Source organism: Cibotium barometz, chromosome 13 (assembly GCF_041138505.1).
Source record: "Cibotium barometz isolate CiBa-2024 chromosome 13, ASM4113850v1, whole genome shotgun sequence".
NCBI classification, from domain to species: Eukaryota; Viridiplantae; Streptophyta; class Polypodiopsida; order Cyatheales; family Cibotiaceae; genus Cibotium; species Cibotium barometz.
In genome coordinates this window covers 60,123,483-60,267,661 of record NC_141058.1, presented here as the reverse complement: position 1 = coordinate 60,267,661, position 144,179 = coordinate 60,123,483, and the positions used below count along the sequence as shown (strand labels likewise).

General features: G+C 42.4%; 1 protein-coding gene across 2 annotated transcripts; it reads right to left on the bottom strand.

The window, feature by feature from the left end:
• Nucleotides 1-49,361: 49,361 nt before the first annotated feature.
• On the bottom strand, nucleotides 49,362-111,114 carry MOS4 (modifier of snc1,4). 2 transcript variants are annotated; one of them, XM_086807805.1, is made up of 6 exons: nucleotides 110,786-111,114; nucleotides 85,095-85,270; nucleotides 84,596-84,679; nucleotides 49,944-50,013; nucleotides 49,709-49,842; nucleotides 49,362-49,520 (listed from the first exon to the last, which is right to left on the bottom strand). In XM_086807805.1, exons 1-6 carry the CDS (start codon nucleotides 111,005-111,007, stop codon nucleotides 49,484-49,486), a joined length of 723 nt encoding a protein of 240 aa, XP_086663931.1. In that variant the 5' UTR covers nucleotides 111,008-111,114; the 3' UTR covers nucleotides 49,362-49,483. The 2 variants fall into 2 exon arrangements, with proteins under 2 accessions (XP_086663931.1, XP_086663932.1); XM_086807806.1 differs by lacking the exon at nucleotides 84,596-84,679 and having other exon boundaries at nucleotides 110,786-111,111.
• Between the last annotated feature and the right edge of the window lie 33,065 nt (nucleotides 111,115-144,179).

Below are 144,179 nucleotides of genomic sequence, written 5' to 3'. Positions count from 1 at the left end.
GAGGAGAGGAACAATACTAAATAGAGGCAGCTCATGGTGGGCAAAGTTCTTCTAAAGCATTGTATCATAATATTCAAGAGTGGATTGGGTCTCATCTCACTGTTTCTTTCTACCTATTGATCTCTATCTGTGCTGTATTCAATCTTGTGTTAAGTTATTCTTGTTTGGATGTGATATATTGTCTAGAATCTGGATAGCCATAGGAACTAACCTCTACCTATTCATCTCTATCTGTGTTGTATTCAATCTTGTGTTAAGTTATTCCTACTACTAGACTGACCGTTGTGCAACAAATTGGGTCTTCTTGTTTTGTAATAAACTTGTAACAACTTCTTGATGAATGAGTAGTACTTGTGGTTGTAATGGAAAAAGGGGGATTAGTCGGATAAGGGGAGGGTGAGTCTAGTCTACCCGGTTGAGACTGTAGAAGGTGGTGCATCACTGTTTGGATAGATATACATGTGGATTCTACTCAGGCTAGGAGGAGAGGAACAATACTAAATAGAGGCAGCTCATGGGCAAAGTTCTTCTAAAGCATTGTATCATAATATTCAAGAATGGATTGGGTCTCATCTCACTGTTTCTTTCTATCTATTGATCTCTATATGTGCTGTATTCAATCTTGTGTTAAGTTATTCCTGTCTGGATGTGATATATTGTCTAGAATCTGGATAGCCATAGGAACTAACCTCTACCTATTCATCTCTATCTGTGTTGTATTCAATCTTGTGTTAAGTTATTCCTGTCTGGATGTGATATATTATATGGATAGCCATAGGAACTAACCTGCTTGTATTCATGCTTAATCTTCCTACACTTAGGCAGATGGTAGCTCAACATCTGCACGTTGGCTTATTGCATCAGGTGTAGCTGTATTAGTCACGTTTCCTCCGGAGTCGATTAGGTGGTCTGGAACCACATAAGTGCCGGACCTTGACTAGAAACCAATAGCATTGTAATGTATTACTCAAGAATGGATTGGCCTTTGTCTTACTATTATTTCTCTTTAGTCATCTCTATCTATTCAGTGTTCAATATTATGTTAAGTTTGGTCCTATTTGGACGTGGAATACTTTTTAGATTTAGGACAGCCTTAGGAACTAACTTGGTTTGCATTCATAATCAATCTCCCTGCACTTAGGCAGACAGGTAGCTCAACGTCCTTGCGTTGGCTTATTGCATTGGTCATAGCTGCATTAGTTTGCTACTCCTCCGCTGAAGCCGACTAGGTGGTCCGGAACCACATAAGTGCTAGGTCTTGACTGGACACACCGACACCTTTGGTTGGGGAACTGGTACACTAGGTAGGGGAGTAGGAAGATAGAGATTAGTTCTAGGTCAAACCTGCACAGTGAGTCAGTAGAGTGAAGCTAGTTGAAATAGATCTAGAAAGGAAGTGCGCACACACTGGTGTTAGGAATGTTCATGTAAGAGTCATAAGAGTACACTGGAGAATGAAGGTAGCTCAAACAGAGTAATGCGGCACTACTACGCAGATAGATCGAGTTGCAGAACACAAAAGACAACTGTATCATCTAAGAAGACTCTTGGAAGGGATTCCACACCAGTTGGAACAACAAACTGAAAAATCAAGAAGGAGATCACTAGGAGGTAGGAAGCTCAAGAAGAAGAAGAACCAGAAGCTATGGAAAGGATATCTCTCAAGTACCCTAAGTTCAAGGGCAAGAGTGAGGAGGATCCAGATGCCCACATCTTTGCCTTCGAAACCACATTCTTGCCCACCAGAGCTCCGTTGCTGCAAAAGACATAGTATTTTGCAACAACATTGGGTGGCAAGGCCACTAGAGCTAGTATGCACAATATGGTATGGAGAACTTCTAGACATTTGAAGATTTGAAGAGAGCCTTCTTGAAAAGATTCAAGAAATACAAGAACATAACATTAAGTGCTAGAAAAGCTAGAGAGGCTAACTTAGAAGAAGAGGCCAATAGAGGACAACTGAATTTCAAGCACCGCTAATGTGCTTGGATCAGCCCAACTGACGTGCTTTAGCCACGCTGAGGAAAAATGCTCTAGACGGTAGTGGCGTCATTTGACTTGGATGCCCTCACCTTTGAAACAAGTGGTGGTGGGAGCTACCAGAGCTAAGGGAATCTTGAAGCAAACAAGCAAAGATCCCAAGGGTTGTGACAAGATCACAAGGTCTTGTTAAGACGTCGACATGCAAGAATGCCAAGTTGGAACAGAAACAGAAGCCATAATAGTGGGCAGAGCAGCAAAGAGTTCGTGAACAAATCACCAAGTTGGTGTAGAGTGCACAAGGGATGGTGAGGATAATGCAGGAAAGTCCGCTCCTGGGAGAGCATTCTGAGGAAAATCCAGACATGACAAACTTGGTCAAGAAAAGGGAAGAAATTGGAGCAGGAAAGAAGCCGGCGTGCAATGGTAGAGAAATTGAAGAAGGGATGCTAAAGTGCCAACTGGAGCTAATTACAGCCCAGAGCAGCAGAAGTGTCACGGGCGGTGAAAGAAAATGGAAGGAAATTTGGAAGGAATCTGGATAGGAAAACTGATAAGGGAAAGTCAGGAAAAGAAAAGGGAAGCAAAGAAGGAAGACTGTACAAAGGCCAAGGTATGTCCACTATGACAAGGAGAAAAGCAGAAACTCTGTGAAGGAATATGACCTATGGGAGGATCTCAAAAAGATGAAACTAAATATCACACTACTGGACCAAATGCTGAATTTGGTTCCCCAATTTACAGGCAAAAGTTGCTTTAGGCAATAGTACCAAATGAGAAACTGGTGCATATGTCCTTGCAGGAACTGAAAAATCTGGTAGCAGAATGCAAGAATTTAAAAACAGTCCAGGAGTGTGACACATCCGTTTTCGGAAGTGACCATCAAGATCAAAGGATGGCTAGGGTCATTCCGGATGAAGGATCATGTGAGATCCCACTGCCCCCTTTGTGCATCGGCGGATTCCCGGGGATGGTAGCAGTGGAAGTAGCTTCCTCATGAGGAAGTAGCTTCCTCATGCGAGGGGCAGGGTTTTCACTCGAGGCCTCGCCCTCGAATGTCCGGGCATGAGACTAGGCTGGTGGTCATTGCAAAAACCGAAACCGGGAGAATTTCCCATGCCCGGAAAACGAGGACGATTCCACCATTTTGAATTTCTTAACGAATTTTTCTAACGAAGTCAAGACTGAACTAACCTTCATCTGAATAAACCATATAGAAGGAAAACTATAACAGACTTAACTTGAAGGAATCAACGCTTTTTTCCTAATTGAATTAGGCACAGTCGTTGATCTATTCATTTGAGAAGTCTTCAGGTTATTATTTAACTATTCGAGTTCTAAGCGTATTCCTATTGATTAATTTTATTATTAAAACTCTATTGATTCTAGCCCCATCCGACCCCATGGGTTAGCCACTGCCCAACCACTGGAATTAGTAGAACTAGACAAGTACTCACCCACAAAACCCCTTTTTCCATAATTCTCGATTTCATAATGAGGATCCTCGATCTCTCTTCAGGGTAATCTACCCATCATTTGAGTGATTATCCAACTAGATTCTTGGTGAGTTCGGTCCAAGGAAAAACTAGTTTAGTTCAACAGTAGTCTATTCTTTGTATTTAGGAACTTGAATTGGTCATGAAGTTTTTGCTTTATTCAGATCGAGAGATGGATAAGTAGGTTTACTGTCCGTCCCTCTCGTAGTCTAACCAAATTCATTTGGTTTAGTTCTAACAAGGATTCCTGTCAGATAAACATCTAATTTTGGGTAAATACCAATTTAGTGATTTTACCAATTAAAATATCTAAAGATATTCTTTCTGCCACATAATTTCTTTACCTTAATTCCTTAGGTAGAATTGGTGGAAATTCATCTTTTGACACTAAAAATTAATTCAAATCCTTCTTTTCTTAAACATGATAAAAATTCTTCTTTTGACTGAATACCAATATCTATTTTTTTAATAAACTTGAAATCCCTCTTTTTCTCATTTAATGAGTGCAATCCAATTATCATGGGAATTCCTCTTTTATCATAAATTAAATCTATCTTAAATTCCTCTTTAATTTAAATAAAATTATTTAATATTCTAAATATACCAAGAATTCTTCTTTTTTTATTTAAATGATTGAATTCCAAATATGATGGAAATTCCTCTTTCATCATTTAAATCTATTCATGGATAAAATAATTTTAACTAAAATTTCTCTTAACAATTACATAAAAATATCCATTAATTCCATTATGCTAGAAATTCCACTTTTCTCATTTAAATGATTGAATTCCAAATATGGTGGGAATTTCTCTTTCATCATTTAAATTTATCTATGCATAAAAAATAAATTTAACTAAATTTTTACTTAAAAATTAAATAAAAATCTCCATTAATTTCATTATACTAGAAATTCCACTTTTCTCATTTAAATTATTGAATTCCAAATATGGTGGGAATTCCTCTTCCATCATTTAAATTTTTTTATGCATAGAAAATAAATTTAACTAAATTTTCTCTTAAAATTTAAATAAAAATCTCCATTAATTCCATTATACTAGAAATTTAACTTTTCTCATTTAAATTATTGAATTCCAAATATGGTGGGAATCCTCTTTCATCATTTAATCTCAAACTGGGATTTTTTTTTGCATTGGAACCTCTGTTTTTCATTTAAAGGACTGTTTTATGCCAGAATGCTGGAGGAAGCATTTGGCATGTGTTTTACTAAGAGGAGGTTTGTTGGAACAGCTGGCGGGGAGTCGTCGAGGGACGTCGCTCGCGACAAAGCCTGCCGAGATCTTGGACCAGCCTCGATACGGTTAAAATGGTGTGCTTCTGGTATGATGGTTGAGGACTGAGACGAAGCGGTCCCTGAGTGAAGTGCTCGGACACCTAAGGAGGATCCTAGAGGGTTCTGACCAGGCGATGCACGAGCTCGTGGTTGCTAGGACACCCATGCATGCATCGAGGAAGATTTGGATGGACTAAAGGGAAATATTTTTGGGAATCAAATTTTGGAAACTGGATCTCATTGGTTGGCCAGCTAGTCTTCAACGGAGAGTCCAGAGGACATATTTTGTAATACAATGGACTTAGAATTTTGGAGGATGATGATCAGTAATATTATGATTTATATTGAAGGATTGTTTTAAAGCCAGCCGAATCTGTTAAATGGCAATTTCATATTGGGTGTGAAATGGAGTTTGTAGAGAATATACTGACACTTCAATATGATACTGCCCTTTTGAATTATTTGTTATAATTTGCACATTTATTGTTTGCCTTGGTGCCAATTGTATTATATCCACCATCATTAAACTACCACAAAATACATATGGAAATTCATTGTAGCATTAATTATCCTCGACATGCAGGTTTTCCCCACAAAATACATCTAGAAATTCATTGTAGCATTAATTATCCTCGACATGTAGGTTTTCCCCTGTGAGACATCATAATACGCGGTCCTTGCAATGCATAAGTTGCACCAAATCAAATGATAATCCAAGCACATATTTATCTAGTATTTAAGAAGCTTGACATTTATCTTATAAACTGCCAAATTATGATGCATGTCTTTTTCATCAATGCAAGATTTGGCTTACAAATCAATCTAGGAGGTGAAAGACAAGTGTTGATAATGCCTCCTATAAGTTAATGCTTTCAAAATCTCGTGTCTTAGTTTAGTTGTTATTGTTATTAGTGTGGCTTAGTTTAGTTGTTATTGTTATTAGTGTGGCTTAGTTTACGTTGTTGTTATTATTAGTGGCTTCAATGCTATTTTCTTAACTACAAAAAGGTTCAAAAAGAAGAAGATTGATATTAAAGCTAGTACTAGAGGAAAGCAAAAAGTTAAAAGGAAAAATGTTAAGACCAAAGAGACATGGGGATGAGGATCCTGAGAATGAGCAAAGTGATCTAAACAAGGAGGGATCTAGAATTAACCTTAATGACAAAGAAGCTGAAGAAGATAAGGATGGATAGAAGGAAGCAAGTGAGAATAAGTAGGAAGGAAAAGAGTTGGAAGAGAAAACACCAGCTTCCATTGAGAAACTATTCAGTGGGGGGACATTGGAGGCATCTTGGGATAACATGATGATCAACTTTGGGAAGATAGTACCTCGGATTGCCTTATATGGATATGTTATCAACACACCCTGTGTTGTTAACACAAGGGTCCACAAGCTCCACGATAAATCTTTCTACATTGAAAAGGGACTTTGAGATTAAGGGTTATGTTGTTGCTAATGGGGTCCTTCATACTCTTAGTAGTTACTTTAGCAAATTGATTTACAAAGAGGTGGATGTGAAGGCAAAATGGGCTAATCATTAGCACGCTGCAAATGAGAAGCTAAAAATCAAACGAAGTTGTGGATTGGGCTTTTCTAACTAAAAAGATGTTTCTTGTATGGGAAGTAAACCACATAACGGTCTCTTGGATGGAGATTATTAATGAGTTATTTTCAACAAGTAAGGCATAACGTATTAGAGTTCTAGCCAAGTTCATCAATCCTCTACCTAAGGATGAGCTAAAACATATTATAGCATTGCTCAACTTGTAAGCCAACTTAATTCCATCTCTATACTTTGTTACATGGATTGAGACTATACTATTGCTATAGTAGATGATTATATGAGTTAATTCTTTTCAATATCGTACTATGCAGGCTCAATGAGAATGCCATTGTGGTGACTAATCTTAGAGACTATCTTTATCACACGATTACATTGTGTGCATGTGATGCTCAAATCTTTGTAGATAGCTTCACTAAAGAGGAGAAGAAGAGCATAGATAAACCTTGTGCACAAGAGGCAATCCAAGGAAAGAGGATTTGGTACCTATTGACACAACCATTATTGGCATGTATGTTCTACTCTATGAGTACTTAGATTATCCATCATGTAAACTTTGTTTTTAGTTTGAAATATATAAAGACTTTAATAATATGTGTCTAAAATTTCCATCTTCCATGCCAATAGAAGAAAGGGTCAACAAGATCATGCAAATTCAAAGGCAAGTAAATAGGACCTACACTAGGAGGATGCTGAGTAAGTGATCATTGTATAGCTAGTTCATGTTTGTGATGTTCACGATTCTTGTGATATTTTCTTTTCAAAACATGCTTTGCAAATTTTTTTTCTCGTAATTCCATCTCATGGTAGGGAGTGGTTTTACATAGTATGGAGGTTGCCATTCGAGGATCCATCCTCAAATAAGAATCACTTTAAATAAGTTATACTAAGTAATATTTGTAGCATGCTCAAAGGTAAAGAGACTATCCTTGTTGTCTTTTTTACGTGGAGATAGTAATTTGAGAACCTCTTATGGGATGCCACCAACAACTGATCATTTAATTTATTGAGTAGCTGTGGAAAGGGAGGTGTAGATAGACAAGTTTTGACAAATGCAAGGATGTTTCTAAATAGCGGATTCAAAACACAGGGCTAATAGAATGAAGCTTTTTTATAATCCAAACCATTGAAGAAGAGAGAGAGTTGCTTGAGAAACATGCCAAGGGTGAGTGTGTAAGTTAGAATCTAGTTTATCAAGCAACTTGGATGAGAATGCAAGAAGAAGTTAGAAAATAAGCATGCAAAGTAACAAGCTGAAAATGCTGAGAATCATAATGTGGAGGTCATATAAAGAATAAAAATATATGGCACATGGTTCCACCTTTTCTTTATGTATTGATCATATTAATTAACATACAAATTTAAGCTCTCTTGCTTTTCTTGGATCCATTGTATGTTTAGATTCAAAGGTTGATGATATAGAAGACAATCTTATGGGTCAAGAAAAGGATGCAAGATACAGATATGGTTTTCTTTCCCTTATCTACATTTCAAGATATGGAGCAACTTGGACGCAAAGAGCATGTTGTTGTATGGGGGTATGACTACATTGCCATAGGTAGAGATATTTCAACAAGCTGCAGGTAATTAAAGGATGGGTTTGAGTATCTTCGACTCCACTCAAAGATAGGAGATTAGGAGAAGTAGCATAACAACAACCAATGTGCTTGGAGGATAGATTTCTATGTGATCTATTTGTATAACAACAACAACCAATGTACTTGGAGTGCAGATTTCTGTGTGATTAATTTTCCCACTATTGATGTGGTCGTAGGGTTTCCTCAAGTGTAGCCATGGAAAGTTCTTTCACAACAAATCATCATTTCACTTACTCTTTAAGTGTGGCATCTGCTATCATGGATAATTTTGGTTGGATATTGGTGATGTGCTCTCCAAGGATGTTGGCGTGGTTGAGTACATGGTTGGTTGAGTTAAGATGAAAGAGTATGTTTTAGATGGGTTACTAGAACTCCCAATCCTTGTGTTGATGATAATATTGAATCTGGTGTGAAGCCAACCTCCAAACACACTAGGCTAAATGATTACTATTAGATTTCCCTCTGCAAATGAGAGGTGCCCAATTTTTTTAACCATATAGGTACATGTCTTTCGTGTGTGTGAGATCCCTACCCCCTCTGTGGTACAACGACAGCAGAAGCGGCGTCGGCCTCCTGCGTGGGGTAGGGATCCACACTCGTCGGGGCCTCGCCCGTGGATGTTCGGACGAGAGGCTAGCTCAGCGGTTCCTCCGAAACCAAGCCTGAAAAAACTCCCCTCACCCGAAAGGCACGGGCGATTTCGCCATGGGAAAATCTTCTAACGGGGGAATTACTCTACGAGTCAAAGTCTTAACTAGTTAAACTAATCTGACCAAACCTGAAGATCAAGAAGAGACTTGCACTTGGTCCATGGAATCATCTCTTTTTTCTTCCTTTAACGAGGCATAGCCGCTGATCCCATCCCACAGAACAAGGTCTTCTCTCAGGACTTAATCTAACTAGCGTAACTAACCGCATCTAGTTGTTTCATAGGAATCCTCCGATCTAGCCTAACCCCATTCGGCCAACCACCCGACCATTATATTGGTGGGATTCCTTTATAAAGATTTGGTTGTGTTTTGCCCGGGTACCGTGAGGAAAAGAGTTCCTAGGCCCCCTAGCCTGGCGATTCATGCAAAAATTAAGGTAGGCATACCACGTACACACCCAATATGAAATTGCCATTTATAACAAATTTGGCTGGCTTTAAAACAATCCTTCAATAGAAATCATAATATTACTTATCATTATCCTCCAAAATTTTGCGTCCTTTGTATTACAAAATATATCCTCTGGACATACCACCACGTACAAACCCAATATGAAATTGCCATTTATAACAGATTTGGCTAGCTTTAAAACAATCCTTCAATAGAAATCATAATATTACTTATCTCATCATCCTCCAAAATTCTGCGTCCTTTGTATTACAAAATATGTCCTCTGGACTCTCCGTTGAAGACCAGCCGGCCAACCAACGAGATCCAGTTTCCAAAATTTGATTTCCAAAAATATTTCTCTTTAGTCCATCCAAATCTTCCTCGACGCATGCATGGGTGTCCTAGCAACCGCGAGCCCATGCATCGCCTGGTCAGAACTCTCTAGGATCCTCCTTAGGTGTCCTAGCACTTCACTCAGGGACTGCTTCGTCGGTCCTCGCCCATTGTACCAGAAGCGCACCATTTTAACCATACCGAGGCTGGTCAAGATCTCGGGAGGCTTTGCCGCAAGCGACGTCCCTGGACGACTCCCCGCCAACTGTTCCAACAAACCTCCTCTTAGTAAAACACATGCCAAATGCTTCCTCCAACATTCTGGCGTAAAACAATCCTTTAAATGAAAAACAAAAGTTCCAATGCAAGTAAATTCCCAGTTTGAGATTGGTTCCACAAAACCCCTTTTTAATTCTCGGTTTCATAATGAGGATCCTTGATCTCTCTTCAGGGTAATCTACCCATCATTTGACTGATTGTCCAACTAGATTCTTGGTGAGTTTGGTATTCTTTGAATTTAGGAACTGGAATTGGTCACGAAGTTTTTGCTTGATTCAGATCGAGAGATGGACAAGTAGGTTTACTGTCTGTCCCTCTCGTAGTCTAACCAAATTCATTCGGTTTAGTTCTAACAAGGATTCCCTTTAGATAAACATCTAATTTTGGGTAAATACCAATTTAGTGATTTTACCAATTAAAATATCTAAAGATATTCTTTCTGCCACATAATTTCTCGACCTTAATTCCTTAGGTAGAATTATGGTGGAAATTCATCTTTTGACACTAAAAATTAATTCAAATCCTTCTTTTCTTAAATATGATAAATTTTTTTCTTTTGACTGAATACCAATATCTATTTTTTTGAATAAACTTGAAATCCCTCTTTTTCTCATTTAATGAGTGCAATCAAATTATCATGGAAATTCCTCTTTAAATTAAATAAAAAATATTTAATATTCCAAATATACCAAGAATTCTTCTTTTTCCATTTAAATGATTGAATTCCAAATATGATAGGAATTCTTTCATCATTTAAATCTATTCATGGATAAAATAATTTTAACTAAAATTTCTCTTAAAAATTATATAAAAATATCCATTAATTCCATTATGCTAGAAATTCCACTTTTCTCATTTAAATGATTTAATTCCAAATATGGTGGGAATTTCTCTTTTGTCATTTAAATTTATCTATGCATAAAAAATAAATTTAACTAAATTTTCTCTTAAAAATTAAATAAAAATCTCCATTAATTCCATTATACTAGAAATTCCACTTTTCTCATTTAAATGATTGAAAGGCGAGAACGCCGTCATGTGACTGGGTGAGGTCGGGAATACCAGATAAGTGTGAAACCTTTTATCTATAAAAATAATTTCTTTGATTAAAAAAATTCTTCATTAATGAAGCTTACAGAATGGAAATACAATATGTAAATGCTTTTTTTTGAGTTTTTATTACAAATTTCTGATAAGAATTCATTTGTCCCTATATTAGCTTTCAACTTGGCTCTGATACCAGCTGTGAGATCCCTGCCCCCTCCGCGGTGCGTCGGCAGCGGAAGCGGCATCAGCCTCCCGTGCGGGGCGGGGATCCACACTCGGGGCCTCGCCTGCGGATGTCCGGACGAGAGGCTAGCCCATCTATTCCTCCGAAATGGAGCCCGAAAAAACTCCCCTTGCCTGGAAGGCACGGGCAATTCCACCATGGGAAAATCTTCTAACATGAGAATTACTCTACGAGTCAAAGTCTTAACTAGTTAAACTGATCTGACCGAACCTGAAGTCACATGGTCAGATCAAGAAGAGACTTGCACTTGGTCCATGGAATCATCACTTTTTTCCTCCTTTAACGAGGCACAGCCGGTTGATCCCCTCCCACGGAACAAGGTCTTCTCAGGACTGAATCTAACTAACGTAACTAACCGCATCTAGTTGTTTCACAAGAATCCTCTAATCCAATCTAGATGGGTGGTTGGCTAACCCCATCTAGCCCATGGGTTAGCCAACCACCCAACCACTGTATTGGTAGGATTCCTTTATAAAGATTTGGTTGTGTTTTGCCCGGGTACCGAGGAAAAGAGTTCCCACCAGGACCCCTAGCTAGCGATTCATGCAAAAATTAAGGTAGGCATACCACGTAGCGAAGGCCTTCTTCCTCAAGGAAACAATCAAAGGTAAGATTTTTGCAATGTTTGGGGGGAAGAAGGTGACGACGGACTGGCACTAGAACCTGGAGATAATGGTGGTGACAGAGTGACATGAGGTGATGTGGAAAAAGACATGCATCATAATTTGGCAGTTTATAAGATAAATGTCAAGCTTCTTAAATACTAGATAAACATGTGCTTGGATTATCATTTGATTTGGTGCAACTTATGCATTGCAAGGACCGCATATTATGATGTCTCATAGGGAAAAACCTACATGTCGAGGATAATTAATGCTACAATGAATTTCCAGATGTGTTTTGTGGGGAAAAGCTACATGTCGAGGATAATTAATGCTACAATGAATTTCCAGATGTATTTTGTGGTAGTTTAATGATGGTGGATATAATACTATTGGCACCAAGGTAAACAATAAATGTGCAAATTATAACAAATAATTCAAAAGGGGAGTATCATATTGAAGTGTCAGTATATTCTCAACAAACTCCATTTGATCCTACTAAACCTTAGCAAAGGCCTTCTTCCTCAAGGAAACAATCAAAGGTAAGATTTTGCTATGTTTGGGGGGAAGAAGGTGATGACTGGCACTAGAACTTGGAGATAATGGTGGTGACAGAGTGACATGAGGTGATGTGGATCATTCCAATATTTTTAAACCAGGACGTCATCCTTGGTTCTTGATGCTAAAACAGATTGATAGAGCCTTACCGGGAGATTTTGGAGTCTGTGAAAGATAGGCTTGGCTAAAGCATAGGAGGACTAAACTTGAGAGGCCAACAAGGATAGAAGAGATGTGTTCTTCTTGGAGAAGATTGGATATATCTCACGATAATGAAGCAAAGGTTGAAACACGTGGGTAAGCGATGTCCAAAGTTATCGTTTCCAAGCTTTAGGTGCTTTCCCATTTTAAAGAAGATTAATAAGGTTTCTATGAAGCTAAAGCTACCTCCCCGTTGGAGCATGCACAATGTGTTCCATGTTAGTTGGTTGAAGCCTTATATTGGACTTCCTCTCTCTAATGTCGACGATGAATAGGAACCAAACGTCATGGTGGACAAAGCTGAAATTATGGTTCCAAAACTGATCCTTCAATTTGAAAAATGAGAAAGAAGATATCATCCAAAAAATCTTGCAAGAAGGCTTATTTATAGGCTAGCATTATGAACATTTTCAGCTTTTCCCATTGCTGATTTTTCCTCATCGGATCCTCCATTGATGAGTTTCACTTTAGCAACTTACATTGCATGTCTCAGAGGCATGACTTCTGGATCCTGTTGCCTTTACACATGTGTATATCTGCTACCTCTTCTTATGCTTATCACTGGTGCAGTTACAGAGCATTGATGTGGATTACATGCAGTTCAGCTTGGCACTTGGTACTTGCCTTCAAGGGGGTATGATGCGATGCCTCTTGATTTGATGCAGTTGATGTCCACATGATCTTTGCCATGCGTTTCTGGTGAGGTACCTGGACCTGCAGCCACCTGTTGACAGTCGCCTGCTATGGCTGCCTCTGTCCCACAGCTCTGCGCCACCTGTACTCAGCAATACCTGCAGTCGTACAGCACTGAGTAGCCTTTGTAGCCCCTGCCTGTATGCGCCTGTTTTTCAGAAAACTCTCCACGCACAGCAGCCTGTATGCGCCTGTTTTCTGTCCTGTCCGTACAGCTGTCCGTACAGTCCTGCAAGCAATCCCCTGTGCGTAGCCAGCATGCAATCCAGTTAACACAAAACAATGAACTTTTTTCTTCGTGAATATCTAATTCACATGTAACTATCTTAAGTTTTCAAGTGCTCACACTTATAACACCAAACCTTAGTTATTTTGCGCATTTGAGACGAGGGAGTTGCCTCTTCCTTTGTGATTCTGGAGCGGTTTTGATCAGCGTATCCTCACCATACCTTCTTCGTTTTTCTTGCTTTGTGGGTGCTAGTAAAGGACCATGTTCATCTCTTGTACAATGGTTTTTCTGCAAAATTAGAGAGGCCAACTATTTGAAGAATGTCCTGACCAAGAGAGGCTAAATGTTTGAGAAAAATGCTATAGCATTTACAAACCGGAGTGGAAGATTGATTATCAACATTATCTTTATTATCCTCCATCACTTGGACTTCTTGTGATTGCTCCCTCTCTATTTTACGGTGCTTCTAAAAAAAGAGCACATTATGGGGTAATCTCCTTACCACAATGTCCACCTATCTCTAGTAGTTTTCCAAAGTATGTGACCTCACTATGTGGTTGTGCATGCCTAGTAGCCCAATTTACATCATGCACATTACATTCAGTAGGCTTTTCATATAGCTCTCTTTGCAGTGAGACTGTAGAGTATTATGCCCTATGACTGTTTGTGTCTCGTGTAACATTTGCAACACTAAAGCCCCTCTTTCTTCTAATACTAGTATTCTGTGTATACTACCTTAAGAACTTTGATGATTGAATACCAACCTCCTTCAAAGCAGCATTTGTTAGATCAATTACTTTTTTTCCTACTATTTTACATGTATGTCCATCCAAAAGTTTCTCTAACATAATCTTCAAGCCGGGGCTAGATCCCAAGTGTTTTCCTTCCATATGAACGCTTTTTTGTAGTGGCACTTTGCAAAGCTACCATGCTCGCATTAGCTTCTGCTGCCTCAAAAAGTGAAATGTATTTTAATTATCCATGAGCTGATTGCATGCTTGAATGTTTACTTTCAGAAAGATTTATTATAGGCATAAACCCTAAATTAGCATGTTGTAGGAATTGGCCACCTGAATGGCTAACTCGAACATCCCACCATGCGAGCCAAAATTCCAAACTTTGCAACTCGCCATCAATGACATGCTCATATGTCCAAAATTCTACTACATCCTTCTTGCATTTCTCTTCATCGTCGCAAAATCACTGGTTGCATTTTTCCATCTGCGGGCAGCATAGTAGCTTATGTTCTTCTTGAAAAGCAGGTTTAATCCATTTTCTTGTATACTCAACCATGTTCATCTCTGAATGAAAACCACAAGATCTTTCCTTTCCTAGCATAATGTTCTTAGGACCTCCATTGTAAACTATTCACATTGCTATTCAATTGTTTTAGGCTTCATCAGATATAAACCCCCTAAACTCAAGTAAGGAAAACCATGTCTCAACATCTATTCATTCAAAATCTCCTAAAATCTTATCTGAGCATGTTGATCATATAACTTAAATTCACATGAGCAATAGTAAGAAGCTCTCTTATTATGAGTGGGTCATACACACGAGCCCCCATAATACACTAGCCCTTTACTATGTGGATATGCTCATATCCATTATTCTCCAAGAGACCCTCTTGGCCTCATCCTATTCACCAAATCAATCCCTGATGCAGGTCCAATAGTGGATATCTTGAAAATATGGGGTGGCTTCCTTAGGCTAGTTGATCAAGAAATAATACACTAAGGATAAATGGGGAACATGTCCATTACAAGATCCCTTGTAATGGAAACCTCAATGTTTTTTTGCAAGAAGCATAAGGATTCATTTGGGCCCTAACCACCATAATGTTTTGCTTAACCTTTTGAGGAGCATTTTTAGAGACACTAGACTCCATAGGGTGGTGCATACCCATATGAATCGCACATTGTGTTATTGTGGAATTATCATATGGAGCATAAACACTCACCTCCTCTATTGAGAAAACCATAGGAGTACATGGCATTGCAGCTATTTTATATTCTAGATTTTTTCTACCATCTAGCCTAAAACCCATACTTCCATCCTTAAGACAACTCTATATCATCAGACCCTAGCTCCTCTAAGAGAAATACTATTTTTATTCTTATTTGAAAATGTTTTTTAAGATCTTTCACGGTTACCTCATAGAATTTTGTGTCTTACCTAATGTTAAGACATTGATTGTTCCCTGAAGAAATGTTCATGTATGCAAGCATTGTAAAGCTAGAATTATAGGACATAGTGTAAAGAATTCTAAGAGTAAAGGAACCATATCTAAATAGGCAATGTAATCCTCAGTAAGAAACCCTACCTTAAAATGAATGCCAAGAGTAAAGAAACCCTAGCTTTTAATAGGCAACGTAATCCACAGCTCTCCAAAGAAAAGAAACCCCAGCATAACGTGCAAGACACTATGAACTAGACCATAAACACCCCTGGGAGGTGTTAGGAAAAACAATTGTTATCAAAACAACACCTAGAGCTGCTAGAAAACTATTATCATATAGGCTATGTTGAAGAATTATAGTCGGACTTTAAAAAACTTGTGCATGAGAAAAAATGATGATAGGTATAAATTGAATGTCACCTTCTCAAAAATTTAATTTATAAGAATATAATTTAGATTCATCAAAATAATATAAACTATAAGAATATAACTTATTACAAGAATATATGTTAGATATATCAAAAGAGTATGTCTTTTAAACTAAAAAGTATAAATATAATTGCGCTTATGAAATAGCTTCTCTTGAGAGCTATGTTAAAACCCTACACAACCAACTTCTATTTCTGCAAGTGAACATCATAGAATAGAGCAGGAGTAAGGCAAGTTTCATATGTCCAACTCCCTCCCACTCCTCGTCATTGTAGGCATCATCATTGCTTACTCCACTCCGTTGAAAAGGAGTTTGTATCTTCCTCTCCAAGGGGGGAGAGAGAGAGAGAGAGAGAGAGAGAGAGAGAGAGAGAGAGAGAGAGAGAGAGAGAGAGAGAGAGAGAGAGAGAGAGAGAGAGAGAGGTTTTTAGTGTGTTTACATGATGCTTGAACTAGGAGGAGGGGTGTGTGTGTATGTGGTTACAATGCAATTGTATATGCTTTTTGTGTATAGACACAACTCCTCTCAATATACATACAACTAAGGACTATCTATACACATGTTTACATAACAACTTAGTATGGCTGGTTGCTCTTACATTCAGTTAAGGAGTTTTTGGGGTTTCCTATGGAAGCACAATGGAAACGTTTTTGAGGTGCAAAGAGAAATAGGCACAATGGAAACATTTTTTGAGGTTTCCTATGTAAGCACAATGGAAATGTTTTTGAGGTACAAAGAGAAATAGGTTGAGATGAGGGCAACCATTGGGGGTAAAAAATTGATGCATGACATCACGCATTGATTTTTTACCCCCTAATGGTTGCCCTCATCTCATCCTATTTCCACACTACTTTTGTGCACAATGGTTTCCTATGTAAGCACAATGGAAATGTTTTTGTGAACTATCCCTATGGCTGTGTGAACATAATTTTTTGTGTGAAATGTTTGTGAGGTGCAAAGCAAAATAGGTTGAGATGAGGGCAACCATTGGGGGGTAAAAAACTGATGCATGACGTCATGTATTAGTATTTTGCCCCCCCCTCCTCTCAGATCAAAATTTGTGGGCACTCCATCTCTCAGATCCCAAATTATGGGCGGTCCTCCTCTAGGCTCAAAATTTGGGTGCACATTTTGATTGGATTCATGAGCATCAACACTCGTGGTTGCTTGTTTATCAGATTCATGAGCATCAGTATTCATGGGCACTTCTACATCCGGTGGGTGCTTATCTTCATCAAATTTTGTGAGCATCACTGTTTGTGAGTTCTCCTCTTCATTATATTTTGTGAGCATCAATGTTCATGGGCTCTCTTCAGATCCAATTTTGTGGGTTCTTCTCCAAATAGCTAGGTAAGGTAGCCTTTATATATTCAATGTGCAGTGTTAACAATGGCTTGATCTAAGTAGATCGAATTCCTTATAGTCTTAGTTTTCATTATGCCTGATTATATGTACAAAAATCTAAATGCGGGTTTGTGTTTTGATGGTCACATTTTGACCTATATATGGTTGGTTGTACACAAAGGAGTGAAGGTATGTTTAAGGCAACATGTGGGGGTCAAAATTTGATGCGTGATGTCATGCACCATCAAATTTTGACCACCCTCACGTAGCCTAGCCTAGCCTTAAACACATGATTGCCCTTCCATTTCTAACGCCCAACAGAAATCTTATCAGGTGTGGCTTGTGTGATAAACAAGAGGATAATTTGTCGAGTGTGGCTTGTGTGGTAAACAAGAGGATAACTTGTCAGCCTAGTAAGCCACACCCGGTAGAAATCTTGTTAGGTGTGGCTTGTGTGATAAACAAGAGGATAACTTGTCACATTAGTAAGCCTGCAAAAGGGGTGGGATGGATTTGGGTGATTTTTTGTACAAAGGAGCACAAGGCAACATGTAGCCTTAAGATATGATTTTGAAGGGCAACATGAAGGGCATCAAAATTTGATGCATGACATGGGCAACATGAAGGGGATTAAAATCTGATGCTTGATGTCATGCATCATATTTTGACCCCCTTCATGTTGCCTAGCCTAGACCTAAATATACAATTGCCCTTGCATTTCTAAGAGAATTTGTCACGTAGGCTGTAATGCCTGTGAGGACCGACGGCAGACCGGATGGCCATATCCGGGGTTCAGTGGGAGAGGACGCCCATGCGGAGTCATGGGTGGCCAGACTAGTGTGGACGGCAGGCCACACACTATATAGCCTGGGGGATGAGGGGCGATCCTCATTCTTCCTCTATGGCTGGGTGGTGAGCCAGAGGCCGTCCCCTCTCGTGGTAACGCCCGTAGTGGCGTTACGGATATCTAACACTGGTATCAGAGCATGGTTCGAAGGGATCGTGAGAGTCCGCGCGTGAACGGGGGACCGGAGCCCACTCGATGGTTTTCATCCACAATCTCCTCACCCTTATCTCCACAAGGGAATGTGTGGAGGAAGGGGGCCAAGTCTTTTGAAGGGAAGAACTCTTTCTCTCTCTCTCTCTCTCATTTCTCTCTCCCCGTCACACACAGCATCGAGGTTTTCAAAAGATGGAAACCTGTGTGGAGGTTAGAGGGGGCGCAGACCAACCCCACGAAATTAAAAAAAAAACGAATAATCTCCGTTGAATGGCTGCGAAAAGGTTAACCTGTGTGGGTAGGGGGGGGGGGGGGGGGGGCGCAGACCAACCCCACGAAACCTGCGTGTGTGGGAGTGGGGCGGCGAAAACCCCACGAGAGATAGTTTTCAATGTTGACGCTCATGTGTGTGTGTGGGACAAAGCACATTCCCCACGACCTATTAGAGAGCTGGCGCAGGAGACCACAACACAATGGGAGGCGCAGGAGACCACAGTGATAATGTGAGGCGCAGGAGACGCAGCTGACTTTTCGGTCATGCCGCAAAAGCTATTAGAGAGCTGGCGCAGGAGACCACAACACAATGGGAGACGCCGTCGTACAACCTTGCGGGGAGGAGGAGGCGGCCAGGGCCACGACCAGCCGGTGGAGGCCAGCCAGCCAGGCCGGCAAGCGGCGACGGCGGCCAGCCAGCCAGGCCAGCCCTGGGCGGCCAGCAGGCGGCGGCAGCGACCAGCCAGCCAGGCTAGCCATGGGCGGCCAGCGGCGGCGGCGGCGCCAGCCAGCCACCAACGGCGGCGGCGGCCAGAGCCACAACGGCCAGCGACGCCAGCCAACCCACCAGCGGCCACCATCTGTCCAAAAAAAAAACATTTATTTATTTTTAAATAAAGATAATTTTTATTATTCATTTTTGTGAATTATATGAAAAAATTCAAGGAACCCTCTCTCTCGGCTGGGGAGGAGAATCATCCCCGCAAGAAATAATCCCGGCAAGGGATAAGTGTTTCCAGAGATTAATTTTTGTTATGAGTTGCAGGCATATTTTCTCGTGGATCGGAGCATAAGGGGGGTGACTATTATTCTCTCTCCACCACTGCTCATTTTTATTAGCGTTTTTTTTAGTAATTTCCGAGTTCTCGCATTATTTTTTGCAAGAATTAAAAATGTCTGCTAGGCGTAGTGTGTCCCCACCGCCTTCTACTTCTCTAGGTTTTTCCAGTCTCTTGTCCTCGGTCGCGGGTTTGACCCCGACCGAATTGTCAGGCCGTACACGCCCGACCGTTGTTTGGTCCGGAGCGCGCTTATCGATCACTCGTGATCCGCCAGCGCCCTCCTCGTCTATTGACCCCGTCTTAGGACCCAGCGAGCCCGCAGCGGCCGCATTGGCTGATGACCCCTTTCTGGCCGATGAGCCAGAGGACATGAACACTGACGTCGCCGAGGGGACCGAGGAGGACCTCTTGGATTATGACGACGATGACTATGACCTACTGGACCCTGCTGATGTCCTGACAGAGACGGAGCTCTCTAGTGGAGTGTTTAAATATCTTAATGCCAAATTGAATACTATGGGTAAAGTCCAGGCTGTCACGATGCTACAGAGCATCTCCACACGGTTAGATGCACTGACAGCCGCCTCGGCTAATACTCCGACTCCTCGTGGTAGCCGAGCTCCTGCGGCACGGGTGAGCGTAGCCTCGCCAGTGGTTGCAGGACTACAGGCCGATGTGCCTGCGGGGCCGTCCGTAGCGACAGCTTCGTCGTTGTTAAAAGACTTAAAGCCGCCTAGTTTTGGTGGCGAGGAAAAGGAGAGAAACAAGGACTCAGTCAATATGTTTCTAACGAAGTGGTCAGATTTGCACGCGCTGCGACAGCAGCCTAGCTGTATACAGCCCGTAGAGGCTAGTCTCTCTTTAACCGGCAAAGCGTACAAGTGGTGGTTGGATGAGTTTGACAACTCGCCCTGCCACTTGGACGGAATTTGAAACAATGTTTCGAAAAGAATTTTTGCCTGTTAATGAGGCAGAGAGAAGCTGGGAGTTATGGGACAAGTGCTCGATGGAGAACAAATCCCTAACTCAATACATCTCAAACTACAGGGAGATAGTACTCAAGCTAAAGGGAATCGATGCATTCCAGACATTGCGAGGCTTTAAGAGAGGCCTCAAAGATGATTACCTTGAGTATGTAGAACCCCTACAGCCTAAGGACTTAGCAGAGGCAATTCAATATGCACAGATATTCGATGACATCAAGCGCCGTAGTGCGCGTGGTAGTTCTAGCAGGGCCGAGGGTAGTGAAAAGAGGAGGTCAGGCCTCAAAAGAAAAGGGTTCCGCAGTGACAAACAAGGGGATAGGACGGACCAGGAAGGACAGGGTGGTCATTGGTCTAAAAAACCGCGACCATCCAGGAAGAAAAGAGACACCGAAAACCAAAAGAAAAAGCAATATATTAAAGCGCGAAAGGAAAATCGCTGCTTTAATTGCAATGAAGTAGGACACACGAAGGCTGGAGTGTCCAAAGCCTAAAGCAAGCACGAGTGGCAACGAGCCCAAAAAAGATGGTAAATCTTCTAGACAGTGCAGAGACTCCCTCTCAGTTCCGCAGAGTTCAGAGAGGTGACAGTGTGTCATTGTGATGAGCATCACGCTTGTTCAGTGACACCAGCGATGTGGCAGCCTACTGTAGGTCCGCATGACATGGTGCGCATGTATGGCACCATAGGTGGCCGTAGAGTCACAGTTTTTATTGATGATGGAGCTAGTCACAACTTCTTGAACTACTCGTTAGTCAAGAAATTGGGATTGACTGAGACCCGGAGTGATCATGAGTATACTGTTGGCCTAGCCAACGGATATGACAAAACGGTATGGAATACCGTAGTATTGGGGGTCCCATTATCTATGCAGGACTATGAGGCACCGCTTGACTTTCAGGTCATGCACTTAGCCAGAGCAGACGTATATCTAGGCAGGGAGTGGCTGTATGGCTTGGGCCCTAGTCTAGCTCGGAATTACTTACATAATACGCTATGTTTTGAGCATGGAGGTAGAGTCATCACCCTGCAGGGCGACCGTACTGTCCCTGCCACACCACTTATTTCCTCCATGGAGTTGTGTACAGCGGTCCACAGAGACCAGATAGCAGAGGTATATGCTTGTTACCCTCTTTTGAATTCTGTTTCCGTAATGAAACGATAAATGATGTTTGCGTAGACAAACAAGAAAAACAAAATAACCTTGGACGAGACCCACTGTTTGAAAACCCTGTTTGGCATGCATGTGATTCAAATAAGAAAAAATCCAAGGTGAATGAGACATTAAAGAAAAAGTACGTAGATACTTTAACGAATTTATTAGAGGAATTTCAGGATGTTTTTCCTGATGATTTACCAGATGGTTTACCACCATCTAGGGAAGTAGACCATGGCATCGAAGTTATGCCAGGATCAAAACCTATAAGCAAACCTGCTTATAGATTAAGCCACTCCGAGGCACAGGAGGTGGAAAAACAATTAACGAAATATTTGAACAAAGGCTTTATTCGGCCTAGTTCAAGTCCGTGGGCATCGCCTATTCTTCTGGTAAAGAAGAAAGACGGATCTATGCGGATGTGCATAGACTATAGGGCTCTTAATCAGATAACGATTAAGAACAAGTATCCGATGCCACGCATGGATGAGTTGTTTGATCAACTCTATGGATCGAGATACTTCACAAAAATAGACCTGAGATCTGGGTATCATCAGGTTAGAATAAAAGCAGAAGATGTTGCGAAGACAACATTTCGGACCCGTTTCGGGCATTTTGAGTTTTTGGTTATGCCATTTGGGCTAACCAATGCTCCAGCGACATTTATGACGCTAATGGACAGTATTTTACGTCCATATCTGGGAAAATTTGTAGTAGTTTTCCTAGATGATATTCTTGTGTATAGTAAAACACAGAAAGAACACATAGAGCATTTGCGTCTAGTGTTCGAGTTGTTGCGAGAGCACAAATTATTTGCAAAGAAAAGCAAATGTGAATTTTTTGAAACAGAAATTCACTACCTTGGCCATATTATATCCGCCGATGGTACGTGGATGGAGCCAGAAAAAGTAGAGGCAATTCTTAAATGGCCAGCGTCGAAGAATCTCGAGGAAGTGCAGATTTTTCTTGGCATGTCGGGGTTCTACCGACAGTATGTGAAGGACTACGCGAAGATCGCAGTCCCGTTGTGACGGACCAGTTACGGTCAAAAACAAAGAACATTAGTTGGGGGGACGCCCAACAGAAAAGCTTTGATAAGCTCAAGGTGACCGTAGTAGCAGCTGCACCTGTTTTGATAATTGTCGATCCAAATGAGCCGTTTGTTTTGGAAACAGACGCTAGTAATGAGGCCATTGGGGCCGTACTAATGCAAAGGGGACGCCCTATTGCATTTGAAAGTAAAAAGTTAGATCGTGCGCAGCGTAATTACTCGGCTTACGAGCGAGAGTTACTAGCGATAGTTCACGCACTGAAAAAGTGGAGACACTATTTATATGGTGCCACTTTTGAGGTCCGGACGGACCATGAAAGTCTGAAATGGCTTTCAAGTCAAAATGAACTGAAGGGTAGAAAAGCTCGGTGGGCGGAGATTCTACAGGAGTTTGATCTTCAGATACGTTACCAGAAAGGTAAGTATAACGTGGTGGCAGATGCACTTAGTCGCATGCCACAGATTAATGAACTTAGTTTCACAGTCTTCAAGAATGATTTCTTGGAGTCCCTACGTGGTTTATGTGAGCACGATCCATCTTTTATAGAGGTCTGGCGCGCTGTATGCGTACGCACTTCTTCACAGACGCGACCACCTCCCTCATTGGCACGTATTGCTAGTCTGGAGAGACTAGCCGAAGGTGCAACGGGAAGGGAAGCGAGAGTTAGTCCGGAGAGACTAGCCGTGTCTTCTGGGTATAGTTTGGAACCGGAGAGTTCTGACGTAGGCCCTTCATCACCTTTGACTGCCACGGCTTCAAAGGGGAATTATAAACTTCGTCGAGGGGAGAAATATGCTAATTACTCCATTGACGATGGGTACTTACTCTACAAGGGTAGAATATGTGTACCAACTATTGGTGACTTTCGGGCCCAAATTCTTAAAGAAAGTCATGATAGTCCAAGTGCGGGTCATCTCGGGATTCAGAAGACCTATGCACTAGTAAAAAGACAGTTTTATTGGCCTAGTTTGTTTAAGGACGTCCAGACTTATGTGCTGAAATGCAATAAGTGCCAGGTCAATAAACATGAACGTCTTAAGGTTGGAGGACTACTCCATCCGCTAGAGATTCCTCAAGGGAAATGGGAAAGCATTTCCATGGATTTCATTACCGGTTTACCCAAGACGAGTCGAGGGAATGACTCGGTGTGAGTGGTAGTGGACAGGTTAACTAAAATGGCAAAGTTTATTGCCACGAAGAAAACTGTAAAAATGCCAGAGTTGGCAAAACTCTTTATTGAACATCTCTACAAGCTATATGGCCTGCCCGCAGATATAGTGTCGGATAGAGATAGAAAGTTCAACAGCCATTTTTGGAGGGAAGTCTTCAAAAAGTTGGATACTACTCTGAGTATGAGTACGGCAGATCATCCGGAGTCTGATGGTCAAACTGAAAGAGTTAACCAAATTCTAGAGGATATGTTGCGTTCTTATGTTAGTAAGAAGCAATCTAATTGGGAAGAGTACTTACCCTTACTGGAGTTTGCCTATAACAGCTCCCAACACTCAGCAACTGGATTTACACCATTCATGTTAATGTATGGATTCCAGCCGAGATCTCCAATGGCTGTAGGCCTAGAAAAGGAGAAGATTCAATCTGTCAAGGATTTCCTTGAAGATATGAATGATATGCTCAGAGCCGCACGTGAGAGCATTCGTAGCGCTCAGGATCGCGCTAAAACTTATGCGGATAAAGGACGAAGAAAGGTGACCTTTGCAGAAGGTGACTCTGTATTCCTCAAGGTTCCTGCGCAGTCAGAAACCATGAAAACGGGAAAGTGTGATAAACTTTCTCCGAGATATTGTGGTCCTTTTAAAATCCTTAAGAAGATTGGGGACGTAGCATATAAACTTGAGTTACCGGAGAGTTCTCAAGTCCATCCTGTCTTCCATGTCAGTAAACTGAAGAAATCAGTTCACGGGTTAGAGAACACAGTTTCTCCAGAGATTTTGGTGGACTTGATAGAGCCACCAAAGATACCACATGAACTTGAAAAGATTCTACAGTATCGTGATAGACAAACCCGACATAAAGTGTACCAGGAAGTACTTGTTAAATGGACAGATAGGGATGAGGAGGTATCAACCTGGGAACGCCGTAGTGCAATTTCCAAAAGGTTTCCCTAGTTTGTTTTCGAGGACGAAAACTCTTCTTAAGGGGGGGGTAATGTCACGTAGGCTGTAATGCCTGACCGGATGGCCATATCCAGGGTTCAGTGGGAGAGGACGCCCATGCGGAGTCATGGGCGGCCAGGCTACCTAGTGTGGACGGCAGGCCACACACTATATAGCCTGGGGGATGAGGGGTGATCCTCATTCTTCCTCTATGGCTGGGTGGTGAGCCAGAGGCCGTCCCCTCTCGTGGTAACGCCCGTAGTGGCGTTACGGATATCTAACAGAATTCTTGCATACTCGTTACCTTTGCCCACTCATTTTTGTTTGTTACATTTTCCCCTCAATAAGTGTTGTATTCTTGTTGATATATATGTTTGCCACTTCAATAAGTTATTCTTGTTCATTTATATTTTATTTCATCTATAATAAGGCTTTAGGAGAGAATTGCCTTCATGGATGATGTGTTTGGTATATGCAACATGGACGATGTGTCTAGAATATCCATTTACTATACGTTGATAGCTTGTGTCACCATCATCTGAATGTAATTTGTAGAGGGTGTGCTATTCCATGTATGCTTGGCTTAAGAGGGTAGTAGGAAGGCATGCCACTAATAGAGAGAGAAAGAACATTTTCAACATGTGATGCAAGTGTATATATGTACACATATATACATGCATACATACACATATGCATGCATATAGACATATGGTGACACATGATAAGATAATGTCTATATAGGATGACGAAAGTAGTGAAACGAAAAGTAACTTTAGATAAGAGCCTTGCTATAGCTTCATCAGAGGCTTGACGAGGAGAGAAAGAAAGCAGGAAGGAAGGATGGGGCATTTACTATAGGTGTGGAAGAAGACAATTAAGAGGAAGATCTCACACAAGAGAAGACATTTACTCTATAGGTGTGGAAGAAGACAATTAAGAGGAAGATCTCACACAAGAGAATGTGGGTGTAGGAAAAGGCATTGGGGACCCTATATCATTGGTCAAGCATATTGATCTTGGTGATGATGAGGATGATGACAATATTCTTATTGAATCTAAAGTTTAATTAGCAGGAGGAGGAAATGTTATTGCACAATGTCATGTACTTAGTGTCCTAGGATACCACTTTTCAGGTTTACTCCATATGCTCATGTGAGAGGTATAAGAAAGGAGGTGGGGTCTTTAAAGCTTGCCTTTCAATATGAGACACACTTTGCTCTAGAGAAAGGGGCATTCAATTTTTCTCTTTGCAAGAGAAATGGTGAGGAGGTTAGTCATAGAAGACATAAAATCCACTTGGTTTGAGTTATGGAAGTGGATAAGCAGTTTGAAAAAGAAATTTCATCCAAGAAGGAATGGAAATTCATGAGTAAAAAGACGTTCTTTGTTTGGGAAGGCAACCTGTAAGGTCCCCCAACCTAAAAGGGGGAATCTTTAGATAGTCTACTAAGCCTTTGAATGAATTTCCTAGCAATCGACACCTTAACTGTGTAGAGATACAAGGATATGACTATTAGGTAAGACCTAGCTCTATCTCGCAGGGGAAGTGTGGTCTTCTAAATGATTCTAAAAATTGATTCACCCATAGAGTGATCAACCTATCCTGGGAAAACTCTATCCTTGATTCCTAAAAGCAATGCCTTTTTCCCCATCTATGCAAGGCACGACCCTGACCTAGTCCTCTAAAATAGAATTGCCCTTGGACTTATTTACCTACGTAGAGTGATTGACTAGATTTGTTGGAAAGCTACCCCCAACTAATCGGGTCCACCCGTCCATAGAATGGTGCCGTCAGGACGATCCATCCTCCCAATTTCCACCCAATTCACCTATCATTTTTGTTTTCTAATTAATCCTACCACACTGTATGACATATATAGACAAGTTCATTAATTAGGAATAGTCCTCACCAAACCAGCGAGTTCCAACTTCCCAATGGTATGAGAGATACCTTGGGTCGACTCCGGGCCTCGCTAACGTTGCTACCCGACTACATAAGCACAGGAACGAGGTTAGCATTAGGCGGGGAGAAGATGTACCTGGTCTTTAGTTTAAGCAAGATAGCAACATAATAATTCAATCCAACCTTATAAGATACGAGAAACCACTTTATCTTTTCAAGAAAGTAACAATACTACATGACATTTGATATCTTCAAAACAAGAAAAAACAAAATAGTATCCTCTATCTTTTGGATTAATCTAAAAACCTCTTTTAAATGATTTTTAAGCTGACTTGGCCATTTCCTCCATGAGGCACTCCCACCAAGGGAAGATTTGGGACCGCGTTTTGAGCATTTCCTCTTACATCATTGTTGTGCACGCTTCTCGAGGTAACATTTTGGCATCTTCAAGAAGGAGCCATACTACCCTCTATTGTGTAGCTTGTGTAACCACAAACTCAATGCTTCAGACAGATTGCAATTTGGAGTCCATTTGCTCACTTATGAGCAAAAGACTCTTGCATGGAAACCACCTCTTAGAGAGAAAGTGTGCTTGCTTAAGTCTCTTTATATGGGGAGAGCAATGTAGGACACCCCTCCATAAGAGTAGAGTGATGGATGTGAGAGCTTGGCTGGAAAGGGGGCTGCTGGAGGAGTGAGCTTGGCTGGAGAGAGCTATTGTTGTTGTTGGGACAGAGCTTGGCTGTAGAGAGTCGTCGCTCGGGGAGAGTGTACATGCATAGAGGTGGCTGTCGGGCAGCATAAGGGGTGCTGGGGGGTTTATATAGGGGTTGGTATAGGTACAGGTATGGGTAAGGAGAGAGAAAAGCAGGGTGCAAAGGACGGTGTACGGTGAAAGTACAGTGATCTGTGGCTGCTTGAGTCTTGGGAAAGGGGTGATGCCTGTACATGGGCCAAAGGTGGGCTACGCATGTACCTTCCAGGGCAGTGGTTGCATGGGTTCCACATGGCGGCCACATGGCAGCCAGTGGGGATAATACGCTAGGGTGGGCAGTGGCCTTTGGTTCGTACGTGGGCACCTTGGTATGTGTATGGTCTAGGGTAAGGTCCTTGCACGCTTCCCAAGGAGGCATCTTTTGGGGCGGGACCCTTTTTTGGGACGCCGATCTTGATATGCGTGTCGGTGCGTTCGACAGTGCGAAATTTTTTTTCGGTAAAATTGTCCAAGGTGTTTCCTTGGTCATAGGGGTGCAGTCCATTTGTCAATCGGACACTCGGACATGCATTTATTAAGGTCAAAAGTTTATTGTACTTTAATTAAAAATTTATGTAGAGGCCTATTCTGGTGTCCATTTTGAGTGTTGTAAAGTCCTATGTTAGGGTAAAATTGTGTAAATTTTAAATTTGGACTTAGAATTTTAAGATTCCAAGTGGAAATAGCTCAATTATTAAAATTGATGATTTTTACATTATAGAAAGGACCATAATTTCATCTATCAAATGGACATAAATTATTATTGAAGATGGGCATGTTACACAACTAGCATGGATGTAGGTTATCTATACTCTGAGGACATAGATAAGCATGTTAGAGTGATGTCTACCTTGATTAATCCAAGGAGGGTTCCTGAGATATCTTTGTTGGCTTGCCTACAACGGATGAACACATCAGTCACTTTTATGTGTGATTGTTTTGCATATTTTAAGAATGATTTTCTATACTATGAATCTAAAAACCACTTGTGGTTAGGTGTGCTTGATGTAGGCTTAACGAACATGCTATGATGATCAAGACTAGTTTGCGTGATGTTTTAATAAACATAAATAATATGTGTGAATGTGATGAAAATACATACATCAACTCTTTGAACCAAGAAGAGAGCAGGATGCTTGAAAAAGGGAAAAGTAAAGCTAGGCAAACATGGTTCCTTTTACGTGAGGCTACTTGGCTAGGATAGTCTTCAAGGCATGTTTTTTAAGATATGTGTTGTTTTTTAAAAAAATATGAAGAGGTTATAATATGCAACATTACATGGCTGGGCAAGTCTTCCATGTATGTTTCTTAAGATGTGTTTGATTGTTGACTATATTCTATAGGTTGAGTACTCTAACGAGCTAAAGCTAGCAATAGATAGGATTGATATATAAGTCTACCAGCAGACCAAATGGAAGAAGTGGAGAGAAAAGAGTGAGCCAAAATTTAGAAAAGGACCTCTGATCATATGGGAAATGTATGTCTAGTTATTGAAAGTAAGATGTGTTGCTAAAATGTTTAGTTAAGGCCTAGCTAATGTTTAGTTAAAGCCTAGTTTGCCTGATTTGTTGATCATGTGTTTTTAGATTTTAAATTGCCTCAATCCAAAGCTTGAGATGTATGGAAGAAGAGGTTATTTGAATTGCAGTTTGATCATGTGTTTTTAGGTTCTAAATTGCCTCAATCTAAAGCTTGGAGATGTATGGAAGAAGAGGTTGTTTGAATTGCAATTTGAGGGAAAGGACTTGTATGTAACCTTGGAGAAGGTAAGGATCTTGGCTAATTGATAGCTGAGGACTGAGAAAAGAATTACATTTTTGAAGTTGTTAGAGGCTCCAAAAACTACAAGAGAGATGTATACACTATGCCAGTTAGGGATGTGGAATACATGGAGTAAATGACTTGTTCTCTATTCGTATTTTTATCAAAATATTTCTCGAGTAAAAATATTATATGATACTTTTTTTATAGATGGTTGAAAAAGAGAGGTTTTCATGGAAAAAGTGGAGATTATGGTTGATGGGATTTAATATATTGCAATTCTCATTAAGTGTGTCATTTAGATAGTTAAACCACATTATGAAAGAGGGAAAATGGCAAGAAGTTCCACTTTCTTGCAATGGTTGGATTGATGTAAAGAATACAACCATGTGTATGTATCCCCACTCCATGCACTCTCTTTCAAAATGGGAGTTGGATCACTACCTTTGGTGGATAGAATTTCCCATTGGACATGTTTTATAATGTGAAAGAGAGCTTCATGTAGATCATGGTAGCAAGAAAGAAAAGATCATGGATACTCCCAAGGCAGAAAGAAATAAGAAACAATCTCGGGATAACAAGGCAAAGACATATCATGTTGGTATGTTGAATTTGTAACTTTAGTGAATCCATGGCATTGATAAGTTTATTTCTAAGCTTTACTTTACTATCTTGTAGTTGATATTGATGCTGAACCATCTCTATAGAAGATAATGCAGCTAATGTGGATGAAGAGGTGTTGTTTGACAAAGGTATAAATTCTTTAACGTCATTTGTTAGTCTAACATATATTTTTAAAATCTACTAGTATTTGTTGTTAACTTGTCTTCTCTATTGATAGAAGAGAAGATCCTTGTAAAAGAGATGCTCCATTATATTTTTATTGCACATGAGGAGAGGACCAAAACCCTAAAGCACTCACCTATGTCTATGTATGGTTGTTTGTGAGGGTGATTATGTTAAGATGGGGAAGGACTTTGTAACCGTAAGGAAGAATGTGGCTTACACAAAGATGCATGAGTTCTTCTTGAGAGTGGCAACCAAGGACATAGAGTAATATCAATTGGGTAAAAAAACTAAACTTGCACACTCGATAGTCTTGGATTCCCCCATCAGATTCAAGGTGAGTGGAGAGGCACTTCAAGGATGGAACATGCTCACAGAAGAGCATGTTCAATATGGGTTGGCAACCACTGTAGCTACATTATCGGATAATGGTTGGGCTGGTATTATTATGTCCTTTGGAAGGTATGCTCTAGTGTTTTTGAACTTTGCTGACCCTTATTATTAGTGCATTGTTTATGTTTATTCTAATTTGGAAGGTATGCTCTAGTGTTTTTGAACTTTGCTGACCCTTATTATTAGTGCATTGTTTATGTTTATTCTAATTTCCATCATGTGTATACTCCTCTTCATGCTAGGACAATGCATCTCATGGGTAGTAGAGAGGTATGTTTATGTGTAAGGACTAAAAGCAAGGGAGAGTTATGATGGGCAATAAGCTTGGTTATTCATATGCTCATGATGGCACCAATGGGAAATAAGCTTGCTTATTGTTCATATGCTCACGATGGCACCACCTATGTGGTATTTGATTACTACTTTCTCTTTACTCTGAATATGCATATTTAGTTATATCTTTGTTATCTTCTTTATGCGTTAATAACCGGCCTCTATGGTGATGGTTTTGTGGATGGAGGTCATGAGGCCGACCTTGTTGAGGTAAGGGGCTACTTTGTTTATGTGGATAATGGCATGACACTCGGGCAACGGAAAGGTAAACCCCAAAGATGTTTTTGAGGGGGGTTTTGACCTGGGCATGAATGAGGGTTCCTTCTACTTTTTAGACCATGTCGACATCAAGGGAGCGTATCATTTTGGTGAATGGATTAGGGAGATCCAAAGGTTGCTTTCTAGGCTCCCTATGTGGACATGGATCTGTCACCATGGTGTCTGCGTGGATGTTCCTTGTGCTATAAGGGATTAAGTCCTTAGTTTACGTAAGTGCATGTTGGTTGTGTGGGAAGTGTCAGGTTAGAGCTAGGTTTGTGTGAAATGGTTTTAGTGTGAGTTGTTTATTTTTAAAATAGGGTTTAGACTTATTGGGCGGAAGCCCTTGGGCTTTCTTCCAAGTGTGGTATTGGACATTCTAGGTAGGGTACCTACAAGAAAGCCCAGCTATACCTACTCTACTCTCCATTGGGGAGCACTCTATACCCACTCGGTGTGGGGAGCCATTATAAGTTGTAAAAGGAGGGTTGAGAAACTTTTTACCTTACTTATTGAGTATCAAGCATTCTGTCCACCTTCAACTTTAACAAACTTGTAACAATTTCTAAATTCTACATAGGCTTCAATCATGCTCATTCACCAAGACCCTTCCCCACTAGTGCACTAAGAAACCAAGGAGACAAAGCAATGCAATCGATAAGAACCATCATTCTGGTAGTGGGCCTATTGGTGGACCATGGAGTGGCAGGCTATGTCAAAAAATCACTCTTGTAGATTTTTAGCAAATGTATCACATAAAGGTAAAGAGAAGATTGATGAGTCTCTTGGTATGCTTGACATTTCAGTAGGACATTCATATGTTGATAGAGAGTCTAGTGGCTCAGAGTAGAGCCTTGACCCGCAAGGACACCAAGGATAGATCTAGGAACATGCAGGTCAAGTAGGGTCAAAACCTTGTTCAGAGATTAACGTATGATGGTTATGTAGCTCAACGTTATGCATACGTGGCAAAAATTGTGTAGGAGGTTGAACCTAGATGTTTTGAGGATGATGGTTGGCATATACATTGGGAGAAAGCCATGGATAAAGAAATGGCTGCAAAAATAAGACATAGGAATAGGTGCCTTTGCTTGAGGGTAAAAAGGCTATTGGATGTAAGTGGGTCTACAAAGTGAAGCACAACTTAGATGGAAGCATTAGCAGGTATAAGGCTAGATTGGTTGTCAAAGGCTATGTTGAGACCTATGACATTGATTATGAGGAGACATTCAGTCTCATTGCCAAGACGACAATAATCGTGAGAGCTGTTATTGTAATGGGTTGCATTAAAAGGTTGGGTTTGCAGTAGATGGATGTAAAAATGTGTTCTTGCATGGTGAGTTAGAAGAAGAAGTATATTTGGACTAGCCACCTAGTTAATAAGGATTTGAGTCACCCAGATTATGTGTGGTGCAAGCTATGTAAAGCCTTGTATGGCTTGAAGCATGCACCGAGAGCATGGCATGATAATACTACACAATATCTTATCACCATTGGCCTTCATATGGTATATGCTAATCAATCACTCTATGTGCAAAATAGTGATAAGGGGATTGTGGTCATCACCATCCATGTGGATGACTTGATTGATTCTTGGGGGTGATAATGAAGAGGAAGTTGAGAATGTAAAGGGTCTCCTCAAGAAGAAGTTTGATATAAAGGATTTGGGTGAGCTGAGATACTTTCTTAGCATTGAGGTCATCAAGACGCCTGAGGGCAAATGGTTGTCATCTCACAGAGATAGTATGCATTGGACATGTTGTCCAAATATGGTATGGCTGGCTGTTAGCCCATTTCTATACCATTGGATTAGAATGCCAAGTACCTCATCTTACCATCCTCTGCATAGCCAATGGGACATTCCCAATGTGAGAAATAGGACGAGCCATGTCATCCCTCGTCTCTACATAACCTAGTTTTTCTAGATTTTTGACATCTCTAAACTAGTCATCTCATGATAGGTCATGTGGTTAGAGGCTCTCAAATCCACAAACAATACATCATCATCATTTGTGTGGTGGATGACATCTCTAAACCACTCATCTCATGTAGGTCATGTGGTTGGAGGCTCTCGAATCCACATACCATACATCATCATCGTTTGTGTGGTGTGGATAAATTTGTAGTCACTGAATTTAGCTACATAACAAACAAATGCTCACATCTATCTTCTTCAGTGTGCTTGCTTGAAGATGCATAATTATCTGCAACTTGTAACTTTTTATGTCACTGCTTCTTGTGATCTTCTGTTGTGCAAAGTGACCTGGTTTACCACAATAAAAGCAATCCTTTTTAAACTTGATCCTAATTGCTATCTTTGTCGAAATTGCCTCGGCCTATCTGGCTCCCCCTACCTTGAGACTAGCCTCTTCCACATGTGTATTTGTGTTGTTGCCGAGATAAATCATTGGACTGATGTTGTCCATAATTTTTATTTCCAAAACAACCACCACTTTAGCCTTGATTGTAACCTTTACCTCTACCTCTACCTGAATTTGAGTAGAAGGCTTGTTCTATAGTTTTGGGAGAAAGCATCTTTACCCAAAGACCTCTTCTATGATTAACATAAACACCAAATCCCAAAAGTTAGGAACATTCTCTCTTATAATAATAGAGGTCTTGAATGGCTTGTATTCTTTACCAAGCCCATTCAAGCAAATGCTCAGCAAGTCATTGTATTTCACTGAGTTATTGTAGATCTAAGGGATTCAATAATACCCTTGATCTTTAATGCATACTCATTGATGGACATGTTCTTCTTCTTCACTATATGTAGCAATATTTTAGCTATTGTAACTTCCTTGTCTTTGTGTTTATATTATGGAACATCCTCACTAGGTTTTGCAATGTAATTTTTGGAGTGTTGGCATCCTATTCATGCCCTATCATAGTGTTTGTTGTCACATTGATGGAAGACAATACATGACTTTTCTTACACCTTGACTTCAATCTTTGAATACCTTTATCTCTGTTGGCTTAGTGTTCTCTTTAAGCAATTGTGGAGGCTCCTCATTGTCTCCAAAATCATTTTTCCATCAAGAAATTGGTCATTCTAAACTTCCATGCATGGAAGTTATTCTTGTCAAGCTTTTCACTAACAATTTAGTTGATGTTGTTAGACATCTTTACTTACAACAACCAGAAATCTATAAATACACAATTTCTATATGCAACTTGCAACACAAATAGTATTTACTGTAGCTCCTATAATGATACTTCTATATAATATGTGTCATACACGTGACCACAGTACACATACATACACCCACAATTAGCAATACATGTGGAATCACTGTCTATATACGCTATTGCACTACAACAATAACCAGAGATATCCCATGGTTGAAATGTCGAATGATATTGGTATAAAAGAACCATTGTGTAGGCCAAGCCCAAAAAATGTCACATGTGCATGATCATCTGCCATACATCTCTAATGACATATGATGCACTCAAAGATAAATGTCTCGAATCTAAAGAAAATAGGATTATGTAGATAATCATGGAAGCCATAGGAGCATGACTCAAAGTCACGATCATGTAAGATCAAATGTGAATCCATTTCATCGTCCCATGTAACATTGCTCAAAAGATCAAAGGCACGATCCAAACTATGCACCATATCCTCATGTGTAAAATCTCCTATGCGTATATGATGATCCCAATTAGAAGTATGATTATAAAAATCACCATAATCATCACTGAATACGGATAAGGTATTCACACTTGAGAGATAAATGGCATCATCAACCACATCACTAATCATGGTATCCTCAAGGTCACTAAGGTCATTCCCATAGGTAAGATCTACCTCCATCAATGGTACTCCTATATAACCTATATCCCATGATAAGTCAATCTCTATCAATACTGGATCTAAAAAGATCTCCAAATCAAACACTCTCACACACAATATGCCTGGTTGCTCAAATACATGAACTATCCTAATACAAACACTACCAAGTAAGCTATGACAACTAGGAGAAGTGATCATATGAGGATTGTCTCTAAATGTGAAATCTCTAGAGGAGTAGCCTAACACATCTAACACCAAGAACTCAGGTCTATGCTTCTTATAGTCTATCATATGCTTAAGAATGTCTAGAGTATCATCAATCTCATGAGCAACAAGCGATGTATCACTAGTCAAATGCCTATGATCATCTAAAATACCCTCATGATCAACTAATGCATCATATGATCCCTAAGAAGGTAGGTAGGTAGACATAAGAATATCATCACTCGTAATGCTCAATGATGTGCTCGATGCCATGCCTACCCTTGAGATCATGTCCACATGATGTAACTCACATACACATACATCATCATCATATGTGGACATGTCATCATCATGTGCACATGTATCAATATTGTGCATGTGTAACATTATGTGCACGTGCATCAATATCATCATAAGTATGTGTGTGCATTACATCATCATGTACATGTATATGTGATATATCATCATGTGTATATGGGTGTAATAGATCATCATGTGTAAGTGGAACCGTGTTGGTGTAGTCAGCATCATGAGGAACATAATCATGATGACACGAGAGTGTGGTATATTCAATCAAGTTGCTAAAAGAAAAATTATCCTACATGAACAAAGCCGACCCATCTGTGTTGATGTAGCAAAGCAATGAAGTGATGAAGTCATTGTGTGTGGGCCACCTAGACCATCTGGCACATATCTCCTCATCAAACAAATGACCAAATGACTAGGCATTAAACTTTGAAGCTCAAACATCCAATACTAGCATGAATATGTTGCCTCATGATAGCAAGAAGTCAGCACGAGTGAGGATATAGAAGTCTAAGCCTCAAAGTGCCAAAGGCATGTGCAAATATGGTAGAAGATATGCAATACATGACACAAGAAGGAAAATCATAATATCAATCATAGAGCCATGATGCTAGTGCATGAACGGATCCCCTACGATTACAATTAGAAATGCTATCAAAATGATGTCGATGACGATATGAATTCACACCATGGTGATCAAATGAAGGGTAAAAGTTGTAACCCATGGTTGTGTGTGAACACTATCCAAAGTGCTCCAAATGTGTGAACAAGGTGTGAAAAGATCCACCAAAGCCTCAACAATGTGTGCACATGCCCTCAATGCAATAAGCATGTGAATGAGAACCATCAAAGCACAAGTGCATGTAAACAGGCCCCAACAATCCACCAAAGAGTACTAATGTATGAAAGAAATCAAAATGTGTAAACAACCCCTCACAAATGCTCAAGGCATGCAAACAACTCTAATGACCCGCACGTAACATGTGAACACCTCAAAGCATAACATGTGAATAGCCCAAAATAATGCACCACTGTCCTACCCCTCACACCACATGTGAACAAGTCTAAACACTCAAACAAATCATCCCTATGTAAACAACCCCATGGTGTGGATAATAAGGAATATGAGTGGATAAGGGTAAATGGGCAAGGGTCCAAGTGGTGTGAAAGTTTGAGTGGACAAGTATGGATGGCCAAGGTGTGGAAAAATAGTGTGAATGGAAAGGGGTTGAAGGATCCTAGGCTGAATTGTAATGTCAACTTTCTTCTCCTTCTTCTTCATGGACGATTGTTCTTCTCCTTCTCAATGGCAGCCACTTGTGTGTTTTCTTGTACTCTTTAGCCTACTATTGAGAGCTGCATGTTCAATGATGCTTATGCTTTCCAACTAGGGTGAGCTGAGCCTTTGGATAAGAAGGATGGGTTATTCTTCACAAAGATGCAAACGCTCGTTCAAATGCTACTCAAACAAGTGTAGAGACATAAGCTAGGTTAATCTCTCTTGCAGTGAGCCTCTCTATAACATAATGATAATTCACCTTAATGTGCTTTGTGTGAGGATGATAAATTGGTTTCCTTGCAACACAGCTAATACACTCAGGCCATCAATGAAGATGGAGGTGGGGGATTGCTATCCAATAGCACGATCTATCAAAAGGCATTTGAGCCATACACACTCCACATTCCTTATAAAGGCTACAATGTACTCAGCTTCACAGCTTGAAGTGGCCCACAATTGGCTTGTGCTTGATGAGCCACGATATACATTGTTTAGGAAAGTTATAGCTTCACAAGAACATTGTCTCAAATTTGCAAGTATGAACCCTGTCTAAACCATGAAACCATGAAAGTTGTACGTTATTTAGGAAACTTGTAGCTTCACAATAACTATGAAAGTCTTAGCCTGTCTAAAGCATGAAAGCTTCAAGGGGTGTCAAACCCTCAAGTTCTATCAATCTAATTGCTTGGACTCCTTGCAAGCCAATGTCACAACAAAGGAAAAATCTAGAAAGCTTTCTCTCCACCTACATTCTCTCTCTCTCTCTCTCTCTCTCTCTCTCTCAAATTCTCACTCTCCACAACTAGCTAATTATAAGACAAGAATCATGCAAGCATTAGGCTCTCAACATGCACACGTGTGTCCCCCCCCCCCACACACACAAGCATGAAAGCAAGCTAACAAGACTCATAGCCATAGACATACAAGATATGGATGCATAAAAAAGATAAGAAATAACAAGACAAGCAAGTAGAGAAGCTCTCCAAGCTAGAGCTCAATGTAGATTGTACTACCAAGAATGTCTTCACACTTCCATAAGTCACTTATATACAAGTGGGATTTTCCTGATCATCCACACTTATGAGGTGCCCAAAACATGTCCTCATTACATGTTCAAGCCTTATATGGCTAGCTTTCATTACAACACTGGGCCTTTGACCATATATAATGTAAAACATCTAAGCTAGGGTGGGGATTACTAAGAGTCTATGAAAAAGGACTAACAACCCCCTACCTAGTCTAGCTTCCAACCTCGGAAGTGTTATTATATAGTGAGCAATGTGAGCAGAGAGTTGTGGTGGATGGTGTCATGTTGTAAAGGATTAGAAAATGGTCATGAAAAATATTTTACATACCACACTCAAAAAACTCTATTATAAAACATTCCTCAAATGTTTCTTTGATCATGGGATAGAAGGTATCGAACTTGCTTATAAAATCCGTATATCTACCTACTGAGGGTCGGGGCCAATGGCAAAGTCGAAGGCTAATTTCTTCACTCCCTTTTGTGATATATGTGCCACCCCTGAGTGCTCTTTTACAAGTGACTTGAACATGTAGGTCTTCATATTCCTTATGTTCACCCATGAACATGGTCATCACTTTCAGCATCCATTGCTTAGTAATGCCTTCACTCAATCATGGAGAGGGTAGCTTTGAAAAGTTGATCACAAATGAATTTGTTGCTTTTGCTGGTCAAAGTAATTTTACCCCACCACGAATAGAATCTTTTGATTGGCATGTATTGTGGATCTATTCTCTTTGCTGAGTTGGTGCCTTATGGTAAGTGTCTCTATATTGTTTGCCTCTTGCAAACCATATAAGCCTCTATGCCAACTAGTTTTCCATGTTTCTTTTGGTGAAGAAGATTTTCCTGAGCAATCTGTGGTAGCTTGCCCTCTCATGTTTTGTGATTCATATTCCATTGCCTTAGTTTGGACTCCAAGTACTCCTTTAGCAAAGACAGCTCCATTTTGTAGATGTCTGGCATTGCTAGGGATTGCATTCTGAGGTGAGCTATGGCGTAGATGAAATTGTTATATCTTAATATCTCTTATTTGCGGAGAAGGCCGACTTCTAAGTTTCTAAGCATCTCCCCTAGTCATTTTAGCTTTCTTTTCTCGCACTTTCTTTAGGTTCCAATATGAGTGTGTGCCATGGGATGGAAGGATTTGGACAAGGATCTTCCTCTAGAATAGTTGTTGGAAAAGCGTTGGGGATCTTCAATGTGGTTTGGTCAAGGTAGTGCCAAGGCTTATGTTGCTTCCTTTGTGAGCTTGTAGAAAATGGAGGATCTTCAATGTGTTTTAGTCAGGGTAGTGCCAAGGCTTATGCTACTTTCTTTATGGGCTTGTAGAAGATGGAGGATTTGCAAAGTCAAAGTGGTGAGGTAGTATGGGATGTTCCCCTTTCTTTGGTTACTCGTTATGTTCTCTAGCCTTGTGCATTTTGTGTAGATCTATCCATTTGGTTGTGTTGGTCCCCTTCAAGCTGATTCTCTTTATCTTGGTGACCTTGGGAGTCTTCCTTTGTCCTTGGCTTTGGTTTTTTATCATGTGACCCTTGGGAGCTATCTAAATGATCTGGTCCTTGATGCTTTCCCGAGCACTCTAGTTCCTTGAGAAAATCTTCCACTTCTCTTTATTCTTCTTGTGAGATAGTCTGGCGATAAGCCACATCCTCTGTTATGAAGAAACATGTATTCTTCTCTATTTGCAATTGAAGCTACCTGTGGACATGGAGATAAAGTAACAAAAAGTTGGTGGACCCAGGCTTTCGTTTGAGCATGGTTGTGGGCATGTTTTGCACCTTTGGAGGGAGAGGTGGGGCTTTCATCAGCTTCAATTACATTGCCGACTCTTCTCCCTGTTTAAGTTCTCTTCCCAGTTTTCTTCTCGAGACGGGGAGGTTTTCATGCACCCTCTCTCTCTCTCTCTCTCTCTCTCTCTCTCTCTCCATAAATAATAATAATAATAATAATAATAATAATAATAATATAAGTTTTTTTGATACATTGCACTCGTGAGCCTATGTCACCACCTAGCACTTTTTTTTTCTAAGATTCTTTTTCTAAAGTGATGGCATGGTACTTATGTGGGCCTACATTGCCATGTGGCACACATAAGCCTACATCACCACATGGTACTTTTCTTTTTTCTCAAATTTTCAAAGATTTTTTTGGATGATGACATGAAACTTGTGAGCCTAATTTGTCATGTGGCACACATGAACCTATGTCACCACGTGGAATCTTTTTTCCCATAATTTCTTTTTATTTTTTTGTGCGAGGATAGCATGGCACCATTGGGCCTACATTGCCACGTGAGCTTATGTCACCAGTTGGAACCTTTTTTTTCATAAGTTTTTTTAAAAAAGATGAAGCACCTATAAGCCTACATTGCCACATGGCACACTTTAGCCTACGTTACCACGGGGCACCTTTTTTGGGTGATGATGCGGCACTAATGAGCCTATGTCGCCACTTGGCACATGAGCCTACGTCACAATGTGGCACTTTTTTTTCACTATTTTTTATGGCATGGCACCTGTGAGCCTACTTTGCCACGTGTCACACATGACCTTATATTGCCATGTGGCACTTTTTTTGGGGTATATGTGTGTGTGTTGTCACTTGTGTGCATGTAAGTGCCTATATGTGTTTTTTAGTTTTTGGTCATTTTTAGTTTAGCTTTGGGTTTCAAGTTTTTAATCATTCTCGGGTATATGTGTATGTGCATTTAAGAGGAAGTGCTACGTTACATATATACACTGGGATTTTAAGGTTTTGGCTTACTGTGGAGCCTCCCTATGTGTATTTAATATGAAGTGCTATGTTACATATGTACATTTAATAGAAAGTGCTATGTTACATATGTACACTGAGGGAAGGTGGAGAGTTGCTTGCCCATCCACGATTAAAGCCTTGACATCACTATTCGCTAGTATTGTTGACGCACTTGATTGAGCTTTGTCTATCCAATTACAAACTGGCGAGTTGGTGTTGTGGTGTGGCGCACAGGGGCGTTGTGGGGTCGTGGTGATCTTTTTGAGCCTTAGGGTTGCTTGGTGGTGCCACGAAAGTGCATGCACAACTCTCTTTGGGCACCATGGGTGGCTCTTCTTTGATGGGAATAGGGATATACTACACATGGGCAAGATACTGCCTCTTACTACTAGCGTCCATAGACTCCTTCGACTTCTCTAAAGGTGGTGTCAACATATGAGTGAAGGTGGAATCCACCACCCCTGCTCTGCATTCCTACTTAAGCTTGGGGATTAGCATCAAAGGTTGGCACCAAAGGCATCACTTTTGGTCTTCTCTCCATCTTTGGTCTAGCATTTGATGGCATGATTGCAAAGGCTTATGGTGAGGGTTTTCCTGACCGGAACCTAAATGAAGGGGTTCCCCTTGTTGAACCCTTGTGCTTCTAATAGCTTGGTTGGGACCCAACAGATGCTAGGGGCTAGGCCACCACATGACTCTATTTGGATTTGGAGATTGGGGTGAGATTTGCAAGGTTTTTGGGACCTAAACTGAAGGATTTCTATTATAGAAGCCTTCAGCTTCTAACATCTTGATGGGGATCCACGGGGTGGGTTGGTTTGGTGATACTCTATTGCATGGGGCTTTTGCTTTTAGCAAATCTACACGCATGGGTAGGCTTATGGCAAAATGGTGGTTCTAGGTCTTTGCATGGGCATCGTATTTTTCTTGGCTAGCTAGGGTACTCTTGGGTACCCACTCCTCCTTCATGGCTTGTAAGCGGAGGATGAGGCTTGGGATGTTGATAGGTGCGAGATGCCTCATCCACTAAGGGTAGAGTAACCATTCCATGGGAAAGCTCGAGTGTTACGGTTATTTTTCACAAATTGTCTACATGATCCTTGGGGTTGTAATCCCAAGGATGATGCTCTCTTTCATTGTACTTACTCTCTTTCATTGTCCTGACTACATAATCAGTGGTGGCTATAATCTATCCCCTAGATGATGCTCTCTTTCATTGTACTTGCGAGGTCACATAAAACTTGCAAGAGGCGGGTTTAGTTTCAATATAAAATTCAACTTCAAAACAAATGATGGTCATGGATTGGGAATTCTTTATTGTGATAACGGTTGTTGTGGATGGTGCAAGGCGTCTCCCAAGATAATACATTGTGACTATAGATCTTGGAACAGACATCAATGACCTTTGATACAAGTTTGCCACTCACAAGAAGAGAGTATCTACTCTTAATTAAGCACAACTTACTCCCTCTCTATATGGCCAAATGAGAAGAAAGAAAGGGGCCAAGGATTTTTCAAATTTGAAATAATTTTAAAATTTGAAATAAAGGTACAATTTTTAAGGCTTGCGTTCCCGCTTGGCCTGGCTGCACCTACTTGTATTAGTAAGTTGTAAGGTGGTCTTGCCCTTAGAGCTAGGTAATCCATGGCACAGTTTTGGAAGCAGTGTAGAGAGGCCCCCCCCCGCCCCCCCCCCCCTTGTCGATAGTAGATGAAGACGATGGATTACAATTTATCGCTCCCTCGTCTGACCACTCTTCTGGATACATGATAGTTGAGATAGCGCCTACCTGCCTTTAGCCTCGAACAATGCTAGTGTACTGAATCAAAAATCATGCAACCACCATAATCATTTGGAAAAACAGGCACTGTGAAAACCTAGGTGCAAGGGGGGTGGTTGTGATCACTCGGCAGACAGCTAATGTGGATAGCTACATAGACAGTTTGCAACCACCATAATCATTGGAAAAACAGGCAGTGGGAAAGCTACACAGATTTCTCAAAATGGGGGATGGGCTCGTTAATCTCTTGCACACACAGCCAATGCGGATAGCTATGCAGACACTAGCCCCTCAATATTAATGTGCTATCACCCACCACAATACCAACTACAAGCATGGTACCATGCTATCTCAAGCGTCCCCAAGAGTGAACTTCCTAACACACTAGTCCAAGGACATGCTCCGTCCAACAGCTTCATAAACGAGAGATCCTCCATAGACATAGGAGTGTCTCTCTAGTGGACGTGGAGAGCCTCTATAGAGTCATAGATGCCAAGGACACTTGATTCCCCTACATTATATCATTGTAGCATTGTACAACTAACACTTTTATGGTTTCTTTTCCTCTTAGGATGAAAGTGTAAGAGTTAGTTAAATATAGCGAACAATGTGTTATAAAGCACTAAAACCCCTCTTTTTTAGTGGAAGGTTGAACTTTCAAAACCAAAAATAAAACTAGTAAATGTGGGATATATGCACCCAAAACGTTTTGTGCCATAAATTAATTAGATAGTGGTCCAAGAACGAAGGACAAAAGCCACCAAAACAACTTATGGGTTAGGAGATTATTAAGGTTTCTCTTTTTCGCATAAAATCTTCTTTTTTATTTTCTTTCTAGCGGCTACACGTAGCATTGCATCAAAAATAGAAAGGTGTCTCTCTCTTTCTCTCTCATCCACACATGGCGCAATGATCTCTAAGACCTGCATGTTGGAGTTGTCTTTTTGTGAGGGTTTGTGGCTGTAGTTTTTTACAGGCTCGAGAAGGCGGTGGGTGAGGTATGGAGCTTCTTGAGGACGAAGGGTTTGACACTATCTCTCATGCTTTGCTAGTAGAGGCTGCTTCTCTTTCTCTTCATTTAGAAGGCTCCCTTTGAGAGGAGGATGGGGAGGAAGACGATGGAGGTTGGTGGTTGAGGCATCACCAAGAAAGTGCTGGAGACGGCATGGTTACTTGTTATTTGCAAGAGTCGAGCAATTGGAAGGAGGACTCTAGCACGGAGGGAAGGTGGTGGTGGTGGTTGAGGCATCGCCAAAAAGGTGCTAGATAGTCGAGAAGGTGATACTTTTTAACTAACATCAGGTGAGGGAAAGGTGGGGGAGGCAACCCGACTAAACCAGATGAGGGAAGGATAGGCAACCGGAGGCGAACTGGTGTGCAGGTGCGACGAGCGACCAAGGAGGCTAGTGAAGGAGGCGAGCGTGGAGACCTTAGACCAAAAAAATAATTAAGTTGCAACTTAACTTATTAAAACAACCAAAACAAAATGTAAATAAAACTAGTAAATGTGGGATTTTGAAGAAAGTGAAAAAAAAGGTACTTGTTTGAATCGAGGTAGTTCTGAGATGCACATCTCTCTCTCTCTCTCTCCTCTTTTCTCCCCCCTTTCTCTCTGTCATGTTCTCCACATCTCCTTTCAGTGTGCCCTCTCTCTCTCTCTCTCTCTCTCTCACACACATAGACACACACATACACACACACACAATTTCAGCATAGTAGTTTGCAGCAAGTGTTGAAGATTTTCAGCATAGAAACTGTAGCTAGGCATTTAAGTTATGATAATATGACTTCTCATCGCAAGAAGGCAGTCATAGAAGCATCCTGAGTAACTTTGAATCGAGAATCATCAAAAGTTAGAAAAAGAAAAGTCTAACTACAAAGAAGATTGGGGACTACATTGTACACATGTTAGCATGTTTTGATAGGAAGTGCATGGAAGCGTGCTCTAAGAAATTGCTTGCCAACTATTAAAGAATCCCAGATCATATGATAAATTATTCATCAAACAAAGCACTTTCACTTTGCTCATGAATTATGTGCAAGAGGACAAGACATCAAGAATAGTGAATGTACATCGAAGGATTATTTTTTCTTCAAGATGTAAACTAGCCAATGATGGGGTTATACAGCACATATAGCATAGGTTGTGTGCTAAATAGCACATATAGCATAAGTTGTACTATATAGCACACAACATTTGCTATATGTGTGGTATAGCCCAAGATGTGCTATATAGCACAATACATGCAAACATGCAGATTTCACATTGTGAAGTTTTCGTCCGAGTTGCGGCCAGTTGATATTGCGCTTATTCTTTCTACCTTTAGCGGTGCATTTTCCCTATCAACTACTTATTTGCTGTACTAATTCTTTCTATTTGCTACTTCCCTTAGTGCTAGGCTTCATTATGGCTAAGTCTACCCTACATCTCTGGAGGTTTAACAAAAACTCAGTACAAAGGGCTTTGTGTGAATATATGCTCGTGTGTGTGTGTGTGTGTGTGGAGTGCGTGTGTGTGAGAGCATATCTTGATGCAGAGTTCTACACCCACTATTGGGCACTGATGACGTTAGCAGGGATGTCATAGTATCTAGTCCATACTAGCGGCATAATGGAGTTGATAGTTATATAGTCTTGTGGGTTGACTACCATGAGTATATAACATGCACGTTCCTAAAAGGTGAATTTGGGCATGTTCCTGGATTCATCTAGGTATATAATTTAACCGTATTAGCGGACATGTAGATTTCACATTGTGAAGTTTTCGTTCGAGTTGCGGCCAGATATTGTGCTTATTCTTTCTATCTGTAGCGGTGCATTTGCCCTATCAACTACTTATTTGCTGTACTAATTCTTTCTATTTGCTACTTCCCTTAGTGCTAGGCTTCATTATGACTGAGTCTGCCTTGTATCTCTGGAGGTTTGATAGAAACTCAATACGAAGGGCTTTGTGTGAATATATGCTCTTTGTGTGAATATATGCTCTTGTGTGTGTGTGTGTGTGTGTGTGAGAGAGAGAGAGAACATATCTTGATACAGAGTTCTACACCCACTATTGGGCACTGATGACGTTAACGAGGATGTCGTAGTATCTAGTCCATACTATGCATAATGGAGTTGATAGTTATATAGTCTTGTGGGTTGACTACCATGAGTATATAACATGCACGTTCCTAAAAGGTGAATTTGGGCATGTTCTTGGATTCATCTAGGTATATAGCACAGTACATGCTATATGTGCTATACACCACACAAGCTTTGCTATATATAGTACCTACAACATAGCACATATAGCACATCATGTACTATATATGCTATAGCATATGTTATATAGCACAACCTATGTTGTATGTGCTATACAACACAGCCTGTTATGTGCTATGTAGGACAAGCTCTGCTATATGTGTTATATAGCACATATATACTACTGTGCTATATATACTATAAATGCCATGTATAGAAGGTGTTGTATGTGCTATATATAACATAGCCTATGATGTGCCTTAAAGCATAAACTTTGATATATGTGCTCATTTAGCACATACTTTGCTATATATCATAAATAGCAGAGCCTGTGCTATATGATCTCATATAGCACATGTTCTCTGCTATAAAGCATAAGAGAGATTGCTATAAAGTAGAAAAAATTGTACTTTGAACACTAAAATTGCAAAAACTATATGTCATAATAACACAAGTACTCTGTGGTATAAAACACAGGTACTTTGTGGTATAAAGCACACATAGTAGAATGTGTGCTATATAGTTGAGATTCCTATATAGCACACAGAGTGTGCTTTATTACAATAATATGTATGCTATATAGCACAAAGTATTTGCTTAGTGTGGCCGAATATGTGTGCTTATATAGCATAGACCATTTGTGTAGCTATAGTTACACTTAAAGCTTAGTGTGGCCGAATATGTGTGCTTATATAGCATAGACCATTTGTGTAGCTATAGTTACACTTAAAGCTTGTGCTATGTTGCTCATATTGGGCTACAGCTCCTTCTATCTACAACCAGTTTTGAGTTAGCTAGAGTTGCAATAGATATAAAATAAGGCCCATCTGAACATTTCAAGTATTTAAAACATGCTCCAAAATAAATAGATTAAGGGATGCATAACTAATACACATCAATATATCGACAAGAAACATCATCATCTATAAAGGTACTGGCTTTGGAAGACAGTTGACCTATGGTTTTCTCTGTAGCCTCCTTGTTTATAGACATACTTTCATGGGCTGCCGCATTAGACACAGCTGCTGCTGCAGAGAGCCCCCCTCTAGCCCCGTTATGCCCCTTTCGTTGCCTGCTTCGGTATGGAAGCCTTTCCTTCTTTGGAGGCATAGTAAACTGGATCAATAAAAAACTACTGTCGGCTAAGTTTTGTAAAAAGAGAAACGCACTTAAAAATATAATGTTCATAAGGTTGCACCATTAAGATTAAGAGTTGCAGTCTTTGTATCATGACCATTGCTAGGAATCACCTTACACTGCTATATAGCACTAATGATTTGTTACATAACAATAATACTACATTGCTGCGCAACTTTTAATAATACTATTAAGCAGTATTGAGTGCTACTAGCAATATCAAGTGCTACATAGAAGTAAATCACACTGTTATTTTTTGTTTTTCAAGCCGGGATCAGAAGCAAGCATGCTCGTTCTAAGACTCTAACAGAGATATGATATTCATCACTTAATTAATATTGCTATAGTGCAATGATCTGATCGCTATACAGCACTCAAAACTTCTATCAAGGCTGTCACACTGTTATTTTTTGTTTTTCAAGCCGAGGTCAAAAGCGAGCATGCTCGTTCTAAGACTCGAACATAGATCTGATATTCATACGTAGCACCTAATACAGCTATATAGTAGTTTTAATTGCTAAATAGAAGTAAAGAAACATTGCAATGCAATTCTTAATACTTCTATATAGCAATATTGGGAGCTTTACAGTAGTATTAAGTGCCATATAGCAGTAATCACTTGTATATTGCTAAAAGTAAATTGCAGTAATCGATCGTGTGTGCTATCTTGTCTGATGTCTCCTGAGCTGCCTTGCACCTCTCCAAAGCAAAGCCTTTTGAAAAGACCTGACCGATCTCATACCGATCTCATATTTCTTAGAGGCTTCTTGGTAAGCCGGGAGCATTAGTTGCCCAAGCTCCTCGCATGGTAAGATTTAACCCCATGTCTGAAGCTCGACTTAGAGCAATTGAAAAACAGATTGCCAATCCTTCTCTGAAATGTAATCCCCACCCTGCTTAGGCCATATGCCTCTACAAACTCTTAGGCAGACCTGCAAAAACGAGATTGTGTACGCATCTACACAGAAGACAACTTCTTACAAGATTGTCCAGTTGTCCAAGGCATGGGAAAAAGGGTTCCAAACTCCAGGAGGGTGTGTTCCAACCAACAATCCAGCTTATGAACCTATGGTGCCAATACCTTGTTTTCCAACCACAACTTAGTGTATACACAGTATACCTGAAACGCTATGGAGCAGAGATAAAAAAGTAAGGCGCTCATAGAAGCAATGAGGCTAGAAATGCAAAACAGAGGGTTTAGGGCTCACATAGTTTGAGGGAAATTGACGGTCGAGGAAAAGGGGACATGAGTGTGATTCAAAATTGGAGCAAGACGTGGTTATTTTGCATGATACAAAATGTACGGGACAACAATGCTGTGTCACACTTACAATATCTCCTCTCCTCCTCCTCTACCCACTTGGGAGCAGTGTACAGGGGTAGGCAGTCTGTGCCGCAGAGCAGCAACTCTCTCTACAATCTCCTCTCCTCCTCTAGCCACATGGCAGCAGTGTACAAGGATGGGCAGTCTGTCGCAGAGCAGTGGCATGGGCTTCCCACTAATACTATTTGATGTAACACCCTTGAAAAAAATGGTGTGGATTTTGTGAAGCCGAGGGTTATGAAGGCACCTTGAACCCTCCTGGGGTCTTTGGAGTTGCGTCTTTTCCAGACGTTCATAGAACTCTCTCTCTCTCTCTCTCTCTCTCTCTCTCTCTCTCTTTGCAACCAATCGTTCTTGGAAAACACTTCACATTATTAAAAGTGTCTCAACAAAAGTGCTCTCTCACTGGTTTCCAATAACTTTACAAATCTTGTAGCGTAGGCTTGGTGTCTCTGCCGCAGAGTCTCCCTACGCTCAGCCACTTACTAGACACATTGTAGCACTTTCGTTCTCATAGACCCTTGAATCTACTGTAGACGTGAAAAGAACTCTCTCTCTCTCTCTCTCACACACACACACACACACACACATTACAATCAATCATTCTTGGAAAACACTACACATTATTCAAAGTGGCTCACAGACACTGGTTTCTGAAAACTTCACAAATGCCACTTTTGGTCTCATAGATCCTTGTGTACATTAATATTAACTCTCTCCCTCTCTCTCTCTAATGACAACCAAACGTTTTGAGAACGCTTCAAATTATTCGAAGTGGCTCAGCAAAAGTCCGCCCTCATTGGTTTCCAACAACTTCACAAATCCTGCCAATAGTTGAGTTTTTCATGTTCTTCCTATGATTCAGTCACTTCACGGACACATTGCAACACTTTTGGTCTCATATACCCTTATGTCTTTTGTAGACATTAATAAAAATCTCTCTCTCTCTCTCTCGGAAAACACTTCACATTATTCAACAAAGGTGCTCTCACGGGTTTCCAACTCCTCCACAAATCTTGTAGCTCATGCTTGGTGTCTCTGCTCCAAAGTCTCCCTACTCTCCAGAATTCACAGTGCCAAGTTTGGCTTCATTAAGATCCTAAGCTCAATGCATCCCTGTCTTAATCCTTTCCATTCAATGTATGCAGGACCTATGCATTCTTTGTTGCCTATGTTGTTTTCTCATGTATGCTCTCTTATACCAAGTTCTTTGGAGCCCCTCCCATCTACACATTATGCACCTTGTCTTCCACACACTAGGCGTGTATTGTATGGCATCTTGCCAACTGCATTTTTTTGTCTCTATGAAACAGGCATCCCCAGGAAGAACTTTGAGAATTTGACACCTTAACATGGGAAAAATGAAGACTTCAAACAATTATTAAACTTGGGCAAGTGTAGATCCTAGCCATATTATCTACCACTTACCTGTCAACTAACCGAGTGTAAATGGCCTGTTTTATTTGGGCTTCCCTTTATTAAACCTTAGCAAAGAATCCACCATAAATGTCACCAAGCAATCCTAAAATATGGAACCCAACCATGAGAGTCCAACTTAGCTGATGTAGCAAAGATGTGACATTAAATATGGTGTGGCAAGCATCACCTCATGACCAACTGTACATACATGATCCTACTCAGTCGGCATATTCTGCAGTTCTTGAAAGGACCCACAATGTTCCTTAACTGACTATTCAAGACCATTGGTCATTTTGACAGAGAGAGAGAGAGAGAGAGAGAGAGAGAGAGAGAGAGAGGAGAAGAAGAAACGAATTATGTTGCGAGACAAGGGTTGCAATTGTCTGAACGATTATATTAGACTTACTAATTGACTGTTTTCTATTCAATAGTGATAAATAAGTTTACAAAAGATGAGCAAAATATATCCTATCATATCATGAAGTTCTGTGCATATCACCATTGAGATTTTGCAGGAGACCAATTCACCCCTCTGTAGAACCACAAATTTTTTGTTAGTCAACATTCAGCACTTCTGACACAAAATAACTCATGCATGTAAAATAAAACTTCCTTCTTTCATAAACTAGACAGCAGCCAAGCAGAAAACAAATTGAATCTAAGTTGTGAGTGCTTCCAAACTAAAATCACAAAAGAAGAGGCCTAGGTCACAGTGCACACTTTTCTTCAGCTTCTTTCTTCAGGTTGATAATGTCCAATTCAATCTTTGCACATGCATTCTCAATATCAATGTTCTTTTGACAAAGCTCCTTCCACTGAGAGCTAAGGCGATTGAGCTCTGTAGCAGCAGCTTGCTGAAAGACAAAAGCAGAGAGTTTAATTATGCTACAAACTCCTGCATACAAGGTATCAATCTATCCACATTTAAAAGCAAGTTTAATAATCTGATCCTAACCTGGTTTAGCTTTCGCTCTCTATTCAGCTCCTCAATCTGTTTGTTGTTATCCCTTACCATAGCTTGCAACCTACAGCACCAGCACCAGCACGTGGATCTTTAGAGCTAACCAAAATATCACTGAGAAGAATGGAGTTCAAAGATCAAGTATCACTGTAAAGTACTGCAGTCAAATACAGTACAAAGATACAAGGGATTTGTGTCCTGAGCGACTCCACATCTCCCAACCACTATCTTCTTTAGTGCAATCCTTTCTCTTGATAAGAAACTCTGGAACATTCATGTTCCTGAGTACTCTTTTACAATAATCCAGAACCATAGTTCATAACATACGTTTAGCAAACGCATACGCATTCGGGTATGTAGGAATGTTTCGAGTATGTTTCAGGCCCGGGCCAAGCAACATACGTGACCAATATAATACCTCATAGAAAGGACGAGATTTAGATAAATAGATACAAATATACATTGTAAACTCAAGCTCTCCAAGTTCCATTATAAAAACTTACAAAGTTACAACTTACAAGTTACATAAATGCTCATTGCTTACCCAAGGGTCAAGCCTCAAGCCTCATGTACAGTACGGGACCCAGCTTCCCGAGTCCCGACTTCCAAGTGGTAGCCTGCAGGTACAGAAATAGCAGGAGAAAACAAAGTGGTTAGGGTTTCGAAAATACTTCTAGGCTGCAGGCTGCAGCATGCTAACAGTCGGGAGTCGGACCTCGGGGCTCGTGCAGGTCGGCGCACTTCGAAAAATGTGAGGCGATAAAGCGTGGACCGATTTTCAATTTAAAAAAAACGTAGCAACTTTCAAAAAACGTAAAACTTTAGAAAAACATTTTTTTTTTAAAGCACTTATGAAACACGAGTTTCAAACGCGTACATTGCAAACATTTGCTTCATGAAGCAAACGCGAATGTTATGAACTATGTCCAGAACCCATTCTGGCTTGTGTAGAATATACTGAGTTAGATATTCTAGCCGAACAAGTTCACAATCCAAAACAAGATTTTTTCCATTCCCCAATCTCTTTCAGTCTACTTGCCCGCCGAAACACAAGATGATTCCTCACCCTTGGTTGCAAATCCACTTTATATGCTACCTCAAGTCATGTTAATCTGTAAGCAAGGTCAGATCACCGACATCCAGTACCTCGGCAAGGGATATATTTGGATTGAATGATACATACGCTCTCATGGGAAGAACTCAGCAGTCAAGTCCCATCACCGTACACAATGTAATGTGTACTTTTTTCCATATGGCACCATGGCTGTATGCCCAACTCCGACCCACTGGCCTCCGCAGTCCGCTTTCAACTGACTATTTCCTTCCCAGGCCTTCTGCGGGAGCATCACAAGCTTCTCTCAGTGATAGGTCAGAACCTTAGCCACATGATAGAGACCCCTGGGCCCCAAGACCACGGCAGTTGCTGTGGCCCAGGTTGGTGAGCTCGACAAGGATGAGGCGATGACAGCTGCTCTGGAGGGTTTGGAAACCACAAGCAAGGAACATCGCCCAAAAAGATGTCTGGAGCACTGTAGGAAAATGTAGAGTCGGGAAGCTCGATGCGCTTGGTGCCATCTACATGGAAGGTCACCTCATGTGGAGAACCCAAAGTAGGTATAGGCAAGGAAGGATCTCCAGATGCAATGGTAGAGGTAACTACAGGGATGGCAGTGCTCACCATGGTAGTAGGAGGATCTGTATGAGGACCTGTTGGCCACAGGTGGAGGGGGGGGGGGGGTGTTGTGGATGGTTGGCAAGGTGGTGAGGTGGATGGAACCTGCTGTTGTCAAGGAGGCGAGGCGGAGAGGGGGGGATACCGCTGCTGTCGAGAATGAGGTGCGGCCCGATGATGCCACGCAACTGATAGTGACTGCAGGGGTAGTGCACCGGCAGGATGAGGCACGGAGATCCCTTCGCACCCGAGATCGGATGCAGGACGCCACGGGAGTGGAATGGCGAGGCTGGTGGGGTGACGGAGAGGCAAACGGAATAGGAGGCTGCTGTGCAGAAGGTAGGTGAGGAAGCGTGCAGAGGGCCAAGTGAAGGAGACGATTTCAAGCTTTTTAAGCTGAGTCTGAAAACGGCGGCAACAGAGGTGAATAGATCCATAGAGGAGATGGTGGAAGGGAAATGGGCGGCCTATGCAGAAGTAATGGAATGCCTCCTTGTAGATGGTGGAGACCAAGGACAGTGGTGATGTGGGAATTTCTCGGAGTAGTGATACGAGTATCAGAGCCGCAATGGAGGACCGAAGTCTACAGTAGGCCAATTAGATGGGCTGAAGTGAGGCACTGTCCATTGGGCGTCACTGGAAAGTTGGTCAGGAGGGCAGCATAAAGGGAGGCATCCATGTCGGGTAAAGCCAGAATGGAAGCCAGACTTGTCAAGCCCAAGGTGGCGAGTTCGGGTGGAGTGAATACAGTGGTAAGGTAAGGAATTTGGAAGGGTCAACGAAATTAATGGTGAAGGGAGTGGTGTGGGAGGTGTAGGCAAGAGGCAGGTGAAAATGGTGTATAGAGATGGGTGGAAGCTGGTGACAGGGGTAGAAGCTGGTGGGGTGCGGGTGCGGATGGTATCGAGGTGGTGGGTGAGGAGGTGGTGCGGAAATGGGAATGACAGCATCATCAAGAACAAGCCTTATTCAAGTAACAAATGATAAGTGTGTGTGAACAGCCTCTAAAAAGGCTTCATATGTACGTGTGTGAACCCACTCTTAGAAGGGTGCACCTAAATATCTAGATATTATACCTATACTAACCTAAGCAGTGATGTCATACAGAAGAGGCTCTAAGCCTATCAAAGCATTGTACTTGATTGAAGAAATACAACACAAGTTACATCATTTGAGTCGTGCAAATATCTCTTAATTTGTGCATTGTCGTTCTCTCTCTCTTCTCTCTCTCTCTCTCTCTCTCTCTCTCTCTTTGCTCCAATGCTCCATAGCCATGTTTCAGTACAAGCCACCATAGCTTGTGTGCAGGAGGTAGCTAACTCTAGGCCTAATTTCTAAAAGTTGGTATCAAAGCCTAATTAGGGTTTTTTGCCAGCCTTGCACCTGTCAAATTCAAATTTGCATGGTGTCACCTTCAAACTGCTCCTATCTTTGCCAACCTGTCACCTGTGCTTCGAACTACCACCTACCACTTGCTACTACTGCAGCCACTCTTAGCATCCAGCTTTCCCAGCCATGCTGCCCCAACTGTCAGCCTCCTCTCTGGAAACTCTCACAAACGCACATTATTCAACAGCGGCGTAGACTTCTCTCCAAGGCACGACATACTGCTGCATATCACAGCAATTAATCCTAATAAAATTGAGGGTACAAATCAAGCATTAAAGTATTGCTATGGCATGCTATAGCATCATTTAACCCCCTTGTTTGGAAACCCTGATTTCAAAAAACCTTAATTTTTGGAAACCCTGATTTTTTGGGCCTTCTGTCCATGTAAGGCCACATTAAAGGCCCCAATAAAAAACTTTGACCCTTCCTATCCATCTGCAAATAGCTTGTAAGAGATTAGACACTGCCATTGGAAACTCTCCTTTGCTAAGACCTTCCAAGATTCATAGAATATCATGGCTACCCCCCTATTCATTAACAAGTTCAATGGGGAAAGTTTCCATACCTAGCAGACTAAACTATAGTCTCATGAGAGCGGCCCTATGGCCTTTCATTGAAGGAGAAGAGAAGATGCCCGAGACTGAAGATGCAGCTCAGCATGGAAGCTTAGGGATCAAAGAGCCTTTGGCCTCATAGCCCTCGGCCTCTCTGATAATTCATACACCATGTTGCAGATCTCCCAACCTCCAAAGAAGCTTATGAAAAGCTGGACAAGCTTTTTGGGGCTCAGACAAAGAACTCCAAAGTTTCTTTACAAAGAGAGTTCTATGGTCTTTTAATGCAACCACTCATGGTACGGAGGTCTGCATTGTGTGAAGATATGCCCAAAACTAGTATTTTACCCAACCCAAAAAGGGAATTATTTTGGGTATTTTTTTGTCTTGCTGCTGGCCGACAGCCTTCCTTGGGCTGACCAGCAGCCCAACATCATATATATATAAACGCTTCATAATTCAGCAAAACACAACATATAATCAACACAGATTTACTACTTCTGCCGATGCTTCTTCTGCAACAGACTGATTATCATCATCGTTTTCTGCACACAGCAGCCGTCGGCTCCTTCTGTACACATCTCTGTATCTGCAGCACAGTACCCAGTTGCCTGTAGCTCCTGTACTTGTACCTGCAGCACCTTTGGGACAGCAGCCCATCTCTGCTCACCTCATCTGACAGCTACCTTACCTTGTGACAGCAGCACACCATGTGCCCTGGACAGCAGCCCTCTCTGCTCCTAATTTCCCCTTTCCCACTCGGTTAGACAGGGCTGTCCTCTGGCACCTTACCTCTTCCTATTCGTCGCCGAGGCCATGAGTAGTTTTCTCTCCACCCAAGAGACCGGGCTTCAGGAATTGCGGCTTCCCGAATCCCCTCCGCACGCAGGAGGAGTTGCTGGACTCAGAGTTTGCAAATGACACAATAGCTTTCCTTGCGGGAGATGTGGGGAATCTCCAAAGATTTGCAGAGGCGATCGAGAATTTCTGCCGCGCATCAGGAGCACAAATCAACTGGCACAAGTCATGTGGTTTTTGAGTAGGCTCAGCACCCGCCCCGACTTAGCGACCAGTTAAGGCTTTCCAGTGGATCCTAAGGGGCACTCTAGTTCGTTATCTCGGTTGCCATGTTGGAACTTGGCATTGATATCTCTCCCGAGCAGCAGCTCGCCCCGCTACTTCTGAGTATTCGGAAGAAGCTTCTATATTGGAGCTCGGCGAGGCTCTCCCTAGCAGGCAAGGTGGTGGTCGCAAACCAGGTACTTCTTGCCACCATGTGGTACATCACTTCGTGCTGGGCCTTTTCTCGGGCATGTATTGGCCAAGTACAACGACTTAGCCACGTCGCAGAGGGAGGGTAGGACTCATCGACCCTGCTATCCAAAGTCGCGTCTTGCTGGGCAAGTTGATTGTCGGATGTGATGGATCTGGATAGATGTAAATGGATGTGGGATGATGTGAATAGATAATGAATGGATGAGTACAGGTGTAAGAACCGCCCCTTCAGTCTCTTGTAATCATCCCCCCTCAGAATTGGAAAAAGATCTTGTTTTACTCAAAAAAACTGCCGAGGTAAACAATGCAGAACTCCAACTTCTTTATAAAATATTTACTGCTGCACAAAAAAAGAAACTCAATGTCAAACTGCCTGCCCCTTATAATGGTCGCCGCGACAAGCGCGTGCTTGACCAATGGATATTCAAAATGGAGGTATATTTGACCAATACCGATTTGGTCGAAAGCAAGAAGGTTGCTTTAGCCAGTTCAATACTCAAGGATACAGCACTTCTATGGTGGCAACGACGTGTTGCAGATGGTAAGCACACTCCTACTTGGGATAAATTCCGGCGCACCCTCCGCAAGGCCTTTGAACCTGCCAGTGCGGACTACCATGCCCGGTCTGCTCTCTGCTGCCTGAGGCAAACAGGATCCTCAGCCGCATATATCACAGAGTTCCAACGTTTAACTCTGGAAATTGAGAGCCTCAGCCTCGCTGACAAACTACACAGCTTCATCGATGGGCTTGAACCCAACTTACAAGAAGATGTGCAGAAGTTTAACCCTCTCACCATAGATGCTGCCATTGCCTACGTAGAGCGCCTTGGAGATCTACGACGACAACCCAGGACATCCTTCTTTGGCAATCGGTCCTCAAACAATGCTCGTTTCTCCCAGCACAATCGCAGAGGAAATTTATCTCAACCTGAGTCTCAATATTCCCAATCCTCTGGTCAGCAATCTACTCGGCAACAGCCCTTTCGGCCTAGATTTTCAAGTCAGGCAGCAGCCTCACAAACAGGATCCTCTTCCAACAACAACAATCGGAATCGAGGACGCAACTGGCAAGGTCGCCGACCCAACAATCGCCGCAATTTTCACCGCGATACCTCAGTAGGTCAGCAAGCCTCTACATCGGCACCTTCAACCTCTCAAGACAACCCTCCAGGTCTTTGCACAATTTGCAATGGACCACACAGGTGGTATGTGTGCCCAAAGCGTAATTCTCGCCAAAATTCCAACATGGAATGTTTCCCAGAAGGTGAACATGGACATCATCATCCTTCTGCGCCAGAAAAAGGCAAGCAGGTGGTTCATGCAATGCGAGTTTCTAAAGTTGTCAGTGCTTTAATGTTAAATGCCCACAACCATACTTCAGTGCCTGTTAACCTTTCCAATCAAGTTTTGAGCTTATTGGGATTTATTGGCCAGCATCCTATCAATGTTCTTGTTGATAGTGGATGCTCAACTAATTTTGTGGGAACTACTCTCGTTAGCAAGTTGCGATTACCTACTCAGCAGAGTGCGGAAGTTTTCCAAGTGGAACTTGCAGATGGTTCTTTCCTGCATTGCAGCAAACGGATTCAGCAGTTGCATTTTCAGATTCAGGACTATCAAGATCAGCTGAATTTCTCTATTATGCCTTTGTCACACTATGACATGATTCTTGGACAGTCTTGGTTATATGAGTATGATCCTTTGATCAGCTTTCGAGATCATTCCATTCGACTTTATCATAATCATCGAGAAATGGAATTACGAGGTCTGTTTAATTCTAAGCCGATTACTGTGGTTTCTGCTATGCAAGTCAAACGCTTAGTGCGTAAACGCGACAGCACTTCTGCCTTAGTTATGTTGCGAGAAGCAGAAGACAATACAGTTGACCAATCGGAATCCTCGCCATCAGATATTTCTTATTTACATCAGCCCTTCTTTCAACCTTATATGGATTTATTTCCTGACGAGCTGCCAACGACATTGCCTCCTCGACGTTCTGTAGATCATACGATTGATCTAATCCCTGGACAACCACCGCCAGTTCGAGCTCCTTATCGAGTTTCTTATTCAGAATCTCAAGAAATTCAGAGACAATTGGCAGAGTTGTTGGATAAAGGTCATATACGTCCAAGCAAAAGTCCTTTTGGTGCTCCAGTTTTATTGGTCAAGAAGAAGGATGGATCTATGCGACTTTGCATTGATTATCGTGCCCTTAATAAGCAGACAATCAAGAATAAGTTTCCCTTGCCTCGCATCGATGAGCTCTTTGATCAGTTGCTTGGTGCGAAGGTATTTTCGAAGATTGATCTGAAGTCAGGCTATCATCAAATCAGGATTCGAATTGGAGATGAGTATAAGACAGCTTTCAGAACAAAGTATGGACATTATGAATTTTTGGTCATTCCTTTTGGGTTAACCAATGCCCCAGCTACTTTCATGACTTTGATGAATGACATCTTTGGTCCTTACTTGGATAAGTTTGTCATCGTTTATCTGGATGACATTTTGGTCTTCAGTAAGACTTTAGCAGATCACAAACAGCATTTGCAGATTGTCTTCGAAGTACTCCGTACGAATGTCTTGTACATCAACAAGAAGAAGAGTCAGTTTTTCAAAGATCATGTGGAATATCTTGGACACATCATCTCTGGACATGGTATTGCACTTGATCCTAAGAAGATAAAGGTCATTGTTGATTGGCCTTTGCCACTTACAATTTCAGACGTGCGATCTTTCTTGGGATTAGCAAATTTTTACCACACCAAGGTTCACAAGTTCTCAGATATTGCTGCTCCTTTGACGGCCCTTACAAAGTTAGATAAATTGCATTGGTCACTTGAAGCTAAAAAGTCCTTTAATGATCTTAAGCATGCGTTGACAACTACGCCTGTTTTGGCTATTGCGGATCCAACTCAGCCGTTTGAAGTCATGACAGATGCTTCGGATAGAGCATCTGGAGGCGTTCTTATGCAGAATGATCGTGTTATTGCTTTTGATAGTCATAAATTTTCGGCTATTCAAATGCGATATCCCGTTTATGACAAGGAATTTTTGGCAATTGTTCATGCTTATAGAACGCGGAAGCATTATCTTCTTGGTGCAGATTCAGTGGTTACGACAGATCATCAGTCTTTGACCTACATTTTTACTCAGCCAGTGATGAATTCTCGTCAAGGACGATGGGTTGAATTTTTGGCAAATTTTCACATGGCGATACTCTATTTTCCTGGATTACAGAATGTGGTAGCAGATGCTTTGAGCCGCATGCCTCGAGCTACGAACTTTGCTATCTCAAATGTGCAGATGGAGATTCCTGCATGTTTTAAGCATGAGTATTTGACAGATAGAGACTTTGGAGATGTCTTTCGAGCTCTCAAATCTCTTCATCCTACTGTTGCAGAAATGAATATGTTTGCCGCATATACAATTGCAGATGATTTACTTTATTACTTAGATCGCATTTGTGTTCCTCACAATGCATCTTTGCGGAAACTTCTTATTCAAGAGCATCATGAAGTACCCTTTGCAGCTCATCCTGGAATTAACAAGACATATCGTCTGTTATCAGCAACATACTTTTGGCCTCAGATGCAACAGGATGTTATTAAGTTTGTTAAAGCTTGTCACTCTTGTCAAATTATGAAAGCTTCACGACAACTTCCTCAAGGATTGCTTCAGCCTTTGCCGGTTCCTCAGAAAAGATGGGAAAGCATAAGCATGGATTTCATCACTACTTTGCCGCGTTCGCAGAAAGGCAATGCTCAAATTTTAGTAGTGGTTGATCGGTTTTCCAAAATGGCACATTTTATTCCTTGCAAGAAGACAGTTTCTGCTCCAGATCTTGCAGCGTTGTTCGTACAGCATATTTTCAGAATTCATGGATTGCCAAGATCTATTGTTTCTGACAGAGATCCGAAATTTACTGGACATTTTTGGACTTCCTTATTCAAATCTCTTGGTACGAATCTATTGTTCAATTCTGCTTATCATCCTTAGACAGACGGACAGACAGAACGAGTAAATCAAATTTTGGAAGAAATGCTTCGACATTATATTCAGACAAGATTAGCTTCTTGGGAAGAATATTTGCCTCTTGTGGAGTTTGCTTATAATAATTCTCCGCATTCAGTCACTGGAATGACTCCTTTTCAAGTAGCATATGGTCACACTCCGCTTGTGCCTATAAACTTTGTTCTTCAACACAAGGTGGCATTAGCAGATCAGTTGATTCAAGAAATGCAAGATATTCTTGTGCAAGTTCGAGACAGACTGGTTCATGTTCAGCAGAAGTATCAAAAGTATGCGAATAAGCACAGAAGGCATACTGAGTTTCAAGAAGGTGACTTGGTTTTGCTTTATGTTGCACCGCATCGATATAAGACAGTAAAGTCAGTCTTTCCGAAGTTGCGACCGTGTATAAAGAAGATTTCAGTTGTCAGTTATAAGTTGGATCTTCCACCATCTTGGGGAAAAATTCATCCGACATTTCACATCTCTTGGCTCAAAGAATACATACAAGGAGATTCATCTATTCCGGAGTTATCTTCTTATGTTCCTGAGATTGAAGATGATCACATTATTCTTGTTCCTGAGAAGATTCTTGACGTTCGTCAGAAAGAAACAAGACGGAAGATTACTACAGAATTTCTTGTTAAGTGGATGGACTTGGATGAGTCAGATTCTACTTGGCAGACAGATGAAGAAATGCAACAATATCCTCAACTCCTCCAAGAATTCTTTGGCAGACGACAGACTCTCATTTAATCACATGGGTTTTATTTTAAATGGGAGGGAATGTCACGATTGTGACTTAGTTCATTATACACAGTCTCCTCATGGTTACAGATACTGAAGTGACATGATTACAGAGGACCCATACACTCGGATGGTAATGACTATTCGCTCTAGAGACATGCCTCTTCATCAAGAGCCACACTCCTCCGACGACTGGTCACACCCCTTCGCTCTAAGGTTGCAACTCTTCACCCAATGGTTGCAGCTATTTGTCCAAAGGATGTGTCTCTTCGCCTAGAGTCATGACTATTGGTCATGGGATGTCTTTTCATTCGTGTCTCTTGGACTCCTATATAAGGAGCCTGTTGTATCACAGTTTCAATCAATCAATCAAACATCTGTGTTCAAGTCTCTCGAGTTTACTTTCAGTTTCAGTCTTAAACACACAGATAAGTGGATGAAATACTAAGTAATAACAGTAATCCTCACATATTCCACCTGTGCCGAGTGTCCAACCTTATATCCCATCTTATGGAATACCCTCGCCAGGTCCTACACCTGTGCCGGATATTAGTGGATTTTGTGGAGTTCCACCTAACCTTCTACACTCCAGATATGGGTACTAGCCATCCTGGACCCCACCACCTCCTTCCTTTCACGTCTCTATGTCCAAAATGCTTTCACAGAAAAGACTCGTTTCAATGGATCTAATTACACCACCTGCGCTAGCCTTATGGAACATGTTTTCACTTCCCAAGGTTCTTTGAACCTGGTGAAGGGACTTGAACCAAAGGCTTTCTGCGGGAGTTTCATCCACACAGCACGTGATTGCACGCGTTGCATTGATCTCAAGCATCAAATCCAAATATTCTCTATCAAAGAGGGGGATGACTTGAACATTAAGGTTGCTGAGAACCGGTGCCTTAACGTGGAGTACGTCACCGCTGGCTCCACCAAGTCTCATGAAGACTAGGTAGGTCCTCACATTACTGAACAAGTTGCCACCTAGTTTCTTTACTTTTGTCACATAGACCATTAGTTTAGAACCTATGCCTAACCTATATGAGTGTGAGTGCCAACTCCTGCACTTCGCTCGGTTGCATGACCAGCTTCATCCCAAAAAGTCATCTTCTTCCTCCTCTACTCAAGAGAGGGCCCTTGTGTCCAATACCACCTCTTCTCAAAAAGGGCAGCAAGGGAAGGGAAATAGCAACTGTCACCAGCCTGGACATTTCCTAGTCTGAAAGGGGTCTGGTGGACTCCATAATGTTTAAATATTTGGAAAGTACAAGCTTTGGGAATGGGGAATTATCCTAGAATACAAAGACCACACTACTAAAATTTAGGAGAGTTGCTATTTTTGGTCCGACTCCGATGGAAATTCTATTCGCGTCATTACATCTAGAATTGAGCAGATACCAAGAGTTGGCAAACTGCCTATGACAGAATGTCTACTAGTTGGGATATTTTTAGAGATAAAGTTTATGGAAGGACCCATCTCTTAGATTGGGACATGTGGCAAGAAAGTGGACCAAGGTGAGACAAGTGGCCTGACACTTGTTAGAAAATGGATCAAAGTGAGACAAGTGGCCTCACACTTGTCACTTCAGCTATTGTGTGGCTCTCCACTTGTCATCGTAGCCTTCTCTTGCCATTTTAGCTCATGGGAGGCCCAAATCTATAAATTGGAGCCCTCTCTCTTCATTAATGGAGGCTCTCTTGCTGCACACTAGCCTCTACCACCGTTACAGGCTGCCCTAATGATGGCTACTCTCTTTCTCTCTCTCTTGAAGGCTGTCCATGAAGAATACCGGCTGTTGGGGACTGTTTTGGAGGCTTCCATCGCGAAGAAATACTGAAGGCAAGGGTATTTAATCATTTATTATCATTTCTAGCCATTGTACTTGTTGCACCAGCATTTGTACCTATTGTACCAGCCATCGTACCGGCTGTACCAGCCACTGTAACTGCTATACCAGCCACCGTACCGACTATACCAGCCACTGTACCTGCTGTACTAGTCATTGCACTTGCTGTACCAGCATTTGTACTTGCTGTACCTGCTGTACCAGCCACCGCACTGGCTGTACCAACCACTATACATGTTGTACCAGCCACTGTACTTGCTGTACCAACCATTGTACCTGCTGTACCGGCTGAATGGAGAGTTGTACTTGCTGTACCAACTCTATTGCATGAAGACCCGTGGTCTTTGGGGAAGAATCAGTACCCACACGGAGGTATATGGATTATATTGTTGGCTCGGCATTTCTACAGCCCATGTTCCGGCTTGGTAGCCTTGTGTTGGGCTGTGTTATGGCATTTGTATAGGGATAATCCGGCATCTCCCGTGGGGAGAATAAGGCCCTCAAAGCTTGTAGTCTCTTGCTAATGGCCTTGGCCAAGATCTTATAGGCTGTCCCTAGAAGAGTGATGGGTCTCCACTGCTGGATCTCCAATCTATTCACCACCCTCCTTGGGAATCAAGTGAATCAGGCCCTCTGAGAGCCTCTTTGGCATGGCACATGTGATCATAATCTCATTGAAGGCAGCTTGAAGGTAGCCTTCGATGAAGTCCCAATGGCGAAGAAAGAAAGAGATTGGAAGCCCATCTGCCCTCGGGCATTTGCTGTTGGGAAGTGACGTCAATGCCTCCACCAACTCCTCTGTAGTAAATGGTGTCACTAAGAATGACCGAAGAGAAGGGGGAATGACCGAAGAGAAGGGGGAACCACCTCCGTCGTATGCTGCCAAACCCTCTCGCATGCATCCACCACCTGTGGAGATACTTGGGCACTTGTGAGAAGAGATCGAAATAAGTCCGTGGCGATGGCTCTCACTGGGGGGGGGGGGGGGGGGGGGGGTCTGAAACAATAGGTCCATCCTAGCCATGCAACTTGTAGATACTGTTGTTGGAGATAAGTGCACACTAGGTGTACTATTTCCCTAGTCTACATTTGTCTAGTCTCAGTTGAGTCTTTGTGTCTTGAGTGTGTGCCATGTGGCACCTCTACAATTATCCCATAAGCACTCTTGCTCTATGTCTTGTACTTTGGCCCATATATTCATGGGTCACATCATTGCAAAAATCAAGCTAGTGTCTTGTCTACACTCATCTCAAGGTAACTCTTTGTCCTTCTATCTTGTTCTTATTTTACTTCTAGTCTTCTAGTTTCTAGCTCTTGCTTCCATATTTCAACATGGTATCAGAGCAGGCTGCTCCTGCCCTGTGTTGCCCGCCATAGCTTCAGGCCACCATCTCCCTAGCTGCGCTCAGCTTTTAGGACCAGCCGCACCTATTCTACTTCAGTTCTGCCTTGCTGCTGCTGCAGGCCTTTCTTTTTACCTCAGCCTATTCACATTCAGTTCAGGCCGGGCCTGTTCCGTTGCTGTCCGGCCACTTTCTTGCTGCCGCCCTGTTCCAGAGGTTGTTCCGGCCTGTTTACCAGCAGCTGCTGCGGACTCCCGTACGTGTTCAGGCTCATACAGCTCCTGGCCGACCTGTTTTTGACGTTGCAGCCTGACTTGGACCTTCGTGGGCATTTGCTACAGCTGTCTATTTCTACAACAGTCTGCTCACGCCCTGATTACAGCCGCTATCTATTTTTTCCCCTTCAGGCCGCCTAACTATTCAGTTCTGCCATCGCTTCCTCTTGAAGAGTCTACAAGGAGGGAGCTACTATAGCCTCTCATGTCAATTATCTTCGCAGTCTTATGGTTCAGCTTGCATCAGTGACGTCCCCCATCTCCGAAGATATTGCTATTGCTGTGCTTCTCAAAAGCTTACCTGACACCTATGCTACTCTTGTCACTATCTTCAAGTATCACAATAATCCTACTCTTGAAGGTATCATCAATGCTCTCCAAGAAGAGGAAAGAACTCAACAACAAAAGGTAACTGACACTGCATTTTTAGCAAAGAAAGGAAGTTCTAAGGTAAGAAAGCCTTGCACCCATTGTGGCAAAACTAATCATATGGAGAAGGACTGCTTCAAGGCTCATCCATGCACCATTTGTGGCCGTGATAATCACCGGGAGAAGGACTGCTACTCTAAACCCTCTACATCAGCCCCTACATCTACCTCAGCTCATGTTGCTGCAGCATCTCCATCATGGCATCAGCAGATCTTGCTGTTCATTCCTCGTATGATGAGGAGTGGGCTTTCTGATTACTTCATCTTTCTTGTCTACCACTTTGACCACCGATGATGTAGGTCAAGGGGTTCTATGTCTTACTCATTCTGCTTTAGGACCTCTCTCTTGTCCCTACCCGAGAGGCAGAGATTGCCCTTGAGGAGGGGATGTCTTCAAGGTCCATCTGTTTGTCTACAGTCAGTCTTCTGTCTATCTAGTCTTGTCTGTCTGTCTATTTGTCTATCAATCTGACTGTGTCTTGTTTTAGATCCATCTTGTCCCTATCCTTGTGGACCCATATGAGGATATCACTTGAGGAGGGGTGTCTCAGGATCTTTGTCTGTCATGTCTTCTGTCTTGTCTCTCAGTCTATCGGTCTTTATGTCTGTCTTCTAGTCTTGTCTTTCTGTCTTTCTCCTAGTGTCCACTTAAGGAGGGTGTTGGAGATAAGTGCACACTAGGTGTACTATTTCCCTAGTCTACATTTGTCTAGTCTCAGTTGAGTCTTTGTGTCTTGAGTGTGTGCCATGTGGCACCTCTACAATTATCCCATAAGCACTCTTCCTCTATGTCTTGTACTTTGGCCCATATATTCATGGGTCACATCATTGCAAAAATCAAGCTAGTGTCTTGTCTACACTCATCTCAAGGTAACTCTTTGTCCTTCTATCTTGTTCTTATTTTACTTCTAGTCTTCTAGTTTCTAGCTCTTGCTTCCATATTTCAACAACTGTCTCTCCTCCTATGGGGGCCGGCTATCTCAAAGAAATCCCCTGTGACTCTGTCACCGGCCTGAGTCCCAAAAGAGGCCCTGGCGTGATACTTGTACTCCACCCTCCTCTCCTCTATGGATCTAATCTCCATGCAAGCGGCAATAAGTTGACTCTCAATCCGCTGGCTATGGGGGGTGTCACCATTTGGTCCCTCACCCGTCTCGACCAATGTTTTATACACTAGGTAGAACCAAGGTGTGAACAGGGATTTTCCCACAGAAGTATCAAAGCCACAAGATGGAAGACGCTGGTGTAAAGCCAAGTTTTGTCACAGAATGTGTGTGAAGGCTTATCTGGCACATTTCTATTTGAAGGCGGTTTACAAGACATGAGTTTACCTGATTTTACTCACTTTTATGGTTTATAAGGATACATGTTCACACTTATAAGTGGGTCGACATGTGGGGTTTTGGTCAAGATATATATATATATATATATATATGAGGTGGACCTATTCTTTTTAACCATGTGTGAACACTTTAAGTGGGCGCCTCTTTTATCTCCCACTAGGAGAGGTTTGTGGTATTTTTGGAGGGTCTGCCACTTTTAACGGTGGGAAAAAGCAAACATACCACCCACACACACACACACTTTAAGTGGGGCTCCCCACCTTGGCCCCTAAGTGGGTGCCCAAAGGGGGTGCCCACTTTTAAGTGGGTGTGAACATGTAACCTTATAAATCAAAAGGTTAGAAATAAAAGTATTAAACTAACATGTTCAATATACTTACCACCTGTTCACATGCACCAAAACTCGTCAGAAGACAGAGCAGACTTCACGACTCATTGGCAGGCATCCCCGCTCAGTAAGTAACACGTCAAGCAGGCAAACACAAAAATACAAGTCATGCGAAAACAGTTTCAAACATGCAAAACATGTGTGCATGTGCAAATAGTAACATGGACGTATCTCCCGTTCATGAAACAAGTACAAAATATCTGTCGGCACAAAAATGGCACGACATAAAACATAAAAACCTGGTTTTCCTATGGAGTGACAGTCCCATAGGTAAGATACAGTTCCAGGCACGAGCCTCCCTATGGAGTGACAGTCCCATAGGTAAGACACGGCACGAATACTGGTTCTTCCATGGCGTGACAATCCCACGGGTCGAACACCTTGACGGGATCGGTTTCATTGGTATCAGAGCACGGTTGTTTCCCTCTTCCTAGTGGGGAAACAAACCTGTGTACTAGACACCCCGCTTTTAGCACACTTAAACACAATGGACAGCCAAGGCGATCCTTTGGAAGTGCCAAATTCGAGGGGTCCATCTAGTGCCTCTCGTGGGTCTGATGCCCTGCGAGGAAGACACAAGCCCCTTGAAAGGGTTAATGATAGTGAATCAAGGGGTCAACTGTCTCCAGGAAAGACAGCCATGCTTGAACAAGAGCCTGATGCAATGAGGGCTGAAATGGAACATATGAGAAAACTTCTGCAAGCTCAAGAGCAAGAGTTAAAGTTTTTGCATGAAGATCTCCATGTGCAAAGTGCCATTGAAGCTAGAAAGGCTGATGCAATGGTAGATGTAACTTTTGAGTCTATGGCACGGAAAGTGGGCAAGAAGCCAAGGGAGTTGGCACTTGCCTACCTCCTCCGCAAAGGTGATATCAAAGAGCGACGACGGAGAGCTGAAATTCAGAAATCCACCTCGTTTGAAGCATGGAGATCTCGCATCTCAAAGGCTGAAGTCTTATATGCAAAAGGAAGAGGTGATAGTCACCTCTCGACATGCATCTTCTCCACAAGGCACAAAGCCTGATAGATATATGTATGCCAGTGCTCATGGAGGGCATGAAAGTCACATGCATTCAAGACATGTATCTCTTGGTAAGGGTGACAGGTCTGCTTCTAGAAAAATTTTGCCTTCTGAGTTGTCTCATGGAGAGACACTGCCTTATGTAGGTAAGTCACATGCATCTGAGTTTCAAGTTCATGGAGCACATGCCACCGTGTCTCATGAAACTTCCATGGCGGCCCATGGAGCCCATGCAGATAGGGCTGCCCCGTTGGATAAGGGGAAAAGGAAAAGAGAAGACCATGAGTCTCATGCCAGAAAGCTCAAGGAATTCAAAGCAGATGGAAAATCTGTTAAGTTTGATGTCTTTCATGTGGTGAACATGATGCTTCTAAAGTGTTAGCATTTGTGGCTCAATTCGACATTGCTTTTAGCGATGAGGACTTCACCGAAAAATCTAAAGTACGCCATGCTAGCATGTTTTTGAAAGGGACTGCTGCTCATTGGTGGATCACTGAAAAGATCACCAAGGATCCCATTTCCACTTGGAAGGAATTTAAAGACAGATTCTATGCTCAGTTCTTGCCACCAAATGCAGAGCAAACTCTCACTCAAAAGTGGGACAGGCTCGAACAAAGAGATAATGAGAGCGTGCAACAGTATGTTAACAAGTTCTGGAAAATGTTGCTGAAAGTAACTCCCTTTATGCAAATCACTGAGGATGAAAAAAAGAGAAAGTTTCGTTCTGGATTGCAACCAGCATATCGTTCGGGCATTGAATTGCACCCGAAACATACTTTGCAACAGCTCACAGCTTCTGCTCTTGCTACGGAGCAATTGGTGCTCAAGATTAAACAGGATCAAGGAGGTTCAAAGAGAAAAGACAAGGCTGTCCCAAATCTACAAAAGGGTGGACAGCCACCTAAAAAGAACTTCCAGGAGACCTACAAGGGTGGTAAAGCTGAAAATAACACATCTAAAGATCAGGGCCCAAGGAAGAACAAATTCGGCTTAACCCCGGAGCAAAGAGAGCAATATGCCAAGGATGGAAAATGCTTTTCTTGTGGTAGCAAAGACCACATGTTTCGACAGTGCCCAGATCGTAAACCAAAGCACGAGGACAAGCAGACCAAGGCTAATGTACATGCAGTTCCTGATGTGCAAGGAAATACAAGTCATGATGCAAAAGAGCGAATGGTTTGCAAGGCTTGGGGACAAATCAAGGATCAGCTCGCACTATTCATGTTTGATGACTGTGCAACCGATAACTTCATCTCTATGCAAACGGCAGCTGCATTGGGTATTGAGGTTGAGAACATGGGACCTCAGATTGAAGCTGAAGCTGCATTTATTGGTAAAGAGATGCAGGTTACCCCTTTGATAGGGAAGTTGCGCATCCATATCCAAGGCTACCTTGATAATGAACATTTCCTAGTTGCTCCACTAAATGGATGTGATGTATTGTTGGGCAAGGCGTGGCACCATAGGCTTGAGCCCCGCAAAGACTACAAGTCTAATATGATTTCTTTTATGCATAAAGGCCGCATGCATTTTATTAATGCTCGCAAAGAAGGGGATTCCATCCCACTTGTATCACACATCCAAATTAATAAAGCAATTAAAAAGAGTCTTTCTGCGTACTTGGTTTTTGTTCGTGATAGCCTTGTACCAAATCATCAAAATGTGGATGCTATGTCCAATGATAGGCTGAATCTTCTTTATGCATTCAATGATTGTTTTGCTGATACTTTGCCAGGAGAATTACCTCCCCAAAGGCCCGAAGATCACCGTATAGATCTTGTGCCAAGTAGTTCTCCAGCCAACAAACCCGCATATCGAGTGAGTGCTGCACAACAAGAAGAAATCATGAAGCAAGTAAACGAGCTTTTAGAGAAAGGTTTGGTTCAGCCCAGTTCCTCACCTTACTGCTCCCGTGTGCTTCTTGTTCAGAAAAAGGACAGATCATTCCGTATGCGTGTGGACTATAGAGCTTTGAACAAGCTTACCATCAAGAACAGATTCCCAATTCCACGAATTGATGATATTTTGGATAAGCTTGATGGTTCGGCTTGCTTTAGCAGACTTGATTTGAAGAGTGGTTATCACCAGGTACAAGTGGTGCCACAAGATGTCCATAAAACTCCATTCAGGACAGCCTTCGGATTATATGAATTTTTGGTAATGCCTTTTGGCTCACCAATGCTCCTGCTACGTTTAATCGTATGATGGATAGGATATTCCGACCCCATCACAAATTTACAGGAGTATTCTTTGATGATATCTTGGTTTTCTCCAAGAATGAGCAGGTACACAGAACTCATTTGGTCACACTATTTGAAGAGTTGCGGAAGCATAAACTTTTCATTAATGCCAAGAAAAGTGAGTTTTTCCTTTCAGAGATTCATTATTTGGGTCAAATTGTATCCAAAGATGGAGTTACAATGGATCCTGCAAAGATAGATACCATTTGGAATTGACTCGAATTGCAAAACGTACATCAAGTACGTAGTTTTCTGGAATTATATTCATATTATAGGCGTTTCATAAGGCATTTTGCTATGATTGCCACTCCTCTACATGATCTCACAAAGAAGAAAATCACTTTCAAATGGACTTCAAAAGAACAGGATGCTTTCTTGCAGCTCAAGCACGCTATCATATGTGGTCTAGTATTGACTACAAGCCTCTTTTGGAGGGCTTTATTCGATAATATGGGTACTAAACTTGAGTTTTCATCAGCTTATCATCCCCAAACGGATGGCCAAAGTGAAGCTGCAAATTCAGCCGTGTTGGATTTATTGAAGTGTTATGTGGCAGATCAAAAGACTGCATGGGAGAAGTATCTTCCACTTGATGAGTTTGCCTACAACAATACGATCCATGCCTCCACGGGAAAGGCTCCGTTTGAGATTATCTATGGCAGAGTGGTATTGCCACCCATCCTTCGTACCAAGGATGAGATTTTTGCAGCTGATGAATATGTTCGTGACTTGGATGTAGCCTTTGGTCAGGTACGGACAGCCATTGCAAGATCTCAGGATAAGCATAAAATGGCTGCTGACAAGCACAGAAGGGACATGGAAGTCAAAGAAGGTGATTGGGTTTTGCTAAAATTTGAGAAGGCTAGGCTTCGAAAGAGGCCAGGACGAGAAGGATCATATCCTAAGCTTTCTCCTCGCTATTATGGACCCTTCAAGGTGATTCAAAAGATCAATGAAGTGTCATACAGGCTTGCTTTACCTAGTCACTGGAAGATTCACAATGCTTTTCATGTGAGTCTTTTTCGGAAATATGTGGGGCAAGATCCTAATGAGCCTGTCACAGAAGATCCGCCAGAGATTGAAGAGCTTGAGGAGATCCTCCAGCCAGAACAGATTGTTTTTCACAAGGAGAGAAAGCTACCTGTAGGAAAGCTTTCCAGGAGATACCTTGTGAAGTTTAAAAATTATTTGCCTATTGATGCAAAATGGGTAAATGAGGACTATTTTGTTGATTACCCACAGTTGTTGCAGGTATATCTTGAGGCTTTTCAGTTGAGGACAACTCTTTAGAAGCCCGAGGGAATGTCACCAATTGGTCGACCATTTGGTCCATCTCCAGTTTTTGCGTCTCGTTCACTTGAGGCCAGGCCGGTGTCTCATGTGAGGAGGCCAGTATTTTGCTGACATGGACGGGAGCCAGATTGGTGCCACCCGTGTATGACCTGGACTGTGTTCGACCCATGGGATTGTCACGCCATGGAAGAACCAGTATTCGTGCCATGTCTTACCTATGGGACTGTCACTCCATAGGGAGGCTCGTGCCTGGAACTGTGTCTTACCTATGGGACTGTCACTCCATAGGAAAACCAGGTTTTTATGTTTTACGTCGTGCCATTTTTGTGCCGACAGATATTTTGTACTTGTTCCATGAACGGGAGATACGTCCATGTTACTATTTGCACATGCACACATGTTTTGCATGTTTGAAACTGTTTTCGCACGACTTGTATTTTTGTGTTTGCCTGCTTGACGTGTTACTTACTGAGCGGGGACGCCTGCCAGTGAGTCGTGAAGTCTGCTCTGTCTTCTGACGAGTTTTGGTGCATGTGAACAGGTGGTAAGTATATTGAACATGTTAGTTTAATACTTTTATTTCTAACCTTTTGATTTATAAGGTTACATGTTTACACCCACTTAAAAGTGGGCACCCCCTTTGGGCACCCACTTAGGGGCCAAGGTGGGGAGCCCCACTTAAAGTGTGTGTGTGTGTGGGTGGGTCACCTACCCAACCCACCTTGGAACTGGCCATCCACATGCAAACGTGGGGAGCCATCCAAATCAAAGGGTTTTACTCCACATTAATTTTTATAATAAAAAAACCTTCACCTCCAGCGTAGACTAAACCGGCAATCTCTTCCACCATTGAAACTGATCCCGTCAAGTGGGAAAGACTCCGTTGGACACCCACACGCTTAATAGCACAACTTTAAAACCACAAATTTGAAATGGACAACTTAAAACAACTTGAAATTTAAATGAAATGAAATGGAAAGATGGACACCAGCACTGGGGCCGGAACGGGCCGACCCCCCCTCAATATATGATATATTTATTGGGAGTATTTAATGAATACAATGCTCCATGGGTTCCAAGAACCAGATAATGTCCATGTACATATGAAAACAATACCAAACAAATAGGCTCGAATTTCGATGTAGAAGCTCGAAGCAGAACAACCACTAGTGTGGTCCAATCGCTACGGCCCTGTGCTTTCACTGGACTCCGCGGAGAGCGCCTCACTGGTGTTCCGAGACCACGCACAAACAAGCGCTCTCGTACTAACGCCTGGCTCTCCCGATCTCAGCACCTTTGGACCGAGGTTCGCCAATATAGCTTGGACAACCCGGCACCGAACGGGTGTTGGCCGAGCGGGATGAATCCCTTATCAGATTTAAACATAAAATACTTTATTGAAATCTGAAATTCACTTACTTGTAGATGGTTGATAGAAAACCAATACTTGTGGTATGCTGAAGCCACCCTTGTGAGGGACACCGAGACACAGCAGCCTGTCGAGGAAGAAGAGGGGTAGCTGCCTGTGGAGTAGATGTAGCCACCTGAAGAAGGGAGATGCCGCCTGGCTACAACAAGTGCAGCCACCTTGTAGAAGGCACAGCCTCCTGTATGGAGAAGGGATCGCCTGCTTGGGAGGAGGAGTAGGCGCCTGCAGGAGAAGAGGAGTAGCCCACTGAAGTCGGTCACACAGTCGCCTGCAGAAAGAAGGCAGCGTAGCCTTGTAGTGAGGGTGGAGCTGGTGCAGTCGTTTGCTGGAAGTGGGCACACATCCACCTGCAAGGGGCAGCGCAGCCTTGCTAGAGATGAAACACACAGCCGCCTGTAGAGTAGGCAGCCGTCAGCCTTATGGTGCAGCTTGAGAAATAGACAGCTGCCTGTGAAGAGCAGCAGTACAGAGTAAGATGGCAGCCGCCTGTAGTGCTGTTGCAGCCAGTCGCCTGGGGACAGAATTCGTGCAGTAGTAAAGGGAGAGATGGCAGCCGCTTGTATGGGTGGTGAAGCAGCCGCCAGGTGCTGTAGACAAAAGAGCCGCCAGCCAAGGTAATCGCCGGTTGATGAATTCAACGCTAGATGGAAGCGATGGATGCCCACGCTTGAAGGAGAGAAAACGATTGATGCTTTACGCTTCATGGATGAAGCCTTTTTTAATAAAATTAATGTGGAGTTACAACTAGAGTTTTTCCACGCTTGCATGTGGGTGGGGAGTTTGGGTAGGTGCCCATGCCCACCCCCACACTCACTTAAGTGGGGCTCCCCACCTTGGCCCCTAAGTGGGTGCCCAAAGGGGGTGCCCACATTTAAATAAATGTGAACACCTAACCTTATAAAATAAGAGGTTAGAAATAAAATAATAAAAACAACATGTGCAACATACTTACCACCTGTTCACATGCACCAAAACTTGTCAGAATACAGAGCAGACTTCACGACTCACTGGCAGGCGTCCCCGCTCAGTAAGTAACACGTCAAGCAGACAAACACACAAATACATGTCATGCGAAAACAGTTTCAAACATGCAAAATATGTGTGCATGTGCAAATAGTAACATGGACATATCTCCCGTTCATGGAACAAGTACAAAATATCTGTCGGCACAAAACTGGCACGACATAAAAACATAAAAACCTGGTCTTCCTATGGAGTGACAGTCCCATAGGTAAGACACAGTTCCAGGCACGAGTCTCCCTATGGTGTGACAGTCCCATAGGCAAAACACGGCACGAATACTGGCTCTTCCATGGCGTGACAATCCCATGGGTCGAAAACAGTCCAGGTCATACACGGGTGGCACTGATCTGGCTCCCGTCCATACGACACCATCTTGCTAACACACGGGTGGCACCAGTCTGGCTCCCGTCCATGTCAGCAAAATACTGGCCTCTTCACATGAGACACCGGTCTGGCCTCAAGTGAACGAGACGCAAAAACTAGAGATGGACCAAATGGTCGGCCAATTGGTGACATCCCCCCGGGCTTCTAAAGAGTTGACCTCAACTGAAAAGCCTCAAGATATGCCTGCAACAATTGCGGATAATCTGCAAAATAATCCTCATTTACCCACTTGGCATCAATAGGCAAATAATTCTTAAACTTCACAAGGTATCTCCTGGAAAGCTTTCCTGCAGGTAGCTTTCTCTCCTTGTGAAAAACAATCTGTTCTGGCTGGAGGATCTCCTCAAGCTCTTCAATCTCTGGCGGATCTTCTGTGTGACAGGCTCATCAGGATTTGGCCCCACATATTTCCGAAATAGACTCACATGAAAAGCATTGTGAATCTTCCAATGACTAGGTAAAGCAAGTCTGTAGGACACTTCATTGATCTTGTGAATCACCTTGAAGGGTCCATAATAGCGAGGAGAAAGCTTAGGATATGATCCTTCTCATCCTGGCCTCTTCCGAAGCCGAGCCTTCTCAAATTTCAGCAATACCCAATCACCTTCTTTGACTTCCATGTCCCTTCTATGCTTGTCAGCAGCCATTTTATGCTTATCCTGAGATCTTGCTATGGCTGTCCGCACCTGACCAAAGGCAACATCTAAGTCACGAACATATTCATCAGCTGCAAAAATCTCATCCTTTGTACGAAGGATAGGTGGCAAGACCACTCTGCCATAAATAATCTCAAACGGAGCCTTTCCTGTGGAAGCATGGATCGTATTGTTGTAGGCAAACTCAACAAGTGGAAGATACTTCTCCCATGCAGTCTTTTGATCTGCCACATAACACTTCAACAAATCCAACACGGCTGAATTTGCAGCTTCACTTTGGCCATCCGTTTGGGGATGATAAGCTGATGAAAACTCAAGCTTAGTACCCATATTATCAAACAAAGCCCTCCAAAATAGGCTTGTAGTCCTGGGATCTCTATCCCCAACAATGGATTTAGGCATACCATGATGCTTGAAAATATTAGCAAGAAAAAGCTTTACCATATGATCAGCTTTGATGGTTTTCTTGACGGGCAAGAAATGAGCTTGCTTGCTAAACCTGTCCACAATAGTCCAAATAGCGTCATTCCCATGCTGGGATCTAGGCAAATCCATAATAAAATCCATCGTGATACTTTCCCAAGGTTGCGAGGGAATAGGCAATGGCTGAAGCAAACATGGAGGCTTTTGCCTATCAAATTTCACCTTTTGGCAAGTAATACATGCACGCACATAAGCCTCAATGTCTTTACGCATGCTTGGCCAAAAGAAATACCTCTGAATCATGCGAGTAGTAGGCATAATACCTCGATGACCAGCATAAGGTGGATCGTGACATTCGTCCATAACCTTTGGACGCAAATCCTTCACCACACATAGGCAATTATCCTTCATAAGATAACCCTCGTTGATAACATAAGAGGCATGTGAATGACCAGCCATCAAATCAGTCCATATATGGCAAAAATCAGCATCCAAATGATACAAATCTCTCATAGCAGATAGATCTCCATGAGAGGCCACTGAGATTGCAGCAATATAAGGCCTCCTAGATAGTGCATTGGCCACTACATTTTTCTTTCCAGGAGTATGCACAATCTGAAAATGAAACATGGAAAGAAAATTTGCCATTCTCATCTGCTTCTCTGAAAGCTTGGTTTGAGATAGAAAGTATCTCAAGCTTTGATCATCTGTCTTGACTACAAATTCAGCCCCAAGAAGGTAATGTTTCCAAATCTTTAAGGCGTGAATTACAGCCAAGAGCTCTTTCTCATAGATATCCATATGAAGCTCAGCATCATGCAAACGACGGCTCTCGTATGCAACTGCATGCCCTTCTTGATTTAGGACAGCTCCTATGCAATCACCACAAGCATCAAATTCAACCACGAATGACTTGTGCAAGTTAGGAACAATCAATACTGGACCACATATGATCGCATGCTTGAGTTGCAAGAAAGCATCCTGTTCCTTTGAAGTCCATTTGAAAGCAGTTTTCTTCTTCGTGAGATCATGTAGAGGACTGGCAATCATAGCAAAATGCCTTATGAAACGCCTGTAATACGAACATAATCCCAAAAAACTACGTACTTGATGTACGTTTTGCAATTCGGGCCAATTCCGAATGGTCTCTATCTTTGCAGGATCCATTGTAACTCCATCTTTGGATACAATATGTCCCAGATAATGAATCTCTGAAAGGAAAAACTCACTTTTCTTGGCATTGACGAAAAGTTTATGCTTCCGCAACTCTTCGAACACTGTGACCAAATGAGTTCTGTGTTCCTGCTCATTCTTGGAGAAAACCAAGATATCATCAAAGAAGACTCCTGTAAACTTGCGATGGGGTCGGAATATCCTATCCATCATTCGATTAAAAGTAGCAGGAGCATTGGTGAGACCAAAAGGCATTACCAAGAATTCATATAATCCGAAGGCTGTCCTGAATGCAGTCTTATGGACATCTTGTGGCACCATGCGTATCTGGTGATAACCACTCTTCAAATCAAGTCTGCTAAAGCAAGCCGACCCATCAAGCTTATCCAAGATATCATCAATACGTGGAATTGGAAATCTGGTCTTGATGGTAAGCTTATTCAAAGCTCTATAGTCCACACACATACAGAATGATCCGTCCTTCTTTTGAACAAGAAGCACAGGAGAGCAGTAAGGTGAGGAACTGGGCTGAACCAAACCTTTCTCTAAAAGCTCGTTTACCTGCTTCATAATTTCTTCTTGTTGTGCAGCACTCACTCGATATGCGGGTTTGTTAGGAGGAGAACTACCTGGCACAAGATCTATGCGGTGATCTTCGGGCCTTTGGGGAGGTAATTCACCTGGCAACGAGTCAGCAAAACAGTCGTTGAATGCATTAAGAAAATTCAGCCTATCATTAGACATAGCATCCACATTTTGATGATTTGGCACAAGACTATCACGCACAAAAACCAAGTACGCTGAAAGACTCTTTTTCATTGCTTTATTAATTTGGATGTGTGATACAAGTGGGATGGAATCCCCTTCTTTGCCAGCATCAATAAAATGCATGCGGCCTTTATGCATAAAAGAAATCATATTAGACTTGTAGTCTTTGCGGGGCTCAAGCCTATGGTGCCACGGCTTGCCCAACAATACATCACATCCATTCAGTGGAGCAACTAGGAAATGCTCATTATCAAGCTAGCCCTGGATATGGATACGCAACTTCCCTATCAAAGGGGTAACCTGCACCTCTTTACCAATAAATGCAGCTTCGGCTTCAATCTGAGGTCCCATGTGCTCGACCTCAATACCCAATGCAGCTGCCATTTGCATAGAGATGAAATTGTCAGTTGCACAGTCATCAAACATGAAGAGTTCCGGCTGATCCTTGATTTGCCCCCAAGCTTTGCAAACCATATGCTCTTTTGCATCATGACCTGTATTACCTTGCACATCAGGAACTGCATGTACATTAGCTTTGGTGTGCTTATCCTCGTGCTTTGATTTGCGATCTGGGCATTGCCGAAACATGTGGTCTTTGCTACCACAAGAAAAGCATTTTCCATCCTTGGCATATTGCTCTCTTTGCTCCGGGGTTAATCCAAATTTGTTCTTTCTTGGGCCCTGTTCTTTAGATGTGTTATTTTCAGCTTTACCACCCTTGTAAGGCTCCCGGAAGTTCTTTTTAGGTGGCTGTCCACTCTTTTGCTGATTTGGGGCAGCCTTGTCCTTCCCCTTGGAACCTCCTTGATCCTGCTTGATCTTGAGCACCAATTGCTCCGTAGCAAGAGCAGAAGCTGTGAGTTGTTGCAACGTATGTTTCGGGTGCAATTCAATACCCGATCTATATGCTGGTTGCAATCCAAAACGAAACTTCCTCTTTCTTTCATCCTCTGTGATTTGCATGAAGAGAGTCACTTCCAGCAACACTTTCCAAAATTTGTTAACATACTGTTGCACACTCTCATTATCTTTTTGTTCCAGCCTGTCCCACTTTTGAGTGAGAGTTTGCTCCGCATTGGGTGGCAAGAACTGAGCATAAAATCTATCTTTGAATTCCTTCCAAGTGGAGATGGGATCCTTGGTGATCTTTTCAGTGATCCACCAATGGGCAGCAGTCCCTTTCAAAAACATGCTAGCATGGCGCACCTTTGACTTTTCTGTAAAGTCCTCATCGCTAAAAGCAATGTCGAACTGTGCCACAAATGCTAACACCTTAGAAGCATCATGTTCACCATGAAAGACATCAAATTTGACAAATTTATCACCTGCTTTGAATTCCTTGAGCTTCCTGGCATGAGGCTCATGGTCTTCTCTTTTTCTTTTCCCCTTATCCAACGGGGTAGCCCTGTCTGCATGGGCTCCATGGGCCGTCATAGAAGCTTCATGGGACACGGTGGCATGTGCTCCACGAACTCGAAACTCAGATGCATGTGACTTACCTGCATATGGCATTGTCTCTCCATGAGACAACTCAGAAGGCAAAACTTTTCTAGAAGTAGACCTGTCACCATGAGATACATGCCTTGCATGCATGTGTCTTTCATGCCCTCCATGAGCACTGGCATACATATATCTGTCAGGCTTAGTGCCTTGGGGAGAGGATGCATGTCGAGAGGTGACTGTCACCTCTTCCTTTTGCATAAAAGATTTCAGCCTTTGGGATGCAGGATCTCCATGCTTCAAACGAGGTGGATTTCTGAATTTCAGCTCTCCGTCATCCCCCTCTTTGATATCACCTTTGCGAAGGAGATAGGCAAGTGCCAACTCCCTTGGTTTCTTGCCCACTTCACGAGCCATTGATTCAAAAGTTACATCTACCATAGCATCAGCCTTCCTGGCTTAAATAGCACTTTGTAGATGAGGATCTTCATGCAAAAACTTTAATTCTTGCTCTTGAGCCTGCAAAAGTTTTCTGATATGTTCCATTTCAGCCCTCATAGCTTCAGGCTCTTGTTCAAGCATAACTGTCTTTCCTGGAGACAGTTGACCCTTGGATTCACTATCCATCACCCTTTCAAGGGGCTTGTGTCTACCACGCAGGGCATCAGACCCACGAGAGGCACTAGATGGACCCCTCGAATTTGGCACTTCCAAAGGGTTGCATTGTGTTTTAAGTTTGCTAAAAGCGGGATGTCCAGTACACAGGTTCGTTTCCCCACTAGGAAGAGGGAAACAACCGTGCTCTGATACCAATGAAACCGATCCCATCAAGTGGGAAAGACTCCGTTGGACACCCACACGCTTAATAGCACAACTTTAAAACCACAAATTTGAAATGGACAACTTAAAACAACTTGAAATTTAAATGAAATGAAATGGAAAGATGGACACCAGCACTGGGGCCGGAACGGGCCGACCCCCCCTCAATATATGATATATTTATTGGGAGTATTTAATGAATACAATGCTCCATGGGTTCCAAGAACCAGATAATGTCCATGTACATATGAAAACAGTACCAAACAAATAGGCTCGAATTTCGATGTAGAAGCTCGAAGCAGAACAACCACTAGTGTGGTCCAATCGCTACGGCCCTGTGCTTTCACTGGACTCCGCGGAGAGCGCCTCACTGGTGTTCCGAGACCACGCACAAACAGGCGCTCTCGTACTAACGCCTGGCTCTCCCGATCTCAGCACCTTTGGACCGAGGTTCGCCAATATAGCTTGGACAACCCGGCACCGAACGGGTGTTGGCCGAGCGGGATGAATCCCTTATCAGATTTAAACATAAAATACTTTATTGAAATCTGAAATTCACTTACTTGTAGATGGTTGATAGAAAACCAATACTTGTGGTATGCTGAAGCCACCCTTGTGAGGGACACCGAGACACAGCAGCCTGTCGAGGAAGAAGAGGGGTAGCTGCCTGTGGAGTAGATGTAGCCACCTGAAGAAGGGAGATGCCGCCTGGCTACAACAAGTGCAGCCACCTTGTAGAAGGCACAGCCTCCTGTATGGAGAAGGGATCGCCTGCTTGGGAGGAGGAGTAGGCGCCTGCAGGAGAAGAGGAGTAGCCCACTGAAGTCGGTCACACAGTCGCCTGCAGAAAGAAGGCAGCGTAGCCTTGTAGTGAGGGTGGAGCTGGTGCAGTCGTTTGCTGGAAGTGGGCACACATCCACCTGCAAGGGGCAGCGCAGCCTTGCTAGAGATGAAACACACAGCCGCCTGTAGAGTAGGCAGCCGTCAGCCTTATGGTGCAGCTTGAGAAATAGACAGCTGCCTGTGAAGAGCAGCAGTACAGAGTAAGATGGCAGCCGCCTGTAGTGCTGTTGCAGCCAGTCGCCTGGGGACAGAATTCGTGCAGTAGTAAAGGGAGAGATGGCAGCCGCTTGTATGGGTGGTGAAGCAGCCGCCAGGTGCTGTAGACAAAAGAGCCGCCAGCCAAGGTAATCGCCGGTTGATGAATTCAACGCTAGATGGAAGCGATGGATGCCCACGCTTGAAGGAGAGAAAACGATTGATGCTTTACGCTTCATGGATGAAGCCTTTTTTAATAAAATTAATGTGGAGTTACAACTAGAGTTTTTCCACGCTTGCATGTGGGTGGGGAGTTTGGGTAGGTGCCCATGCCCACCCCCACACTCACTTAAGTGGGGCTCCCCACCTTGGCCCCTAAGTGGGTGCCCAAAGGGGGTGCCCACATTTAAATAAATGTGAACACCTAACCTTATAAAATAAGAGGTTAGAAATAAAATAATAAAAACAACATGTGCAACATACTTACCACCTGTTCACATGCACCAAAACTTGTCAGAATACAGAGCAGACTTCACGACTCACTGGCAGGCGTCCCCGCTCAGTAAGTAACACGTCAAGCAGACAAACACACAAATACATGTCATGCGAAAACAGTTTCAAACATGCAAAATATGTGTGCATGTGCAAATAGTAACATGGACATATCTCCCGTTCATGGAACAAGTACAAAATATCTGTCGGCACAAAACTGGCACGACATAAAAACATAAAAACCTGGTCTTCCTATGGAGTGACAGTCCCATAGGTAAGACACAGTTCCAGGCACGAGTCTCCCTATGGTGTGACAGTCCCATAGGCAAAACACGGCACGAATACTGGCTCTTCCATGGCGTGACAATCCCATGGGTCGAAAACAGTCCAGGTCATACACGGGTGGCACTGATCTGGCTCCCGTCCATACGACACCATCTTGCTAACACACGGGTGGCACCAGTCTGGCTCCCGTCCATGTCAGCAAAATACTGGCCTCTTCACATGAGACACCGGTCTGGCCTCAAGTGAACGAGACGCAAAAACTGGAGATGGACCAAATGGTCGGCCAATTGGTGACAACCATCCTTCGTAAGAGAAAAACCACCGGCGACCATCTCTGCGTTTTATTTGCTGACAGACGGCTGCCATATCTTGTTGTACGGCTGCCCACACTCTACCAAGCGGCTGCTCCTCACTTCAGCGTGCTGCCTCTGCTTCCTCAGGCGGCTGCTCCTACAGGCGGCAGCATACCTGCACACGACGCTGCCCGTTTCTCTTCCAGGCAGTCGTGGGCCCTCTCCAGCGAGCTGTGCCTGTCTTTTAGCAGGGATGCCCATTATCCTACAGGTGGCTGCCCACCATCTACAGGCAGCTGCATACTTCACAGGCTGCTTCTGTCTTTCAGCAGGGCTGCCCACTATCTACAAGCGGCTGCCCATTCAAATCAGCCGGTTCCTCCACGTTGCAGCCAGGCATCTCCTCCCTTGCAAGTGGGTGCTCCTTCTCTCACACCAGGCGGCTGTGGCCTTTGCGGTTGTACCGGTCTTGGTGGCTACGTTAAGTTCTCTACGAGGCGGCTGTGCCATCTCAACAAGGTGGCTGCTTCTTCTATCCAGCAGATTTCAGCAAGGTGTTACCTCTCCTAAGGTTGCCGCTCTATTTTCTTCTTTGAAAGAGGTTGCACGTCTTCTCCACTGGTGACTACAAGAGGACTTCACATCTCCTGGGTGGCTACACCTTCTACACAAATACCACGGGTATTGGTCCTCTATCTGCCAACCACAAGTAAGTGAATTTCCAGATTTAAATAAAGTACTTTGTGTTAAATCTGATAAAGATTCCCGACTCCCTTTACGGCCAACACCCGTTCGGTGCCGGGTAGTCCAAGCTCTATTGGAGAACCTCGGTCCAAAGGTGCTGAGATCGGGAGAGCTAGGCGTTAGTACGAGAGCGCCTATTTGTGCGTGGTCTCGTGAGGCGCTCTCCGCGGAGTCCAGTGAAAGCACAGGCTATTTGTTTGGTACTGTATACATATGTACATGGACATCATTTGGTTCTTGAAAACCATGGAGCATTGTATTTGTTAAATACTCCCAATAAATATATAATATATTGAGGGGGGGTCGGCCCGTTCCGGCCCCAGTGCTGGTGTCCATCTTTCCATTTCATTTCATTTCAAGTTGTATTAAGTTGTCCATTTCAAATTGTGGTTTTAAAGTTGTGCTATTACGCATGTGGGTGTCCAACGGAGTCTTCCCACTTGACGGGATCGGTTTCATAGAACATGTGGAACAGCCAGCCATTCAGCACCCTTCTATGGAAGAAGTGAAAGATCTTGTCAGGGAAGGGCAAACAGCCATAGACACAGCCAAGTCAGTGCCAAGATGGTTGCTGAAAACTTTGCAAGAAAGCAAACTTGCAGCTCCACTCACAGATAGAACAAGGGCTAGTTCCAGCCATGCTTTGAATATACATCGTGGGGAGTCTGCATTAGCAATGGGTGGTCTCTTTGATTCAGAAGAACCTTTTCTTACGAAGAAGCACATGAGAATGAGCATTGGTTGCAAGCCATGCAAGCTGAAATTTCTTCTATCATTAAGAGCAATACATGGGATCTTGTGGAATTGCCTAAAGGCAAGCATGTAATTGGAACAAAGTGGGTGTACAAAGTCAAAAGAAAGTCTGATGGTACTATTGACAGGAACAAAGGCTACTCCCAGAAAAAGGGACTAGATTATGAAGAGACTTTTGCTCCTACTTCGAGAATGACCACAATAAGATCAGTGATTGCATTGGCTGTCCATAAAGGATGGAAAGTGCATCAATTGGACATCAAAACTGCATTCTTAAATGGGGATTTACAGGAGGAAGTATATGTAAATCAGCCCATTGGTTTTGTAGTTCCTGGTAAGAAACATAAAGTATGCAGGTTACACAAAGCATTGTATGGGTTAAAGCAAGCTCCAAGAGCTTGGTATGATAAGATACATGCTCATCTAACCAGCCAAGGTTATGAGAATAGTCTAGCTGAAAGCACATTGTATGTGAAGAAAACCGATGCCGATATTCTCATAGTCATCTTGTATGTAGATGACATGCTCATTGCAGGTACAAGCAAAGCACAAATTTCAGATTTCAAAGCTGATTTGAAAGCTGAATTTGATATGTCATGGGGCCTACTATCTCGGCATACAGTTTATGCATACAGATGATGGCATTGTTATGCAGCAAACTAAGTACATAAAAAGTTTGCTAAAAAGGTTTCACATGGATGAATGTAAGCCCATTTCTACTCCGGTAGAACCAGGTGTACGGCTTACTATGCATGATATTGGAGAGCCTTTTGAGGCCGGCATTTACAGCCAGGCAGTGGGATGCCTCATTTACTTGTGTAACACGAGGCCAGACATATCTTTTGGGGTGTCTTTGTTGAGCAAATTCATGCACAGCCCAGGCACAAAGCATTGGCAAGCAGTCAAACGCATTTTTCGTTATCTTAAGGGTACCCTGGATCTTGGTTTGTTCTATCCCAAGGGGGGCAGCTTGCATCTTTATGCATACAGTGATTCAGATTGGGCTGGTGATTATGATACCGGACAATCCACCAGTGGGAATTGTTTTTTTCTTGGCAATTCATGCATATCTTGGTTGAGTAAAAAGCAACCCACTGTTGCTACATCTACTTGTGAGACTGAGTACAAGGCAGTCTTTACAGCTACAGTAGATTGTGTATGGTTGAGGAGACTATTGGCTGATCTTCGTGAGTGTCAGCAGACACCCACCACCATTCTCACTGATAGCCAGAGTGCTATGGCCGTGGCACGAAATCCAGTATTTCATGCACGTACCAAGCACATAGAGATTCATTATCACTATGTCAGAGAGAGGCTACATGCAGGGGAGATCAGTTTATCTTATTGCCCTAAACAGGATAATGTTGCAGATCTATTCACAAAGGCTTTCCCTCGAGAAAAGTTTGAAGCTTTCCGCAAAGCTTTGGGCTTACTCTCATACAGAGAGTGATCTGCTATCTTGTACAGGTTCACACTTCCACTACAGAGGGGATTTGTAGGCATATGCTCACTTATGGTGGCAAGCATTTGGGCAGCACATGGCGGTGCTCTGCGAGCCCCGGCTGAGCAAAGCCCACATGGCCTTACCCGAGGAACCCCACTTTTCGGCCCCTTCACAATAGTTGCACCCACACCTCTGTTCACGGCTGACCTTCGGTGCTCTGGCTCCTACACCCTCTCCGTGTCGTCGACCTTTCGCATCGACATTGATCTTCGCTCCTGCACCCTCTCCGCGTCGTCGACCCTCCACATCGACATTGATCTTCTGCACCGCTTGCATCTGTTACTTATTAGTCAATCTCAATTAGACATTTTCTATTAGATAACCGTCTCTACTCCCTACACTCATTTTTAGTACACTCGCAAGTGTCTTCCTTCAATGAGTTACTCATAGCCTCATATTCGCTCATGTAAGACTGCCAAGGAGGCTTGAGATGCACTTGTTGCAACACTTTGCCACATACGCAATGAGGCATGAGTTGCCTTCCCGCGTCAGCATCTTGAGATAGAGCATATGAATGAGGGAGATTTGAAGGATGGTTTTCTCATGAAAATCAAAGATTTGAAAGGAGCAACTTGCAAGTGTGGATGAGGTGTACCCTAACAGTTCATTGGTGCCCATCGTTCTCAATGTGTCGTCGGACTCATACCAGAGTTGTGCTTCTATCATTAGACTCATGATGAAGGATAATCCAAATGTCCTGACATTTGATGGGTTGGTTTCAATTCTCTTGCAAGAAGAGCAGTCAAGGCAAAACAGGTCTGATATGCGTATTAGGGACCATACCTTTGCAACAAATCAGTGTAGTAAAAAAAGGCAAAGCATCCGTCCAGAAAGGGAGGAGGGGAGGGTAATAAGTCTTAAAACAAATACAGCCCAATCCTTGCCAAGAATGCAAAGAAAGAGGGCGACAAGCCTAAGAAAAAGAGCAAGTGCAACTATTGCAAGAAACCTGGTCGTTACATTAATGAGTGTAGGAAAAGGCTGGCAAAGGAGAATGGAAGATTCATGCGTGGCTATGGCTGTTGCATCAACACCTGGTGTTGAGAAGAAGAAATCCACGAACTTTGCACAGGATGATTGGGCATTCCATGTGCAGTATAGTTATGATCCTTCTCTACATGATGTATACATGTCAGTGACAAATTCGCATATCTAGTATTTTGATAGTAGTGCTAGCAAGCATATCACTTCTCAGCGAGGTCTGTTTTCATCTCTTGGGTCTGCTCCCCAAGGAGCTATTGTCACACATGCGAACAACTCCATGAAAGGAGTTCGCAAAGCTGTACTCACTGCTGCAAATAGTGGGACAATTCCTCTCTCGGATATTTTGTATAAGAGGGGTTCTGTATTACAAGGGACATAGTGACAATGGCAGCCTGTCATGGAATCCACCAAGTAGGCAATGTGACCCTACTCTCATCCAAGTGCCTTACATACTAAGCTTTGTCGCCTTCTAGCTAGCACAGTCATCATTCTCCTCAAAGTAGAATTCCCTATTATGACTTATTTATTGCAGTACATGTTCTTCCACTTCCTGCTTTTTTTTTAAGGTAACTAACTTATAGAAAGGATGTGATTGGAAAGGATCCAGATTGAAACCTTGCTAAAAAAGCCTCTAGATGCTGATTATGAATTACCCAAGCATGACTTCCATACTTCAGCATCAGATCAAGATTTTCAAGCCTGCAAGCAGCAGTAATTTGAATTAGCATCGACTCTCAACTTCTAGTTTTGAACTACATTTACACACGGTATCATACAGGTCCACAAATGATAAAGTTGTTAAATTAGTAGATGAACTCTTTATATAGGGATTGAAAGCTGGCCATATGTGAATTCCCAGAGCATATCCTTGATGTGATGTAACTTCGATTTGCTATCTCACACACTTGCAAAGTCGAATATTCCTCTAGAGATGGACTACAGTAATACATAAAACATTTGCATGGCCATTGAAAAAAAGGGTGGTCACATGTGATTTGGCATAAAACATCGTTTCTGTAGCCTGTGATGTTTGCTTCTTTTCTCAAGATGTGCAATATCACACAAACATGCTAGATACTATGTTAATATAAAATTATTACAGAAGAAGGCTCACCTTAAGGTTTGATGCTGCAGCTGACTTTGTGCATTATGAAGAGCATGCTTCCAAGCATTGACATCACCACGCCTATTCGGTGCTGGCGGCTCTAGTCCATAACGTGACATATCAAGCACTGCACCTACCTTTCCAGCACGCACACGCTCGTATTCCTTTGCCAACATAGGGCAATTCTGTGGCATAAAACAAATAGTTGGAAATGAGAATGGTGTAACAGGGAATTATGGGCACAGGTTACAATTCGGCATATGTAGCACTATGTAGTATGTATATGAAGCCAATACTTGAGGTGCTTCTTAACACCATCTACTTTAATATTCAGACAAGGACTTAGCTAGGAGCTAATATTATTTCCGTCTATATACTCTGTGTGTGTATCGAGATGGGTATTGCAATTGGAGACCCATTATAAAGTCAGTTAAGAACTTGCCGACAAGACAAGTCACTCAGTGACCTAATATCCTTTAAATTTACTTAGGGATCTGTGGCAGGGAGCAGATTCTGACCAGGCCATTTTGATCTAGAGTCGTCCCTCAACCTATCACCCTAGATGCAGTACCGGTATCTTTACACAGACCTCATTCTCCTTCAGACTCTTCTTGGGAGATCATTGCCAATCTTACAGCATGGCAGATCTGGAGATCCATATGCATGTAGGCTCTAGAGGGGACTCGCCTAGCCCTCTGCTCTCCCCACCCTCCCCCCTTCTTCACCTAGGCTCTATGGGCAGCTTCCCCCCCCCTTGCATCACCTATCCTCTCCTGTATTCCCAGTTATGTTCTTATAGCTCTCTAGGTTTTCTTTGTCTGTGGCAAGTTTCGGCATCTTCTGCTCTTGGACTCCATGGTAGCCGCTCCATCATCCCAGACCGAGGCCGCCGCCGTCCCTTGCCTGCCCTTTTCACAAGAAGATCTCTAGATTCTCGCTACGACAATCGCTTCTTTGGAGGCCTCCACCCTGGTATGCAAGATTGTGGGTAGCCACCACTGTGCGGGCAGTTCAGGGATATGTTACAGGCAAGCCTTCTCAACGCGCCTGGAAAGGTCACTGACATTCATCCCTTGGGGCGTGGCTACTGTCAGGTTGAGTTCAATTCACCTGTAGCTTCAGACTGAGTCATGCAACTCAGCCCCGTCGCACTGCGTATGGCCTAGGCCTTGTTTGCGAGGTGGCAGCACAGCTTCGACCCGGTGTCCAATCCTTTGGCTGGCATCTCAAGCTTTCCCGTGAGACAGTTTGTTTTCCAGGTCTTAGGAAGGAATATCTTCCTCTCCTCCCAGTGATAGGTGGTATCGGAAGAGAGATGGAATCCCCCCCACCACCACTTCGGTTCTTTCACGGACGGCTGGGATTCCATCCATTGATTCCCTTCCTATTTGCATTGCCTCCCCGCAGTCAATGCCTCACACCATTATTAGCATATTCATCCCCATATTCTGCCCATGTATTGTGCCACATTTGATCCCTTTTATGGCCCTTGGTTGTGGGCTGGCCACCCTTATTTTCTCCTTACTTTTCCCCATTTTCCTAGTATTTTTCCCAAGTCAGGTGATGCATTTCCAGTCGACCAGGTCTTGTTGCTCTAGTTGGCCAGCCCCATATGACCTATATATAGGTGGGCTGGCCTCTCCCCTTTTCCATTCATTGATTGTTGGAGGTGTGGTTCATGTGTTGATGCACTCTCACCTTTTGTATCCTTCACTTATGAGACTATTCTGTCTCTTGCTCGGGATTGCTTTCAGTACAGTATATTCAACGTATTAGCTTCATATCTCTCTCTCTTGCACTTCTCAGATCAGCACACACTAGTGCTCATCTTGCTTCTGCTTTGTGCACTCTTTCATGGTATCAGAGCTCTAGGTTCAGAGTTTTCTCTGCTGCCCCAGATTTTGCCCTATCTACAGCCCCTTCACCTCTAGGTTTTTCAGATTCACAGCCCTCTGGATTGTTATATGTTCTGGATGATTGCTGTTGGTCGCTCTACCTTCTTCTAGGCTTCATCGCTTACAGCCTACAGGTATATTCTCGTCAGCGTTTTTCTCTACAGAAGTGTGGAAGCTGGTCGGCCTGTATTTTCAGGTCTGCAGCCCCCTGTTTGGCTGTGTTTTCTTCTCCAGTGGACACTATCTATAAGGTCTTGTGGTGATTCTGGCTTTGATGGCAACCTTGGTACCTCTGGTGGACACTTCGTTCTTCTAAGGTGTGCGTTTCTTTTTCTTCTTCTTCTGAGATTGAGCCCGAGTTTTAGTGATGGCTGCCCCAACTACTCTCATATGTTCTAAGTCTGCAAAGTTGGATGGCTCCAACTATACTTTATGGAAGGTGAAGGTGAAATCAGCCTTGCATGGAGTGGATCTCTGGGACTGGCTCATTACAGCTGCCAATGCCACCCCTCCCACCCTTTCTACCGTTGGTGTGACTCAAGCACAGATTGATGTTTGGCAAGCGAATGATTCGTGTTTCTTCCTTTCTGATGTTGAATTGTCAAGATTATGTTTTCTCTCATGTGCGTACAGCAGATGTTGCACATGAAGTTTGAAGGGCACTTGCAGATCTTTACAAGATTAAGTCTCCGGGTCGGATTTTGGCTTTGGAAAAGCAGCTTATGAATCTTTCAGTTTCTGCCTTTCCATCTTTATCTATTTTCATCACGAAGATGAAAGATCTCCGAGACAAGCTTGCTATATGTGGCAAGAATATCTCTACTCAAGATATCACTATCCAACTTCTCTCCAAGCTTCCAGAGAGGTTTGATGCTCTCTTTCAGTCTCTTGTTTCTTCTCCTCGTCCAGTTCCAATCACTTGGGAGGAAGTTCTCCCCTCCATTATGCAGATTGAGTCTCTCTTTGAGGAGCGGACTGGCACCTCTAGTGGTTTTGATGGAGCTTTGGTTGCTCGAGGTAAAGGGAAGAATTGACTGAAGAAAGGAAAAGCGGATTCTCACAAGAACTCCAAGGACAATGACAAAGATAAAGACAGACAAAAATAAATCTTCTAAAAACAAGGACGTGGAGTGTCACTATTGTGGCAAGAAGGATCATAAACAGCCCCGGCCCCCAATGTTACAAGAAGAAGCGGGATGAAGAAGCAAAGGACTCTACCTCTACAGGGGTGTCCCAAACCAAGAAGGACGATGGTATTCTTTTATTAGCCGGTGCTCATCGTATGCTGGCTCTTGTGACTTCTCACTCTCGGTCTTGGATTGTGGATAGCGGTGCTACTGCACACATGACACCTCATCGAGATTGGTTCGAGGACTTTACTACCAGGACAGGCAATATCACTTTGGGTGATGCTTCTTCCGTGCCAGTTCATGGACGTGGCACCATCCCCATCCTTTGCTCCTCCGAGAACAAGAGATACTTCTCTCACGTTTTGTACATTCCAGAATTGGCATTTAACCTTTTGTCAGTGAGTGCTTACAACTCAGGGTGCAGAGGTGATCTTCTCACATCACGATATTACTATTCGTGATAAGGAGACTGGTAGCATCTTGGCTCAAGGAGTCCGAGATAATGGCCTGTACAAGTTGACTGCTTTGCTCTCTATTGGTTCCTCTTCAGCTCTTTGGCATGCTCGGTTTGGCCATTTGAGCTATCAGCTTCTACAGCGAGCTTCAAAGGATAGGTTGGTTGAAGGTCTACCGACCATCAAGCCTCCAACTTTTGTTTGTTCCTCTTGTTTACAAGGGAAACGACACCGAGCCCCCTTTCCGAAGGAGGCAACACATAGATCTTCAACATCACTTGCTCTTGTAAGTTGACGCAAAACATCGAATTTTATAAAAAAGTTGATGTTCTGCATCAACTCGATGCAAAACATCAACGTTGATATAAGGCGTTGTACATGCCCGACGGCCGTGACGGTGGATGACTTCTCCAGATTTACCTGGGTTTTCTTTTTGAAGTCCAAGGATGAGCCTTTTCAGCACTTTTGTGATTGGAGGGTTGAGGTGGAAAAAGAGACCAATTCTTCGGTCAAGGTTCTCAAGAGTGACAAAGAGGGTGAGTTTACATCCCAAGAGTTTCAACAATATTGCAAGGATCATGGCATTCGGAGACAGCTTACTACAGCATATACTCCATCACAGAATGGAGTTGCAGAGAGGAAGAATAGGACTATCATGGAGATGGCTCGTGCTATGCTTGAGCACTCTTCTTTACCTCGACTGGACTCGAAGTCTCAGCGAATGACTTTTCTTGAATATAGTTCTGTGTCCAATGCAATTTCGTCTGTATGATCAGAAGGCCAACAAAGTTGTTGTGAGTCGTGATGTGGTGTTCAACGAGACTACTGCATCTTTTGAGGGGGGTGGTTAGCTGCTTCTTCCTCCACCTCCTCCGCCTCCTCCTCCTCCTCCCCCCCCCTGCTTCCGTTACACCTCCAACTATGGATTCTCAATCAGATGATGATGATGACTCTCCTCCTCCTCCATCGAGCTCAAGCAGAACGGTGCTTAGATGGTATTTTTAGACAGTTCGTGATTCTGGGTTGTGTAAGCTTCCTTCTGCTCCATCGCCTGATTCTCTTAGGCGATCTTCCAGAGTTATACGAAAACAAATTCATGAGGGCAACATGTTTGTTAACTATGCTCTTATGTCCTCTAGTATTCATGGTCCTTCTAATCCCACTTTTGTGGACGAGGCTCTTTCACATGAGCCTTGGTGTCGTGCTATGCAGGCAAAGCACGATGCTGTTGAATGGAATGGCACTTGGATTTCGGTGCCTAGGCCACAGCAACGTAAGGTGATTGGTGTGCAGTGGATCTTCAAGACGAAGTATCTAGCTAATGGCAACTTGGACAAGCACAAGGCGAGGTTGTTTGCCAAGGGCCGGGATTTGAGGTTCCACAAGCAAAAAGGACCATGTGTATCGGCTGAAGAAAGCTTTGTATGGTCTGAAGCAGACTCCGCAGGCTTGGTACCAGCAAATTGATGAGTTCTTTCAGAAGCTTGGCCTGCACCGTCCTCATGCATATTCGAACCATTATATCCTCCTTGAAAGGGGGTTAGTTGTTATCATTGTGGTCTATGTTGATGACCTCATCTTTACAAGCTCTTATTTTGCGAGGATCCGTTCAGTCATGGATGCTTTGGAGACAAAGTTTCAGATGACGGATCTTGGCCTTCTGCATTATTTTCTTGGCTTTGAGATTTGGCAGACCCCTCAAGGTATTTTCTTCTCTCAGCAGAAGTACACACGGGAGATTCTTGACAGGTTTCAAATGACTGGGTGTAGACTAGTATCTTCTCCTATGGATACTAGTGAGAAGCTTTCTCTAATTGATGCTTCTCCAAGGATTGATCGGGGACAATATCGGGTTCTCGTCGGTTGTTTGGTATGGTTGACCTACTCCCAATTGGACATTTGTTTCGCAGTCACCTTACTGAGTTCTTTCACATCCAGATTCCAAACCCCGTCAGCAGCATTGGCGGTGTGCTCTCAGGTGCTTCAGTACTTGCATGGTACTTTGGACTTTGCCATCTTCTATGGCCAAGGGTGCACTCTTCAAGGATGGTCGACGGATTCAGATTAGGCTAGATATCTGGATACTTGGCGTTCAACCACTCGTTGTGTTTTTTCACTTGGGTCGAGAGCCATTTCATGAAGCAGTAAAAAGCAGCCTACTGTGGCGCTTTCCTCTACAGAGGCGTAGTAGTATCGTGCAATTTGTTATGCTGCCTCTGAGGCGATTTGGTTGCAGAGATTATTGGGAGAACTTGGCTTTCCTCCTACTGGATCTACTCTTCTTTGGTGTGACAATCAGAGTTGCATCGCCATCGCCAAGAACCCTGTGTCTCATGCTCGTATGAAACACATTGAGATTCAATATCACTATGTTCGTGAACGAGTTCTTGCAAGAGATTTGCGTTTGTAGTATTGTCCTTCAGCAAATCAGATTTGTTCACCAAGCTGGTGTCTCAAGCTTCCTTGGCTCATCTTCGGCTTCTCGGAGTTTGTTCAGCATCTGGTGCTAAGAGAGGGTGTTAGCATATTCATCCCCATATTGTGCCCACATTTGATCCCTTTTATGGCCCTTGGTTGTGGGCTGGCCACCCTTATTTTTTCCCATTTTCCTGGTATTTTTCCCAAGTTGGGTGATGCATTTCTAGTCGGCCAGCCCCATAGACCTATATATAGGTGGGCTGGCCTCTCCCCTTTTCCATTCATTGATTGTTGGAGGTGTGGTTCATGTGTTGACACACTCTTACCTTTTGTATCCTTCCCTTATGAGACTATTCTGTCTCTTGCTCGGGATTGCTTTCATTGCAGTATATTATTAGCTTCATCTCTCTCTCTCTCTCTTGCACTTCTCAGATCATCACTATAGTGCTCATCTTGCTTCCGCTTTGTGCACTCTTTCAAGATCCCCACGTGAGGCAACGGAAACTGCAACCACATATGGTCTCCTTGACAATGCATCTGCCACAACATTCTTCTTTTCTGGAGTATGCACAATCTGAAAATGAAACATAGAGAGGAAGTTTGCCATCCTCATATGCTTCTCAAACAGTTTGGTTTGCGTGAGAAAGTATCTTAGGCTTTGGTGATCTTGCTTCACCGTAAAATCAGCCCCAAGAAAATAATGTTTCCAAACGGTTAAGGCATGAATTACAGCCAATAACTCTTTCTCATAGATGCCAAAAGAAAGCTCAGCATCATGCAAACGACAACTCTCATAAGCCACGGCACATCCCTCTTAATTTAGGACCGCTCCAATGCAATTTCCACAAGCATCACACCCCACAATAGTAGGTTTCAGCAACTCTGGAATTATCAACACCGACCCACTTATGAGTGCTTCCTTAAGTTGGTAGAATGCATCCATCTCATCCACGGTCCATTTGAACACTGCTTTCTTCTTGGTAAGCTCATGCGATGGCGAGGCAATCCAAGCAAAATGCCTTTTGAAACATCGATAATACGAGCATAAGCGAAGAAAGCTTCGTACTTCATGTATGGACGTCAACTTTGGCCAATAGTGAACGCCATTAAGTTTTGCGGGATCCATTCTTACACCATCCTTGGATACAATGTGCCCCTAAATAGTGTATTTCCGAAAGGGAAAAATCACTCTTTTTGCCGTTTATAAAGAGCTTTGCTTGTGAAGCTCTCTAAAAACTATGGCCAAATGAGCTCTATGTTCCTCCTCATTCTTGGAGAACACCAATGTCATCAAAGAACACACCTGTGAAAATTCTAATGCCCTCGAAAAATGCAATCAATCATTCTATTGAATGTAACCGGGACATTCATGAGACCGAATGGCATGACTAAGTACTAATGAAGTCCAAAAGTTGTCTAGAATGCCATCCTATGAACATTCTGTTTTATAGTGATACCCACTCTTCAGATCAATGCAGATAAAGCATGCTGACCCATCAAGCTTATCAAGAATGTCATCTATAAGTCATAGTTACCACGGAACGGGAACGTTCCGGGAACGTCGGATGCTAGAACGGGAGCGGGAACGGGAACGGGAGCGGATCGGGAACGTCGCGGAACGCCACGTCATATGACATGTCAGCATATGACACAAAAAAATGTAACTTTTTGTATACGGATAGCCAAATATGCTTCCTAATATTTGCTCCCCCAAGACATGAACATACATTTCTGCAAGCAAAACAAACGTTCCAAAAAAAAAAAAAAAAATGCAGAACGTTCCGGCGTTCCGGGAATGTGCCTTCGCCCAGAACGGCGTTCCGGCGTTCCAGGAAGGCGGAACGACGTTCCGTGGTAACTATGCTATAAGTGGAATCAACAAACGATTCTTGATAGTCAGCTTGTTTAATGCCCGGTAGTCAACACACATGCGGTAAGACCCATCCTTCTTTTGTACGAGGAGTATGGGGGAGCAGAGTGGCGAAGAGCTTGGCCAAATCAAACCCTTCTCCGCCACTAGGGTGCCCACCAAGTAGGGCCTTGGGCACTTAATAAGAAATGTCCACCCATTTTTTAATGAATGTTAACCTACAAAGGTTATAAACATTACAAAAATATTTAATAACTAACACAAAGATTTTTTAGTGCACTTACCACCTGTTCACAAGACACGAACACATCAAAATACAAGGCAATCGCACAGTTCACAAGTAGGCGTCCCATGCCCATGAACTCAACATTCATGGCAAGCAAACACACAAAAACAATTCACGCAAAAACAATTTCAAGCATGCAAACATGTGTGCATGTGCACTTTGTTATGAGCAAATTTCTCGAATATAGAACAAGTACATCACTGACATTTTCAGGCGCAAACCTAGCACATCGAAAAGCGTAGAACTAGGGTTGGAATCCCAGGCACTCGATCCACACACTAGCTATAAACAAGCACAAGAAACACGGATCTTGGCCACTCGGATCCACAAACTGGCCATAAACGGGCCTAAGAAACTAGGATCCCGAACACTCAGATCTACAAACTGGCCAGACATAGGCACAATAAACTGGAGAGAACCATTTGTGTTACATGCACTGAGCTTGATCGTGATGATGCACAACAGGGCCTTCTTTATACCTTTATGTGGTGAGAATCTTTAGCATCTAATTCAGAGAGTAGAGAGAGAGAGAGAGAGAGAGAGAGAGAGAGAGAGGAGAATGAGAATGAAGAAGACAACACAGTATTGGGTCCCAAATACCCATTGAAAGGCCCCCCTGCAAGCAGGAGTATTTGCTTATATTATTCTTTGGAGAATGCTGTACAATGCTTGAGTAAACAAGCGATATGACTGCCCAATGCAAGGATGAGGAAGACCGTACGTTGGTTGAGTATCCACCAATCCAAGGCTCTACTGAAGACTCTTCGGGCCACTGATGCAAGTCCAGATAGCTGTAGGACTGCACATATGCTGGCTGAATGTGAAGAGGAGCTTCCTTAGTTGCCTGGAGTTGACTGGATGCTGAACTGCTATCTTATCTTTTCTGAATACCTGAACATTTGAATGGACAAGATGCGACTGCTTTTATATGTTGAAAATTGCCTCCAATCAGCAAAAAATGCTGCGCTTAGGACTTTTTTTACTGCTGCCCGACCTGCATAGACCTGGCCGACTGGATGTTTGTGCCCAGAATGTTGTCGGCCTGCTGCAAATGCTGGCCGACTGGGTACAACCTGCTCCCATACTGGTCGGTTGGTCTACCATGTGGTCCAACTTCCAAGGCTAAGTTGAGCCCTCGGACAAGCCAAATAGCCCATGGACTTTCCTACTGACTTCTACATTCCTGCTAATGCTTGACCTAATGCTAAGGCCGACATCTACATGCACTAACTGATGAATTCTCCAAGCAGGTTAAGAGGATTGACACTTGACTTACCTCTAAGGCTCAGAGACTGACCTACGTAGCTCATGCCTGACTGTCCCTAGACTGAGGGCTCAAAATCGGGTCACGGCATACGACAAATATTCCTATAAAAAGGTGCTACTACTATACAAATAATGCACTAATGATCATGCCAATGTGTCACTGTGCACCCGAGTGCAAGGTGCACGTGCATAGTTGTTTCTCGTACCGGTACGAACAGGTTCGTACGGTACGATACCGTACAATATCGTACGGTGTCGTATGGTACGATATGGCTGTTTATAGCCGTTTCGCTGCCGCCTGCGCCGTTTCTTTCGCCTTTTTGTAGCCGTTTTTGGCTTACTTTGTGGCCCATGTGTTTGCTTGGTCCATTGGACATGTTACATGCTCATAAAATGCCCACTTTTTTTTTATAATTTTTCTACTCTACACTTATTCTACTTTGGAAGTACATCAAAATGAGCACAAATTTACACTAAAATGGTAAGCTTTTGAGTAATATTAATAATTAAGTAGATACAAAATGAGTCATGACTCGAGAGTCAGGAGTCAGGACTAAAGCCTTAAGGAGGCAGAATACATGGACGGACTCAAATGAGTCAATGACAAAAAAGTACTGAAGACTAGAGGCTAGAGGCTAGAGCTAAGCAGTAAGGCCCATGAATCATGATCCATGAATGATCATCCACGTGAAGTGCTCGCCTCACGGTCATGGGTAGCTTGTGCCAAAGAAGCATCAAGCTCATCCTCAGTCTCATCCTCACTGGCATGCTGCTCCTGCACCTCATCCTCTTGTTGCTCTTCTTGTTGACTCATCTCCCACTCGGTGAAGGAATCTGCCTTCTTGGTCACACTCTTGCAAAGCATTCGGAAGTTTGCGCTGACAAAGACAAGGTCATTGGCACGCTCTACCCCGAGTTGGTTCCTCTTCCTAGAGTCAATGTGGCTGTAGGTACTCCAAAGTTGCTCCAAGCAAGAGGAGCTGACGGCCTGGCTAAGTATGCGGATGGCAAGCTGTTGCAGCTCCGATCCATCTGAACCAAAGTCCTCCCACCATAGAGCAGCACCAACTTTGGAGCGGTCAACCTGTGCATCATGACAGCCATAGGAGCCATGAAATGACCTGTACATCGAAAGCTGGTCCTTGATCTTGCGCCTAACCGATGCATCAGGCACAAGACAATCCAAGATGATCCTCCATCCAACGCTCACCTCCCGATCGCTCTCCTGCTTGTTGCCTTGGAATTCTGGGTCCACCACATAAGCTGTTGCATGCAATGGAGACCACCTTCCTAGACACAAGGCAATCTCCTCGTATCTGTCTTCGTCAGGCACGAAGTCTTTCAACTTCTTTATCATGCGATCCATGGCCTCGTAGACCTTGCCTATGCATGGTTGCATAGCGTCTACAATCCTCAATAGGTGGACTATGGGCCTCACCATAGCATCTGTGGTCTTCACACGCTCCCACCAAGAGGCGTCATCCGCCCCTAGCCTACACTCTTGGCCAGTGTTTGTATGGGACTCTTGCATGGCGACAAACTCGTCGCTAAGGAAAAGCCCCCTCAAAGCACCGCTACAATCCTTCAACCGGCCCAACATGAGAAAGTTGTAGGCAAACCGGGTGTCGGAATATTTGAGGAGAGAGAGACAGGACCGCTACAATCCTTCAACCGGCCCAACATGAGAAAGTTGTAGGCAAACCGGGTGTCGGAATATTTGAGGAGAGAGAGACAGGACCTCTTGTTGAACTCATGCCGAAGTCTTTGGTGGTTGAGGACAAAGGAGACCATGGTGTTGGCCTCCTCAATGAGCGGGCTGATCATGGCAATGCCCCGATGTCCTTGAGGAGGTTGTTTAGGCAATGAGCCATACAAAAGGACACCGTGACATGTCCATACATACCTTGGAGAATAGCCCCCACCGCCCTATTGGAAGGCTCCCCATCCGCAACAAAGCCCACTACATGTGTGGGGCCAACGATCTCCATGGTGGTAGCCCACTCCGCCGCAAGCACATCCACGCTCTTCCTAGTGCCGGATGCATCATGAGATGAGATGAAGTACATCTCTCCGCGGGAATATGCAACCATGCCGTGAATACTCCTCTTGCGGGTGTCACTCCATCCATCCACAATGAGGGAGACTCCGTTCCTCTCCCATTGCCGCTTTGTGTTGTCGGCCGCTTGCTCTACAATGCGCTTCTCCTTCTCGAGCAATGTAGTGTGCAAGCTCTTGGATGAGGGGGGCGTATAGGTTGAGCCATACTCCCCAATCTTCTTAACCATGACCTTGAAGTATTCCAACCTATTCAAGAAAGTAATTTACTAATGAGAAGGGGACTAGGATGATGAAAACATGAATGATGAATTGGCAATGATCGATTGCACTTACCTAGCTGCTTGAAAGGCAATGTGGTCGTGGAAGAAGAAGCGGGCCACCGCCATATCCACCTCCTCCTTCAACTTGGGGTTCCAATTCTCCCCAAGTGTAGATTGTCGCCGTGGGCCACGTAATGATTGAGAGGCCATGGAGATGGAGGGTGCCGGCGTCGTGGATGGAGTAACATTCCGACTTGATGGTGAAGGTGATGGTGTGCATGATCCCGATCCGCCACATGACTCCATTGTAGAGGCTTGAGTTCCTCTCCCCATTGTCGCGGGATCCACGGCCACTCGTGGTGTCCTTGTCGCTTCGACCGCTTCGTAGACGCTAAGCTTGTCAAGAAGTTCCCGTCTCTTCTCGGGCGTGACATTCATGCAAAACCTCACCTCATGCCCACTCTCATGCAAGAGGTGGGCTCGCACTTTGTCGATGCCACCCGTTCGCTGGCACGGGCAAAGCTTGCATACCCATGGCCGAGAACCGCCTCCATGAGCGGATGGGGTGTAGTTAACCTCCTCCCACCATGTCCATCCCGTTGTCCTTTTACGAGAAGTCCCGGCACGTGAGGAGGATGCCATGGTTGAAGATGGCTTGACTCTTGAGCCTTGAGGAATGAGAGAGAGAGAGAGAGAGAGAGAGAGAGAGGCCTAGAGGCTAGAGCCTAGAGGCTTGAGGCTTGGAAGTTGGAAGACTCAAGAGGCCTGAAAGTTGAGGGAGAGGTGTGAGAGAGAGAGAGAGAGAGAGGCCTAGAGCCTAGAGGCTTGGAAGTTGGAAGACTCAAGAGGCTTGAGGGAGAGGTGAGAGAGAGAGAGTCTAGATTCTAGAATCTAGATAGTAGGGCGGCGGCCCGCGAGCCTTGTGTGAGAGCCTAGAGGCTTGGAACTTGGAAGTTGGAAGCTAGAAGAAGCTTGAAAGCTTGAGCCTTGAGAGTTGTGTGTGCTTGTAGCCTTGTAGAGGCTTGTTCTTATATAGATAGGCAAGAGAGAGAGAGAGAGAGAGAGAGAGAGAGAGAGAGAGGAAAGCCTCAAGGGCAAGAGAGAGAGAGAGAGAGAGAGAGGAAAGCCTCAAGGGCAAGAGAGAGAGAGAGAGAGAGGGCCAAGCCTCAAAGGCTCAAGGCTCAAGGGCCAAGGCCCAAGGCCAAGCCAACAGCCATAAACGGCTAGAAACGGCAAGCGCAACGGCCAAAAACCGCGAGCACAACGCCAAAAAAACAGCCAGCAAAACGGCTCTCTGCCGTCCCCTCACAGAGCCGTCTCCCTGCGACGTCCCCGTCCCCTGTGAGTGACGCGTCGTGGGGGACGTCCGTCCGTCCCTGTCGCTATTCCGTCCCGATTCGGCGTCCCCGCGTTCCAAGCAGCCGTCCCTTCCGTCCCCTATGACTATGCCCTATCGTCTTTCCAAGACTTTAGAAGGCAATGTGAAGAAAGTCTTGCAACTTTTGCGAGATAATCAGCTCTACATAAACGCCAAAAAGTCTATCTTTGGTGTTAAGTTCAGTATTTGGTCTACATCATCAGTTCCAATGGGATTAGACGGGATCCATCAAAGGTTCAGGAGATCTTAGATTGGGACATTCCTAAGACCGCCCAAGAAATCCGCTCATTCGTAGGTCTTTGTCAGGCCTATAGTACCCATGTCCATCAGTTTTCCAACCTTGCAGCACCTCTTACCAACTTGCTCAAGGGGGTGAAGACTCGCAAGCAGGAAGTCTTAGTTACAGGCAAGGCGCTTGATGCATTCCGTGCACTCCAGAAAGCTGCCTTAGAAGCACCTGTATTAAAGTTAGCATCATCGGACGAACCTTTCGAGGTCATCATCGATGCCAGCAATGTAGCAATAGGTGCAATCCTCCAGCAGAACAACAGACCCGTGGCATATTACAGTAGAAAGTTGGATGTCGCCAAAAAGAATTATTCGGTATATGACAAAGAGCTTTTGGGTGTGATCACAACCCTGAAACATTGGAAGCCTTTTCTTTATGGACAGGTTTTCACAGTGAAAACAGACCACCAAGCACTTAAGTGACTTCAGACTATGCCAAGTGCCCAGTGGAGTGATCGACAGGCCAGGTGGAGTCAAATCTTCCAATAGTTTGGAGGTATGATTGAATACATCCCTGGTAAGCATAACCCAACAGCAGATGCTCTTAGTCGAAAGGCCAGCATCCAGGCAGTCCAAGAATCTACCATTCGCGAACTCACGGGGAAGGACTTAGATAGTATGAAAGACCAATATGTCGACTCCCCTGAGTTTGGTACTCAGTACAGTTTGGCCCTCTGACGCGATGTCTATGCACATGTACAAGCCTGTAAGATTTGTCAAAAAGTAAAGGTTCCACATACAAAGAAGGTTGGTTTTCTTCAACCTTTGCCTATCCCCGACGGACCTTTCATCGACATATCTATGGACTTTGTAGGGCCTCTACCAGCATCCACCGGATCTCGTAACACTCAGTGTTTTACCATTGTGAATCGCTTTAGTAAATTATGCATGCTCATCCCATGCAAGCATACGACCACAGCCGAGGACGTAGCCCGTTTGTTTCTCAAGCATTGGTATCCAATTTGTGGTTTGCCTAGCACCATAACATCAGATAGAGATTCCAAGTTTACCTCGCATTTCTTGAGGGCATTATTTGAAAATTTCGAAACTAAGTTGCAGTTGTCTAGTGCATTCCATCCGTAGACAGATGGCCGAACAGAACTTTATAACCAGTTGGCCTTTGATGTTCTCAAGTCATACTGTCATGACCAGTAGTCCAAATGGAAACATTATCTTCCATTGGTCCAAGCTATCTTGAACGACACTCATTCATCCAGTGTCGGATGGACTCCATATGAAGCAACCTTTGGTCGCCGTTTCTCTCCTCTTTTGATGAGATTGGTGTCTCCATCTCTAGAGACTAATAAAACCACGGAAGCATTTTCCGAAATCATTGAGTCAGTCAAGGACCGCTTGACCAAAGCACAGGAAGCATATAGCAGACAGGCGAATAAGTCTAGACGAGATGTCCACTTCAAGGAAGGGGATTGGGTCTATCTGCGTATCATGAAACAAAGATTGAAACAAGTGGGCAAACGTTGTCCCAAGCTTTCATTCCGTAGTTTTGGCCCTTTTCCAATAGTTAAGAAGTTAAGTGATGTCTCCATGAAGTTAAAGTTGCCTACCAGTTGGACAATGCATGATATTTTCCATGTTTCTTGGCTAAAACCATATGTTGGTCCAAAAGTGTTTGATGTTTCAGATGAACAGCAGCCAGACATGGTAGATGAAGCAGAAGTCATTGAGCCCGAGCAAATCCTTCATCATTGGAAGCATGGTTCCGATCGACAGATACGTCAGTTCTATACGAAATTCTGAGATCGAGGTACCCACGAAGCCGTATGGCTAGACGAGGAGTTCTTTCAAGAGTACCCCCAGTTGTTGGCGGACTACTTGGAAGCCATGAACCTGCCGCCAAGCTAAGCAAGAGGAAATGTCACATGCCCTCTGCACTGTAGTGCATGGTGACAAACTGGCTCATCATCAGCAGTGCAACATTTGTACAGTATTAGTTCCATTCAAGATGATATTTGTCGTACGCCGTGACCCCGTTGTATATCCTCAGTCCAGGATAAGTCAGGCACGAGCTACGTGGGTCATTCTCAACCAAAGTTAGTCAGTCAGTCAATCTAAGCCCCTTAACCCACTTAAAGAGACGCATTCATGCATATACAGTCAGTAGAAACCTTAGGGTTTGCATCAGAAAGCATGCTGCATATTGCACATCATTCATGCATAACATTTAGACCATTGCAGGAACCTCAGATTGAAGGAGCTATGAAAGCTCAGCTATCTGTTAGGGTTTCATGTGGGAGACATACACAGAGAAGAAGGGAGAGAGAGAGAGAGAGAGACATGTGGGGATAAGTCAACTCACACAAAGTATGAGTGTGTGACTCCCCTATCACACATGTATATTTGCTCTAGTACACATAGTGCACTTAGTACATTAAAAGTACTAAGTGTACTATGTACTAGACAACTTATGGGCTAGTACACACTATAAGGGTGGGCATAATGCCTTTACCCCAACAACCTCCCACTTAAAGGCAGTGTGCCCTTAAGTAAAGGAAAAGAAAAAATCAGCATGTACATGATATCCTGTGTGCCCTTCAGGTATCTCATGACACCTTTCACTGCTTCCCAATGCTTCTTGCCAGGGTTGGCCATGTATCTAGAAACCACTCCCACTGCAAATGCAATGTTCGGCCTAGTAGCAACCATGGCATACATGAGACTGCCACAAGCTGAAGCATACGGAATCTTATAGCCATATCAGCCCTGTCACTATCCGACTGTGGGCTGTCCATAGCACTGAGTTTCACATATGGAGGCAAAGGAGTACTAGTCTTCTTCCCCCCTTCCATATTGAACCTCTGCAAAACTTTGCCAATGTATTCCTTCTGAGACAAATACAACACATGCTGATTTCTGTCCCGAAGTATCCGCATACCCAAATGTGATTTGCATCACCCACATCCTTCATATCAAAGGTCTGATGCAGCCTCTTCTTCAAGGCATCCATCTCTTTACGAGATTTCCCGGCAATCAACATATCATCAACATACAAGATGAGGATCAATAGACTGCCATCCAAAGCTTTCTTGGTGTATAAGCAGTGATCTATGTCACTTCTCCTGAAATCCTGGGATTTCATGAATGTATCAAATTTATGATACCATTCCCTTGGTGCATGTTTGAGCCCATAAAGACTCTTTTTCAGCTTGCATACAAGCTTCTCCTTTCCATTCACTACAGAACCCTCTGGCTGTTGCATATATATCTCCTCATGGAGATCACCGTGAAGAAAAGCAGTCTTCACATCCATCTGAATCAAATCCAGATCATCATGAGCAACCAAAGCTAATACAGCTCTAAGTGTGGTCATTTTGACCACTGGAGAGAAGATCTCATCAAAGTCCACAATATATTCTTGCTTGAAGCCCTTAGCCACTAACCTGGCTTTGTATCTTGGCTTTGCATCAGGTGCAACTTTGAGCCTGTAAACCCACTTGCATGGCAAAACCTTCTTGCCTGCAGGCAAATGCACCAACTTCCATGTTCCATTTTTGTGCGGAGAATCCATCTCTGACTTCATAGCATGCTCCCAAAGAGCCTTGTCTGCCCTCTGTAAAGCCTCCTTATAACAAGAGGGCTCCCCACAATCAGTGAGCATCAAGTAGTCAACCCCTGGAACAAACCTGTCAGGGGGTCTGGAGGGTCTTGTGGACCTCCGTACCCAATGACCATCATTTGCAGGTTGCTATCCAGCCTACATATCACCTATTGGTGGCTCCTGTTCCATGCCATAAGGTTGAAAAATCATGCCCGGTATCTCCTCTAACTGTGGGATATCCATAGGGATATCTTCTGCCATCTCTGGCTGTCCATTTGGACCATTTTCAGCACCATTTAAGGGCTGGTTTTGTTGCTGTAATGGCTGACTTACAGCCCTTGGTTGTTGTCCATGATGTCCATCATCATCAAAGATGACTCTGCCAGGCTCCTGTTGCCTTGCAGGGTCCTTATACATGCATGTTTCATCAAAAATGACATCATTGCTGCGTATAATCTTTCTATTCACTGGATCCCAAAGTCTATACCCCATTTCACCTCTGTCACCATATCCTAGGAATATGCATTTGTGAGACTTAGGATCAAGTTTGGTGCGTATTTCCCTGCGTATGTGCACGTACGCAACGCAACCAAACACTCTCAAGTGCTTGTAGGACGGAGGCTTCCCTGTCCATACTTCCTCTGGCACTTTCCCACCAAGCCTCGTGTTAGGTGACCTGTTTATAAGATGAACGGCTGTCATAACAGCTTCAGCCCAAAAACCATGAGGTAACGCAACATGTGACAACATAGAACGGACCTCCTGAATGGTCCTGTTCATCCTCTCTGCTGTCCCGTTTTGTGGAGGATCATAAGGAGTAGAGAGCTCCCTCTTGATGCCTTTAGCATCACAAAAGTCCTGAAACTGTTTGGATATATACTCTCCACCATTGTCGGAACGCAAAGCCTTCAGTGTTTTGCCAGTTTGATTCTCAACAAAAACTGAGCAACAAACTTCTCAAACACTGAGAATGTATCACTCTTCAAACGAAGAGGATAAACCCACACCTTGCGTGTGGCATCATCAATAAAAGACACAACATATTTTGCCCCTCCCAAAGAAAGCTGAGGCATCTCACATACATCTGTATGCACAAGCTCTAACTGAGCATCTTTCTGTCCAAGAGCTTTCTTGTGGGGGCACTGGAGTTGCCTGCCATATATACAATGCTCACAAAACTGAAAACTTGAGAACTTCAGAGAAGGCAAGTAACCAAAACGAGACAATTGCTCCATTCCTTTGACACTCATGTGTCTCAACCGGCTATGCCACATAGAGATTTCCGGCAGCTCGGTTGCATTTACATTAGCATGGTGACAAACATTAGCATGCATGAAGTAAAGAGTGTCCACCTTAGAGCCTCTAGCAACAACCAGTGAGCCCTTACTAATCTTCCACTTTCCACGACCAAATGTGGTAACATAATCAGTATCATCAAGCTGTCCAGTAGAAAGCAGGTTCTTATTGATCTCAAGCACATGCCTGACATCATGGAGCATAAGCTGTGAGCCATCTGAAAACACAAGCCTCACATCACCTCTGCCAAGAATCTTGCATGCATGGTTGTCACCCAAATAAACTACTCCTTCATTGCCAGCAGTATACCTGACAAACAAGTCTCTGCAACCTGTGACATGAAAGGAGGCACCTGAATCAATGATCCATGAGTGCATACCATGACCATCTCCTGCAAGAAGTGAATGGGCATCAAGTGAAGACGTGAATAGGACTTCATCCTCACTGTCACCTGCATGTGACACATTGACTTCTTCAATCTTGACTCCACTTTTGTCCTTTGGCTTTGCATCTTTGGCTTCATCTTTGTCTTTGTCTTTTCCTTTGCCCTTTTCCTTTTGATCATTCTTCCATTTGTAGCATTGCTTTTTGATATGTCCCTTCTTGCCACAATAATGGCATTCCAAGTTCTTTTTGGAGAGGGACTTGCTCCTTCCCCGTTCTTGGCTTTTACCCCTTTGCTGGGATCTCCCACGTGCATTCATTGCATTGGACTTTCCAACAGAGTTGTTTTTCCTGTTCATCTCTTCTTGAAGAAGAGCACCCTCCACATCTGCATATGACAGCATAGCATTTGAATTGCTAGTGGCTGTCCTGAATGTGTCCCAACTCTCTCGCAAAGTGCATAAGAGAAAGATGGCTTTGAACTCATCGTCCATTGCCAACTTTTGATTGATGACTTGGTTGACAACACCATTAAACTCATTTAGATGGGCTGTCATAGACGCCCCTTCCTTCATTTGAAGACATATGAGTTTCTTCAACCAATACACTTTGCTTGAGGCACTTTGCTGGGCATACAAGTAAAGTGTCTGACACAGACAACATGATGGTGGATCTTGCCAGCTCATCCATATCTTCCCATTCTTCAGCAGTAAGAGAAGCGGGCATTACACCCCTTTCTTTGATGGGCTTGTGCTGCTTCTTCTGGAGCAACACATTATAGCACTGGGTTTGCCAAATGTCATAATTATGTGAGCCTTCAAGCTTCTTGATGTGAAGCAATGAAGAGCTCTCACCTGTGGTTGCCATACCAATATGCAACCTTTGTCAATGCCTGACTCCTTGCAAGATGTGCAAACACTGCACCAAAAGCACACAGAGTGCTCACAGTTGTTCTCCCAAAGTTTATCTCCCATTGCGGAAGCAAGAATGCAACTCTCTTCCCACTGAATGTGATAAAATCACCAAAATCTGGTTGCTGCAGATTTATGACAGCACCTTAGATGTGCTCTGTTCCCCTTCCAAAGTACTGTACAACAGTACTAAGTGCTCACCATGTACCAAACCTGTACCGACAAGTACAGCAGCTGAAAATGAACCTTTTCCTCACTCAAATCAATGTACAGCCATGCCAAAACTTGTACAAAGTTGTACCAAATCTGTACCAGCAAGTACAGTAGCAATAAATGCTCTCCTGGCTGTCCAAAAGAGTGAAAATCAGACCTTGACAGTCCCTACCACTGCATACAACAGTCCCGGACAGAAATTAGGCAAAAGCCCCTTGACTGCAAGTGGATTACTGAGGGTTCAAGGCATAAAAGTCTTCCCTGCTGCTTTGCCAAGCTCAACAAGCACAAAATCTTGAAAAGCCCCTTGATTCAAGATCAATTTCTGATCATGAATGGTACATTAATGCACATGAAGGTATCCAGAGTCTTCACAATACTTCCCCCTGGCCACATATACATCCAATACATAAAAGCCCCTTGATTTACTGACACATTGAGTGCTTGACAGGCATCAACACATTGCCCAAAGCATCAAATGCCAGTGCCTGCATGCAAATCAATCCAATTGGCACAAAAGCCCTTTGATTTGCACTCCAATTTCCTGCAATTTTGCGAGATTGCTCACATCATACAGCATGTATTAATTCCCAATGACACAATTACATCAAAAGCCCCAAATTTTGACATCCAATTTCCTGCAAATTGATCCGGAATGTGACCAATGTCACGCAATTGTTGCCAATTGTGTTCAAATCTGAGCAATTTGGCACGTGTACCTGCTCAATTGATGAAAATGGAAATGCAAAATCCCAAAAAATTGAAGCAAAATACCTCAGACAATTTCTAATTTTTGTTTCAGAAAGGGAGGAGTCGTATTGCTCTGATTCGTGAACTGATGATGCTGCTGCTGCTGCTGTGCAGGTATTGAGAGGGCAGTTGTATTCGTGCAGGTTGGCGTAGACAGGCAGCGCTGATTAGGGGGGCTGGCTATGAGCTGGCAGGTACTGGCGAATCAGACCCACACACGGCAACACTCGTGGGCGGGGTATCCTGGCGATGGACGAGTCCAACGCTATAGAGGCACTGTCGGAGGCACCTGCTCTCACCGAAGCTGACGGGCTGCACACAGATGGTGGCGGGTTGTGCTCGCCCAGCCTGGCTTCGACGGCTCACTCGTAGGCGACTTCAGTCCATCTTGCGTTTTCTGCATCCATACAGTTTTCAGCATTCATTCATTCATCGTTTTGCTCCAGCCACTTGGTGAAGGTAAAACGCAGCATTCTCATTCATTTACAGCATTCATACACAGTCTAGAACTGTCCCAAACAACCCCTCTCTCAGCCCTAGCTTTGCATCCCTCCCTCATACCATTGGGAAGAGTGCATAGGCTCGAGATTGGACATCTTTGGTACTTCTACAGCAGTGCGCAGTTCAGCCCAACACTTGGTCTTCATAGGTCTTGCGTTTGGCTTATCGCCAGTCACACCGTCAGTCTCTTTAAAGATAATAAAGTAAATACTACCTCGGTAACGGGATAGGGGGCCCTTCAATGGGTAATTCGGGACCCCATACGGTGTACAGTTCTCATCTCTCTCATATCCCTCTCTCATACCTCTCTAAAGTTTGAAGTATTAAAGTGGATTGCTAAACTCACGAAACTCAAGATGCAGTCTATTTGATGTGATAGTCCGTGGCAAACCACCAATGGGATACCAAAACCGAATGAACAAGTGAGCTATGTCCTCGGCTGTAGTTGTCTGCTTGCATGGAATGAGCATGCAAAACTTACTGAATCTGTCAACAATCATCATACACTGTGTGTTTCTAGATCCAGCTCAAGCACTGATGTCGTGAAAGGATCCCTCAAGAATAGGCAAAGACTGAAGTAACTCTGCCTATTGTTTGGTACGAGGAACTTTCACCTTTTGACATATCTGACATGATTGGACGTGTTGGTAGACAATCCGTTACATCTTAGGCCAATAGAATGACCTCTCTAACTTCTCCAAGGTACTATTGATACCCCTATGGCCCCCAACAAGAGAATCATGGGCATTGTGGAGAAGGACTTGGCACTTTTCTTTTAGTACAAAAAGACGGTTTTTGAAAAACAACCAACCATCATGGATACTATAGTGACCAGGTTCTAAATGGAGGGCCAACTGATATTGAGTCCCGAACTCTTCCGAATCCGGATATTGTGCCTTCATAATGTCCAAGTCTTTGCCTTGAATTTCTAGCACAGTGGACTCCTGCAATGTCTAAATAGTGCCCTTTCAACTAAGAGCATTAGCAATGGGGTTATTTTTGCCCGGGACGTATTCAATCATTCTCCCAAATTGTTGGAACAATTGACTCCACCTGGACTGCCTCTCACTCCATTGGGCATTGGGAATGGTTTTTGCAACCATTTAAGTGCCTGGTGATCTGTCTTAATTGTGAAATCCCTCCCGTAAAGAAAGTGCTTCCAATGCTTAAGAGAAGTTATCACCCCCAAGAGCTCTTTGTCATACACCGAATAATTCTTTCGCCGTTATTCAATTTGCGGCTATAATAAGCCACAGGCCTTCCATCTTGCTGTAAAACAGTGCCAATGGCAAGGTTACTTGCATCGGTAATCACCTCGAAAGAATCATCCCATGATGCCAACTTCAAAATTGGTGACTCAGAGGCAACTTTCTTCATTGCCTGGAATGCCTCTAGAGCCTTGTCCATGATGGACACTTTTTGACGAGTCTTCACACCCTTGAGCAAGTCAATGAGAGATGCCGCAAGGTCAGAAAACTTGTCCATGTGTGTGTTGTAGGCCTGACAAAGACCCACAAATGAGTGGATTTCCTGGACTGTGGTGGGAACATCCCAACTGAGAATGGCTTGTACCTTTTCAGGGTCAAGGCTAATACCTGATGAACTGATGATGTATCCCAGGTAATGGATTTCATGTACTCCAAACTCACTCTTCTTGGCATTGATAAACAACTCATCATCCTGCAAGAGTTGCAAAACCTGGGCCACATCTCGCTCATGCTGCTCTGCAGTCCCTGAGAAGATAAGAATGTCATCTAAGAAGATGAAGACACATTTGCCAATGAGATCCCGAAAAACCAAAGACATCATTTTGTTGAATGTCGTTGGTGCATTGGTGAGGCCAATTGGCGAAGACTATACCTGCTTGGGCTTACCCAGCTCCTAATACTAAGCAACAGTCAGTGCCCGTGCATAAGTTTGAGGCTCAAAATTCCTCACTGGGTACCTAATGGTAGTGTCTAAACCTCGAATACTCCTTGAGCTTATCTTCTTCCGATATGCCCAACTACTAGGCCATTGTAATGACCTTGTTGGAATAGGTCAAACCAAGGAAACCACCCTGAGTGAGTTTGTGAAACTCGTCCTCAAGATTGGTCATGTACTGTGGTGGAAGAAAACGGGCTTTGAGGTCAGCCACAAAGGTAGTCCAATGAAAGTGAAATTGGCTTATGATGGGGTTTGTGTGAAGTTGTGACCAATGCTTCCACAGCTTCCCCAGTGAGTTGGGGTGCTACTACATGGACTTTGTCTTGTGGATCTGTAATTTTAGCTAAGGGAAAATGAGCATCAAATTGATAAATAAATTGAGTAACAGCAACATGATCACATGTACCATCACTTACTAAAATTTGGAGAGGTTCATATGACGATGGTGGTAGGGGCGGTGGAGGACGAGGAATTAGGAGCCTGCTGAGGGAGGGCCGCCAGAATCTATGCCATCGTTTGCTGATGCTGGATTTGCATAGCCTCCAAGTCGAGTCTTTGTTGGAACTCTCGGTTGGCTTTTTCTCAACGATGCTAGTCTTCCTCATATTTGCGTGTGGCTTCCTTCCTTTGTTCCTCCGCACTTCTCAGCTCTTTCTCTTCTTTTTGCTTCTTCGTCTTTTGTCACGACCCTGTGTATTTTTGGCAATTCGTCACTCCGAACATTGGGCATGGTGGTCAGTATGCAAGACATTTGTTAAATGTTCACACTTGGGGTCAAAGGTGACACTAGGAGTTCCTTTTCATAACCCCATGTGGGGGGAGAGGACAAAGGTTTGAAATCCTTTCTTCTTTTTTTTTCACCCTTTTTGGTGGATCGTGGCCCCTCTGCTAGTATTGGAGAAAACGCTTCTTTTGGAGGAGTGGGGCAGCTGCAACTCTTACACGTTTTTTCTTTCTCCCTTGCAAAATAGGTATATATAGCTAGATGAATCCAAGAACATGCCCAAATTCACCTTTTAGGAATGTGCATGTTATATACTCATGGTAGTCAACCCACAAGACTATATAGCTATCAACTCCATTATGCATAGTATGGACTAGATACTACGACATCCCCACTAACGTCATCAGTGCCCAATAGTGGGTGTAGAACTCTGTATCAAGATATGCTCTCACACATGCACTCCACACACACACACACACACACATAAGAGCATATATTCACACAAAGCCCTTCATACTGCGTTTCTGTCAAACCTCCGGAGATGCAGGGCAGACTTAGCCATAATGAAGCCTAGCACTAAGGGAAGTAGCAAATTAGTACAACAAATAAGTAGTTGATAGGGCAAATGCACCGCTAAAGATAGAAAGAACAAGCACAATATCAACTGGCCGCAACTCGGACGAAAACTTCACAATGTGAAATCTGCATGTCTGACGCAAGAATGAGGAAGACCGTACGTCGGCTGAGTATCCACCAATCCAAGGCTCTGCGGAAGACTCTTCGGGCCACTGATGCAAGTCCAGATACCTGTAGGACAGCACATATGCTGGCTGAATGTGCAGAGGAGCTTCCTTAGTTGCTTGGAATTAACTGGATGCTAAACTGCTGTCTTATCTTTTCTGAATACTTGAATATTTGAATGGACAAGATGCGATTGCTTTTATATGCTAATGGGCTGCTGGTCGGCCAATTTGGAGGCTGTCGGCCAGTTCTAGGGACCTGAAAATTGCCTCCAATCAGTATTAAATGCTGCGCTTATGTAAAGTTGACTTTTTTGCTGCTGCCCGACTTGCATGGCCGACTGGATGTTTGTGCCCAGAATGCTGTCGGCCTGCTGCAAATGCTGGCCGACTCGGTACAACCTGCTCCCATACTGGTCGGTTGGTCTATCATGTGGTCCAGGGCTAAGTTGAGCCCTTGGGCAAGCCAAATAGGCCCATGGACTTTCCTACTAACTTCTACATGCCTGCTAAGGCTTGACCTAATGCTAAGGCTGACGTCTACATGCACTAACTCATGAATTCTCCAAGTGGGTTATGAGGACTAACACTTGACTAACCTCTAAGGCTTAGAGACTGACCAATGTAGCTCGTGCTTGACTATCCCTGGACTGAGGGCTCACAATGGGGTCACGGCGTATAAAAAGGTGCTACTTCTGTCACATATGATCATGCCAGTGTGTCGCTATGTACCCCAGTGTAGGGTGCACGTGACAATTTAGGTGCCAAATGGTGACATGATCCTAATGGAGAGGCAATTAGCCTAGAGATTTGGCATTGGCAACCCATTACCTTCCTCAATACTCCTTTAAATCCTCGCCAAATATATCGATTGTCGCCTCCCTTCCTCCATGACTTGATTCATGGTACCCAAGCATGCTTAATCTAGGATAGGAGCATCCTAGATAGCATCTTTACTTTCTTAAAAAGCATCAATTGGGCCTTAGGCCAAAGCCAAGTTCTTATGGACTTTTCCATTTCCCAATCGGACCATCACGGCTGGCCCGTGGCCTCTTTCTCTTCTTGTTTGTGGCCGAGACCATAAGCACCTTTTTAAGGGTGCAGGACACAGCATTAGATGGCCTTACTTTACCCATCCGCACCTTCAAGGAGCTCCTAGACTCTGAGTTTATGAATGATACTAGAGCTTACCTTGCCAATGATGAGAGCAGCATTTTGCTACTGCAGTCAAGGAAATCTGTCCCGCCTCAGGGGCAACAAACAAGCAACTGTCAAGGTCATGTGAATTCTAGGTAGGACTCCACCCAAGGGAGAACAAAAAATACAAGAAATCCATTTCCTCTAATAAGAAAAAGGGACCATGTTCCAGGCTACATCCAGAGAAAAAAACTTTACCTCGAAGTCGACTTTCGGGACGGGAGGCAGTTTAGCGAGAAAATCCGCCGGGCGTTTGGAGCTGCGCCGCATCTCGTCTTCGATGAGCTTGTCGACGTCAGCTTTCACCTTAGGATCAGAGTAGTCATGGTCGATGTACGGCAGAGCGTCCACGTCAGAATTGTCCAGCACGCCAGAACTCCAGACCGCTGCTTGTCCTTCGATCATCAACACGTCTCCCATCGAGATCTCCACGCAGGAATGAGAGGGCAGAACACAGCCCGTCGTCTCGTCCACCCTTAGCAACGAATAGTGAAAGGTTTATATCAATCGTATTTCAAATGAGTGCATAAATAATGATTTGAAGTTTTGACGCTACACAATAAGGCCCTAGCCACCTAAAATTGATGTAAGGATTACTTCAAAAGGCAACTTAATAATGAAAATATGCAAGAAAAGGGGTCTCTAAACCAATATTTAACAAAGGAAAGGGTCTTTGAACGAATATTTAATACAGGACTTTGAGAGAGCAACTTCTCAATATTGATAAAGTCATGTGCCAACCATGCCTCTTACCGAGTTAAAGGTATTGGTGAGATAGTTCTCACTACTATTAAAGGTAAAGATCTTTGTCTTTAAAATGTACTTTTTGTTCTACAAATTTAAAAAAAATATGCTCTCTATGCCCACTCTAGCAAGGAGGGGACTTAATGTTAAATTTGCAGATGATAAATACATTGTCCATGGTGGACAAGATATACAGATTATAATTACTGGATCTTTAGCCACCAGTGGTCTATATAAATTGGGCATGTATAACAAGTGTGATGTTGCTTATCTAGTAGATACTTCTAATGAAAAGAAAGATGCCCAATTGTAGCATGCTAGATTTGGCCACACTTCTATTGGTAGTTTGATGCTTTTTGCAAAAACATGGAATCAACTTGATTCACCACTAAGATATGTTTTTTGAAGGATGCATCCTTGGTAAAATTTCTCGCACATCTTTCTTAAATAATATAGCAATAGAGCTTATCACAAATTGCAGCTCATACATAGTGATATGTGTGGTCCAATGAGAACTTCTTTAGGAGGAAACTTATATTTTGTTACATTCTTTAATGATTTACAGCAAGTATAGTTGTTCTTATAGCAAGTATGGTTGGTCTTACCCTACGGTTAGTCTTACTCTATGAAATAAAAATTAGAGTTATTTTCTAATTTTCAACACTTTGTTGCTAATGGTTGAAAATGAAATTGGCTTTAAAATTCAAACTCTCCATTCAAACAAAGGGTGTGAATATATGTCTAATGCATTCAAAGATTTTTTGGCACAAAAAGCATTAAGCATCAGTGTACAACTCTTTATACACCATGATAAAATGGTGTTGCTGAGAGATAAAAAGGCATTAAGTGTCAATGTACAACTCCTTATACACCATAATAAAATGGTATTGCTGAGAGACAAAAAGGCATTAAGCATCAGTGTACAACTCCTTATACACCATAACAAAATGGACAAAAAGGCATTAAGCATCAGTGTACAACTCCTTATACACCATAACAAAATGGACAAAAAGGCATTAAGCATCACTGTACAACTCCTTATACACCATAACAAAATGGCATTACTAAGAGACAAAAAGGCATTAAGCATCACTGTACAACTCCTTATACACCATAACAAAATGGCATTACTAAGAGACAAAAAGGCACTAAGCATCACTGTACAACTCCTTATACACCATAACAAAATGGCATTACTAAGAGACAAAGCTTCATAGGTGCATGGTTAAAGTTTAGTAGCTTCCACATAAGTTTTCGATGAAAGTAATTCTTTGTGCTACCTATGTGCTAAACAGGTGCCCCACTATAGCTTTGAAAACAATCACTCCTTATTATGAGGCTTGGTTCCATTAAAAACCTAGAGTTGAACACATGCATGTGGTTATTTGGCATATGTATATATGCTAGTGCAAAGAAAAACTAAGCTTGACGATAAGGCGGTGAAATGTATTTTTATTGCTTATAGTGCTGAAAGCAAAGGTTATCATCTTTATGATCCTCTCATAAAGAAGATTATTGTCAGTAGGGATGTCATTTTTGTAGAGGATTCTGTCTATCTAATGATGGAGTCCAATAAGCATGCCTATGCTAATTCTCATAGCATATTTGATAGGTTATTACCTTTGCCTAGTATGATGGATTACTACCTATGCCAATTCTCCGAACATGTTTGATGGGTTATTACTTATGCCAATTCTCTGAACATGTTTGATGGGTTATTTGTTGATTCTCATTAGATTTTGCCTACTGATCCTTATTTGTTTGCAATGGGGGAATGCTCAAGGATTTGATGTGTCAACTTCTAATCACCTGGAAGATGCAATAAATGCTAAAAGATCATCAATCAATGAATCTAGACTTATGCCTAGATGGATTAGAAACACCTTGCATAATATAAAATTGTACACTCCTTTGAAGAGTAGAACTAGATCTGATGCTCAAACGAATTCTTCAGTAGATATTACTAAGTTTGCATTTCTTAGTTCTCTACATGATGTAGATGATCTTGTGTCTTTTGAAGAGGCTTAAGAAGATCCAATTAAGTGAAAGCCATAAGGATAAAATGGTACTTGGGATTTAATGGATCTACCACTTAACAAAAAAGCTATTGTACTAATTGGGTTTTCAAAATCAAGAGAAAGGTAGATGGATCTGTTGACAAATTCAAGGTCAGATTTGTTGCAAAAGATTACGCCCAGCAAAAGGGATTATTATGATGAAACTTTTGCTCCCACTTCCCTTATGATCACTATTCGATTTGTTATTGCTTTGGCAGCACATCATGGATGAAAAGTGCACCAGTTGGACATCAAGACATAGTTCTTAAATGGTGACTTGTAGGAAGAAGTTTATATGAGTCAACCAATTGGATTTGTCCAAACTGGTCAAGGACATAAGGTATACAATCTTAATAAATCTCTATATGGTCTAAAACAAGCTCTCGGAGCTTGGTATCAAAAGATCCATGCCTATTTAATTGGATAAGGATTTTAATAGTTCTATGGAAAGCACTTTATATGTGAAAAAGGATAAGCAAGATTTACTTGTATGTATATGACATGCACCAACAAGAATGTCATTACAACTTTCAAGGCTTGACCTTACCTCAAGTTTTAAGATGTCAGATCTTGGTCTTTTGTACTTCTACTTAGGTATGCAGTTTATATGGCAAGATGATGGTATAGTCATTAAGCAGTCAAAGTACATCAAGGCATTTTTTGAGAAGTTCAATACGAAAAGTTCTTACACTAGGTCGCTTACTCAACTATTCTCTTATTTAAAGAGGATTGTTACAAACCACCACATCACCACAGGTAACCTCCTCTTCTTATTCTTTTATTCTTGCACTTTGTGGTATAACTCACAAGAGTATATCAAATGTAAATGTGTTTCAAAAAAATTATTGTTCTTCAAAGTGATGCTTTAAAAAAATGTACCCTTTCTTTTTAATGCCAACTTAATTGCATGCTAGTTTACTATATAATTAACCTTTTAAATGAAGTTTACTATATAGTTTTAGTATATAATGAATTTTTTAAATGAAGAATAATTAATAGGCTCCCTTAGTTTGGATTTGGATTTCAAATCACACTAAGGGTCCCATGAGAGAGAAGGGATATAGGAGGAGGCCACTTTTAAATGTCATAGTTATTTCAAAGATTGGCAAGCATTCTCTCTCTCTCTCTCTCTCTCTCTCTCTCTCTCTCTATATATATATATATATATATATATATATATATATATATATACACATACACACACACACACACATACATACATACACACACATATATGTATGTATGCCTGCATGCATACATATATGTATGTATGTATGCATGCGTGTATACATGTATGCCTGCATGCATACATGTATGTATGTATGTATGCCTGCATGCATACATGTATGTATGTATGCATGCGTGTATGTATGCATGCGTGCGTGCATGTATGTATGTGTGTGTACATCATTGTGCCTTTTAGGCCAACATCAGGTGACTTCCTGAGGGATGACACTAAGATGTCGAAGAAAGTATTTAGAACCATAGCGACTATCATATGAAATGTAGAAGCCATTTCAGACCCAAAAATAATACTAAGCAATTATTGCTTTAGGACTTCTTTAATAAACTAGAACTCTAAAATAAGGTACCATGATCTGGATAATAAAGGAACTCACAGCCGCACATCTTAAGCAAAAGGGGGCAAAACTTGAGAGTGAGGCAGCACACCCAAGGCAAGAAAGTAGGTGGTCCTTTACAAAGGACATGAGCTTTGACAAGAGTTTCATAACCAAAAAGGGGGGACGAAAGAGAGTGAGGCAACACACAAGGCAAGAAAATGGGTGGTCCTTTTTTAAGGAAGAGAGCTTTAACAAGAGTTTCATAACCAAAAATTAAAAGTCTCCCATTATTTCATTAGTGGGCCTATAGCCCACAAGATCACACCAGCCAACTTATAGATTTTATTTTATTTTTTGGTTATTTTAAAGCCCGCTGGAATTTTACTCCCTAATTGATGTTTAGACTTGTATTGGATTCTAAAGATGTTGCATGAGCTAGTTCCTTAGGTCATCTTTTTTCCCTCTTGTAATCATTAAAACAGTATCATCACCATCATCTTTCAAATCTATTGTTAACCATCAGTTAACATATCCACTTTTCGCTCCCAACAATAATTTTGTAAGAGTGCAAATGCCTACTTTTTATAACCTTATGATATATTTTTTACATTGTGTGCTTTAATGATAGCAATGTAATGGGATTTCAAACTCTAAAATCTAAGAGCCAAAAAACATTTGTACATAGTTTCATATACTCATGAGTGGGAATCGGCACCATAAGTCACTTTTGAGGAATGAGAAAGAACATTCTCCACTATGTAAAACTTGATTCTACTCTCTTGTGCTCTTGTGTTGCAAGATTTAGCTAGTGTGGTAGTGTGTGTGAATTGAGAGAGGGAGTGGTTAGCATGTTTGTGTGAGAAAGCTCATCATCTTTGTCTGCTCTCCATTGCATGAGTGAGAAATTAAGGTAGTGTGCAAGGTGATCTACTAGTAGCTTTATGTTTTCTTTTGGGAGTGTTTTTGTTAGCTAGGCAACAAGAAGCAACCAATGATTACTTTGTCAAGTAGAGAGGCTAAGTACAAGGGCACTACTATGGCAGCATGTGTTGTGGTTGCAAAAGCTACTTGTATATATGGGTGATCCCATGGATAGGAATGTTGTAATTTATTGTGTGACAACATGAGCATCATACAATTATCTAACCTAGTGTATCATGCTAGGACAAAGCACGTTAAAGTGCATTATCATTTCATGAGGGAGAAGGTTCAAGCAAGTGATGTAGATTTGGTATATATCAGCACACAGGATTAAGCAACTGACATCTTCACAGTGAAAATGGGTACAGAGAAGCTGTGTAGGTTCAAGAAGAGCTTACTTGGAGTTGAGCTCAAGGGGGAGTGTTGAGATATCGAGCTCAAGGGGGAGTGTTGAGATATCGAGCTCAACCAGTACACTAGGATGACAACTCCACATTGATAGAGTTGAGCTCAAGGGGGTGTTGAGATATGGAGAGTAGCATGAGGAGGAGTGTTGAGATATTAAGCTCAATGAGTGCAGATATGAATGACATGCCATGATGACAGCTCCACCAACTATGCCACTGGCACCCATTTTGGTTCACTAGAGTTATGCATAGATAAAATGCCAACTTATGTAGTTGGGTTCACACTATGGACTAACCTTTGTATGTTTTACCAAGAGAGCAATTTTTCTTATAGTATGAACTCTTACCTTTATGTTATGGTTGTAGAGAAGAAAAGGGAATAAAAGAAAATCTAGCCATCCATCTCTCTTGTGTGCATGTCTACTCGTGTGTGTGTTTTTGCTTGTAAGGAGCTAAAGCTCACACTCTCCCCCGTATTCTTCTCATTAAACTTGAAAATTTAGAGCCGTGGAACCTCTCTTATATCCCTAAAACATCTCAAAAAGACATGGGTTCATTATCTCAAAAAATATTACAGTGCAGATCAATGTAGCAACCCCCTCACACACATGTTTGGCAAGGACCTCAAGCGTTGGCAGCTCTAACACCAATCTCTTACCTTTTAAGACACAACAAACTGCCAAAATTGAAGTCACCAAAGTGGGCATATGATAGCTCTAGATCACTCATAACACGTGTGGTAGTAACTTTACAAGCATTATGAGCCAATCTCTCATACATGTCCAACCTATAAAGTCCATGGCTTAGAGTACTAGATATACTATTAGGATGTCTCCATCACTCTGGTCATGAACTATACACCTATCATCAACAAATCTGATCACTAGGCATCCCTTAGCAATGGCAGAGAGAGTGATAGCATGCTCTTTTTAATGCCTGGCATAAGCAAGACTTTTGAGAGAGTGATTATTTCACCATTTGCAACATTAGTGAGAACAACCTTACCAACTCCTTTACTAGGATACGAGGATTCGTTTGTAGATGTAACTGTGCCTCCTTAAGGAATAACCTCAAGTGAGGAAAATAAATCATGCTAAGAAGTAATATGCTTGCTACTAACACCACTATCAAAGTACCAAACATGCTGATCTATCACTAATATACATACATCATGGATAGAAGGATCATAACTACACTACATAATGAATGCCCAATCATCCTATGTATATTTTATTGACTCCTTCATTTCAACACTTAGTATTGATGCATCAACTCACAACCATGCCTGACTTTTTCTTATTCTCCTTCTCTAGCCTTTACTTTGTATTCATTGATATATCTGCTTGGCTTCTAACACTAGTTTCTTTTTAGGCTTATCACCCCCCTTCTCGGCATCCTTTCCAAAAGAGTGGGTTGATTCTGCCTTTGCCTTATAGCCAGCCTAAAAAGGCTTTACCTTTACCTTTTTTATTTTGGTAGCAAATGCCTGATCTCCCATATCTATACTAGTTCGGTTTTGCCAAGATTGTTCTTCTTACAAAAGTACTGTAACCAACAATTTGAAAGTAAGGACATTGGGGCTACCCTTCATCACATAAGACAAAGTGTAGATTCAAAACCTTAGTATAAATCCAATGGAGCTATGAGAATAGTAAACACCAAAGAATTGTCAGGATAGGCCTCATTAATACATGCCAATTGTGCTCCCTGAGATCTTGAATCCTTATGAGGAACTCGTCCATTGAATCTCCCTCATTCACATGCTTGGACTCTAACTGCTTGCGTGAGTAGGGTACTCTTGCCTGTTATGCACCTGGTAAAGCATAGCAAGTGTATCCCAAGCATGCTTCACAGTTTTACATGAGCAAATATGAGGAATAGTGCTCCTTTTCATTGAAAGTTCCACTAATGCATGTGAATGTGCATCCTTGCCATCCCTCACTTGGCTTGTTCCATTGTGGGAGGTGTGGAGGAGGTAAATACCACAATTACATTGGAACTCGTATCACCATCCAAAGTCCCTATACTATGATGTTATGCTGGCAAAGATAGGGCATGCCTCAATGTTAATAACGACATTCTAAAGCCCTTTGGTGAATACATGGTGCATCATATACAAGATAGCTGAATCTGAGACAATCAAAACAACAACTCGAGGGGAAGATGACAAGGGGGTGAGAGCCAAGGGAATCTACTATGATACCAATTGTTAGAGTGGAAATCAATGTAGTAACACACACATAGATGCATCAAGTAAGGAGATATAGATGGAAGCACACCATTCAAAGTAGATTGATGAGAATGAGTAAAGTATAACTGAAGTGACATGATAAGATCACTTACACACATAAGAGTGCATACATATGCTCGCGGGGAAAAAAACCTCTTAAAGAGGGAGAAAGTTTTTTGGCCCATTATTAGCCTCTATCCACACATCACTACCATATAAATGGCTATAAAACACATCCCAAACTATGTTCCAAACTAGCTTTTAACTAGTACTCGATTTTGGTCCTACTTTACCAACTTGTATGCCTTTTCTTGTGTACTTTTAGATACTTTCTTTCATTAATCCAAGTTTCGAACATCATAAAAATTAGCTCCTAATACCCTTTAACAACCTCCAAAAGTAAGCACATAAAAATCATTTTTTAAACTCTCTATTTTTCTCTTGAACCTCACTAATTTTTCCCATAAACCTATCTTTCTCCCAACTCTACACATTTCCTCATGTGTAGACACATATTCTTAAGTTTTCATCTATTTAATCCCACATTCTTAGAAAATATAATTAACAATTTGTCAAAGCAAGGAAAATTATAGATGGGGGCCCTTTTCCCTCCATGTGCAAGAACTTGCACTAGTACCACCTTCTTTTGATTGGCATGAACCTTGGGTCGATGTGGACTTCTCTTGGTGTGGCCACCATGAACCTTAGGTTGATGTGGATTTCTCTTGTGTGGCCATGTATTCTCTAAAAATTTGGTGATCATTTAGGAGATAGAGCTTTTGCCACTTAGGTTGTACTCCCAGATGTTCTCTCCCTTGAACTTAAATAGCACTTTATACGTGATACCCTTGAACTTAAATAGCACTTTATACGTGATACCCTTGAACTTAAATAGCACTTTATACGTGATACCCTTGAACTTAAATAGCACTTTATACGTGATACCCTTGAACTTTGTAAATATCACTTTATCCTTGATACCCTTGAACTCATCATTGTTTTCATGAGCATTGCTAACAATCTCTCTTGGTGTAGGTCTATCAAACTTTCCATTTACATGGATGTTATCAAATACCACTTGTTTACCTCTTCCAAAATCTCTAGATGACAACAAGCCCTCTTGATATAGGTCTATCAAACCTTCCATTTACATACATTTCCAACAAGCCCTCTTGGTATAGGTATATCAAATCTTCCATTTACATGCATGTCATCAAATACCACTTGTTTTCCTCTTCCAAAATTTCTAGATAACAATTCAAATCTCCATTGAGAAGTTTGATTCTCCTTATTAACAATGTCTCAACCATCTTCAATATTGAAGTCATCTTCATGATCCCCCATAAACACGATGGTATTGGTTAACTTCAAGTTATCATTTGGTTATTTTGAAGACCCAACAATGTGCAATTTCTTCCTCTCTTCCACATGATTGCTCCTCTTAATGTTGTCCCCAAGTGAAGAGAATTCACATTTAATCTCCCTAGGTATCTCTTTTTGATTGAGCTAGAAGCTCTCCATCATAGTCTTTTGAAAGTTAGAGAAATGATCCATCATTGACCTAAACATCATTGCAACACATTTTTTTGACGAGCAATTTCCAACGAGCAAATCTTCCAAATTGTGGCGAGCACTTTTTTCCTCTATCTCTACTCTCTCTCTACTCTCTTCGTAGTATGTATCTCTCTCCCTCACTCACATTCTCTCCTCCCCATACCCAATCCCTATACTCCCTACACTCCCTCTCTCTCTATTGTCCCACTCTGTCTCTCTCTCACTCCTTAATTTACACTCTCCCTCTCCCCCTCTCTCCAACATCTCTCTATACACCACCTCCCTCTCCCCCTCTCTCCAACATCTCTCTATACACCACCTCTCTCTCTCTCTCTCCCCCTCACTTATTCTTCCACACCCTTAGAACAAAATGTTAGTACAACATCCTTGCAACAAAAAAGTGGACAAATGGACAGATAAATTAGTGAAGAAAGTGTAGCATTATATTCCATCCATTAATCACACATAATGTTTGAAGTGTTGCAATCCCTTCTATCCATAGAAAGTGTAGCATTATATTCCATCCATTAATCACACATAATGTTTGAAGTGTTGCAATCCCTTCCATCCATATTAATAAAAAGTCATGTCATTACATACAAAAAGGATCTTCATACCCTAAGTGGACAAGGACATTAGCCATTGAAGTTTTGGAATCCCTTTGCGTCCATATTGTTCACAAGTAAGCCAAGTTCAAAAAAGCAAATAAAAGGTCAGCCTAATACAAATGTTTGTACTTCCTTCCACTCTAGGCCTCCAACTCCGGGTATGTCTTGTGTCTATTTAGAGCTTCAATAAACATTGGTTGATGAATAAACATATTCTCATTTTGGCTGAGGCCGAGAACACTTAGGTACACTTAGGCCGAGAACACCAAAAAAAAAAATCAACCTTCTCAAATCCATGTGTCACCATGACATTATTCAAGCATTCCCAAAATAAGACTTGGGAGGTCTTGTCCTTCTCTTTCATTTCACATGTAGCTACTGTAAGAAGCTCCTGCAAGCTACCACACAAAAAAAACAAAAAAGTGATGATATGATATACATTTATTGCTATTATAGTGTTTTCATAAATGAATTCCTTGCTACCTTGGATCGTACACATGGCATGCCATTGTCACCCAATCTAAAATGCGATGTGTGTGGTCAAATTGTATCAAAGCTCTCCTTAGATCACCATTGCCATAATGCCTCATTCTATTTACAAGATCAACACCTGATGCAGGTCCCTTTATTGACATCTTGAAGACAAAACATTGATCAGATTCACACCCTTGGCCTAGAAATCTACTTCCATGAAAGAAATCATAGGTACAATCATCTTCAACCACAATAAATCATCATAGCCAAAAGACCCGATTGGAGGACCCTTACGTGCTTGCAATACTGACCTCAAAACCTGCAATATTCAATTGGTTAAATAAGCCCAAACCACCTCTTCAAGTAATTCTCAATGCATACTTACTTATTACTTTCAACTAGAGGTCCAAGCCCCTCCAACACATTGCTGAACTCCTTTTCTCCAAGCTGCTCCGCATGGCCTTCTTCCCTTACCAATGATGTCATAACCAATTCTTTGGTACACACATTTGCACCTTTATTGGACTGGCATTTCTATCAACACTAACCACTTTTTCCACCATTTATCTTGTATTGTCCAATAATTTCTTCGATGTTCTTGCCTACACAGTGTGTGAATGATTGCCCACGTGTATCATTAATCGAGTGAGGGTCTCATCATTAGGCATGACAATACCACCTAAATTATGTTTTGTTCTAGTACTTGAGGGTAATTCATTATCATGTTTGGAGGTTCTGTAGTCAATTAATTACTTCATTGTTTCATTGCCTTGTGTGTGACCGTAGATTAAGTAACTGTAGTTAAATTAGGGTTTTTAATCATTATTAATTTTTATTAATCCTTATTACTTTTTACTAATTGAGATTTTTATTCTTTATAAATATAGAGCAAACCCACTACAAACTACTTCATTCCATTGTAGCCTCCTTTCCAAACCCTTCCCCTTGCCAAGTTCTACCTCTCTCTCTCTCTCTCTCTCTCTCTCTCTCTCTCTCTCCCCCCCCCTTTCTTCATATTTATTTTTTTAATCATCTAGGTGTTTTGTCTTTTAAGAGCCTAACAAGTGTTGTTGTGTGTGTTGTGCCTTCAGATTGGCCTTTACATGAGGGTGGAAGATGGCTCCTAAAACTCGTTCTAAGAAGGCTCATACACACAACCTGATGTGGTGGATATCTCTTAACCAGAAGGATCCAAAAGCACCAAAGTGCCTCGTGTGAGTGAGGAAGCCTCTGCAGTAGTCAAACTCATAGTGGATAGTCATGTTGGTGGCTCAATGACCCCCCAAAGCTCTTGGAAAAGGCTAGGTTGTGAAGACCCACCAACAAAGGATCTGCCTTCTTTGCCAGATGAGTTTGGCCGGTTGGTGACTACAGAACTATTGCAAGATTGGTTGTCCAAGCATTTTGTGGACAAGGAAGAAAGGCTTAGGGGTACCATTGTGTAGGCTTTTGGTGAACCCAGCCACCATAAGGACCGCGGATGATCATACAAGAGAGCTCGAGGAGAGTTTTGATCAACATGGTTATGTGTCCACATAGTGTCACGTAGGCTGTAACGCCTGTGACCGACGGCGGCAGACTGGATGGCCACACGGGGCTTTAGCATCAACGCCTCGGTCGGAGCGCTGAGGATGTGGCCATCCGGGGTTCAGTGGGAGAGAACGCCCATGCGGAGTCATGGGCGGCCAGGCTAGTGTGGACGACAGGCCACACACTATATAGCCTGGGGGATGAGAGGCAATCCTCATTCTTCCTCTGCACCTGGGTGGTGAGCCAGAGGCCGTCCCCTCCTGTAGAGTAGCACCCGTAGCGGTGCTACGGAGATCTAACATTGGTATCAGTAAACTGAAGAAATCAGTTCACGGGTTAGAGAACGCAGTTTCTCCAGAGATTTTGGTGGACTTGATAGAGCCACCAAAGATACCACATGAACCTGAAAAGATTCTAGGGTATCGTGACAGACAAACCCGACATAAAGTGTAATAGGAGGTACTTGTTAAATGGATAGATAGGGATGAGGAGGTAGCTACTTGGGAACACCGTAATGCAATTTCCAAGAGGTAGCTACTTGGGAACACCGTAATGCAATTTCCAAGAGGTAGCTACTTGGGAACACCGTAATGCAATTTCCAAGAGGTAACTACTTGGGAACACTGTAATGCAATTTCCAAGTGTAATAGGAGGTACTTGTTAAATGGACAGATAGGGATGAGGAGGTAGCTACTTGGGTACTTGTTAAATGGACAGATAGGGATGAGGAGGTAGCTACTTGGGAACACCGTAATGCAATTTCCAAGAGGTTTCCCCAATTTGTTTTCGAGGACGAAAACTCCTTTTAAGGGGGGAGTAATTTCACATAGGCTGTAACGCCTGTGTGACTGACGAAATTGCATTACGGCATTCCCAAGTAGCTGCCTCCTCATCCCTGTCTGCCCATTTAACAAGTACCTCCTGGTACACTTTATGTCGGGTTTGTCTGTCACGATACCCTAGAATCTTTTCAGGTTCATGTGGTATCTTTGGTGGCTCTATCAAGTCCACCAAAATCTTTGGAGAAACCGCGTTCTCTAACCCGTGAACTGATTTCTTCAGTTTACTGATACCAATGTTAGATCTCCGTAGCGCCGCTACGGGTGCTACTACAGGAGGCAGCTACTTGGGAACACCGTAATGCAGTTTCCAAGAGGTTTCCCTAGTTTGTTTTTGAGGATGAAAACTCCTCTTAAGGGGGGAGTAATGTCATGTAGGCTGTAACACCTGTGGACCGACGGCCGATCGGATGGCTAGATGGGGCTTTAGCGTCAACGCCTCGGCCGGAGCACCAAGGAGGTGACCATCCGCCGGGGTTCAATGGGAGAGGACGCCCATGCGGAGTCATGGGCGACCAGGCTAGTGTGGACGGTAGGCCACACACTATATAGCCTGGGGGATGAGGGGCAATCCTCATTCTTCCTCTGCGGCGGCAGCCAGAGGCCGTCCCCTCCTCCTGTAGTAGCACCCGCACAGCGGCGCTATGGAGATCTAACACACAGGTTGAATTTATTGTGTCAGGAGAGTTTTCCAGGAGAACAACCAGTGGAATTTAACCCTCGAGAAGCAAAATGGGCTAATGGATTTTGGACAAATCAGTCCCATCATTTCAATGTGGCGGTATGCATATCTCCTTATCTTTATTTTATTGATGCTATTTTATTTGTGGTTTTTTACACATGACGATTGTGTTATGTGTTTTTGTAATTTGCAGACGATGGATTCACAGAAGTGGAAACACCTTCATTAATAAGAAACTTATCGTATTGCATGGACTAATGCAATATTTAAAAGTAAGTACAACTTAAATCAATGCTTTACTCTTTTGTTTCCATTACCTATATTGGCTTGATCTTGCCTTTGATTGTAGAGTGGGATAGATTCCCCAAAAGATATCCCATTAGTTTGTTGTCGTGTCATTGCCCTTAGCAAGGAAGAGGAGGCCGAGCTATTAATGTACCTGGCAAACCTAAACAGGTGACTTCGTGAATAGACCTAAATTTATTGCATATATTTTATAGTGTAGCATGTCTTTGACCTTATATGAGGTACTTTAAGTAGAGTAACACGCATGCATGTGCCTCAAACAATGGCCCATGATGTTTTTTTAATGTAAATGTTTGGGCTTGCCAACCCAACCACCTTACTCGATAAGCTCATAGACGAGGAGCGAAAATAGGCTGCACTCATTTATGACACGTGATAAGCACAAGCCAAGGTCAAGATGGTACAAGGTGCCCATGACCTTGTTGTGCCAATTTGTATTCTAGGTATGCTATTTTTTCTCGCCTATTTGTAGCGATTTCTATACACAACCTGATGTGGTGGATGTCTCTCAACTAGAAGGATCCAAAAGCACCAAAGTTCCTCGTGTGAGTGAAGAAGCCTCTGCAGTAGTCACACTCATAGTGGATAGTCATGTTGGTGGCTCAATGCAACCTCGTAGTTGGCTAGTGTTGCTGGTATGTCATCTGGAACAAACAGGTCGAGTTTGTCGACCCTGTTGTTCAGAATTTCTGAGTTTTGTAAGACATGACACCAACTACGGAGGTTGAGGACTATTGGATGCAAAGGATAAAAGAAGATATCTTGTGGGTTAGTTAATATCAGATCCCCCCTGAAAATGCCCATATTGATGGTTAGGTCAGCATCTCGCTCGGTATTTTGTTTAATAAGGGTTAATTCTCGTAAACCTATATCTTCAGCTAAGTTAATGTCATATTAAAGTAATGAGAGTGTTAGTGTAGACAAAAACAAGGTAAGAGTTTGAGAAGGGGCCCGAGGAGTTACTGGCAATTGTCCCAATTCCTAAGGCGCGCTCAAGGAGGGTACGTAAGTCATCTGTGGGCTTCGGCCTTTGACTCCTTTCCTCTATGGCTAGTTGGTGGGCCAGTTCTTACATGCAGATATCAGCTTTGCTGAGCTGTATAGAAATGGTTGTTTCTCTTATCATCCGCCAGTGCTTCGAATCTTCTTATGCCACTTCTTGTGCTCTTTTGGCAGTAGCTTCTCTTTGATTGGCCTCAGTAATTTGAGTTACCTGTTGTGTTGCCAATCTTTGTGCATCCTGTAATTGGTTTTCTAGTTGTGATATTGTCTCTTGGCTTCTTTTCTCCTCTGTTTGGTTGGTGATGATTATTTCATTGAGAGCCTTGAGTTTTTTCACATATCTACTTTATTTAACCTGCTCTCATTTTCCTGTTTGCAGTCCTTGTACTCTTTCTTGTTCTTCTTTGAGGTTGGTTGTGAGGAGCTCTATTTGTTATCGAAGCATATCCTCATTACACTTTACGCTCTCCTTGTTCCCTTGCATTTCCTTGGCATGCCAAGTTGTTAGGCTCTATGTGTGAGCTATCTCCCTTTGTATCTGCTCCTTTTCTTGCTCCAGCCTTGCATTCAAGTCAACATTCTCATTTATTTTTTGTACAGTGGTTTATCTCGTGAATTAGCAGAGAATACTTCATGACGTGAACTGCCTACCTTTTCACAGCATGAACCATTTTTGGTCTCACAATGTGAAACATCTGCCTTTTCACGGCGTGAACTATTCAACACTTCACGACGTGAACCATTGCTTACTACTTCACGACATGATCAGTTTTTTACGATTCCACGGTGTGAACTATCAGTAAAACGGATCTAGTTCACGAACCAAGGATAGTCAGATTCAAGTTAGGAAAGTGCTTTAAAATAAGCAAGTTGAGACCAACCAACTCAAATTAGGGCACGTGGACCCAAAATTTGAAGTAACCATTGAACACGTGAAAATGCAAAAAATAGTTCACGACGTGAACCTTTTTCAGTCTCACAACGTGAACCATTTCCTGCTATCTCACAGCGTGAACTGCTACGTACAGCTAAAAGTTCAGATCGACAAAACCCTACAAAAATTCATTTGGAGTAGTGATTTAGCCTATCAAATCATATTCACATGCACTTCGGGTCTGGCAAACTCCTCGGAGGAGACGGTCAACCTTACTCATGATGATAGTGCATCGAACCACCCAGGATCTTCTTCTCAAAAGTGTGTTGGTTCTTGCCACTCTACCGAGCACTCAATTAACTGTTTCAGCTCAGAGAAATCTAACCACCATTGATATAAGTAGTGAAGAGTCCATGGAAGAAGGGCAACTATTCAATAGGATTGGAGAGGAAGAAAAATCATCTTCCCCTACAAAGATCCCGTGGTATCTTTAACATAGCTAGGGTATTTTTTGGTCTCCAAACCAGCACAGAAGAGACGAAGTGCAATTTGTGGGTATAGACCCATAACCAGCGCTGGACAAGGTGTAAGACTAGAAGTACCAACCTAGCCTTCAAATTCTAGGCTGTCTAACACTAGGACTCCAAGATGAGGAGGGACATGGAAAGTGCGGCTAGGATCGGTCAAGTCTTTTTCCCAACCTTAGAGGAATTAGAATTAGATTTGAAGAGGGCTGAAGTAGAGCAACAACTGCGAGCATTGAGCTTAAGGAAACAAGAGCTTGATACTCGACAAACAAGGGCTGAATAAAGGGGAATGGAAAAGGTAGATCCATTTCAGTCATGTGACAAGGAACCAGAAATGTTAAAAAATGCCACCGATAGTATGGAAATGGGCAAGGCTAAGGGAGCCATCCCAAATTTAGAACTCATTAATGAAGAGCCAAGAGCGGATGAAGGATTTGATACCCAAAATGAGGGGACAACCTACTTCTAGAAATTGTTGAAGTTGAGGACTACATGTACACAAAGAAAGACATAGAGCAAATGATCAATCATCCAACATTCTTGAAGGACATGGAGCTCTTGATTCTACAAACACGGACAGAGGCTGCTAATAAATGAGCCAAGCCAAAATGAGGTGGCCGGACCTACCCATAGACCCGAAATGCCTAGAAGAGCCACAAGGTCTAGGAAGGGGGGTGGATCCCATTGTAGATCTTAATGCGGCCACAAGGGAAGACTTATTGAATATGGCTGTGGAAATGAGCCAAGGAATGGTTAAGGAACTAGGCATTGCTCTAGAATCCAGACCATCCCAAATGAAGCCACACAACATTTCCAAGCTCATACAAAAGTTCTCAGGGGATGGAGACTCGATCCAACATGTTGAGATCTTTGAGTCCACATGCAAAACCTATGGGCCAGTGAGTGATGTAACCATGATTCATGCCTTAGAAGGAAGGCTCATCAATGGTTTCAAACCCTAAAGCCAGAAGATAAGATCAATTTCACTCAACTCAAGAATGTGTTTGTGCCAAGCTTTGCCTAAAGTGGTGACAAATGGAGCCTTGTGGCACAATTGCATAATATCAAACAAAAAGAAAATGAGTCTATGTGAGACTGTGTATCCCGGCTCAAGCACTTGAATTCAAGATATAAACTACGGGAGAGTTTAATTGATGGATTTGTTATTGCCTTGCTTTCGGAGAGGAGTGCGAGATCACAAAATGTATGATTATCTAGTATTAGCCCGATCGGCTACTCTAGATGCATGCTCTAAGTTGGCAATCGAATATGAAGACAATATGCTTGAATTGCCACAACCTAGAGATTTCAAGGCAGCTTCAGCAGCAGCAGCAATAACTTCGCAAGTCTTGAGTCACCAAGACACAGGAACTCAGAGAAAGCAAGTTGGGAACATGATTGTGGACAAACTCAGTGATTCCATACTAGACAAATTGAAGGTTAAGGATGGAAGAGAAGCATCAGGTCATGGGCATGCTCATCTCTACCCTCAAAGAGATCTGGTATGGTGTTCTATGTGTACAAGGAATAACACCACTATTGAATGCCCTCAATTAAGAGTAAGGCCATTACTCTATTATACTCATTGTGTGAAATTAGGGAACCATGACACTTTCATGTGCAGGTATCTGAGATTCCAAGCCGTAGCACAATTGCCGACACCCAGAGCACCACTAGCCTTGCCAGCACCACCAATGCAAATCACTACCATAGCGGCGGCTGCAGGTCAGACAAACCCGTCCTATTTACTAAGAGAGATGTTCCAGGTACAGGACGCGTCGCCTTTGTTGCCACCTGTTCTATCACCACAACCACCATAGGCTAAAGTGTTGATTGAGGAGCCATTGGATGAGGGTGAAATGGTGCATGAGGTAGAAATCAATAGTGAGTACTATGAGGAAGCCACAGAGATTACGCCAAAATTTTATGTCTTACAAAATAACACGCCAGTACCAGTGTTCCAAACCACTATACAGTGGAAAGGTAAGGACATAAAATTAAATATGAGAAGAGGGCCACTACAATGTTTTGGTTGTAGTGGACCTCATTGAATAGCAGACTATCCTACCTAACAAGAATGTGGTTCATGCGCATCAAACTTAGCCAATGGCAGCACCGCCTAATGACATGCCAGTAGTTACTTGTACTAAGTGTGGCACATTGATCATTTGATCAAAGATCGCGCAAGTGGTTATGCTTCCACTTCTAACTAGGCCACTATCAGGACCCTAAGTGTGTAGCCTGGAAACATCATGCCACTGAATGTCCTGACACGAGCCCAAGCCCAACTAGGGGACAAAGGGAAGAACCCAGCAAGTGCCACCACTTCTAGAACTGGCATGAGAAGGAGAGTGAAAAAAGTGGGTAAAGGTGACACCAGGGTCACAATCTAGGATGGATCTGCAGAAGATACTATTGACACCGAATCCACCCAATTAAAGGAAGAGAGCGATCAAGCACCAAAATCAGACAAGCTTGCCCAAGCGGCATAAAGAGAGAAACCAACAACCCCTAAGGGGATTGGTGAATATCCAAATGCTGAAGAAGAGATAAGAAATATTGAAGAAGCCAAGGCCCTAGTGGAAGAGTGCCAATGACTTCATGAAGCCAAATTAAGGGCTAACCGAGCCAGGGATACAATGTATCCAAGAAACGAGCCGATAAGGAAAAGAGAATTAGATGTGCCTACTCCAATTTCATAAGAGTCTGAAGGAGGATCTCAAGGAGATCTTATGGCAAGAATGTTTGAGGAGGCTGAGCAACAAGATGTGTCCATTCATTCATTCCCTATGAGTGAATATGAGACACACACGTGGAAGGATCCCTCACTTGCCGAAGAGCCAAGAGACATAGGCAGTCTTGCAGCTGTACTGTCCACTCCCATCTAAATGCCATTGGGATAATTTCTAGGCAGTTCACCAACATTGAGGGCATTTCTAGGCAGTTCACCAACATTGGGGGCAGACATAAAAGAATGGGTAGAGGCAGGATTAAACCCAATGACTATTATAGAGAGGAGACCCAGTCACCTCTAGCAAAAAGAAACTTAAAACCTGCAGGGGAAATAACGCCCAGATTCGTCAAGATACCGGTCAATCAATTGGGTCGGTATTATAAAAGTGATGACACTAATGCTATAATCCCAATTCATCTCATAACGGGTACCAAGCATTGGCTATCTTGGATGGAGGAGAGGGAGTCAGCATCATCACAAAACGATGTTGGGAGAATTGGGGAATACCAAATCCGGAAAGAGCAAATATGATCATTAAAATGGCAAATGGAACATCTTTAAGACCCATGGGGCTTTTGAAGAATGTACAACTTAAACTCTTTACGTTCCGCTACCCCATCATACATTTGTGGCAATGGACTTTCTATGCCAACCGGACTCATACGACATAATCTTGGTGAGACCCTTCGCATGAGGGAATCCAAATTGGTGCATGATTGGGCATTGGACCACGTGTATGTTTGAAGGGACTCACAAATCCTAAAGATAGTTTTGTGAACGTGGAAAGCACACCCAATGGAAGGGCAACTGTTTGGTAATGACTCGGTCACCCCACTGAGCGGACCACATCCATACAAGTATGCCAGCCACCAACAGTGGAATTTTTAAAGGAGGAAGAAGAAGCTAAAATGTATGCATCGCTTTCCCCTCCAAATTTGAGTGAAAACTGGATGCATGTGCTGGCCACCATAGATGTTATGCAGCCCCGAGGAACCTAATACGTTGAATCTTTGAATGTTCTTACCACCTCTGTCTATATGATCAATGTACAACCAAGTGAGTAGGAGTCAGAGGAGGAAGCCTCCAACATAGAAGGGACTAGATCACAAGGCCGCACCAGTGCCAAACGCCTTAGAAGATGCAAAAGTAGAAAAGGTATATCGCTCGACGAAATGCCCTACTATAAAGTAAACCCACAGACACCTAGTGTTGGCTGAGATATCTCGAAGCTATTAAGATGCACGACGAGTTTTCTAAGAATTGGAGTGAGGAGTTGAGCAAGATGTCTTTATAAAAGGGAAACATAAAGAGGAGTTTATCTCTCAACAGCTGGAAACGCCTAAGCTTACAAAGGCAAGGCGTCGAAAATGAAACAAGGCTCTAGTTGAGCCGAGCACGAGGCCAAGAAGGTGATGGCTCAGGCTCAAACAAAAAGAGAGGATGAAGATAAACCATACCCACTCTGAGTGCCAGACCATTTCAAGATATACACGATTGATGGAACAAAAAGTGGTCCAATTGACGGCCAAAAGAGTTAAGAAAGATGGTTTGTCCCACATCATACGATGGTCTAGTTGAGGTCAAGGGAATTGATATTGTAGAGCCAGGGGAGGAAACCAAACCTATCTATATCGCTAAGGACTTAACTCCAGCTAAGGAAAAGAAACTTATTGCTTTTCTCAAGGAGTTTAAGGATTGTTTTACCTAGAACTACAAAGAGATGAAGGGCGTACCAGTTGAAGTGGTACAACACACAATCCTAATCATGGAAGGATCAAGACCTACCAGGCAAAAACCTTACCAGATGAATCCAAAATATATAGCAATTGTAAAGGAGGAAATTGACAAACTCATTGTTGCGGATTTCATTTACAAAATTGAGCACACCGATTGGCTATCACCAATCGTGATAGTGCCAAATAAGAATGGAAACTTAGGGTTGGTGTGAATCTCAAAAAGTTCAAATAAGAATGGAAACTTAGGGTTGGTGTGAATCTCAAAAAGTTCAATGCAGCTACGAGGAAGGACCATTACCCACCACTGCCTCATACTACTGAACACGAATTGGAATGGGTAGCTGGTGAAGAAGCTTACAGCTTCTTAGATGGATTTTCAAGTTACAAATCAGGTGTTTATAGCACCCGAAGACCAATATAAAATGGCCTTCAATACAATGTGGGGAACATACGCTTACAAGGTTATACCTTTTGGCCTCACTAATGCCCCTGTAACTTTTCACAGTTGATGTGCATAGCCTTCAAAGACTACTTGCAAAAGTGGTTGGAGGTATTCATTGATAATCTATGTGCACACTCATGATGGTCGAAACATCTGGCTTGTTTGAGAAAGGTGTTTGAGCGATGATTGTATCGAATATCCTTAAACCCTTTGAAATGCTAATTTTGGGTCAAACATGGTGTGATCTTGAGACACATTGTCTGTAAGAAAGGCATTTCCACGGATGAAAGTAAGGTCAAACTGATCTTGGAATCGCCCCCACCCACCAATTACAAAGGTGTACATAGGTTTATGGGCCATGTTGGGTATTATCGTCGCTTCATAGTATTCTATGCAAAAATTCTTAGACCATTATATAGACTACTCATTGTCTTTGAATGGACTAAAGAATGCCAAGAAGCATATGATAAATTGAAGCAAGCACTGGTGAGTTCAAAATTGGACTACCCAGCCTTCTTTGTTAGTCGCCAAATTGAATGATGCAGAGGTAAATTACACCATCGTAGAATGAGAGGGTTTGGCCATGGTTTATGTTATCAAGAAGTATCGACATTACCTATTGGCCAACAAATTTGTATTCTTTATGGACCATCAGGCCCTATTATATTTGGTGAATAAGCCTTGCACCACGTGCATTGTTGTAAAGAAATGAATACTACTTCACTTACTTGTCCACAAATCTTTCTCTTCGAGTGGATATGTGTTGTTTTTATATTCTAGCCACCATGGTCACAATTCCCATTCCTCTGTCCCTGTGAGATCTTCAATCCAAATCTTAGGATAAATGCCTATCTCTTCCACCTCACTAGTGACCCATATTTTGGATAGATGGTGGAGGGAAGGGACATCAACTTGCTCTTTAAATGTTAGCCACCACCTATTCGAACATATGTCAGCATAAATTACAATTGCATCCTAGGCCGACCGTTCATGGGAGAGACTTGAATGGTTCATGAATGGGACATAGATCACATCTACATTTGGAAAAGGAATCAAACCCTTAAGGTAATCTTACAAACATGGAAAATCATCCTAGTGGTGTACCTTTCACCGAAGAGTCCATAACCACCAATAACACCACTAAGGTAAACATGTGCCAAACTTGTCATAAATGTTAGACAAAGAATGTGAGAGCTTAGAGTTTATCTCACTTCTAGAGTCAAAAGACTCAAAAAATTGGATGATATCACAATCTTTGTATATCTTGAAGAATTAATCTCTCACAACAAACATGTCAATAGAACTAAACATTAAACTTTAAACAAGTTGACAAGGCCAAGCATATCATAAAAAAATAAAAATCAAAGTAGACATCATCATTGACAAGTGTTGGTTGAATCTCCTCCTCTATGTAAGTGCCTCCTCCTTCCTTATGAGAGTATTTTTAATAACGTATTGGCAAAAATAGCCGAAAGAATAACGTACCTTTTCCAAAGTGGGATTATTTATAAAAATAGATAAACTAACCATAAACCTTTGTGCAACTAGTAAAATAATATGTGAACCCAAAAATAATAGCTAGCTCATATGTACAATGCTAGCACATATATACAAAATATTGGGCGCACTACCTTAGTTCGAAATAATCAAAATTGTGGTATGAATCACTCAAAATAGTTTCTCAATAAATAGAGCCATTGTTAATCCTATCTTGGATTAATAAGTATGCTCCTCCATTTGAGGACATTAATAAGTGTCATGCAAATGCACTATAAAAGCTGTAACATTATGAGACACTGGCCACCCAAGGCCTTAGTTAGTAAGTTTTGGGTGCCTAAGTGTGAATAAGGGCCAGTTTAATATAAGTCATTTTCTCATAAAATGAATGGACACAATTCCCCTTTGTGCTATGAGAGCTCTTGCCTTGCCTTGAGAGAGAGTGTGAGAGTGTACTCTAGTACATGTGACTTCTCTATGCTTGTATGCTTGTGTGTAGAGGAGTGAGAGGGAGAGATTGCCTTGTGTGTGTTGAAATGTACAAGTGAATAGGGTGTGTGTGGAAACAAGCTCTTGGATAGAGGCTGTAAAAGAGGAGATGTAATTGTGAAAGAACCTGTGAAAAGGTTAGGAGAATCTACTGGGAGAGAATAATGGGTAGCATGAGGGAATTTAGGAGTGTGGAGTTATTCTGGGAGATAATCAGGGAAAAGAGAAGAGGTGGAGAGAATTAGGCAAGAGGTGGAGATATTCAGGGAGTAAATCATGGAGAAATCAAGGGGATTTGATGCTTGATGTAAACACTATAAATTGAGGCATAGCCCTAATGAGAATTTGCTGGTTTTTGAGTATCCATGCCTACATTAATCTATGTGCTAATTATTCACTAATTACATCTTAATCACTTGCTAATCACTTTGTTAATTATGTTGATTCTAGTGTTTGATCCACCATAGCTCATCATTTAGCTCAAATTTCAACATGGTATCAGAGCCATGCCTAGAATCAACCAGATTTATGAGCCCATTAGTGAATTAATCAGGATTAGTAAGTAATTAGCAAAAAAAATCAGTTTTTAGTGAGTTTTCACTCTTCCCCTTCACCCCCAGCCAGTGGAGGACTCTATTCTCCATGCACAGTCAACATTAGTCTATGCCCTCTTAGCACAAGCTAGCTAATACATCTAGCTACAAGCACATCAAACGGCGTAGCAAAACGCGAAGGCGTTTAGGAGAAATCGCCGTTTTCTTCAGCGCTGATTTTTCTGAGTATTCTGCAGATCTTGAGCTCATCAAGTCAAATTGAGCTAATTCCTCTTAGCCCCGGGGGTTTTCAAGCATGCTCTACAAGCTGGTGAAGACAGAAATCAATTTCATCAAGTCTACAGAGAGATCAAAGCTCTTCATCAAATCTGCAGGTGACTTTGGTAAAACAGAGATTAAGCTTTCATTATTTGGTCAAATCTTGTGTTTCTTGGCTTAATCCTCTACTAGACTCATTGCTATTGATGCATTTGAAAGCATTTGAGCTCATTTGAAGTGGAAGGCATCAGATCTGGGCTCCCCGCATACTCTGTTTTCTGCACACAAACCAGAGCATTAATTTGCTAATCAGTGATTAATCAGGGCTAATCACTATATTTTGGTGCAATTGAGGGTTCAAATTAACCATTAGGTATCTGATACAGATCCCTATAACTTCAGATTGCAAATCGGAGTTGGTTTGATACTCCAACCATCCCGTACAAATTGGTTACTCTCAATTTAATGTAATTTCTGGTGATTTTATGCTGATAAAATTGTTGTAATCATCTATTAAACACCAGATTGAGTTGTAAAAGGGTAGACACTGCCCTTGAATCTTGAATTTGGATCAAGAGGTAAGACCCCCTTCACATCACCATGAATTCAGCACAGGAAATAGCCAAATTTAATGGAGAACAGTTTTATACATGGCAAACAAAAACCATGTATTTGCTGATGAGGAAAAATCTGTGGGGATTAGTTGAAGGGAGAGATGAATGTCCAGAGAGAGGGGAAAATGAGTGGAAGAGTAGGAATGAAAAAGCATTGGGGCTTATTGCACTTAGTTTAAATGATGAGATCATTCATCATATCACAGGGATACAGTGGGCAAAAGATGCATGGGATGAACTCAATAAATTATTTGGTACACAAGCAAAAAATTCCAAGATAAATCTATTAATGCAATTCTACAAATTGGACATGAAGGAAAGTGAACCCTTAATCACACACTTGAACAAATATAAAAGTATTAAGCAACAGCTGGCAGCTATTGGCAAAAAGGTAGAAGATGATGAAGCATTAGCTGTACTTTTGAAGAGTGTGGACAAAGGAGATTATGAAAACATTGTAGCAACACTAAAGAATGTTCCTGAACTGAAGATACACGAGATAGAAGCAGCTCTACTAGAGCAAGAGAGCAGAGGCAAAGAGAAGAAAGAGCTCGACTCAATAGCAGGAGAGGAAAAAGCATTCTTCACCCGAGGAGGATTCTCTTGAGGACGAGGACGAGGAAGAGGCAGAGTAGGAGGGAGGACCTTCACTTGCCACAAATGTGGAAAGCCAGGACACATGGCGAGAGACTGCTACAGCAAACCCAGTGAAGAAGGAACGACATCGGCAAACTTCACCTGCCCCAATAAAGTAAAACCACCTCTGAGCCACCGATGATGTAGGCCAAGTGGTAGATGTATGTGTGAGCACTTTAGTCAAGGTCGCGGGCACTTATAGTAGCCTTGGACACATAGAGAGAGAGAGTGTCAAGGACTATGGAGTTTAGGGACTTGAGGCACTGGTCGCGGGCTATCAAGTAAGAGGGAAACTTGATACAGGGTCCAGGTGTGTTAGGATTATTCACTTGAGGGAAGGTGTTGAAATGTACAAGTGAATAGGGTGTGTGGAAACAAGCTCTTGGATAGAGGCTGTAAAAGAGGAGATGTAATTGTGAAAGAACCTGTGAAAAGGTTAGGAGAATCTACTGGGAGAGAATAATGGGTAGCATGAGGGAATTTAGGAGTGTGGAGTTATTCTGGGAGATAATAAGGGAAAAGAGAAGAGGTGGAGAGAATCAGGCAAGAGGTGGAGATATTCAGGGAGTAAATCATGGAGAAATCAAGGGGATTTGATGCTTGATGTAAACACTATAAATTGAGGCATAGCCCTAATGAGAATTTGCTGGTTTTTGAGTATCCATGCCTACATTAATCTATGTGCTAATTATTCACTAATTACGTCTTAATCACTTGCTAATCACTTTGTTAATTATGTTGATTCTAGTGTTTGATCCACCATAGCTCATCATTTAGCTCAAATTTCAACAGTGTGGTGGTGCGAGCAACTCTACGGTGACAGTGTGGAGGTGGAGCTTCTCGAAGTGAGCTTGAGACCTCAAGGGACACAAGCTCGAAGCATTGGTAAGTTCCCTACAACGGTTGTGATCTATTTCTTCTTCCTGAAAAGAATGCTTCGAGTTCCTTCTTGGGAGGTGTGGTATCCCATAACATTTTTGGCACCGTTGCTAGGGAAACATCTTTGTTTCTTTTGTCCTCTTTGAGTTTTAGCTCCCACTATACAAGTTTCATCATTACCTTTGTATTCAGGTAGTGTATTATGTAAAGAATGAATGGATAAGGTTTGAGTGGAAGTAAAGATTTGTGAGAAATTGTTTGTTTTGTTGTGTGGGTGAGTACTTGGGTGACCTTAGAGGAAAACTGCACTATTTTTTCTTTTAAATTTAATATATGTATCACCAAACTTGCTGGCATGAATGAGCAAGGTGATACTCTATTTTTTATCTTTTCAAAAAAATCACAAAATCACAAAAATAAGGAGCCGTTGGTTGTGCTTTAAACTTAAATTACACTCATTATTAACACAACCATTTTGGAGCATCTGGATAAGTAATTTACACCTAATCTTCACTCTGTCGACACGGGAGTTAATACATGAAAGTGCAAGAAAATTTGTGGGATTACCTTGCTAAAAATAGGGTACCTTATCGTCATGACACCTCTAACGACACAATGGATCCTAGGGAGTCAAAACTAAGTTATTGCTCTCTAATATGCTGTATCTTGTTTCCTGTTCTTCTGTAGCCTGTAAACTCTTTATGATTACTTCTTTATGAGTTTCCTTTGCTGCTGCTACCAAAGTATCTTTCACACTTTATATTCATGCATTGGCCTCTTCTAGCTTCCATAGGCTGGCGTTCCTGTTGTGCAACATGTGTGTTGTCAACAAATGGCAATGCCATACCTTCTATTCCTGTTCCCAGTTGGTACTAGTGGCAGCACTTATTCTTGTAAGGGGATCATGGAGGAGTGTGTCGAGGCCTTCCAATGTATCCTGGAGTATCTGTTGAGAATCCACATCCTTGAAAGAGCCAAGATGCAGCAGTGGCTCATATTCATCCAATCTTCTTTGTTTGCTTGGCATGGACGTCTCTGGGGAGTGTGGCCTCTTACTAGATTTTGCTGGCTTCTCCAATTCTTGTTGTGCAACTGATGCCCCCTCGTGTGTTGGTCCTTCCAAGGTCTGATCTTTTTGTGTTTATTATTCATCTCCCTGGTGGGTATCTCCGCGAGTTGTAAATCCTTGAGCAGGGAGAGGTCTTTGAATATTAGTTGTGCAGGGCTCGTTGGAGGGGAGAGCTGTTGGTGTTGTTCTTACATAGTAGGGCTTTGTAGTTTTTCTTGTAGAGCCTCTTGGTATGTCTTGATCTTTGATGCCACAGTCGCTTCCAATTGCTAAGATTTTATGGTGACATCCACTAGTAGCCCTCATCCTTTTGTCAGTCTTCTTCTTTCGATCTTTCTTGATTGACTTTATGAGCTGTTGTGTCTCAATTAACATTGCTTGTCCTTCATCCACCTTTTCAGTAGATTCGGTAGGTTGACTGGGGATTAGGGCTAGCGACAGGCTGTCCTTTGGTTCATCTTTCACTGGCCGCTGTGCCACATGGTTAAGTATTTGTGTTAACAGGTATGGGTTGCTGACCTTGGACTGATGTGCCTTGAGATAATTTTGTATTTCTTTGTGCATAAAAAAGGCCCAATCATCCTCCTCCTCTTCATGAGCTTTGGCAATCCTGTTAAGGCTGACCTTGTTATACCCTGTCAATTGGTTTGATTTGCATCATCCAGGACATTGCTCTGCAAGCTTTCTCCATGGTTTCATCCTTGATGTTCTCGTACTCTGCCCCATTAGAGTTATAAGAATCTCTCTTTAGCATCTCCTTGATGGGCATTGTATCTATTGCGTGTGTGTGGGCCTTGACTACCACGGGGAGCTGTAAAGCGCCGAGGTCTTTTGTTTTATACGCAGCTCTTCCGTGGTACTATGTGCCTTTGTAAATTTTCCTCTCTTTGTTTGCTTTGTCATATGTACGGACATATTCTGCGCAAAGGTCTGTGTCGATCACTCTGGGTAGCACTGTAGCCATTTTATCGAGGCCGACTTTTTCCATCTTATCTTTTACTTTTGCATCTTCCAATAGATGGAGGCACTCCTTACTGTGGCATTGTAGAGTGATTTTCCCATGTGGTGTAGTGACCTGTTTTCTCATGAGAGTTCCCTGGAAGGACTAGGCATAAGGCCCCAAGAAGTTGGTCCTCAGCTTGCTAGCACTATGGGACCCTGTGGCATTGCTAGTGTTGGAGGTGGTTGCTCTCGGGACTCAAATTCTGACATAGACATCTGTACAACCAGATATGGTCAGTCGAATGACTGGTGGAAGCCACCTTTTTTTCTTCTTCTTCTTTTTCTTCTTCTTCTTCTTCTTCTTCTTTTTGTGTTAATTTTTGTTAGTATGTGAGGGAAAGGTTCGTGTGGGCCTTCCCATATAGTAGAAGGTGTGAATTTGAAGGTGTGAAAGGTTTCTCTATGAAGCAGTAGACGTGAATGTGAAAGTCTCACGTGAAGATTGGGGACGTGAAAGTCTCCCGTGGGGACATGAAAGTCTCCCGTGAAGTAGCAGACTTTACCAACTTTTCATGACAATGAGGCTAGATATTTCGTTTTATACAACTTATGTATTCATGCAAAGTTTTCTTGGAAGGTTGATATCTTACATTTTTACATTTGCATTTTACGTTTTCATTTGTTGATCAATCCATGAATCATGTAATAATAAGCAAAAGAGATATAATTTCAACACCACCCGTCCCAAAAAATATACACATTCAAAAGAAACAACAACAAAAAACAAAGAACAAAAAAGAAGGAAAAGAAAGGTATAGCTCCCACCTTGAGAGGTCGGGAAAGTGATGTCGGGAGCAAGGAGTCGAATGTGCATAAGGAATCGATGAAGAAAAACGTGAAATCACCCAGTGAAAGTGACGAAATCAAGAAAGCAAATCGATTTTTATAGCGTAGCCGTCGGATAGGGCAGCTACGTTAAATGAACAATCCACGTGTCATTTCATTATTGGTTTCACAGTTCTTACCGTTTCACTGCGTGAACTTCTTTACACTTTTTTACGTGTGAAACTCTAAAAAAGGTTCACGTTGTGAAACATTTTGGGGTACTTCAAGGCGTGAAAACACAAAAAATAGTTCATGTCGTGAAACATTTTGGGGTACTTCACGGTGTGAAACACAAAAAATAGTTCACATCGTGAAACATTTTGGGTACTTCATGGCATGAAGTATTTTTATGCTGTTTCACGTAAAGTTTATAGAATCGAATTTTTTGTGCTCAAACACACCCACATGCACTTGATGATGCATTGCTTTTCTTTTTCTTTTAATTTTACCATGGAAACCAAAGGTTTTCTCTGATACTTCTAGGCATTTTTTGATGAAATCTTTTTAATTCTAATTGGGAGATTTTTAGTGCTCCTTCCGCCTAATTAAATATTTTTAGTGCTCCTTCCACCTAATTAAATATTTTTGTTGCGGTGTCTGGCTGTGTATTGCTTATATTGAGGACACCCTTGCTTTCTCCTTCACCCATCTTGTTCAATTCTATATTTAGTGTGGGTATTGTTGTTGCCTGTGTCATTTTCAACTCAGGTTGCTGAATTTGTTTCCTTCTCCACACAAGTGCAGGTGTGGGGTTTGTCCTTTTAGGGAGTTGATGCTGAAAGCTCTTACCCTCTTTTGTATATTGATTCAAACCTGTTGTGGTGATTTTTTTTTGGGTAGCCATATTGTTGTATTGCCTTGACAGTATCCTTGTGCTTGTAGGTAGGTCCTTTTGGATCCATTATTGGTGACGGTAGAGGCTTCTGTAAGTTCTTGGAGATGCATTAAACACCATTATGAAAGGGGGTATGTTAACCACTCTCTAGGTTAACATGGTTTCACCTGCATGACCTATTATAAGGTGCATATAATAAGGTACTTTGTTTCTTAACAGCCCTTGAATGGACACTTATTTTTTGCTAGAACATATAAAGCAGCCTTACCGCTATCATAAGGTGCTTTACCATCTTACCAGCTCTTAAATGGACACTTGTCTTTTGTAAGATGATGCTAGAATATATAAAGTAGTCTTAGTACTATCATAAGGCTCTTTGCCATCTTACCAACTGTCAAATGGATACTTATCTTTTGTAAGATGATGCTGGGACATATAAAGTAGTCTTATCTTGAGCTTAATGTCAAATAGGGAAAGTCTAAGGACTCCATATACATACTTGCTTAAGACATTTACTTAATACTAGTAATAGAGGATGTACCATTTTGAAGTTTGACTAGCCTAGCATGAAAACTAGTCACTTATATATAAGTCATTTTTTACAATAAGTAATTTACAATAATTTCCTTGGAATATAATACTTGTGAGCTACCCTTCTTCTCTCTTCTTTCTTGCTTGCGCTCTATTAGATCTTGCTTTCTTGATGGATGCATGCTAGATAGATTTATTTATAGGTTTCCCTTGTCATTAGCTTCTTCTTCTTCCCTCACCTTTTGTAAGAGAGAAAAACCATGAAGACAAATATCTACTTGCCTTCATCTAGCTTCTTCTTCTTCGTCGTCTTTTGTGAGAGAGAAAAACCATGAAGATGAATCTCTACTTGCCTCCATCTAGGCAAAGAGAGCCCTTCCTTCACCCCATTGGTAAGGAGCATTCTGGTGACAATGGAGTGAGGATGTGATGGATGGGCTAGCGCACCTACATCAAGAAGTTACAATTGCGGCTCTAAGGCACAACACATGATTCGGCAAAATGCTAAGATAAGTTCTTAACTTGAACACATGACGACGTAGGTCCATGAGATTGTTTGATGCCACCGTCTCTATAGTCACAGTTGATAACACCATTTAGGGTGTAATCCCACCTCCCACAATCATCTGGGCTCATATAGGGCCCCTTTTTTGAGCCCTACAATGTTAAGATAGGGTGTCCAAGTGTAAAGCCTACCTAGTCCATGTGTGGAAAAGTATGGGATGATAGTCTAATATAGTATGTGGCCTATTTGGTAGTGTGCCAAATCTAATCAAGGTCATCTCTAAACTATTTGACTTCCCATAGGATGGTTTGGTACCCGAGTTCTCAAATATGGCTACTCTTCATAATGGGGTCATCCATACAAACATGAGCCAACCCTAGTGCTCACATAATATAATTATAAGGGTGGAACATTGATATCACATTGATATTCAACATTAAACATTGAAAAATTATGTTCTTTTTTTAATCATATTCTCTATACACATGAATATTATTTCCTTAAGAAATATGGTTTGCTAGATATTTATAGAAATCAAGGAATGAAGAAGTCTAATTATCAAGCAAGAGGTTTTTATTTTAAATACCTTAAGAGATGTTTGATTTGTAGATCGTTGTTGAGGATGGAGAAAGCTATGAATTCTACTATTGCAAAAGTTGTAAGCAATAAAAAAGGGATTATGAGAAGTAGGGTGCATGCCAGGATGACTCGATGTGGGAAACCACGGGTGAAGGTTTGATTAAAAGCTTTTTAAGTCTTGTCTAAAATTTATCTTTAAATTGTTAAAAGGTGTGGAGACCTTTATAAGTGGGGAAAGTGTAAAATTAAAAAATCTCTTGGAGACACTCTAATGTGAATGCACCTTAATGTAAAAGTGTTCAAATGTGGGTGGCCATATATAAATAGGCCATAATTGTTCTTAACATTTATTTACATGGCTAGAATAAAATCCACCATGTGAAAATTCCTATGGAGAAAAATCTAGTCCTTAATAAAGGAACCAGAGCAACACAAAGAAAGCACCTACAAGCGGAAAACATAAAGCAAAGAAACATTGAAGATTACACCGAGGATACCACACTATCTATTGTTGACATGTGAATAGCCCTTATTTCACTACCAAAGGATATTCTAATGGATTCACTTCAATCATCATGAATATGACTATCTTGTTGTAATCAACTTCTGCTCACAAACAATGGGTGGTATACCTGAAAGAGGAAGAGTGGGGACACTCTTTAGATAGGGCAGGATAAGTATTGGAGATCGAGGAGCTTTATGGCTCTTCTTGACCCTTGCCTAAACTAGGAGGTGGGTGAGTTGGCGTGTTAGTCTTCATAAATTCCTAGAGTTCAATCATGTCTTCTTGGTTTATATCAAGGTACTCAATATATCAAAATTATAAACCATAGTGGGTAAGCATAGATTCTAAATGTTTATGGATATTTGGATAAAGCTTTATAATACCAAAAGAATGATATAAAGAAGATTTTGATGAAAGATTAAGATGTTGATGGGTATTATATACTTCTAACCAAATGTGGCTTATGACCCATTGGTAACTCCTTGCCACAACCTCGTAGTTGGCTGGTGTTGTTAGGATATCATCTAGCATGAACAAGTCGAGTTTATAGGTCACTGTTATCCAAGATGTCATATTGTTGTAACACATGGCACCAACTACAAAGGTTGAGCACTATGGGATGTAAGGGATAGAAAAATATATTAGTGGGGTCAGTTAGTACTACATTCCCTTGAAGAATTCCCATGATAATGGTGGGGTCAGCATCTCTTTCCGTATTTTGATGGATGATTATAAGATCTCCTAGACTGAGGTCTTATGTTAGGTTAATGTCATATTGAAGGAGAGAGAGTGTTAGTGTAGATAAAAACAATATCAGTGTTTGAGGAGGGGCCCAAGGAGTTACCAGCAAACAAACCTATTTTCGAGGCTCGTTTGATGAGGAGATATAATTCATTAGGGGCTTTTGTCCTTTGGGTCCTTTGTTGCATGGCTAATTGGCTCTCTAGTTCTTGGATCCTTGAGTATTTTATGGAAAGGAGGTTGGAGATGGTAGCTTCTCGGACTTCTCTAGCACTAGCCAGCTCATTGTATCTCTTTGTGGATTCTTCTTGGTCTCTTCTTGCCATTGTGGTCTCTAGCTGAGCCTCTTCAATCTATTTCAGCCTTTCTGCTACTAAACTCTGGCTGCTGCTTAGTTGCTGATTTACATGTTCCAACACTTGCTGGTGTGGCTAGTCAGCATATGATCAATTTCCTTCTTCTTTTCTTGGATTACCACATTTAAAGCTTTTAATTTATCAGCCTGCAGCTGCTCTCTTTCAGTTTGAAGACTGACCACCTTTTGTTCTGCTATAGTAATGGCTTCATTTAACTTAGTAATTTGCTCTTTAATCTTCGTTGGCTATGAAAGTGGCCTGGCCATCCTGAAGCTGCTTTGTAAGTTGATCTTCTTTCTCTCTTGCCTGTGTTACTTCTGTTTTTGAAGCTGTTCTTTGGCTTGGTCGACCTTTGCTTTGAGCTCCGTGTTTTCTTTGATTTTTCAAACAACTTTTTTGCTTAACATTGTATTGTGCTCTTCTATTGTATGGAACCTATTTTCTTGTTCCTATGAACCCCAAGGCACTCAGCTATCCTCAATTTGCAT

Coding starts and splice junctions, on each gene's coding strand:
- MOS4 (XM_086807805.1), bottom strand. CDS start 111,007: ATGGGAGACGTGTTGATGATCGAAGGACAAGCAGCGGTCTGGAGTTCT. Junction 49,843..49,943: donor GAGAGCGAAAGCTAAACCAG/GTTAGGATCAGA, acceptor TTTGTCTTTCAG/CAAGCTGCTGCTACAGAGCT. Junction 49,521..49,708: donor AAGAAAGAAGCTGAAGAAAA/GTGTGCACTGTG, acceptor GTGGTTCTACAG/AGGGGTGAATTGGTCTCCTG.